The following is a 138159-nucleotide window of genomic DNA, read 5'->3' on the forward strand; positions in this document are numbered from 1 at the left end:
AACGCCTGCCTGTGGCTTCCAGCGGCATCTGGTTGGCGACTGTCTCTCCCTCATCTATCTTTACAAATGCAGAGAATTCCCAGGACAAGACCTGCTTCTTTGACACCACTGAGCCGCCTGGGGCGGGTGAGAGAGAGAGATCGAGAGAGAGATCAGCAGCAGCTTGGCCCTCTTGAGGCCCCCCTCCCTCCCCCCATTTCCTGCGGTCCCCGATGCCCCCTTTGGCTGAGCCCGCCTTTCCTCCCCCTCGCACTTGTTCCCTTCTATCTCCGCGGGCCAGCCCTCCCCGAGGAGCCCCCGCCCTGCCCCGCCCGCCCTGCCCCGGCCGTGACGAAGCAGAGGGACCGGCCCGCCGGCGGGCTGCGAGTTCCTTCGGCGGTCGGCTGCGCTGCCTTCACACTCCCCGTTCTGGCCCGGGACGCGCCGGCTGGATCCACGCGCGCTGCTGCGCTCCCACGGCGCGGCTCCCTCCCAGCCTGGCGGACTTCGGGCGCTGCCCTGGGCCGCCCTCGCTCGCTCCTCGCCCGCTCTCCGTCCTCCCTTCTGCCCTGCCATCTGCCTGAGTCTTCCTGGAGTTGACTTCTTCTTTTCGTTCGGTCTTTCTCGTCTGCCTCCCTCCGAGTCTTTTTCTTCTTTCTTTCGCCACTCTGCCCTTCTCTAACTAACTTTTTCTTTCTTTCTTTCTTTCTTCACTCTCCCCTTCTCTCTTTCTTGCTTTCCTATAACTTCTTCCTGCCTTCCTTTCCTTCCTTCCTTCTCTCTTTCTTGCTTTCCTGCAACTTCTTTCTTTCTTTCTTTCTTTCTTTCTTTCTTTCTTTCTTTCTTTCTTTCTTTCTTTCTTCACTCTCCCCTTCTCTCTCTCTTTCTTTCTTGCTTGCTTACTTTCTTGTTTTTCTGTAAGTTTTTTTTCTCTCTCTCTTTTCCTTTTTCTCCATTCTCCCCTTCTCTGACTTTCTCACTTTCCTGTAACGAACTTCCTTCCTTCTTCCTTCCTTCCCTCCGCGGGCCCAGGCGGCGCCCCCCGCCCCCCCCCCCCCCCGGGCTCGCCCTGGCGGCCTGCTGGCTGCTCAAGAGGCAGGGATGGGGGGCTGCCCAGGGGGTCTTCACTCCCTGCCTCCCAACCGCCGCGGGGGCCAAGCGCTCGCCTGCCGCCCCCAGCAGCGGCCAGGAGATGCAGAGCAAGGGGGACCCAGCTGAGACCATGGTGCTGCCCATCCCGGCGGAGCCCAGAGAGAACCTGCGACGCCTCCGGCAGCGGAAGGTCTTGCTGGGCGAAGAGAGGAAGCTGGCCGGGTGGGCGCTGGTCACGGCCCTGGCCGGCATCCTCCTGATGGTCTTGCACACCGAGCTGGCCTGGTTTGGACACTGCCAGGTAAGACGCCTGCAGCCTCCTGGCTCACGGCGCCGCCTCCTCCGTCATCATCCCTCTGCTCTTTCCTCTCTGCAGAATTTTGCTTACAGAACAGAGGAAGCTGCTGCCCGCTGAGTCAGATCACTGGTCCATCTAGCTCAGTATTGTCTGCTCTGGCCGGCAGCGGCTCTCCAGAGTTCCAGGCAGGTGTCTTTCCCAGCTCTGCTACCTGCAGGTGCCAGGATCGGACCTTCTGCACGCAAGGGAGATGCTCTGCCACTGAGCGACAGGGGGCACATCTGGACTGCCAGATGTGCCTTGTGTTAAGACAGGTGTTCACCCCGGTGGAGTTTCCACTTGGGGAGAAATGTTGCTTCAGGTGCAGCTTCTCCTCTGCCACGTGCAGGTGTGGGAGGAACGTTCCCTGAAACTGGACCAGCTAGGAATCCAGGACTGATAAGTGTGTGGGGGCCAACGGCATACTAATACTTCGGTTCCCAACCTTGGGTTCTGAGATGTGGTTGGACTACAAACCCCATCATCCACAGCCACAATGGCCTTTGGCAGATTGCATGCCTATAAAACAGGGGTTCTCAACCTTGGGTCCCCAGATGTTGTTGGACTACAAGTCTCATAAAGAGGCCATTGTGGCTGTGGATGATGGGTTTTGTAGTCCAGCATCCATGGACCCAAGGTTGAGAACCCAAGTAAAGAATACATGCTTCTTTGCATCGGTGAAATGTTGGAGGTTATGCTGTATTTATTTCTTTGCAACATGTCTATCCTTCCTAAGAGTGCAGGCTGGCAGAAGTGCTCTTCCTTCTCTTATTTCCACAACAACCCTGTGAGGTAGGTGCAATCCCTGGGATAAATGAGACCAATAGCCTAAGAGATGGGCCTTCTCCATTGCCCCCTGGGGACTTTGCCATGCGGCTGAAATAAGAGCCTCCTCATCTCTGAACGCTTCTAAGAAGTCTTTAAAGACGCATCTGTTCACTCACGTTTTAAAACTAGAATTGTGGGTTTGAATTGTTTGGAAGTTTTAATTTTTGGTTTAATTTGTTTTAGGTTGTTGGTAAACTCCTCCTGTGCAACCACCTTAAGTGGTGCAGCGGGGAAATGCTAACAAGCAGAAGGTTGTTGGTTCAAATCCCCACTGGTACTATACTGGGCAGCAGCGATATAGGCAGATGCTGAAAGGCATCATCTCATACTGTGCAGGAGGAGGCCATGGCAAACCCCTCCTGTATTTTACAAAGACAACCACAGGGCTCTGTGGGCGCCAGGAGTCGACACCGACTCGATGGCACACTTTACTTTACCTTTAAACCGCCCAGAGACGTACATTTGGGGCAGTGCGCAAATAATTAAAATAAAATAAAATAAAATAAAATAAAAGCTTTTAAAACATCCTTGCCAATTTGGCTACTGGAGGACAATAAAAGCATGAGAACACACTGAAAGCTGGAAATCTTCCAATGCTATCACCTCTTTTCCATCCCTAGGGGTGGAGACCGTTTCAAAAATCACCATGAGCATGCATCACCCCCAGAAGGTACTGACCACCCCAGCAGGTTCAAGTTCTATTATGATGAGGCTACCAGGAGGAGGAGGAGGAAAGATGAGATAGGTAAATTGCTTTCAGCGCCTTGCAACGTATTAAGTCCTCCTGTGCAGACCACTTTTGCACCACACCGATCTCAAAATAATGGTCTTGGCTGAGATGTGGAAGGAAGTGTGCGACAATTTGCCATTTCCTAAATCCAAGCTACCATGCATTGCTCAAAGGGCAGGCCATTTTTAATATTCTCTTTTCCGCTCCCCGGCAGACGCTTACGTTGCGACAAAACAATAGTCTTGAAAAAACAAAAACAAGCGTGCTTCTGAATCTCAGCCCTGTTTGTTGAAAATGTCTTCCCCGCCAGCCAAGGAATGTGCCAATATGTTAGCGGATAGATCTACCCACAAAAACCAACCCTAATCCCCAGTGGAACTCATTGCAACAGTATGTCATGGCAGCCACAGTTATGTGTGACTTTAAACATGGCTTTGAAATCTGATGCGAGCAATTATAGGTGGCTTTGATTTGAAAACCCCAAAGGATAAGCTAGTGCATGTATGGCTACTCATTGCCACTTTTGGAAAGAGTGGATTTGGGGCTACCGGATTTTGGGCTTGGGAATCACCATTGTATCATGTCTGTGAAGTGCTCTGCGGTTTTCCGATACTGACTGTCTAGTGTTGATAGAGATGAGGATGCTGATTTTGATGGCCACATGATCCCACCCCCGTAGCATTTCTTAAATTATTTTAAAGGAAGAGCCCTCTTCAGACATGATGTCCGTGCATGTTCCTGTTTTTGTACTGTATGAACGTACCTTTTTAAATTTTTTTTGTTTATTTTTATATCCTGCTCTTCCTCCTAGGAGCCAGAGCAGTGTGTCTGAATATTTATTATGATCAATATTTATATACCGCTTTGCAACCAAAGTTCCCAAAGCAGCTGACATAGAAATGAATGAATGAATAAAATGGCTCCCCGTCCCCAAAGGGCTCACAATTTTTAGAAAAGAAAAGAGAAAAGAACAGAAGGTAGACACCAGCAGCAACCACTGGAGGGATGTTGTCCTGGGGATGGATAGGGCCGGTTGCTCTCCCCCTACTAAAGAAAAAGAATCACTACTTTACAAAGGTGCCTCCTTGCTTATAAGGCAGGGGTTAGGGTTATGGCTGTTTCCCCTCACTACAAGCCTGTGAGGTGGGTTAGACTGAGAGAGATGTAACTGCCAGAGGCACACCGTGAGGGCACAAGCTCCCAGCACTCTCATACGAGCTGTTAGCCCGAGTTAAGGGTGCACTTAACACAGCTCCTGCCTGTGGCTTCCAGCGGCATCTGGTGGGCCACTGTGCGAAACAGGATGCTGGACTAGATGGGTCTTGGGCCTGATCCAGCAGGGCTGTTCTTATGTTCTTATGTTCTTGCTTAAGGGTCCCATTATCCCCAATCACTAGTAGTCAGGGATGATGGGTATTGTAGTCCCACATCTGCAGGAGGGCTGACATTGTGCCGCTCTGCTATATGCAGGTGTGTGTGTGTGTGTGTGTGTGAGAGAGAGAGAGAGAGAGAGAGAGACGGACGTAATGGAGCTATAGAGCTGGTCTATAGTGAAGAGAGCTGGTCTTGTGGTAGCAAGCATTATTTGTCCCTTTAGCTAAGCAGGGTCTGCCCTGGTTGCATCTGAATGGGAGACTAGAAGTGTGAGCACTGCAAGATCTTCCCCTCAGGGGATGGAGCCTCTCCGGGAAGAGCAGAATGTTTCAAGTTCCCTCCCTAGCTACTCCAAGATAGGGCTGAGAGAGATTCCTGCCTGCAACCTTGGAGAAGCCGCTGCCAGTCTGTGAAGACAGTACTGAGCTAGATAGACCAATGGTCTGACTCAGTATATGGCAGCTTCCTATGTCAAACCCCAGTGCATTGCTTTCTCTCCATCCCTGCCGCTCCGCCTCTATCCAGATGATAAAGGTTCCTGCACATGTGAGGTGCAGCGATTCCATGCTTGCTACCACCAGATCAGCTCCCCTCCCATAACATCCGCCTGCATAGACGTCCTTGCAGAGTTCTCTGCCCCTCCACATGCTTGCAAGGTCTGCATGAGAGCCTGCTAGCCAGATTCTAGAAACCCAACACACCATTCTAGAAACACAGGCCATGTTTTCCTGGAGACGAGTCGCAGAAGACTGGGGAGCAGAGCTGGTGTGGTGGTAGTGAGCATGGATTGTCCCCTTTGCTAAGCAGGGTCTGCCTCCCTTTGCATTTGGATGGGAGACTACATGTGAGCCCTGTAAGATGCCCTCCTCAGGGGATGGGGCTGCTCTGGGAAGTGCACCTGCATGCCTGCTTGCCTGCCGGAAGGTTCCAAGTTCCCTCCCTGGCATCTCCGGGTAGGGCCTGGCGCTCAGGAGATTCCTGCCTGAAACTTTGGAGAGTGGCTGCCACTCAGAGTCTTCTAAGCCAGATAGACAATGGTCTGACTCAGTATAAGGCAGCTTCCTGTGCTCCTATGCATCACAATAACTAAGAGGAGGTTTCCCCCTCAGGTCAAATGTTTTGGTGGATTTGGGCATGGCCGTTTGCATCTCTCTTCATCACTCACACTCCCATGTCTGAGTCACCCTGGATTTGATTTCACCAAACTATTCCTTGCCCTGCAAGCATTTATCACACTGCATTTAAAAAAAAAAAAAACAACCACACCAAACCCTGCATAACAAAGGGTTTCCAATGGTTTCTGCAAGTAATGATGACAACTGGTGTTTGCCTTACCTTGCATTTGTAATCTAAATACCCACCCCATTGTCTAGAACAGGCCCTCACGACTTGTGGTCCACCAAACCAAATGCAAACTGCCACAATCCTCCAGATGCTCAGAAGACTTATTTCATGTGAGGCAGCTGGCAGGCCAGAATAGGTGGCCGGGGTGGTAGTGGTGGGTGGGTCTGGCTTTGGATTGGGGGACTGGACCGACCTATCTTGAAGATGCCAGGGAGAGAACTTGAAACCTCCAGGTGCTCTTCCCAGAACAGCCCCATCCTCTAAGGCAGGCCTGCTCAATTTAGGCCCCCACAGCTGTTTTTGGACTACAACTCCCATCATCCCTAGCCACAATGGCCAATAGCCAGGGCAATACCTCCAGTGACTGTTGCTGGTGTCTGTCTGGTGTGAGCCCTTTGGGGACAGGGATCCATCTTATTTATGTATTATTTCTCTGTGTAAACCGCCCTGAGATATTTTTGGAAGGGTGGTATAGAAATCAAATTCCTGTGCTCCTATGCATCACAATGCTTAGCAAAGGGGACCACTCATGCTTGTTTCCACAAGACCAGCTCTCCTCCCTAAGCGATGACCTTCAGACAGGGCTTTCCAACGTTGCACACACACACACACACACACACACACACACACACACACACACACACGATGTTGCCAGACTACAACTCCCATCCCAAAGGCCATTATGGCTGGGAATGATGGGAGTTGTAGTCTAACATCTGGGGAATTGTTGGCCAACATCTGCAGGAGAACTGAAGCTGAGCAGCCCTGCTCTAAGGGGAATATATATGTATTTATTTATTGTTAAATTTATATACCGCCTTTCATTCAAACAATCCCAAGGCGGTTTACAGCAAAATTCAAAAACAAGATTGTAAAAAACACACCATTAAAATATTAAACTAAAAATACAAAACAAATCCGATTCAAAAAATTTAAAACACAAGCAAAAAAAGCCACACAAAGTACAAAAGGGCAGCAGCAGAGACAATCACATAAAAGCCCTGGTAAAAAGCCATGATTGAACACGCTTTCTAAAAGCTGGAATATCTAGAACATCTTACAGTGTTTACACATGTTGTCTCCCATTCAAATGCAAACCAGGAAGGACCTTGCTTAGCAAAGGGGACAATTCATGCTGGCTACCACAAGACCAGCTCCCCCTCAAGCTTTTATGCTTGGCCATTCATTTGGTAGGAGAGGGGATAAACTGGCAAACCCCAAATCTCCAGAATGTGCTTTCAAATTTCCCCTTCCCACTGTGTGTGTGTGTGTGTGTAAAACTCCGGTGTGTGGAACCTAACTCCCATCTTCTTCCCTTCTGGGTCTTCCCAGCATGTCCAGCCTTGTAGATCATTTCTTCTCCCAGGAGGCAGGTTCTTGTACCTTGTCCCGTAGAAGCTGCAAACAGAAAGTCCTTGCACTGACTTGCCTGCCTCATCCCCTCCCTTATCGCAATTTACAAGACTTGAAGGCTGAGGGACACTTGGGACATCAAGACCACAAGCAAGAAGAAAAAGAAGAAGGGAATGTGCTTAGTTAGGTGTGGGGTGCAGGGCTGAGAGGACAAGTCTCAGCATTGCCAAGCTATACCATGCGGAGGTCAAACACGTTTTCTGGAAATGGAAAGTTTTTATCGGTTAAGTAACACAAAAGAAGCCAGGGGTCTTGTAACTGAACCTTGACCCCTTTGTGTGTGTATATGTGGAGTCCCAACTCTGTCCGTCTGATGAGAAAGACGCAGTAGCCCGATTCAGACATTACGCTGTACAAGTGTACAGAAGTCTGTACACTTGTACATGTGCTTGTGTGAAAGACTGTCTTTGGTTTTCGTTTTTATCATTCTCAGTGTTTAGCTTTTCAGATTTTTAATTTGAAATTTAATACTCATTGTGGTTTTTAACCTGACTTTTAACTGGTTTACTAAATTTGGTTAAGTTTATTGCTTTTACTGTATATTGTGTCTATTTTATTGTCGTGCCGACCCGAACAGTAGTGTACTGGAGGGGCAGGGTATAAATATTCATTCTCAAAGTGGACCTGGACGCAGAACCTTCCAATGCATGGTACAGATAGGAAGTGTACTTCTGAACCTGTGTTCAACATAACATGTGAATGATTGTACCTGTGTACAGATCATATGCTCATATGCGTGTTGAACATAACTTGCAAATGGGCCCACAAACTGTACTGGTTGTCAACATTCTATAGCTGTCCCTTTCCTACTGACTCCGTATTTATTTAATTAACCATATTTATTTAATTAACCCATTAACCTATGTTTATACTGCCCAAAACCTACATCTCTGGGCGGTTTTCAACAAAACAAAAACAGAAAGTAAAACATTCGTTAAAACAAAAACAAAAAGTTTTAAAACATTGACAATTGAAAATTTGTAAAACAATCTTTTAAAACATCATTAAAACCGTCAACGCAATGTTAATTAAAAGCCTGGGTGAACAGATGCGTCTTTAAGGACTTTTTAAAAGCTGTCAGAGATGGGTGACAGCAACTTTCCCCTTTCTGGGTTATGGATATCCTCTTTTTTTACCATCTGGACTTGGCCACCCATCTCTAAGTCCAGATGGCAAAAAAAGAGGATATCCATAACCCAGAAAGTGGAAAGTTGCTTTTACGTACATATATGCAAAAATGAATGAATCAATCAATCAATCAATCAATCAATGTTCAAAAATGCTATTTGGCCCCCCCAAATAGTCTCAAAGCAAATGACAGCTTGGAGGGCAATTTTCACCAGGAGAATGATGCAAGGGAGAAAGTTGCCCTCTGATCTCCCACGCCACAGCTACTTTGTTCTAAAGGTATTGGGAAGTCCCAAATCATGAGATCCACCCATGCCTGTGAAGCAATGTTCCATTTGACCACTGTCATACCAAACAGGAATCCCCGAAAGCTGCTTGTGCAGGTTTTGTTTTGTTTTCTTTAAAAAGATGTGCTATGCATAAGACTAACCCATCCATGTGAAGTAATATTTGCTTTGGTCCTAAGAGCTGTGCAGAAGAGAGAATTTTGTCTGGGGCAGCTTCTCCTGTCACAGTGCTGCATGAGGAGGGAAAGTTTTGCTTACCTAAATTTGCTCTCCAGCCCAACTTTTAAAGAGAGAGGATAGTGGTCCCCAACCTGGTGGTCCTCCAGATGTTGCCGAAGTACAACTCCCAGCTACCATTGCTTGTGCCTGGGGATGCTGGGAGTTGTGGTTCAGCAACATCTGGAGGACTTCAGGTGGGGCGCCATTGGAAGAGGAATCCTGCCCTCTCACACATCTGGCCACCATAAATGGATTTCTATTGCTGCAGTTTTTGTGACCTGGCATTTTGAAGAGGGTCCAGCATGCCTCTCGTCACAAAAGAACCAGCCAGGTTCCCGTTTTGCTTTTGTGTGAATTCTCAGGATTCCCCATCTCATGAAACAGTTCTGTCTCATGATGCTGCTATATACGCGTGATAAGTTTTAAAAAAAAAAAAAATCCTCCTGCCCCACCAGACAGGAATGCTGACTAGGTTTGTGATAAGGCCAGGGGTCTAGGTTTCTCGGGTGGGGGGGAGTAAAGAACCCTGACTTGAGCCTGCAGGCTGCTAATTCACCAGGTCAAATGATCAGTCTGCGGGATGAGCCGCAAAGAACTAGCCCGTTCCGGTTTGAGTATACAGTGGCAGAGAATTCCCAATCTACCATGGGGGCTGGACTCTTAACACTTCAGAGATGAAAAGAGGCTGCTGTGGATTTGGAAAACTATTCCGTGACCCTTTCTTTTGGGAAATGAAAAGTTACCCCTGATTACTGGGCAAAGAGGCACCTTTTAACATGGCGATTCTCTTTTATTTAGCAGGGGGAGAGTAACTGGCCCTATCCACCCCCAGCACAGCATCCCTCCAGTGACTGTTGCTGGTGTCTTTCTTTCTTATATTTCTTTTTTAGACGGTGAGCCCTTTGGGGACAGGGAGCCATTTCATGTATTGATTTATTTATATCTATGTCAACCGCCTGGGGAGCTTTTTTTGTTGAAAAGCAGTATATAAATATTTGTCATATTCTCAAGGTTTAAGAGGATAATCCGCCTGCTTTTGCTTCCTGCCTGGCAGCGCCAAGTGCTGGCAGACCACAAATTTACATGACCAGGGCTCTGCGTTGGGGTCACAGGTTGGGAAGTGTGCATTTGCATGGTTTTTCTTTGTTATTTAGGCTCCGTTCTTCTCCCAAGTCCTGGTGTAGCAAGTGGGAACCCAAGATTCCCCATCAGGTCAAGGCTTACCTCGGGCCAAAAGCCCATGATGCTTGCCAAGTGTCTGTTCTCAAATCCTCTTCCCTCCCAGCTCTCCCGCTCTGCAATTCCAGTACAATAACCCTGACCTAAAGGATTGCCAAGTTTTGAATTCAAAAATCCTGGCACCTGGGCAAAGCTCGGTCACGATCAGGGCGTGGAGCCTGGCAGATACTAGCAGGAACAGATCAAACGGCAAAAGCTCTCTGTTTGCTCCTGTGACTGGCGCCGGTCAATATGGTGGGATGAACCAGTGTTTGCATAGCTGGGCTATGGGGTGGAATGGGTGTGGCAGTGATCCCCACAGCGACCCCCACAGATGTTGAAATGGCACAACCCAAACTTGAGTTCCTCTGCATTTACATAGGAACATAGGAAGCTGCCATATACTGAGTCAGACCATTGGTCTATCTAGCTTAGTATTGTCTTCACAAACTGGCAGCGGCTTCTCCAAGGTTGCAGGCAGAAGTCTCTCTTGGCCCTGTCTTGGAGATGCTGCCAGGGAGGGAATGTGGAACCTTCGGCTCTTCCCAGAGCGGCTCCATCCCTGAAGGGGAAGATCTTACAGTGCTCACACATGAAATCTCCCATTCATATGCAACCAGGGTAGACCCTGCTTAGCTAAGGAGACAAGTCATGCTTGCTACCACAAGACCAGCTCTCCTCCAAGGGGGAGGCTACAAAGGATCTGCATATGTGAGCCCCATAGCTTCCCATGCCACAATGTGGGGAAGAGTGCGCTGGGGTTGTGAAGAGCACCTGCGCATGTGAAGATGTCACACATGTGCAGTAAGGAACAAAGACACTGCTCATTTTCACTCTGAAAACCCCAGCTTTATGGGAGGGGGGAATCTGGCTTCTTGCCCCAGATTCTGGCTTTTGCTTAAAAAGGCATGACAAATGGCCTAGGGACCAAAAAATGGGTGGAGCTGTTGGTCAGCAGCTCTACAGACCTACTTCGCAGGGGTTTTGTATGGGATTACTGAGATCACCCTTGAAATGCCCTTTATCACAATTTTGGATCTCCAAATGCTGAGGACTACAACTCCCATCATCCCCAGCCATGATATCCACGATGGTGCTTGCAGTCCAACATCATCTGGGGACAGGGTCTGAGAATCCTTGATTGATTGATTGATTGATTGATTAAGTGCTGTCAAGTCGGTGTCGGTGTTGACCACATAGATAGATTCTCTCCAGGATGATCTGTCTTCAACTTGGCCTTTAAGGTCTCTCAGTGGTGCATTCATTGCTGTCGTCATTGAGTCCATCCACCTTGCTGCTGGTCGTCCTCTTCTCTTTCCTTCAACTTTTCCCGGCATTATGGACTTCTCAAGGGAGCTAGGCTTCACATAATGTGTCCAAAGTATGATAGTTTGAGCCTGGCCATTTGTGCCGTGAGTGCCTTGCCCTAAATAAATGTATAAATATATAATTGTGCCTTGCCCTATACAAATGATTCTTGATTCATGTTTATTTTCAGACTAGTGGTAAAACGTCACTACAAATGTGGTTTTTGGGGTGTTTTTTTGCTTCTTCTTCTTCTTCTTTCTTCTTCTTTTTTTTTTTGCGGTTTTTGGGGTTTTTTTGTTTTTTTGTTTGTTTTCTGCCTGTTTCTTTCGCCCCAGCTCTGTGCCAGCTGCTGTCCAAAACTCAAAAGTGACAGGATCTCTGCCCCAGAGGGCTTACAGTATATGTCAGGCAGATAATACAAGGATTATGGCGTAATTTGGATCAGGGTGCAGCTGCTCTCCCTCCTGCAAGGGCTTATGACTGTACAATAAATAAACTTCTCTTCCACTTGGGAGGCTAGATTCTTGCACAGTGCCTAAGAGGATTGAGGAAGCATCTTGCAGCAGAGACTTCCTTGTATTTTGGACGGCTGGGGCAGAAAGCTATCTTTTGTTTGGGAGTCAAGGGATTGCACAAGTTTCTGGCCCCGGGCATGGGATCCAGCCTTCCTGGAATGCAGCTCTCCCCAGCCCGCCCACCCCCTGCACACCCCAGCATGGTTTTATATTCTTCCATGTTGTTTTCTAGCTCCGGCTTGTGGTCACTTTGACCCCCACATGACTACAGACCCATCTCTGAAGGGCACGGAGCTCTGGAGCAAGCTTCCTCTGGGAGATGGAGAGCTCTTCCTGGACCTCCGTCTGCAGACAGACCTTGGATCCGTTCTGAGTCCCCTCTTGGGTTGGAGCCATGCTCAGGAGCACGTTTGAGCAGAAGGGGAGGGTGGGCGGCAATGAGGAAGGAGGCATCAGAGAGCTGGGCTGGTGGTGGCAAGCATGGCTTGTCCCCTTAGCTAAGCAGGGTCCACCCTGGTTATATATGAATGGGAGACTTCACGTGTGAGGACTGTAAGAGATTCCTTTCAGGGGATAGAGCCACTCTGGGAAGAGCAGAAGGTTCCAGGTTCCCTCCCTAGCATCTCCAAGATAGGGCTGAGAGAGGTTCCTGCCTGCAACCTTGGAGAAGCCACTGCCAGTCTGTGAAGACAACACTGAGCTAGATAGACCAATGGTCTGACTCAGTATATGGCAGCTTCCTATGATGAGTGTTCCTACGCAAATACAGAGGAACTCAAGTCTGGGAGTGCCATTTCAACATCCAAATGCTCTAGATTGATTAGCCGCTTACCCGGAGTCAGAAATGACCTCCAGGTTACGCCCGTCAGCCCCTGGCACGGACTGAAAGTAAATCCCATTCGAACTAGGTCAGGCATTTTAATATTTGTGTTCACTGAGATCCTGTTCTTAAATGCAGGCTAATAAAATAAAATAAAATACAGCCGCTTTCTTGGCATAATTTAGAGCAGGCCTATGTAACTGGTGACCTGCTATACTGAGTTCAGTATCTACCAGCCAACATGCATGGTGGCTTACCAGGCTCAGTTGGCAGTGTCTCCATTTTTGTAAGCCCAGGCAGGTAGCAAACAGCTGGTCATTCACTGAGATCCCGTATGTGGCTGGTTAGCTGTGTTCAGCTTGGTGGGTCCCAAAATTGCTGGAGTGATTTGATGATAATATTGCCACCAAATACCTCTTGTAACCTGATAATAGGAGTCCTTGCTCAGTCGGCACACACAGACTTACTAACGTTCTTTCTTTTGTCTTCTCTTATTCCTTTCATACATTATTTGGCTGAAAACAAGATATGTTCAATAATTCCACAGTGAGCCAAAATTATAACGGACACATGATTTAATCATTAGTCACCTCTTTTCGTACCGATAATTTTGTACCACCCAAGAAAAATGATATATATATTTTTTCAAGATGTTAGGTGTTTATTTTTACATGTTGTATGTATTTAATACATTTATACCTGGCTTTTCAAGTGTCATAAAAAGCCAACTAATGGCGCAGCGGGGAAATGACTTGACTAGAAGGCCAGAGGTCGAATCCCCACTGGTATGTTTCTCAGACTATGGGAAACAGCTTTATCGGGCAGCAGCGGTATAGGAAGATGCTGAAAGGCACCATCTCATACTGCGCGGGAGGAGGCAATGGTCAACCCCTCCTGTATTCTACCAAAGACAACCACAGGGCTCTGTGGGCACCAGGAGTCAACGTCCACTCGACAGCACACTTTTCAAGTGCCGTACGCCACAAAGCGTTTACAGAGAGTTTTTAAAACTCAGAAACATCCATCTAAAATATTAGAATAGTTCAGCAGCCACACTTTCTATGAACAAAAGTGGTTAAAACACTTGGTTCATAGGGAGTTATTTTTCTCCTTCATTTGTACTCTTGATGGTTATAGGTAAGGAGGATTTCCAAGAAATTACGGCTAGCTTTAGGAAAAGGAATACAAACTTCAGCTAGCCCTTGCAAAGTTGACTTTGCTTATCTCAGGCTTCAGGTAATGTTGGCTTAGCAGGTCTCAACAAAGCAACAACTACTTTGGTAGCTCTTAAATGGAAACTATTTGGAACAAAAGCAAAGTCGTAGGTGACAGATAACATCGGAAAAGGGACTGCAAAGAAAATTAGCCCTAATGCCCATAATTTGTCACTCAAGAGCTGTGCAGTTGACAGGTCTGAGATGTTTTTTCTCTGGTGGCCAGAGGAACATAGGAACATAGGAAGCTGCCATATACCGTGCCAGACCCTCGGTCCATCTAGCTCAGGATTGTCTACACAGACTTGCAGCAGCTTCTTCAAGGTTTCAGGCAGGAGTCTCTCTCAGCCCTACCTGGAGATGCTAGGGAGGGAACATGGAGTCCCCTGCATGCAAGCATGCAGATGCTCTTCCCAGAGTGGCCCCATCCCCTATTGGGAATATCTTACAAGGTTCACACGGAATCTCCCATTCAAATGTAAACCATGGCAGACCCTGCTTAGCAAAGGGGACCACTCATGCTTGTTTCCACAAGACCAGCTCTCCTCCCTAAGCGATGACCTTCAGACAGGGCTTTCCAACGTTGCACACACACACACACACACACACACACGATGTTGCCAGACTACAACTCCCATCCCAAAGGCTATTATGGCTGGGAATGATGGGAGTTGTAGTCTAACATCTGGGGACCCAAGGTTGGGAACCCGTGACCTGCTGGGTTTTTAAAAATTGCCTTTCTCACCTTTTCTGAGTCCCAGGATGTTGTCGGACTACAATTCCCATCATCCTTAGCTAAATGCCGTTGTGGCTATGAATGATGGGAGTTGTAGTCTAACATCTGGAGACCCAAAGTTGGGAATCCGTGTCTTAATGCATGATTTTAGGGCCTTCCTCTCTTTTGGGGAATCCCTACTCCCTAGATGTTCTCGGACTCCAGCTTCCTTGCAGTGGGCTGTGGCTGGGGAAATTGGGAACCTGTGCTCTACTGGGTGATTTTGCTGCCTTCTCTCCTTTTTGGAGTCTCCAGACGTTGGACTCCAACTCTCATCACCCCCAGCCCTTTGGAGCTGTAGCCCAACACAGACGATCTCAGCCCGAACCTTTTTGCATTGCTGAGCGTCTTTGTACTTTACATTCAAGGTATTGTTTGCTTGCCCTGTGCCGGCTTCTGAAGAAGGGAGGGGTGGCAAATGGCAGATAACCGTCTCCTCGGAAGGTTTGCTCTCACGACGCACCTGCTTATAATGACTATGTGGGAGCATTGTGGAAAACACACTTGGCAACATTGGCTTATCTGCAAAGACATCTGGGGAGCGGGAAATGTAAAGGAAGCCGTGGGCTGGCAGGTGGTGTGTCCCTGTGTGCCCGTTACATGCATGCATGCTAGCTCCAGATGAATCTCGTCCCCCATTCATATAGATTTACGTTTTGGAGACCAGGGGAAGAGGCAGATCATGAGGAAGTCTGCACTGTGCACGCACACATACCGACATTATTTTAAAATGTCACTATTCTTTTTCTTTTCTTTGCGGCTTTTAGTTAGATTATCTAAATGCTCACAGGAAGCTGCCAAATACTGAGTCAGACCATTGGTCCATCTAACTCAGTATTGTCCACACAGACTGGCAGCGGCTTCTCCAAGGGTGCAGGCAGGAATCTCTCTCAGCCCTGTCTTGGAGATGCTGCCAGGGAGGGAACTTGGAACCTTCTGCTCTTCCCAGAGCAGCTCCATCCCCTGAGGGGAATATCTCACAGTGCTCACACATCAAGTCTCCCATTCATATGCAACCAGGTTGGACCCTGCTTAGCTAAGGGGACAAGTCCTGCTTGCTACCACAAGACCAGCTCTCCTGTCCGGAGTTCTTTTATCACTTTTTTGTTTGTGGTCTTTTAATGTGTGTAAGCCAGTTGCAGGAGGAGAGCTGGTCCTGTTTGGTCCTCCATTGTTAGACTACAACTTCCATCATCCCCAGCCACACTGGCCAATAGTCAGGTGTGATGGGAGTTGTAGTCCAAGTTGTGCAGTCCTGGTCTACATTTAAGCCCTGTCTTCAATGAACACATATCAATAATGCGACTCTTTAGTCACCAGATCTAGGAACATTGGAAGCTGCCATATACTGAGTCAGACCACTGGTCTATCTAGCTCAGTATTGTCTTCACAGACTGGCAGCGGCTTCTCCAAGGGTGCAGGCAGGGATCTCTCTCAGCCCTGTCTTGGAGATGCTGCCAGGGAGGGAACTTGAAACCTTCCGCTTTTCCCAGAGCAGTTCCATCTCCTGAGGGGAATATCTTATCGTGCTCACACATCAAGTCTCCCCTTCATATGCAACCAGGACAGACCCCGCTTAGCTAAGGGGACAAGTCATGCTTGCTACCACAAGACCAGCTCTCCTCTAGACAACTGACATCTAGTGAGTTTAGCACAACTTTTGCTCATGGAGGTCAGACTCCATGTCTGAGGCTTAGTCTGGTTTGGAGTCTTCTGTGCTCACAACACCCAAATTCCTCATGTAGGTGTGCACATTCTCCACAACTTGCGACCCACCAAGTAGCCATGTGAGGTGGCTTTCTCAGCGTTTGAGAGGATATCCTCCCAGCTTTTGCTGCCGGCCTGGGATGGTCAAATACCTGACAGACCACAAATTTGCATCATCGGGGCAATTCAGATGGCAAGGGGGCTTCATGTTCTCTGTTTTTAAAAGAAAAATCTTGCATATAGAAAACTGGCCTGTCAAGAAAAAGACCAAGGTACAATGTTACTGTGTGGACGGTTGTTTTTTTAGATTTTTTTTAAAAGGAGGAACATTCAGTCATATGAGCCTCCCCCGTGCATTCCAGAATGGTACAACCCGGACACAGGTTTACCACCTTGATGAGAACGAGGCTTCTGTCTTTTGTCTTTTCCCTTATCCAACCACTTCTGGCACAAACAGGCCTCCTTCTTTCGACCCAAGCCAAAGTTTCTTCTGTGCGATTGTTCTGGACACAATTGCTCCCTTCACGGCTTGGCTTGGAGAACCCGGGGCGGGGAGGCAAGACTGGGACCGGTGACAGGATAAATATTAATCCGGATGGACCAGCCAACACGCTTTTGCAGAGCGAGAGCCATCGGCAGTGGGAACTGCCTGGGGCAAGCACTGAGAAGGGAGTGTGTCCTAGTGGCTAGGTACAGGGTGTGTGCAAGAGAGGTGAAAGTCATGCTGAACAAATCTTCCCAAAGTAATGGTTGGAATAATTACCCTTATAATTACCTCTGCTAACTGGGCAAAAGAGGCACCTTTTACCGTGGTGATTCTCTTTATTTAGCAGGGGGAGAGTAACTGGCCCTATCCACCCCCTGCACAGTACCTTCAGTGACTGTTGCTGGTGTCTCTCTTGTGTTTCTTTTAGATTGTGAGCCCTTTGGGGACAGGGACCCTTCTTATTTATTTATTATTTCTCTGTGTAAACCACCCTGAGCCATTTTTGGAAGGGCGGTATAGAAATCAAACAATATTATTATTATTATTATTATTATTATTATTATTATTATTATTATTATTAATGAGGGCCTCTGCTCCTCAAAAGATGCTGGGATGAAACTTTTGGTCTGCCTGCCTGCCCTTGTTAGGCATAATCTGGTCTGACTGCTGCTGCTGCAGCTTCTGCTGAGAAGGTGCACAAAACCGTTTCCCCCGGCTCGGTTCGAATCTGAACTGGCTCGGATCTGAACTGCTCCATACATCCCTAGCTTCTGCCCCTGAATTTGTAATAGCGTTATTTTTTGTTATTTTTTTATTGATTTAACATGTTTCTATACCGTGCAAAAAGCAAATCTTAGTACAGCAGCAGCAATATAAATTAATTGATTGATTGATTGATTGATTGATTGATTGATTAAAATGTTGTCAGCCTGAGCCACCCCATAACCAATTGTTCTCTGGGCGGCTCACAACACCTTGTAGTCCAAGTATCCCAAAAGTGGGTCTGATCTGTTCCTTTTTGCCACTCCCATTTTCCATTGGCCAGCTGGAGTTAAAAGTTAAATATTGATTAAATTCATTTTTAATTCATTTCTCTTTAATTGGGTTGATTGGTTGATTGATTGATATTAAGTGTTACTCTAATAATCAGCACCCTAGGAATTGACCTCGGCCCCCATGAACCAAGTCACGGTTGGTTTCGGCCCGCCAGTTCATTTGAGTTGTGCAGGCCTGGTGTAGACAATCCTGAGCTAGGGTCTGACTCGGTATAAGGCAGCTTCCAAAGGTTCTATGTTGTGATCTGTTTTGTAATGTTATGAGGCCAGTTAAGCTTAACATAGCGTGGGGTGTCAGCATGGCATAATCTGACCCTGGCTGCAGGTAGATTTTCAAAACCAAAGTGGAAAAATTAAAGTCAGGGCATCTTTGCTGAAAGAACTTTGCTGGGTTTGAGGATGAAGGAGGCTGTTCTTCAGCCCCCCGCTGAGTTCTCCAACCCCTCCTGGCCTGCATCTGTCTCTCTTGGATGCCTTTTGCGTCCTGTCCATCCGATTTATCTCGTGAGCGCGGTTCCATCACAGGCACCTTACCCATTGTCATAATATTTGCTCAGGGTGTCTCCCGTCCGGCCTTGGCTGGCTTTCGGAGGCCAACTCAAGGGTGCTTTTCAGAGTTGGGCTTTGGAAATGTCACCACTTAACAGGGAAGTGGAGATTTTCCCCCAGGGCGGTCCTGTTACCTTGCCAAAACGAGATCGCCCTTGAGGGTATGTCAGGTGGATTCCTAGAGTCAGGTGTGCAACATCAATTGTCCCTGGAAAGTAGACGTGGAGGGTAGGGCACCTGAAAGAAAGGAGGCTGTCAGGTGCTGCTCGACACTAGGGCTACACAACGCTGGCCCTCCAGTTGATGTTGGACTACAACTCCCATCATCCAGAGCCACAGTGGCCAAGCATCAAGGATGATGGGAGTTGTAATCCATCAATAGCTCTGGGGCCAGAGTTGAGCAGTCCTATACTCTGACAGACTGGTAGAGGTGTACAAAATTATGCAGGGTTTATTTATCTATTTATAATATTTCTATACTGCTTGATATATATGTCTCTGGGCAGTGTACAAAATTTAAAACAATATGAAAAAGTAAAAGCAGATTAAAAATGTGTTCTGCAGAATATTGTTGGAGGGGAGAGCTGGTCTTGTGGTAGCAAGCATGACTTGTCCCCTTAGCTAAGCAGGGTCTGCCCTGGTTGCAGATGAATGGGAGACTCGATGTGTGAGAACTGGAAGAGATTCCCCTCAGGGGATGGAGCCGCTCTGGGAAGAGCAGAAGGTCCCACGTTCCCTCCCTGGAAGCATCTCCAAGATAGGGTGGAGAGAGATTCCTGCCTGCAACCTTGGAGAAGCTGCTGCCAGTCTGTGTAGACAGTACTGAGCTAGATGGACCGATGGTCTGACTCAGTATATGGCAGCTTCCTATGTAATGCCATCCCAGCAGGCCCACACGCTTAGGATGGCAGCCTGTGTGTCTAGGGAGCAGTTCTGCCCTGAAGAAGTCATAGGGCTGTTCTGGATAACACCTGGTTCAGGTGGCAGCCTGTTGCCCAGGTGAATGCTGTTGCCTGCAACAAAACCACAATGATGTGATTGTTTTATTGGCACAGGAAGCCTCTGTCACACACCTCCACTGGCATGCTGGAGTTTAACTCCTTCTCTTCCGCAAGAAACCGGTGGAAACCTTCTCCGGCCAAAACAACACTCTGAAAAACAGTGTCCTCGCCTTCAGGGGATTAACCCTAACTAGCACGAATCATCCCTTTTGCTAAGCAGGGTTTCCCTTGGCTTGCATTTAGATGGGTGGCTACCTGTGAGTGCTGCAAGTTATTCCCCATAGGGCATGAGCTTAGTGAGAGAGCATCTGCTTGCATACAGAAGATCCCAGGTTCACTCCTTGACGGCATCTCCGGGTTGGGTTGGAACAGAATCCTGCTTGAAACCTTGGAGAGCTGCTGCCAGTCAGTGCAGACAATACTCAGCCAGACAGACCAAGGGCCTGACTCAGTAGAAGGCAGCTTCCTATGTTTGAAGTGTGAGGGTTTAGAACAAAGAATCGTCTGCAAATAGAACTTGTGCTGTACAGCCAGACTAGGGGATGTACAGGGATTTTAGCTACTTGATTATATATCTGAATGATTTTTTTAATCCCACCCGTCCAGCATGCTGCTGCTCAGGATGGATCACCACAAAACTCAATTAAAAAAAGCAATGCATTGTACTGTCATCCCTTGCCAACCGTGAGGGTTCCATTCCAGGAAAACCCTGTAGTTAGCAAATTCGTAGATGGTGAGGCATTAAAGTCTATGGGAACGAGGGGGTTAGGGGAACTGCGGCCACTAAAACACTGAAAAATACAGGGGGAAATGCTTTTAAAATAACACAAGAACACTGAAGTTTGAAAAACAAGTATTTTTCCTGCACAAATCAAACCATGTCGATGGACAACTGGTACAAGAACCTAAGGCATATCGTGAATCTCAGAAAAGCTAACCCATATTATTTCAAACCAGACTACAGATCATTCTTTTTATGTAATTTGGTCAGATTTATATGGGGAAATTATGGTTGTTTTCCTCGGGGTTTGTCATATTATGTTTTGCTGTTTGTGTTTGTAATTGTTTAGTGTTGTAAATTTGTTTTAATAAAGTTTAAATTAAAAAATCTTTAAAAAAACAACAACGTGCACCCCCCGCCATACTAAAAAACAACAACAACTCAAGGGTTTTTTTGCCCAGGGATGGAGGGATGCCACAATGTGGTTAATAAACAATTATTCAAATGTCATTTTCAACTGGGCTGATTAGCTTCACCGGATAAAACAAAACAAAACTACTGTCCCAAAACCAACTCAAACCTATGGTCTTTGCTTAGAAAGCCTGTAAAAGTGGAAGGACAATCTTATCACTTGAGAGTGGTATGTTCCAGACCAGAACACACTATGCTTGAGCACTAAAATGAAAGTGAAAGAAGTCTTCTGGTCAGTTTCACCATGGTGGCAAGCCTGTCAATATGACTTGACCTGGTCAATTTCATCTCAGCAACAAAGCCTCCGGGGCCAGTAAACAAAAACAACAAAATGTTTGCTGTTTTGAGTCTTATCAATTTCTCTGGAAGTTGTTATTTCTCAATCACTTCCTGAAATCATTTCCTCTTTCAGAACCTTTCCCTTTAATGACCTGACAGCAATTAATGCATACTTTGTTCAGAATCAGCTCCATTGAACTTAGGGATTTAAAGTAAAGTTGTGCCGTTGAGTCGGTGTCGACTCGTGGTGACCACAGAGCCCTGTGATTGTCTTTGGTGGAAAACAGGAGGGGTTTACCTTTGCCATCTCCTTTGCAGTATGAGATGATGCCTTTCAGCATCTTCCTATATCGCTGCTGCTCAATATAGGTGTTTCCCATAGTCTGGGAAACATACCAGTGGGGATTCGAACCAGCAACCTCTTGCTCCCTAGGCAAGTTCAGGACTGGAGCTTCACTCAGGTTCACTCTTTGGCATCTCCAGGTAGGGCTGGGAAAGACCCCTGCCTGCAACCTTGGAGAGCTGCTGCCAGTCAGTGTAGACAATACTGAGCTAGATGGAGCAAAGGTCTGACTCAGTTTCAGACAGCTTTCTGTGTTCCACACAGAAGACTTCCTGTCTAAAGGTGTAATCTTGGGTGTGATATGGGAAATGAGGAAAGTTTTAGCCCAAGGTTCTTCCTGGCTTCTTCTCCTAGCATAACATCTCTGAAGCAGATACTGAGTTCCGGTTAATAACCTTTTCTTAACGAGGTGTTGTGTGAATAATTGCTTCCTTTTGTTTGCCCTCAACCTTCTGCTTGTTAACCTCCTTGAGTGTTCTGCTTTGCTATCATGCCTGATAGGTTTACGGCATACTGTAATTTTTGCCTAAACCTTTACACAATGCATCTAAGATAATAATCAGAAGCAGCACCCTTTTAACATCTGCACTTGTGGCCCAGGGTGGCAAAAGAGTGAGAAAGGATGGTTTTCCTTTTCTTTTTTTAAAATTGCATTTCAGTGGCTTAAGTGCAGACTGCATTCCATCTGGGTGTTGGTTCAAATCAGATATGCACACAAGTGTTAAAGAATGCTTCCCACTGGAATTGTCTCTTCTGTCACCCAAAACAGCTGGGAGGGGAATCCTGATTGAGACCATGGTGTTAAAGGCTCCCCAAATGTGGGGATGTGGGTCCCCAAATATTGCTGAACTACAGCTGATGTTGCTGAACTCATATGGCTGAGGATGATGGGAGTTGTAGTCCAGCCACATCTGGGGACACATGTGTGAGAACCCTGGGATAACTGTTCCCTTTCTTGCAATTTTCCTGCCAAAAAAACTCCCTCCCTGCCCACCCAAGTGGCTGTTTTTCAGGAAGAGGCAAATAGTGTGCTCGAGAGGGAAGTGATCACGTGAAGTGATCATGTGATCATGAAGCCGATCTTGATCATGATCACGTGAAGTGATCAAGTGATCATGAAGCTGCCCTTAGACTGAGCCAGACCCTTGACTTATCTCTTGTTTACACTGGCAGTGAATCTTCAAGAACATAAGAACAGCCCTGCTGGATCAGGCCCAAGGCCCATCTAGTCCAGCATCCTGTTTCACACAGTGGCTCACCAGATGCCACCAACAGGGTTTCTTAACCTTGGGCCCCCAGATGTTGTTGGACTACAACTCCCATCATCCTTAGCCACAGAGGCCATGTCTGGGGGTGATGGGAGTTGTAGTCCATCAACATCTGGGGGCCCAAGGTTAAGAAACCCTGAGCTAGAATTCGCAAGACAAAGCCCGATTTGTGTGTGGAGTGCTTCCAAAGATCTCGAAGGGACTTCGGGGTAAGTTTGGCTGGTGTGTGAACACATACACTCTCTTCTGCAGGAGATTCGGAGTCTGTAAAGCCTCCTGGTGATTCCAGGGATTGAACCTGAGACCTTCTGCCTGTAAGACTGGTGCTCTACAACAAAGCTATGGCTTCATCCCCACTAACACTAGTACGCATGAAAACAGTGTGTAGTAGTTACCCCAGATCAATTCATCCAGAGTACAAGGTCGGAAACTTCTTCAAGTGGTCTTAAATTGCCAATCGCCTGCCATAACCTTTCCAGACTGAAACACCCACGCACACCCACACCCCGGGGACTATGGTTTCTTCTTCAAGACGTTTGTAGACCATCCAGCTTATGGAAATAAAGATGATTAAAATATGCATCCCAAAGGCAATTAAGCCTCCCTAGGTGATATCAATTTAGCTACAGAAAGTGTCGTGTTTAAGTCCCGGGGTGAACGTAGGCTGTGGTTGAACGAGAGCCCTGGTAGATGGCAAAAGTTGCAGTTCTTCTCTGGTCTAGCTTGTTGAGATGTCTTTTCAGGAGTTTAGATAAAGAAACCACCATCAAATTATGGCTTCGTCACATTTACACAGTTGTTTGTCCCTGGTGACCTCAACACTGGGAAGCAAATCTCCATCCAGGGTTTCTGAATTTAGGTCCCCAGACGTTTCCAGATCACAATTCCAATAATGTCCTTGGTGACTGTGGCTGGGGAATGCCAAGGGGCACATGTACTATATGTGGGGAAACTATGGCTGAAGGCACCAGTATCAAACCATGGGCTGAGACGATGGGCGGGCTGCTTCAAGAGGTTGATTGCAGCTCGTCATTTCTCATTTCTCTCTTCTTCTTTTCTCCCCTGCAGTGGTTTGCCTATTCCTTCATGGTGAAGTGCCTCATCACCCTCTCAACAACCGCACTGGTGATCCTGATCTTGGCCTTCCACATCAAAGAGACCCAGGTATCCTCCTTGCCAGTTCCCAAATGAGCACAACCCCATGAGATTGGCTGGGTTGGCAAAGGTCATGACTAGCCCAAAGTGGCGCATTGAGTTTCATGGGAGGATGGGGGTTCGAATCTGAGTCTTCCTGGTTCTAGTCCAACCCATGGCCATACAACTTTGCTCCTCCAGCTGTTGCTGGACTACAACTCCCATCATCCCTAATTATTGGCAGCTGCAGTTGGGGTGATGGGATTTGTAGTCCAACAACAGCTGGAGAGGCAAAATTAGGAACATAGGAAACTAGTCAGGCCCTTGGTCCATCTAGCTCAGGATTGTCTACACTGACTGGCAGCGGCTTCTCCAAGGTTGCAGGCAGGAGTCTCTCTCAGCCCTGTCTTGGAGATACTGCCAGGGAGAGAATCTGAGATCTTTTGCATACATGTAAGCAGGCAGCTGCTCTTCCCAGAGCGAGCCCATCCCCAAGGTAATTGTGTTATTATTCGTAATGTAATTCTCTTCACAAACATCCATATGTGATTATCTATCTATCTATCTATCTATCTATCTATCTATCTATCTATCTATCTATCAATCATATTTCTATACCTCCTGATATGTACATCTCTAGGCGGTGTACAAAATTTAAAATATTTTAAAATACATTAAAATACATACTAAAAAACAATAGAATGAAATAGATATTAAAACGGGTTTTAAAATTCTTAAAATTTAACCTAATAAATTGTTAATAGAACATCATAACTCTAGCTCAGATTTATTTATATTATATCAATTTATATTATGTTAATAATAGAACATAATAAATTATTAGAAACAGCCGTGCTTTTAATACCCCTTGATGCGAGTCCCATCAGCCATAGGCTAGGTTAAAATGTTTAAAGTGGCTTGCTTACGTGGTGGTCTGCAAAAGCTTTTGGTGATGATGTATCGCACGTACAACGCTCACACATGTGGTCTCCCATTCAAATGCAAACCACGGTGAACCCTGCTTAGCAAAGGGGACAATTCATCCTTGCTAGCCCAATGGCTCTCTCTTGAATTCTTTGTGCCACCACAAGACCAGCTCCTGCCACACATATGCCATGGCCTAATCCAAATCTCCTCACCTCTCTTCACAGCTGCTTTTGGGGGTGACAGTGGGGAGGAGACAATCTCATTTCAGTGGGTCGTGTGTGGTACTTTTCTGTCGGATTGTGTCCCAAGGTCAGCTCTGCATTCCTTCGCGACCCTCAGAATTTGCCTTCTGAAGTAAATACCTCACAGCAGGGCTGCCTCGGCAGTTTGTGGTGGACAGTGTTGTCTGAGCGTAGCTTTCGGGGGAAACAGCGTGCTGCCAGGTGCTTGCATATATTCTGCATATTTTTACACCTCCAAGACGACATGTTTGCCTGATTTTTGTGAGTGTGTCGTCATGGAAATGTAGTGGAGCCGCTTGATCTAGGTACCACCAGAGCAAGAGTGAGAACTGGTCTCCTAGCAACGGGATCGGTGCATCTGGGATGCTTTGCTCCGGTACACATTTGGTATGCACCAGCAACCGAGAGTGAGAAAAGAGAGGTACTGTGCTTGTTCAAAGAGAACAGTCTGAGGCTATTATGGGCTAATTGTGACCCAAACCTATGGTCCATGACTGAGGTCAGAAACAAATTCTTGCCTGTAGGGCAGTTCGCTCAGGCCAAGGTTATCCAGTGCTCAGCTCCTTATTTTGGGGAGCTCCATCCATAATAGCATAACACTTGTGGACTGGCTATAGCCTTATTTGCAGGGTTGCTAAGGAGGGTCTTCCCTGGTTTGCATTTGAATGGGAGACTACATGTGAGTACTGTAAGATATTCCCCTTATGAGATGGGGTTGTTCTGGGAAGAACATCTGTAAACTTGCATGCAGAAGGTTCCAAGTTCCCTCCCTGGAATCTCCAGATAGGACGGAGAGAGACTCCTGCCTCTAATACTACTACCACGACTACTAATACTAATAATATTTAGATACTGCTCTGGGCTGGGGATGATGGGATTTGTAGTCCAACAACAGCTGGAGGGGCAAAATTAGGAACATAGGAATTTGTCTTCTATCGAGTCAGACCATTGGCTCATCTAACTCCAGACTCTCGACACAGACGGGCAGCGGCTTCTCCAAGGTTGCAAGCAGGAGTCTCTTTCTCAGCCCTATCTTGGAGATGCTGCCAGGGAGGGAACCTGGAACCTTCTCCATGCAAGCAGGCAGGTGCTCTTTCCAGAGCGGCCCCATCCCTTCAGGGGAATATCTTCCAGTGCTCACAACCTATAGTTTCCCATTCAGATGCAAACCAGGGAAGACCCTGCTTAGCAAAGGGGGCGATTCATGCTCGCTCCCGCACGACCAGCTCCTCTCCCCTCCTGCCAGCCCCAGAGCAACGTCCCGAGACGCTGCTCCTGTTCCCCCACCCTCGCCACGGCCATGGGGAGACCCATCTAACCAGAGTTCACACATGATGCTCTTCCACTCTATGAATGAATACAAACAGCGGCCGGGCCCTTCAGTCAGTTCTCGCCGGGAAACAGCAGCTCATGGAAAGAGCAGGCTGGCAGCTGAGGCTTGTACATTCAAGGCCTGGGATGCGAGCCCAGAAGGCTCCCAGCCCCACAGGACCTAACCGCATTCTGCCTCCGTTCGAGGCACAAGGCCGTGACAGGTGGAAAATCCACCTCAGACGGGTTTTTCTTTCCTCTGGGCCGTTTGATCTGAGCTGCCGATCTGAGCATGCCGTTTCCTGACTGAGTCACGGCGTGTCTCATTCTGTTACATCCGAGCTGCAGTGGATACAGGCCACTATCCACTTCGTGCCTGGCTAAAGGATGTGATTTGTGGGCTCTCTTCTTCCTGTTTCAGTTTCCCAAGAACCTCCTTAACATCCACTTCAATTTGGTTATGTTCAGTGCAACAAAGCCAGATATATATAGCAAGCACCAGCATATGTATCTATCCACCTTATTTGCTGGCATGCTACTTTGTGAAAAATTTAATAGATGGTGTGTTTTTATTTCTTTATTTAAAATATTTCTATACTGCCCAAATGCGTCTCTGGGCAGTTTACAATTAAAATCAGTTAAAACATGAACTCAATTAAATCAAATCCCCCTGCTAACTTGGCAAAGAGGCACCTTTTTAATGTGGTGATTCTCTTTATTTAGCAGGGGGAGAGCAACTGGCCCTATCCACCCCCTGCACAGGACATCCGGTGACTGTTGCTGGTGTCTTTCTTGTGTTTCTTTTTAGACTGTGAGCCCTTTGGGGACAGGGATCCATCTTATTTATTTATTATTTCTCTGTGTAAACCGCCCTGAGTCATTTTTGGAAGGGTGGTATATGAATCAAATAAATAGATAGATAGATAATCAATTAAAATCATTTAAAACATTAAAAAAATATTTAAAACCCAGTATTAAAATTTTAAAACTATAAATCTAATTAAAAGCCTGCGTGAATAAATGTGTCTTCAGTGCCTTTTAAATAAATAAATAAATAAACAAATAAATAAATATCATATGTATAAACGTATTACAAAATGTTTAAACATATTACATGATCTGTCAGGGCCATCACCATCCGTTGTCAATTTTACCTGATTAATTGCATGAGTTGTAATTTATAATTAATTAATTGATTAAACTGCCCAGAGACGGAGGTTTGCAGTGGCAGACAAATATAATAAAATAAAATAAACAAACCTGCACAGACATTCATATGCTTAAACAATAGTTCCCAAGGATGGGGGGGGGAGGCAATATCTTTGTTTTTTGTGATGATGCTTGTGTGTGTCTCAGTGAGCATTTTTTTACACAGCTAGGAAGAGGTATTCTCACCTGTGTAAGAGAGAAGAAGGAATACCTCTTCTAAAATAGTGCTTGAAATCTCTGGTTTTTGTAAGCACTTGTATTAACCCTTTTATTATATTATTATTTGTATTAACCCTGGTCTGTTACCAGTCCAGAATATTTACTGTGCCTTTCCCACAAGACATGAAAAGAACAGCCTCTATAAACCCCAAAGCTGTTTACATTATTACAAAAGCATGGTTGGGGTCTCTTGGACCTCAAGCACCTTAAGTGGCTACTGTTATAGTCCCCCATGCAATAAGATGGAGTTATTCATACAGTTATTCTTTAGCATAAACTGCAATTTTAAACAATATTAGGATGATGGGTGAAATCCTACAGGGCACTTAACCTAATTAAAGTTGAGTCTGAACTGGAACCTAATATTGCAGAACACTGAACACAAAAATTTGAGACCTTTTCCTTTCTAAAACAGGGTGTGATCCACCCTAATTCTTTCTTAAAAACCTTAAAAATAAAAATAAAAATCCTCTGCTCAACTAATCAGAGGAATTTCTTTTACAGAAATCTAAATATTTGTAATCAGTTAATCTAGCTGGTGAATCAGCTAAACATTGCAGATCTAATATGTTTTTTAAAACATCAAATCATGAACATAAAAAACCCGAAATGCCTAACACAGGTAAGCCAAGGAAAGCGTTAACTAGGAGTCATCTATACAGTCAACAGCATTAGTAAGAGTGAATTTACGTCTAATGTTTTGGGTAGAGAAAGCTGATAAGCTACTTTATTGGTTACACATAAGCCTGGTGTTCTCTTTAACACTGTACATCGCAGAAATGCAACAATAGCTCTTAAGAGTGGCTGGGTTTGGGGCATTCCTCACATATTAATATCACAGCCCGCTGTGTACAGAAAGATGCTGTCTTCTTGAGTCACACAGGCACGCCCGTAGGTGCAGGCGGTTATCAAAGGGCACCTCCAGACGGGGTGTGTAGTCTGGGATTGTGAGGAGAGCTTGTCTTGTGATAGCAAGCACGAATTGTCCCCTTGGATAAGCAGGGTCCGCCCTGATTTTCATTAGAATGGGAGACTACATGTGTGAGCACTGTAAGATATTCCCCTTCAGGGATGGGGCCACTTTGAGAAGAACATCTGTATGCTTGCATGCAGAAGGCTCCAAGTTCCCTCCCTGGCAGCATCTCCAAGAGAGGGCTGCGAGAGATTCCTGCCTGCAACTTTGGAGAAGCTGCTGCCAGTCTGGGTAGACAATCCTGAGCTAGATGGACCAAGGGTCTGACTCAGTAGAAGGCAGCTTCCCATGTTCCTGTTTTGAGCTGTATGTGCTGCTGGCAGGCTGGATTCCTGGGTCCTATTCAGAGGTGACCCTGCCATGAGGCTGCAGAAATTCCATGGGGTGGATATCGGGTACCTCCACTGAGGCTGGCAGAATGCCAGGCAGGTGGATCTTACCCATAAGACACAACCTGCTGGGAAGTTCTGCTCTGCGAGCACCGTTGAAATGAACCGGAACGGAGAGCAAGGAATTTTGTTGGGCAAATGATATCCAATGCTTAATTAACCCCGTCCCCTTCAACTGATGAAAAGCAAGGACATTTTTACACACCTGTTCTTTCAGGAAACATCGGTGCCTGACCGTGTCCTCGCTAACAGGGATTCCCAGATATTGTTGACTACAACTCCCAGAATCCCCAACCAAAGGCCATTGCAGCTGGGGATGCTGGGAGTTGTAGTCAACAACATCTGGGAATCCCTGTTGGAGGGAATACTGGTGCCTAACCCTCGCCTCAGTGCATGCTACTGAAAGCTATTTCTACCGGCTGCCCGTTAGTTTACCCTAACTTTATACAGAGTATCTTACTTGACACAGTGTTTGCTGACTCTGCTTGAGCTGCACAAGTGATAATGGTGGACTCATTTAAAAATGTGACCTTGGATGTAATAGTAAAGCTCACAATGGATCCGGATGGAATTGTCAGAATAGCTCAGGCCTGTTCAGCTTAGGTCCCCCAGCTGTTTTTGGACTACAACTCCCATAATCCCCAGCCACAGTGGCCAATAGCCAGGGATTATGGGAGTTGTCGGCCAACATCTGCAGAAGGGCCAAAGTTGAGCAGGCCTGCAATAGTACTACTCAGGAAGTAGTCTAAAGGACTACTTACATAGGAACATAGGAAGCTGCCTTATACTGAGTCAGACCCTCCGTCTATCTAGCTCAGTATTGTCTGCACAGACTGGCAGCAGCTTCTCCAAGGTTGCAGGCAGGAGTCTTGCTCAGCCCTATCTCGGAGATGCCTTCTGCATGCAGGCATGAAGATGCTCTTCCACTGAGCTATGGACCCATCACCTAAGTGGGGGATGCAGTGCTTTTGCAATGCTCACACATGGAGTCTCCCATTCAACTGCAAACCAGCGCAGGCCCTGCTTAGCAAAGGGGACCCTCCATTCGTGCTACCTCAAGACCAGCTCTCCTCATAGGACTACTCAGGAGTAATTTAGTCCCAATGTCCGCCACTGGCCTCTCTTTTTTTGAGAGACGTATTTTTGAGAGCCCAGATTTAACAGTCTACAACAGTCTACAACAGAAACAGGAGGGATAAAAAAGTGGGGTGAGTCAATCTTTCGCGTCCCCCAAAACACACTGTATCTAAAGATGGGTGGAAGGAACATTGTGTATCCAAATGTGTCTGCCAATGGAAAAGCAACGACTGGCTGGCGCTACCAAGAATGTGTCTGGGATTGCCCAAAGACCCATGGTTGCCAAAACCGCACCCTACAGAGACTCAGACTGCTGTGCATTCACACACTGCGCACACACACACACACACACACACACACACACACACACACACACACACAGACACGACTTCAGCATCTGAAGAGCCATTTAGTCCATAAGCTGGGCTCACCAATCAGAGGTGTTCTTACCCCTGGACTTCGAAGCCAAAGTCCAGGGCCTCGACAGCCGCTGCCCCCCCCCAATCTTCTTTAGTCTGTCCCGGGTGGTGTGGTTGCCTGGCTGAGCATGATGATGCTTAATCTGCAGGGGAAGAGGGGGCCCTCCAAAGCCCTTGAAGGAACTCTTGAAGGAACACTACCAGTCAGCGCAGACCATCCTGAGCTCGATGGACCAACGTTCTGACTTGGTATAAGGCATCTATACCACCCATGGTCCTATGTTGAGATGAGATCATGGGTGGATGTTGAAGCCAGAAAATAGGAGTATGAGAAGCAGAAGGGGAATAGGAGGAAACTTGGAGTTCCACACACCCCCGCACCCCCGCCAACATGAAATCAGTTCTCGTATTCCCAGTTCTGGGAGGGAAGTGACTGGGTTATATATCGACAAAAATTGTTGCAAAATTTCCTTTCTCTGCAGTAAAGACTCACAAAAGAATCACATCAGGTTATGTGCAATTCTCTGGGCTTTTGTTTTCTTTCATTTTTTTTTAAAAAGTGTCGGATAACGGTGCTTTTTGTTTTATTTACGGATCGTTCTCTTCGATCGTTTTCTTTTCAACCTTGGGGTGTGCCTTTCCCACTGATTGGGGAAATGTTCCGTCAGCCTGGGACTTGACTGGGTGATGCCCAGATCGAGAACACTGTGCCTCTGACGCTCTGTTCTCCCGCCCCTCTCTAGCTCTTCATGCTGGATAACTCCCTGTCAGACTGGCGGATTGCTGTGAATGCTCCGAAGCTGGGTCTGATTGCACTGGAACTTCTGGTCTGCTCTCTGCACCCATTCCCCATCGGAGACTTCCCCTGCCTCGACCCGAAGCCCCCCCAGACATTCCTGTTCCTCTCGGATTCTGACATGGTGCTCTCACTACTCATGTTCCTCCGCCTGTACCTAGTTCCCCGGGCGATGCTGCTGAGGAGCAGCGTGCTGGGAGACGCCTCGTACCGTAGCATCGGCTCGCTCAACAAGATCCATTTCCAGTACCCCTTCGCGCTCCGAGTGATGGTGAACAGCCAGCCGGGCCGGGTCCTGCTCATCTTCACCATGGGTCTCTGGCTCATCGCCTTCTGGGTGCTGTCGGTCTGCGAAAGGTGAGCATCTGGCCAGGGGCATTGTGGGAAGGCCACCATTGTTGCTGTGGTCTTTGCCAAGTGGCCAGCTGGGAAGGCCATGGGGTCCTTTTTTCTCAAATGAAGGGTGGCTGTTTGTATCGGTTTGGAAACAGAACAGTGGCACCTTGAAATAAATAAATAAATTCTGCGTACTTGGAAATATGCAACCAGAGAACAATTTATGATGGGGTGGCTCTCCTCCTCCTCCTCCAGAACCGTGATAACCACCTCACGGTCTGGCGACTGTGAGAACCACCGGGCTCGCAGGTGAGCCCAGTTGCTCTCAAGCGGGTCACCCGCTTAAATAACCCTCCCCTTAAACGCTCCGCTTTACGATCTCAGACTGCACGGGAGGAGGCAATGGTCAACCCCTCCTGTATTCTACCCAAGAAAACCACAGGGATCTGTGGTCGCCAGGAGTCGGTACCGACTCGATGGCACACTTTTCTTACTTAGTAGTAGTAGTAGTAGCAGTAGTATGGAGTTGGAGGTGTGCCTTGGAGGTTATCTAGTCCAACCCCCTGCTTGATGCAGGGAATCCAGAGCCAAAGCATCCTCAATAGTCTGGCTTCTGCTTGAAGATCCCCAGCAAGGGAGAGCTGATGGCTCCTCAAAGTCATTAGTTCTATGACCACTGAGCTACAGACCCTTCCTAAAACCCAGCCGGCTCCCCTGCCGTCTAAAATCCTCCCGAGCTCGGTGCTTTTCTTTTCAGGCAAGCCTTGTTGTTTTTAAAAGATCATCCTTGATCCTGCCTGACACCCAGCCCAAATGCCATAAATCCACCTGAAGAGCCTGCGGCTAAGAACTGAGTCAGCTGCCGTGGAAAAACCAAATAGACATTTTCTCACTTCAGGTGACACTGATTTAAAAACAGGCAAAGTCTCTATATCAGATTACAAAGGGAGGCTGATCAGCCTTAAAGTCAACAACCCGCTGATCAAAGCTTTGCAGTTAGCATGCCTGTCCTAGTGCATGATGGGAAGGAATGCTTGTCCTAATGACCAGGGTTGTGTCTCCAGATGGGTTCCTGATGGGGGCATATTTCACGATGAACTTCTCTCGTTTCCGCCTGCCAGGCAGTATATGGAGGACGATTACTTGGGCGGAACCTTTTGGCTGATTCCCATCACTTTCCTAACCATCGGCTACGGGGACGTCGTGCCAGCAACAATGTGTGGCAAGATGGTGTGTCTGTTCACTGGTGTTATGGTAAGAGACATACTAGTCTAAAGTTAAAATGAACAATCACACAGATCTGAAATCGGCTGAAACATCATAAGGGCATAAGAAAATGACCCATACGGCATGATACGGCAAGATACGAAAATGACGGATACGACGGATACGGCATCCAGCCTCTGAGCTTGGACTGGAGGCAGCCTATAGCCATCAAGCCTAGTAGACAGTGTTAGACTTGTCCTCCGTGAATTTGTCTAAGCCCTTTCTAAAGCCATCAAGCTGGTGGTCATCACCATTATGGCAGGGAATTTCATAGCGTGATTATGCACTGTATGAAAAAGGACTCCCTTTTGTAAGTCCTAAATTTCCTGGCAGTCAGTTTCGTGGGATGAGCCCTCCTGGCCTGGTTCTAGTGTTGTGTGTAAGAGAGGAAACATGTCCACCTTCGTCACATCCTGGTGACATTTTGAATGAGAAAGTCCTTAACATTTGAATCTTAAATGTGACCTTGAAATTCTGAACTTTTCAAATTCTCAAAAATTGATTTCGAGTCTGGCACTTGGCATGTAAGAAATTCCATCCACTAAATATCACTGCATGCCATTAAAACACACACACACACACACACACACACACACACACACACACACACACACACAGAGAGAGAGAGTTCAATAATGTTGCATGTCAATGAAAGGACAATATGGAATTCTGTCAAAGAACCAATATGGAATTTAGTCACTGGAGTCCAACATCAAACAGCAAAATGAAATACCAACGGATGTCCTGCATTTATTTATTTCAAAACATTTATATCCCACCTTTCTTGTACAATTCAAGGTCCTAAGGAAAGTTTAAAATTACTAAAGACAAGTCGGTAATTGATTCCAGAGAAGGTTAAAATTACGGTAACAAATATCTGATGAAGAGATATGAAACCAAATCCAAAACAGATTAACAATAGTATAGCGCAGCGGGGAAGTAAATTGCCTAGCAAGCCAGAAGTTGCCAGTTCGAATCCCCACCTGTACTCTACCAAAGAAAACCACATGGCTCTGTGGTTGCCAGGAATCGACCCCGACTCGATGGCACAACTTGACTTGACTTTACCAAATAATAACTAATGGAAAAGGGAAAACGCCGGCCAAACAAAAAGGTTTTAACAAGCTGGCAAAATAGTTGCAACAATGGAGCAACCTAGATCTTCCAGTGGGAGGGAGTTCTGCCGGTCAGGAGAACTTTCTCCTGCCTGGTTTCCCTGTCAAAAATCCCCCAGTACCAAAGCTGCAATTTGTCCTATGGGGGGGGGGGGAAATCCAACTGCTCTTAACGGATCTAAAACATGTCTATCTTGATTTCACAGGGTGTGGGCTGCACAGCACTCCTGGTGGCGGTTGCTGCTGATAAACTGGAATTCAGCCGGGCCGAGAAGCACGTCCACAACTTCATGATGGACATTCAGTGTGCCAAAGAGGTAAGAGGGAACCCAGTGGAGGGCGCTTCCCTGTCATGTCAGGAGAACTCGTCGCTCGGGGGGCTGCAGACATGCTTTTGCCCCAAAATGGCCCCGGGTTCTGGGCATCTCCAGTTAAAATTTGCAGTCAGTGGCAGCTGTTGGCAGTCAGTGGGAGCCATTTCCTCCCCCATAATACCCTGGGACAAGGCTATGTTGAGGACGTTGTCGGAGTGGGGAGTGGCTACTAGGGATGTGCGCAGAACTGGCGGGGGCCGGTTGGAAGGTATGTGGGGGATAACTTTAAGGGTGGGGGGAGGTACACTTACCCCCCTCCCGGCCACCTGTCCGGCAGGGCAGCTGCGTAGCTCCCTGCCGCCCCATCCTCTCTTTGGACCGGAAGTGACCCGAGTGTGTACTGCCGCCCTGCCGTACCGGTTTTTACAGAGAGTGCCAGGAGGGGAAATGTGGTGGGAGGCGGGTGGGGGCAGGGGAGTGCATCTGCAAGATATTCCCCTCCAGGAATGGAGCCGCTCTGGGAAGAGCATCTAGGTTCCAAGTTCCCTCCCTGGCAGCATCTCCAAGATCGGGCTGAGAGAGATTCCTGCCTGCAGCCCTGGAGAAGCCGCTGCCAGTCTGGGTAGACAATACTGAGCGAGAGAGACCAAGGGTCTGACTCAGTATATGGCCGCTTCCTGTGTTTCTACGACGGTGGAACTTCTGCACCCGCCTTAGAGAAAGCGATGGGCATCGGCAGTTCGTGTGCCGCCCTTAACTGATCCTCGGTGCTTCCCGCAGTCGCCCCGTTTGAGACAGGCAAAGGAAATGAGCTTGCTGTTCTTCTTAACCGATCCTCGCGCGTCGCCCCCTCTCACCCCATTTCACACCCCGCACTTCTAGATGAAACGCTCGGCTGCGAACGTGCTCCAGGAGGCCTGGCTGCTCTACAAGCACACCAAGAGGAAGGACGGGCTGCGTGCACGCAAGCACCACCGGAGGCTGTTGGCAGCTATCCACATGTGAGTTCCGGCTGGGGGCGGGGGGATGGACCCAGGCTGCGTTCAGCTGCCATCTGGCCAGCTGGCTGTTCAGAAGAATTCCCCTGTTGTATATCAGTGAGCAGGCCAAGAGGGGATATCTACACCGTGAATCTCTACTGGTTTTAACCATGGTCCCCTCGCCCTGGAGGATCCTGGGAATGTCAAGGAATCCGGGCAATCTGTGTATAAGTGAGCTGCATAGTGTATAGGCTAAGAAGGGATAGCCACACTGCAGACATCTACTGGTTAAAGAATAAATCCCTTGCCCTGGGGGATCCTGGGAACTTCAGGGAATCCAGGCAACTTGGATAGTGAATGGGCCTCTATCTTCACTGAAAACCTATACTGGTTTAACAATCATTCCCTTGCCCCTGGGGAGCTTAGGAAAAGCTGGAAATCCCGGGAACTGTAAGGGTGCTAGGGATCTCCCAGCAAAGTTCTCAGCACCCATACCAAACAAACAGTTCTTGGGGTTCTCTCTGGGGGAAGACAGGACAATCCTACAAGTATCCAGTCAGCAGAGTGTGGTACTGAACATGGTCTCAAGGGGTGAGCAAGGAAGCTCGCAGTTCAAATCTTGCTTCAGGCACCACACGCTCACCAAGTGGTCTTAGGTAAGGCACCATTCTGTCTCAAGAGAGGATTCATAAGAAGCTGATGTCATTCACACAAGCGGAAACGGTGTTCTACCCGGGTTTGGGAGGTGTGTGTGCTCCCAATGTTTGATTGTGTGGAAGCAGGGTAGGAGGAAAAGCTACCCAGGTTTCCCCCCTACCTTGCTTCCACACAATCACTTCTACCCAGGTTTCCTCCCTACCTTGCTTCCAGACAATCACTTCTACCCAGGTTTCCTCCCTACCTTGCTTCCACACAACCGCTTCTACCCAGATTGTTCTCCTACTTTGCTTCCACACAACCGAAAATGGCGAGGACACACAGCTCCCAAACCTGGGTAGAACACAGTTTTCGCTTGTGTGGATGGCCTTGCTCTTTAGACACTTGGAAAGTGCTGATAGGAAACCTGAACATCACTTGGTAGGGATTAGTTCCCTTCTAGTGCATTTTGGAGCACCGCTCTCCTGCTTGCAGCCATGGTGGTTAAAGAGTGTGGATATTCATTGTGGGCATAAACTGGGGGTGGGTGGGTTCACCTCTATTTTAGCAGTTGTTGGAATGGTACCAGCAAGTGGGAAGCAATCCAGATTAATTTGCTGTGGAGTAAATGCATGTGAACTTGCAGATGATCTTTGAGGTATCTTTTGAGTGTTTCAAAAATAGTTGATTGTCTTTTAATATTGCCAAATGTTAAAATCTCATGGCCGCTCACAGAAAGTCACCAGAAGAAACATAGCACGGACTGTCTTTTGTGGCTGGGGGATGGTTGCCTTTGTCTTTGAGGGATGATGGGAGTTGTAGTCCAACACCATCTGGGAACCCAAGTTGGGGAACCTGTTCAATGATTATCCCTTATCCTTTTAATCACTGGGTAGATCATCAAGCCCCTCATCCACAGCTATAGTGGCCTTTGGGGCTGGCGATGATGGGAATTGTAGTACAGCACCATCTGGGGACCAAAGTTTGAGAGCCCTTAGCTTAATGGAAATCGAAATCGTAATCGCCCTTTGAATCGTAGGGTGATTAAAGAATGGTAAAAGGGTGGATTTCCCCCACCTTAATCTTTCTGAATAAGCTTAGGGATGGAGAGTTTAAGTCATGCCAGTAATTTAAGTCAGACATGGGAGAGAGATTAATGCTACGGAAAAGAGTACAATCTTGTATATACAGCCCAGGGAGATCTAAATTGAGATCTACACGAGATCTCAGTTTACGAGGGGGTTTTGTGAATTCTGCTTAGAGATAGGGAGGACGCTCATGAAACGACAGTGATCACGGTTTCCTGAGGAAGGTCCACATGGGGGCCAGAGAAGTTGTCTTTGGCTTAACGGTTGTTCCACACTTGCTTTCAAATCAGAAAGCAAGCCCAGATGTCACCCTCCCCTCTTTGCAGGTTCCGACACGTGAGAGTGAAGCACCGGAAGATCCGCGATCAGGTGAACGCCATGGTGGATGTTTCGAAGGTGAGCTGGGGGTGCCCGATTGCGGGTGGAGCGTTTGCACCGAATCGGAGAGATGCTGGACCTTTTGTGAGAAGTTCTCAGCACAGTCACTGCTACCTGTTTGTCCTCTGGAGGGGAAGCGAATGCAAACATGGAAGTGAATAGAGGTGACCGCTGAGGTGCACGGAGAATGATTTATTAGCACAACGCGTTTAAAGTCTTACGGGCCGTTGGGAGGAAGCCAGTTGATCTAGGGCCAAAATAGATGGGAAGGTGGTGTTGAGATAGGCTTCCAAACAGAAGTGGATGAAAACCAAAAAGCCAGCAGGTTGGATGTTCTTATATGGTTTTTGGACGACGATACCGCTGTCCTCTTTGGTCACTGCAGCGGGGGATGATGGGAGTCGTAGTCCAACACCTGGAAACCCAAGGTTGGGCTTACTCTTGAACGGTGACCGCCATGTTCGTCCTCTCTTTCCTTGCCCACCGGATCTTAACCACAGGGGGGAGGAAGTTAAAACCTCCCCTGAACTGATTCTTTTAGATGTGGTTTGCGTAATGTGTTGCTTCACCCAAAGTCCATCGTGTCACCTACATTCTTTCGAGAACATTCTTCCTGCTCTTATGATAAGTAATGCAGACACCAAGCCTCGGCTGTAGACTTTGCTCATTCCCAAGGGCAGAGCACCACCTATAGGTCATGCCCAAGCAAAGGGGAAACTGCAGATTAGGGTTCTCAAACTCAGGAACATAGGCAGTTGCCTTATACGGAGTCAGACCTTTGCTCCATCTAACTCAGTATTGCCGACACGGATTGGCAGCAGCTCTCTAGAATTTCAGACAAGGCCTACCTGGAGATGGACCTGGGAACCATCTGCATGGTAGTGGTTAGAGTGCTGGACTAGGAGTGGGGAGACCCGAGTTCAAATCCCCATTCAGCCGTGAGACTTGCTGGGTGGCTCTGGGCCAGTCACTTCTCTCTCAGCCTAACCTACTTCACAGGGTTGTTGTGAAAGAGAAACTTAACTATGTACAGCTAACTCTGGGCTCCTTGGAGGAAGAGCGGGATATAAATGAATAAATAAAATAAAATAATAAAATAAAAGATGCTCCCCGGCTGAACTACAGCACCCGGGTTGGGTGTCCTTACAGTATATGTTGCTGGACTACAACTCCCACTGTCCCCTTTGGCCACTGCAGCCGGGGGATGATGGGAGTTGTAGTCCAAGATCTGATCAGGTTGGGAACCCCTGCTCTGGAGCGAGGCTGGACGGTGACGGCCATCTCCTCCTACTCTCTCCCCGGCCCTCCGCCCCAGATGCAGGTGATCATCTGCGATTTGAGCGCCAGCCTCAGCAGCAACCACAAGGAGCTGGAGAAGCGCATCGAGTCCTTGGACAGGAAGCTGGACGAGCTGATGAAGCTGCTCACAACCCTCGTGGCGTCCAAGCAGCAGCAGGAACAGCAGGTGCTCTGACCCCGACTGCAGCCAGCTAGGTATGGGCAACCGGAGAAGGGTGCGCCAGCCGCCTCTCACCACCCCACCCCCCGCTAACTGAACAAAGGAGGCCCCTTTTAAAAGTGGCGGTTCTTATGGAGCAGGGGGAGAGCACCTGGCCATATCCGTCCCCAGCACAGCATCCCTCCAGTGGCTGCTGCTGGTGTTTACCTTATCTCTTTTTAAGGTCGGGAGCCCTTTGGGGACAGGGAGCCATCTTTTCTTTCTTTCTTTTGTAAATGTATTACGGTCTTTAGACCAGTTCTTCCTTCCTTCCTTTCTGTAAACTGCTTTGGATACCTTTATTGAAAAGCAGTATGTACATATCTCTTGTATTCATAAAAACTCTGAAACACCCCCTGCCAAGGAATAGATAGGAACACAGGAAGCCACCATATACTGAGTCAGACCATTGGTCTAGCTAGCTCAGTATTGTCTTCACAAACTGGCAGCGGCTTCTCCAAGGTTGCAGGCAGGAATCTCTCTCAGCCCTATCTTGGACAACCGGGGGGGGGGGGGGACCAAAGCAGTTTTTCTGTCCCCTACCCCGAAATTTCTTCACAAGTGAAAACGTCGTGTAAACTTTTACTGACTTCGTTGTTAGAAGGTATCCAGCCCAGCTGGAACAGCTTCAGAGGCCAGAGTGCCCAGTTCAGGGCCAGCCTACTAGCTAGCCCGTGTCTAAGCAAAGAGAGTCCACTATCACCAGGGCCTACGTGACTTTGATCTCTGATTTCCTTTCCCTTCCAGGTGGCCAAAGAGATAAGGTCCATCTCATCCACCCCATGAAGCCTTGGGACAGAGGATCTTCAAAACCCAGCGGTCTGTAGGGAATAAAATGGGACTACAACCCCACCTTGTGGCCGAGGACAGGCGTTACAAGCCATTTGAAAAGCTCGCTGTAAACTAGCCCTTTAGTTTACTAAACTAGCCCTCTACACCCGCTAGTAAAGGGCGCAGGACAGGGCAAGGAATTTTACTCTCTGCGGAACGTTTTGCGCCTCTGCCGAAAGATACGCACCCCTTGGCAGAGGAATCCTGGACACAAATCAAAGACAAAACTTTTGCTCGCCTAACAGGATCTGAGCCATGAAAATGTGACAGGAAAGGAAATCGCAAGAAACGAACTCACAACTGCAGAATGCACAGGTCTTGCCCCACTTTTCCTGGTGGGAGGCAAGTCTTCCGTTCTGGACAGAGTATCAAAACTCAAGGCTGCAGGAAGCAATTAACACTCGTGCGAGGCACAGGATCTCCATGATAGTGAGAGTAGGATGCTGCACTCTTGCAAATAGGCTTGTGCCCATTCAGCTGTGGCGAGGATCCATGCCCTCCAAGCAACTAGGCGAGGAAGCTGGCGTATAACTGGCTATGATTTGGGGGGTGGGTTTTCTTTTCTGTGTTTAAACTGTCAAGGCAACTGATGCCAGACACAGACACCTGCTGACACAGGTGTGCCAGGGTGCGCTACTGAACAAATGTGGACGAGTGGATATTCCTACACCCAATCTCACGATGTAGTTCGGGACCATTTGCCTTCAGTGGCACTGTAGGTACACAGCCATGAGATAGTGATAGGGCATCTAAGCCACTGAATAGTAGGGATTGTAGAACTGGTGTTCTGCATACAAAAGACTCGGAGTTCAGTCCCTGGAAACTCCAGTTAAGAAAACTGAAGTTAGCATGCTTGGGAATAAGGAGAATTGGGCTATGGAGTTCAGTGGCCGGACACAGCTCCATATGAAGTTCATATGCTCCATATGAACAGACACGAAGTTCTTGAATAAGTACATAAGCCTGCAGAATGGGTTGGTATCATCAGGGAGGAGAGCTGGTCTGGTGGGAGCAAGCATGACTTTTCCCCTTAGCTAAGCAGGGTCTGCCCTGGTTGCATATGAATGGGAGACTTGATGTGTGAGCACTGGAAGATCTTCCCCTCAGGGGATGAAGCCACTCTTGGAAGAGCATCTAGGTTCCAAGTTCCCTCCCTGGCAGCATCTCCAAGACAGGGCTGAGAGAGACTCCTGCCTGCAACCTTGGAGAAGCCGCTGCCAGTCTGGGTAGACAATACTGAGCTAGATGGACCAAGGGTCTGACTCGGTATATGGCAGCTTCACATGTTCCTGTGGGGGTGGGGGACGGTGGATGAATGCTCAGGATGATTTTTGACAAAGTTTACACCCCTAGAGATGGAAAACAGGGGATAACATTGCAAGACACAGGACCATAGGAAGCCGCCACATACTGAGTCAGGCCATTGGCCCATCTATCTCAGTATTGTCTGCACAGACTGACAGCGGCTTCTCTGAGATTGCAAGCAGGGGTCTTAAAACACTGGGGTCTTAACAGCTTCACCACCACACACACAAACTACAAAACCTTACTGACATAGTCAGAAGAACGGAAATGAAAATGGGCAGGCATGGCCGCCAAGGATTTCCCCGTGGGGAAGAGTCCAATTTGTTTGTTGTTCTAACCCTGACCAGTGTTCCCTCGAACAGGGATTCCCAGATGTAACTGGCTACAACTCCCATAAGCCTCAGCCAAAGGCCATTGCAGCTGGGGATGCTGGGAGTTGTAGTCAACAATAGCTGGGAATCCCTGTCCGAGGGAACACTGACCTTGACTCCTAACTCTTTCCTCTGTGCAAAAATGTCGGCAAATTTGGGTTGGGATGAAGGAGGAAAGATAACACAGAGAACGCTGTAGGTGCAAGGATGCAACCACCTATTTTCCATCGCTGCAGGGGGAAGAAGTTGCCAGAAATCACTATGGGTGTTCATACCCCAAGATGGTACTGATGGGAGTGGGAGATCTGGAACATCTGCAGGGCTCTCCTAACTGCTGGAGATCTTGAGAAATGTCCCACTCCTCATCTTCTCCAATCCCCAGTGCCTTAATCACCCATGTGATGCCTTCGCAATAGCCAATGAGAAGCCATTTCATAGAGATGTCTACTGATGACCAGCCATTTGTCACAAGGATAACCCCACCCCCACCCCAGGTAATATAATGTGATTTTGCTGATTCTGAATAACTGGCTCCATGTACCGCACCTACCTCACAGGGTTGTTGTGAGGATGAAGAACATGTAGCCAGCCACGAGCCCTTGGGCAAATGAAATTCCAAATGAATAAATAAATTTCGCTGTAGCTTTTGCATTCTTGTAGATCAGGGTGGAAGGCAAAGCCGGGGACCCAGGAGTCCTGATGGGCAGGAAGCGCCTGTCCCTCCCCAGGGAGGAATCGGTAAATGTTCTAGAAGCGTCACCTGTGAGCAAAGTTCTATGGGTTGGGAGTGGTGGTGGTTTTCAACAGAAAGGGAACGCCCTGTAAGTTGGATCAGAGCGTGGAGGCAAGAGAGGAGGGGATGGATCAAGCTTCCATGTACAGAGGCAGTATACCTTTCAATTTAAGAAGTAGGCATTATGTTCGTATCCAACTTGCAAGCAGTCGGAGGCCGCTGCCACTGGAAAACAGAAAGCTATCTGTTCCAGAAAGGTAGCTTCTTTATATTCTTACAAGGAAGTGGTAGTTTATATCCTGATTTCAGAACTGTCAATGTCAGGCCTGCTGGGCCTCTTCTCAAAGTACTTCTACCCAGAATGAAAGCATTTGCCCTTCAGAGAACACGGCGGGAAATGAGCTCTGATCACTTTCATATGATCTGACTGAATATGATCCACCAGAGGACAAGAGAGCAGAGAGAGAGGCAATATATCCCAATAATGGCCATCTTCTTTTAAGGACAGGGCTCCTTTGCCTTTAAAAGCTGCATTACGGGCAGAAATTCAACAAATTCAAGAAATACTTTTTCCCTTTTTTCTTCAAGACAAAGTAATAGTGATGAGAAAAACTTCATCGGCTGAAATTAGCTGCTCACACAGATTTTAGTGGTCAAAGCAGCCCTGCTAGGGAAAGGAAGTTGGCAACCAAAACTTTTCCTTCACCGAAAACACGAAGGAAGGAACCGTGTTGAAGTCACACACACCTTTCGGAAGAATCCCTACTAAAGCACCTTGCATGTTTTGGCTGTGCGGACGCAGCCCACAGAACCAACTTCTGTGGACGCCTCCAGAGAACTCAAGTTTTCTGTCTCAGGCACGCAAGGAGTTGAGGTTTCAGCATCTCTGCTTTTTAATTACCACTGTCATAATTACACTGGCAAAAAAACCAAAACATACATCCCAACAGAAATCAGTTAAGCCAGGGATTCTCAGACTTGGGTCCCCAGATGATGTTGGAATACAAACCCCATCACCCCCTTGCCGAGAGATGCTGGGAGTTGTATTCCACCATCATCATGAAGATCTGGAGACCCAAGCGCGAGGACCCTTGAGTTAGGCTTCACAACCAGTAAACCATTCCGGGCTAATACTCTCTAGAAGGAAAAGGCCTTGCAGCAAAGCTGCTCAACTGTGGCCCTCCTGCAGATGTTGGCCTACAACTCCCATCATCCCTGGCTATTGACCACTGTGGTTGGGGATTATGGGAGTTGTAGTCCAGAAACAGCTGGGGGGGCCCTAAGTTGAGTAGACCTGCCTTGCAGCCTCGAGTCCCATCCACTCTGAACCAGGGTTCCCTCTAACAGGAATTCCCAGTTGTTGTGGACTACGACTCCCAGAATCCCCAGCTGCCACGGGCTTTTGCTGGGGGATTCTGGGAGTTGTAGTCCAACAACATCGGGGAATTTCGAGGGAACAACACTGCTCGGAACCAGGGGCGCTGTGCATTTTGCCACCTCAGTCACCTCAGCAGGCCTGTCAGCGCGCGGGGAGGAAGCCCGAGAGTGTGTACACCCGGAGGCCGGGCCGCTGGCTCCTCACGTGGTGCCAGAGGTAACGGGACAAGCGCTGGAAGCTGACCCCGCAGGGGCAGCCGAAATGGGCCGGCCCCGGGTGGCAGGAACCGTGCCGGGCCAGGCCCCGGTGCCCCTTGAGGGACTTCCCACAGGTGGCGCAGATAAAGAGCGCTTCCTCCAGGTGCTGGAGCTGGTGCCGCAGGAGGTGGAGCAGGCCCCGGAACGACGCCCCGCACTCGCACAGGCAGCTCCGCCCGCGGCGCTTCGGGCCCTTCTGGTGCGAGCGCAGCTGCGACAGGCGGCTGTAGCGCACGCCGCAGTCCGGGCACTTGAAGCGCCGGACCCTGTTCCTCCGGGGGGCACGCCTGAGAGTCCGTCGGGGGCAGGCCTGTTCTCTCGAGCCGGCCTGGGTGTGGTCCGCCACCAGCCGCGAGCCGCCGGCATCCGGGTCCACCTCCACCACAAAGAAGTTGTCCTCCGTGGCCTCCTCGGTGCTGAAGGCCTCCTGGCCTGTCCCCACGCTAGCCTCCCATGGCTCGGAGGCCACTGGAATGCCGCCCCCCATGTCGTACTCCAGGTCTAGGACCTCCGGGTGGTCCCCAGAGGCACAGGGGACCAGGCGGACAACCATGGGGCCTTTGGGCGAAGGGCTGGTGGACGCCGTGGGAGACGGCTGCTTGCCCAGTTGGTAAACGTTAGGCAGATAACCCGGAACTTGGAAGGCTGTGGCCGGAGACTCCCAAGTTTTGTCTCCTTCCTCCGGCGACTCTGTGTGGTCCAAGGTCAACGAGTTCCCATACGGGAGTGTTACAAACTGCGGTTCCTGGAGCAATGGGACAAAATGGGTCGCCGAGTCCAGAGGAGAGAGATGAGGTTCTGGATCCAAGAACAGGGTGGGGGAGGCCTCCGAAGTCTTGATGAAGACTTGCTGGAGGGAACCGGGCTCTAGCTGGCCGTCCAAGATGGCCGCTTGCTCCTCCGTCTGCAGGAGCATGGTCCTGAAGAGGGTGCAAGGGCTCTGGCCGACCCACCCAGAGGCGACGGCAGCCTGTTCCTTGACGCCACCAAACTGCACAGGACCCATGCTAACCTGAGTGTCCAATATGGCTGCCTGCTCCTCCGCTCTGAAGAAGAGAGGCCTCGCGGCATTCATGTTCACCTGGCCATCCAAGATGGCGGCTTGGACCTCCGCGTAGTGGTGTTCCGGCACAACAGGCCAGGCCTCTGCCTCCGTGTCGTCCAGGATGATGATCTGGTTTTCGGCACCAATGACGGCTGGCTGGAAGAGGCCCCCCGCCATCTGCGCTTCCAAGATGGCCTCCTGTTTCTTCTGCCACGGCTGCAGGAGACTCACGCCAACCTCACCGTCCAGGAGGGCCAAGGAGTTTCCCGGATAAGCGGGGCTGAGCAGGCCGGCGTCCTGTGAGATCCCAGCGGGCGGCTTTTTGGGGTGTCGGGCAGCCTTCCGCTTGCCCGCCTTCTGGAGCCTGGGCGGCTGGAGACTCTTTGGCTGCTTCAGACTCTCCTGGGCCGCCAGCAGGCCCACGGGGTCTCTGGCGGCGAGCTGGTTTTCGGCGGCCCCGAGGGGCCTGTAAACGTAGGAGACCTGGGAGGAGTGCCGGCTTCCCTTCTTGCGGCAGACTTTGATGCCTTTCCGGACCAGCTTCAGGTGCCACTTGGTGTGCCGGGCAAAGTGCTCCGGGCGGAGGAACCGCTTGCCGCACTCCAGGCAGCGCAGCCGGCGGGGCCGGGCAGGGGGCCGGGCTGGCGGCTGCGCCGCCCGCTGCTGCGCCTCCTCTTGGGTGTGATCCTGGAGGTGCTGGCTGTAGTGCCACTCCTCCATAAACACCTGCAGGCACTTCTGGCACTGGTACGCTTCAAAGGTTGGGATCCCAGGCCCTGCGGGGACACCAGGGCGCAAAGGACAGGGGAACAAGGGAGGGAGCCGCTTCTCGCCCGCGGGCGGCTTCACGGCGGAGGGAGAGGCTTGTGGCCGTGCCGCCGGGAGGCGCTGTGCGGGCCGGGGCGGGCGTCTCACGGGCAAGCAGAAGGTGAAGTAGGCTTCTCCATCGTCGTCGCTGCTGGAGATGTCCAGAGATTCCCAGGAGAGACAGTTCTTGGCGTTTTCCTGGTAGTGGAGAAAGAGAAGAGCTATTGACTGAAGCAGTGATCTTCACTCCACTTCAAGAAAGCCTTTGGCCAATATGAGAGCCATGCCTCATTGTGCTGACCTCAGTACACTACTGTACTTTGATGGGGCCCTCTCAAGAGTTCTAGGAGGAAACACTACACTTCCCAGCATTCTGTGCACACCTTCCAAGACAGTGCAGGGGCTCAAGAGGGCTCAGTTGCCCTGTAAGGAGCCCCCGGGGCTGGGCAAAGTTTAGCACTGTATGATCTAGACAAACCGCCTTGGGACGGTTTTAATGAAAGGCGGTATACAAATTTAACAATAAATAAAATGAGAATAGTTCTCTCCACATGGCGCCAGGGGGACTGGGAAGAATATTCCGCTTGGGCCAAAAGCGTCACACAGGCCCAATAAACAATTTGTTAGGAGCTGCATTTAGGGTTGATGGGGGGTGGGCACCATTGTACCCCCCGCCCCCGGGTCTTACAATAAAGAACACTGAACTAAAGGAAGGAGAAACTGTACTAGATGGGCCTTAGGCCTGACCCAGCAGGGCTATTCATACGTTCTAAAGACTGCTACTATTAAACATCACACACTACAGACAAGATTGCAATTTCGTAAATGGAACACCCCCCCTCCCAAAAAAGCAATTTTAGGTGCCACATTAATCTTTCAAGACATTTTCCCAGAATTCAGTTAAAAACAAAAACAAAAAAACCATTTGATTGGAGAGGAATCCAATGAGGTTCACTTATTTACTTATTTATTTTTATTTTTTATTTTTATATCCCGCTCTTCCTCCAAGGAGCCCAGAGTGGTGCACTACTTACTTAGGTTTCTCCTCACAACAACCCTGTGAAGTAGTTCTGGTGGGCCTTGGATGCTGGACTAGATGGGCCTTGGGCCTGATCCAGCAGGGCTGTTCTTATGTTCTTATGTAGGTTAGGCTGAGAGAGAAGTGACTGGCCCAGAGTCGCCCAGCAAGTCTCATGGCTAAATGGGGATTTGAACTTGGGTCTCCCCGGTCCTAGTCCAGCACTCTAACCACTACACCACGCTGGCTTACACTTAATCTATGATGGTCTAAATAAAATTCAGAGGTATATTGGAAAATCATTTTGAATACTTGCCAGTTATACCACATGAGCTCTCAGCAGCATAAATATCTATTACATTGAATTCAAATAAGTAAGATTAAAGGTAATCAACACATCAGCTAATTTTAGGATGCCCAAAGAGCGATACGTGATTGTTTGGGAATGTGTGGGAGCACACTTGCCTGCTTGCTAGGGATAACCACCTGAAAAAACTTTAATTACAGTACAACTATGAAATAGCCCTGTGTGCTAAGATAAAGGAAAGACAGGAAAAACAAATTTTTTTAAAGGCAAACTTGTATCCATTACTGGAGAATGGGAATTTACTTCTCTGTAAACAATGATCATGTGCTTGATTTGCGATCTTCTGTTTGCCTACTTTAACATTAAAAAGAAAGAGCCAACAGCCCAATTTACCTGGCATCATATCCCTTCATTAAGTAACTAATCAACATTATGAGACAATGCATTTTTAGAAGCGGAACGTTTTCTGCTCCACACCACCGAGCCTGACCTACAGAGCCATAGAAGGGGGCCTTCTAATCCAATATCTTAAGATAACATCGCCTGCTCTAAAACTCGCCAAGCATGCTTCATTCCGGTACTTTCTGCTACTATGAGGACCTTCAGGACCGCCTCTCGCGTCCAACGTCAACCCGCCCTGTGAGGTCGTCTCAGGTGGGCCTTCTCAGAGTTCGGGGCCCACGTACCTCCCCTGGGCCCGGAACTCTGAGAAGGCCCACCTGAGACGACCTCACAGGGCGGGTTGACGTTGGACGCGAGAGGCGGTCCTGAAGGTCCACAGGCGCCAAATCCTGAAGGGTTTTCTAGGTGATAACCAGCACGTTGGAGTGGACCCGGAAGCGAGCTGGCAGCCAATGCAGTGACCTCAGCAAAGGTGAAATATGACCATATTTTCTGCTGCCCGTAAGCATTTTGGGCCAGCTGAAACTTCTGAGTAGTCTTCAAAGGCAACCCCAGGTAGAGTTTATTATTAGTGCATATTATCAAAATATTTGCTAATTGTTGCTTTGTACGGTTTATTTTCCCAAAGGCAGGTGAGCGACATTTTCAGTGACAAATAAAGTGAAACCAACATACCAAGTGCAGAGGCAATTCCTCCAGAGCTCCGTCTTCGGTTACTTCTATTTCTGCCCCCACTTCCATGCCTGCCACCAAATCCATGAAGCCCTGAAACAAGGAGAAACGGCTTGAGTCCTCTTTGCCTACTCTTGGGGTACCTAGAACTCGGAGCCATCATTCACTCAAGCCCCGGAACTCGGAGCCATCATTCGGCTCAAGCCCCGGAAGAGGCAACGGGACAAACAGCGATACTCAAAAGGCAAACAGAAGGCAGCCACCCCGGCTGACAAATGGCCATTTTAAGCCATTAAGTAAAATGGGAAGAGGAGCAGGAGCAGGATTCCCTTTAACAGAGATTTCCAGATGTTGACTACAACTCCCAGAATCCTCAAGCAAATGCCACTGCAGCTGGGGATGCTGGGAGTTGTAGTCAACAACATCTGGGAATCCCTGTTAGAGGGAACATTGCCCAGGAGTTCCAGGCCAGCTGTTGCAACACCAAAGTACTGTGTTTTCTACATAGCTTTTGCTTTGGAGTAGACATGCTTAGGATGTTAATGATGAGATGAGAAAGCTGGACTTCAAAGAAGCAAGACAGGGAAAGTTTTTTGAACTTTGGTGCTGGAGAAGACTTTTGAGGGTACCATGGACAGCTAGGAAAACAAATATATGGATCACAGAACAAATCAATCCAGAATTTTCACTCGAGGCACAAATGACCAGGCTCAAACCATCATACTTTGGACACATGATGCCAAGACCCAGCTCCCTTGAGAAGTCTGTCATGATGGGGAAAGTTGAAGGAAAGAGAAGAAGAGGACGACCAGCAGCAAGGTGGAAGGATTTGAAATCTATCTATGTGGCCACTAAGGAGTTGTAGAGTCACCTAATGGCGCAGCGGGGAAGTAACTTGCCTAGGGAGCAAGATGTTGCTGGTTCAAATCCCTGCTGGTACATTCCCCAGACTATGGGAAACACCTATATCGGGCAGCACCTATATCAGGCAGCAGCAATATAGGAAGATGCTAAAAGGCATCATCTCATACTGCGCGGGAGATGGCAATGGTAAACCCCTCCTGTATTCCACCAAAGACAACCACAGGGCCCTGTGGGCGCCAGGAGTCGACACCGACTCAACTGCACACTTTACCTTGACGGCACTTAATCAAAAGACTGAGCTGGGCAGATAGCGGTTCACTTGGTGAGCCACCAGCCAGTTTCTCGAGCAGCACTTTGTGCCTGTTGGTTCTTGGGATTCTGGCAAAAGACCGACTAAGGTGTGACGTGTGAGAACAAGTCATATCCTCTGTTGCGTTGCTGAAGAAGAGGGTACAACACAGATCAAATGTATCTCTTAAACATCAATATGCACGCTTGGTTGATGGATTTAGACACCCAGTGGTGGACACAGAGGAGTCTGCTGATAAGCAAAAAGTAGCAACAAGCCTGAACAGCAGTGACCAACTATTTATAGACGGCTTTCCCACCAAAGTTCTCCAAGTGGTTTCCACCGTGACATCAATAGTAAATAAAGAGGGTCCCCTGTCCCAAAAGGGCTCACAGTCTAAAAAGAACCAACACAAGGCAGACAGCAGCAGCAACAGCCACCGGAGGGGTGCTGTGCTGGGGCTGGACATGGACGATTGCTCCCCCACCGTTTAAAGGCAAGAGAAGCACTACTTTGAAAGGTGTCTCTGCGCTCAGTGGGCAGGGGAGCCCTCCTGCTCTTCCTACAGACCCCCCCGAGACGGAGCACAAGCAGGCAGCCCCCTGCTAGGTCCCAGGCGTCCGATCCCAAGAAGCCCTCCTCTCCCCTTCCAGGAGACGGGCCGGGCAGAGATCCCAGCGAGCCCACCCGGGGGCTGCAGCAAGTTTGCCTCCGATTCCTCTCCAGGGCGACCTACCAAGGCGTGTCCGGCGGTGGTGGGCCTTGCGGCAGCTGCTGCACCTCCGGGCCAGCCCAACAAGCCCTCCCGCATGATGCTGCTCGGGCGGCCGGAAGCAGCCGCCCAGCTCGCGCTCCGAGCAGCGGGTCCCTTCGGCCGCCACCACCACGCGACCTGCTCGGCGCAGCCACCTCCCCTTCGCGAAGCAGGAGCACGGCGTTTGCAGCACGGCCGCAAAGCGCCCCCGGGAGTCGCAGGGACTGCTGGGAAGTGTAGTTCTCTCTTGCCTGCACCCGCCAAGAAACCTCTCCCTCCAGGGCTTCTCAACTTCGGCCCTCCTGCAGCTGTTGGCCTACAACTCCCATCATCCCTGGCTATTGGCCACTGTGTCTGGGGATTATGGGAGTTGTAGTTCATAAAACAGCTGGAAGGGGCCTAAATTGAGCAGGCCTGTACCTAATCCCAGTGTAGGGATCTGTTTTGCTGCTGCTGCTACTACTGCTGCTGCTGCAAATGTTATATTTCTATAAAAGATTTTATTTTATTTTATTTTAATACTATTTGTATTATATCATTTATGAGATTTTTAAAATATTACTATTTCTGTTACTACTACTACAACAAATATTGGATTCTTAAATTTATATAAAAGATGTTATTTTATTTATTATCAGATTTTATTTTATTTTATTTCTGCTGCTACTACTACAACTCTTATATTCTTATATTTAAGAAATTTTATTTTATGTTTATACAATATTATTTCAATTTTAAAATCAATTTACATTTTAAATTAAAATTAAATTTGAAATTAGATTTTTTTCTTAACTGCTTGGTTTGGTTTGAGTTGTAAACTGCCTAGAGACTTCGGTAGTGGACGGTATACAAATTTATTAAATAAATAAATAAATAAGATTGTATTTTATTACTTTTCTGCTACCACTTCTGCAAGTATGATATTCTTTTATTTGAGATATTTTATTTTAATATTGTTAATATTGAGATATTTTATTTCAATATTATTCTAATAATATTTTAATATTATCTCTTATATTGAGTAGGGGGAGAGCAACTGACCGTATCCAGCCCCAGCTCAGCACCCCTCCAGTGGTGATTGCTTGTGCCTACTTTATGTTTTGTTTTTTAGATTGTGACCCCTATGGGGACAGAGAACCAGTCATTTATCTATTTATTATTTTCTGTGTAAGCCGCTTTGAGCACTTTGTTGAAAAGGAGCATATACAATATTTGTAGATGTAGTTGTAGCAGAAACAGTATCCCCCCCCCCCCCTTTGCCCATTCTTTGTTTAGCAGATGCTGGAGCTCATGTGGTCTGTGGCCACCAAGTCCCTGTTTTTCTTCATTCCAGAAGGGCGAAGGGGTGTGTGTGTGTGGGGGGGAGCACTCTGCACATGTTCTATAGAAATGTTACTCTAGGACTTTGCATCTTCCTTTCTGTGCCCAAGCAAGGCTCTGGCACTGAGTGGAGGGCACCCTGCAGGTCCAGTTTAATGCAGGCGTCCGTGGGCGCTAGTCCAGGAGAACTGATAACCCCTATAATCCAGGGGTTATGAGATTCCCAGCTGTTGTTGGATCCCCTCATCCAGCCTCAGGGGGATGATGGGAGTTGTAGTTCAACAGCTGACAACTCAAGATTCAGAACTGGCTAATGACTACTGGTCTGGTGGCCACCTCCAGCCTCAGAGGCAAGATGCCTCTGAATACTAGTTGCAGGGGAGCAACAGCAGGAGAGAGAGGGCATGCCTTCCTCTCTGGCCTGTGGGCTTCTGTCATTCCCCGTCAATATTGGGGTCCCCCCCAACCATTAGGAGCAACTGTCAGTCCTAGATGGAGATTGGCTGACCCCAGCATCCGGGTTCTGCCCTTTTGACAACCTGGCCTGCGCCACGCCTCCATACAGAGGTCTCTCTAGAGTTCGCTTTGTCGGCTTCTTACGCATGCGCATAAGTGAAAATGGAGCCCGCAATATCCGCTGAAAGCCCTGCAATGCCCAGGGAATTGCCTCAAACTGAGCATGCGCCGAATGTGGGCTACCGGCGTTTACTCCCGTGTCGAGCAAGACTTCGACACCTTGCGCATGCGCACTAGCTAAAACAACGGTGGCCGACGAGGCTCTTTCTCGTGCTGGCTCCTAGGTCTGCTGAATCACACTAACAGTATCCCGACCCCCCATGCAACAAGGTACCCTGGACGTCTAACGCTACCTTCTGGCTCAAGTGAGGCTCTTACGGTGAATCCCCACCGTAAGTGGGGTTAACGGATTTCTCCACCCCACCGCTCAGGTATTTTCCCGATAATTTCTGAATTCACGTGTGTATTCTTCCGCGGCGCTTTAAGGAGCGGGTAGCAGTTTACTCAGAATTATCCATCCGCCGGCTATGTAGTTCCGGCTACTATGTCTTTTTGCTTACCTACCCCATATCCTTCCGCAGGTCAGAATTATACGTAACGACGTAACTGTAGCAGGCATATCAGAATCTCTTCTCATCTTAATATAGTTCCCCTCCCCTACACCACCACCATGGGTCAATGTTATGTAGTGTTAGTTTTTTTCAGTTTAGTGCAGGGTTTCTTAATCTCGGGCCTGCAGATTATGTTGTACTACAACTCCCATCATCCACAGCCATGACTGGGGATGATGGGAGTTGTAGTCCAAAATCATTTGCAGACCCAAGGTTAAGAAACCCTGGTTTAGTGCCAATTACCTATCAATACACCTGTTGTATAATACAAATTGGTTATCCTTCCCCCCCCCATCAAAGCTTTCGTGCCTTTAAGAATTGCATGACAGTCAGAAATTCAAAGAACAGAGGCTTTGCAAGGGAAGAGAAGGAGAATTCCTGCCTGAGGGACATGAGAGGATAACCCCTGCCTAGAAGCCACGGCCTCTGGCTTGGAAGTCCTCCTTTTGGATCCCAGATGCATAGATGCCAGTTGTGATGGCTCGGTTGAGAGCAACACTCTGCACCTGGTCAGATGCACTCCTCCCAGGGTTGAGTTCTGCCTTCTTCCAAGTTGGATTTTTGGCCCATTCAGCCCTGTAGTCTTCAAGTTGATACCAAACTACAACATGGGACCCACTTCTCTTGTTTGATTGCAGCTTCACCCCTGATCATGTTCTTGCAGCTTCTGGCTCCATCTAGATCAGGGATTCTCAACCTTGGGTCACCAGATGCTATAGGACATCAACTCCCATAATACCCAGTCAAAGGCCCCTGGGGCTGGGTATTATGGGAGTTGAAGTCCAATAACATCTGGGGACCCAACGCTGAGAATCTCTGCAATCCCTGCTGACTCTGCTTCCCTCTGAAGTTTCTCTAAGCAGCCTTCTCCCGTGTTGTCACCGAGGAACATGATGGGATTCTCTCTCTCCCCCCCAGGTCCCGTTTCTACATGTCAGAATCGGGGCACAGCCAGCCCGGGCTGTACGAGCGTCGACGCCGCTGGAACCGTGACAAGGAGCTGGGTCACCAGAGCCTGTCTGGGCCGGGTCGGGATCGTGACTATGTCCCCTGGGATCGGGACCGGGACCGGAGGGTAAACTCCATGCCTTGGCTGCGATGGGAATAAGGTGAGGGAGCAACCCTGAGTCCCAGCCTGATTCTGCTCTCCTTTGTAGGATCCTGTGGAAGAACCGGTTGGATCCATGATGCAAAAGACACCCATCATCCTGGCCAAACCGCCTGCAGAGAGGGTAGGTGGGTCTGGGGGACCTGCAAAACAGACAACTCTTATACCTTAGCAATCTGAGCATTGAATGAATGAATGAATGTACTGTACTGGTCAGTGTCTAAAGTTGCTTGGTTGATAGAGTCATTCACTCATACCTGAGCAACAAGGATAGTTCACACGATTGGTACTTGGATAGGAGAGGCATCCTGCTCAAGGTTCTGGGTGCTGTGCGTGCTCCTGAGTTTTGATTCGGTGTAAAACAGGCCTGCTCAATCCCGCTTTGTTGCCAAAACCGAAGGGGTATACTTGTGGGTCAAATGGGCCGTAACCCAGAACTTGGCTTTAAAAAAGCCAAATCTGGCAACAAAGCGGGACCCCACACACACAGCTTTTTTTGGACTACAACTCCCATAATCCCCAGCCACAATGGCCAGTAGCCAGGGATGATGGGAGTTGTAGGCCAACATCTGCAGGAGGGCTGAAGTTGAGCAGCCCTGGTGGAAAACAAGGTCAGAGGCGGGAGCTCGATCATGAGCTTAGCCCCAGCAGGGTCAGAGGGCTTTCCCCTCTGATCAACGCTCAAGCTCCCTGCCTCCTACCTTGCTTTGCACTCACCCACACAGTCACAAAACAGTGGTGCGAGGATGCGTCCCCTACTGAAGTACCGATCGTATAAACTGCCCAGCTGTATTGCCACTCTGGTCTTGTGTTGATGCTTCGCATAAGGATAATTGATTAATCCGTAGCCTAGAGAGCAGCCACTGATGGTCCCCGAGAGGAATCCTCAAGAAAGATGGCTGCCAAATCTCTCTCTCTCTCTCTGCTTCCCTCTGTCTCTGTATTTCCTGAGAGAGGCAGTGAATGAATGACCAATAGACAGCAGCGCAGAAGCAGGAGGAAATACCTTCTTGGTCTTGCATGAACTCACCTTCCTTCACGCCTTGTTATCTCCTACTGAATTGCTTTTTGGAAGATGGACAGAGAAGGGTGGGGGACATGTAGGCAGTGTTCCCTCTTTCAGGGATTCCCGGATGTTGTGGACTACAACTCCCAGAATCCCCAGCTGCAGTGGCTTTGTATTCAACATTTTTATTACAATTTTAACTTTTTCTGTCTTCTAATTTGGTCATGGACCGTAAATAAACTTACTGCTACTACTGCCATAACCCCCAAGCAAATTGCAGCTGGGGATGCTGTGAGTTGTAGTCCAGGGTTTCTTAACTTTGCCCCCGCACCCCCCCTCCCGCGATGTTGTTGGACTACAACTCCCATCATCCCCAGACATGGCCTTTGTGGCTGAGGATGATGGGAGTTGTAGTCCAAAAACATCTGGGGGCTTAAGGTTGAGAAACTCTGTTGTAGTCCACAACATGTGGGAATCCCTGTTAGAGGGGACACTGGTCCCAGCGGTTTTAGAGAGCATGAAGGGAAACGGAGGAGAGGGCTCTTGGGATTCAGTGGGGTAGAATAGTTTGAGCAGGTGCGAGTGCCTGCCTGTTCCTGGCCTAGGGGGCATCTGCGTCTCAGCCTCTGTGTCCTCACAGTCGAAAGGGGCTCCAGCCCCCACTCCTGCCCCGGCCCCCACGGCCGCACCTGCCATAGAGAAACCCATCGTGCTGATGAAGTCTCGGGAGGAAGGCAAAGGCCCTGCGGGGACACCCGAGGCATCGAGCCAGCCTCCTGCAGCTGTTGCCAAGGCGGAGAAGGAGGGCCAGCGGCCCACACAGCCGGTCTATCAGATCCAGAACAGGGGCATGGGCTCCACCGCCCCCAGCAGCGTCATGGACCGTGAGTATCAAGATGGGGGGCAAGTCCTGTGATTTAGAAGGGCTTCTGGCACAGAGGAGGCAATGATGGAAGCATCAGCTCCAGGGTTCCCTCTAACGGGGGATTCCCAGATGTTGTTGACTCCCAGAATCCCCAGCTGCAATGGCTTTTGTTTGGGGATTCTGGGAGTTGGAGTCCCAGATCATCTGGAGCCTCCCGGTAAAGTGCACAGAAAAAGAGCTGTGCCTCGGGGTGTGAAAAGATTGGGCAATGCCATGCTCCTCATTATGACTCCGCAGATCGGCCTGAAGCTCCATCAGTGATATTTTAAAGCAAAGACACTGGGCTGCCAGACATTGAATGATCAGGCTAGCATGAGATTTCTTTGTGTTTAGCTTAGGATGGCGGGGGCGGTGGTGGTGGGGACGTATAGTCACAACGCATAATCAGCTTGTGCAATTCTCTGCCACAAGATGTGGTGACAGCCAACAACCTGGCTGGCTTTGAGAGGGATTTGGATAGTTTCATGGAGGAGAGGTCTATCAACAGCTACTAGCCAGAGGGCTATAGGCCACCTCCAGCCTCAAAGGCAGGAGTACCAGTTGTGGGGGAGTAACAGCAGGAGAGAGGGCATGCCCCTGTGGCTTCCAGCGGCATCTTGTGGGCCTCTGTGTGAAACAGGATGCTGGACTAGATAGGCCTTGGGCCTGATCCAGCAGGGATCAGGTTCTTACGTTCTTATAGTGGGAAAAGACATAGAGTGGAAGCAATTGCAGATTTGTCTGTGGGGCTGTCATTTTGCCGCTACTGATTTCAGTCCCTTTTAACTTTTCTAGCTGTGGTTGGACAGGCCAAGCTGCTAGCCCCGGAGAAGATGAAGCACAGCATCAAGCTGGTGGACGATCAAATGAACTGGTGTGACAGCGCCATCGAGGTACGGTTGAAGGTCCAAAGACGTCCTGGGCCTTCTATCTATGTCCCCTTCCTGAAGTTCTTCCTCTTCCCCTGCTCCACCCATAGCTTGGGGCAAACGTCTTACAGTGTGGGGTCTGGGTGGAGCTGTATTTCGGAAAACTCCAAGCCTTCCTTCCAAAAGCTTATCTCAGGGTAGCAGACAGAAATATGAAATTATGCAATGAAACGATAAAAACGCAGCAGAGACCATATTAAGCGGTACTCTCTGTATGGGAAGAGACCTTGTGTCTCCATTACTTCTCATCAGTGCTGTGATCCATCAGTGTTGGGAGGGCCCTTCCCAAAGTCCTTATTTTCTGTGGGCTTCTCGGGGGCATCTGGTGGGCCACTGTGTGAAACCGGATGCTGGATTGGATGGACCTTGGGCCTGATCCAGCAGGGCTGTCCTTATGTTTGTCTGCGCCTCCAAGTACAGAGACCACTGATCCAAAACTGCTGATATTTCTGTTCTAACGGGTATGTTTAAATTTTCTGTCGCTTGTTGACTTTCCGATTTAGTATCTCCTGGACCAAACGGATGTGTTGGTGGTCGGTGTGTTGGGACTGCAGGGCACTGGCAAATCCATGGTGATGTCCCTGCTGTCGGCCAATCAGCCTGAAGAGGATCAGAGGTACCATGCATAGTTGCACATGGGTGGTTGGGTTGTGATGGATAGTGAAGTTGGTAGAATGAAGACAGTGGGGGGGGAAGATTGGTGGCGTATAGGGTGAGATATCTTGGGTGAGATATCTGGCTTTGGGTATTTGCCCACGTTGATGGGCTACAGGAAATGAAGCTTGGAAGTGGAGGGAATGGAAAAGGTGTCGGTCTTGAAATGATTTTGGTTGTTCTAATCCATAAATTGTGCATTATAAGGCTGGTGTGGTAAAGAAATGCCTGAGGCCAAAGAACGGACTAGTTCAAATCAGCATTTTAAGTTCAGCCCATCACTTCCCCTTCCTTATTAACCCCTACCTATTTGTTCACCTTCAAACCTGTTGCTGCCTCCGTTTCCTTCAATCATCCTGCCTCTAGGATTCCCACTCCTTGGCTTCTCTTCCTCCTGAGATCTCTTTCGCCTTCAGCCCAGCCCACAAAGTTATTCCTGTCCCTAATACCGAAATAAGAATTATATCCCAGCTAAAGTGATAACTTCCCTTCTCTCACAGCATTTGGATTGCAGACATTCCATCGGCTTTCTTTCTTGAACAGTTGGAATGCTCATGAACATTCCGTGTCACCATGCCAACTCGGGCAGTTGGTGTCCGGCTAGATTGCCTGTAACATGCGGCACATGTGCCGATGAACTCTGCTTCCCCCTTGCCAATCCCATCTCCTCTCTTTCAGGGCTTATGTGTTCCGTACCCAGAGCCAGGAGATCAAAGAGCGTGGGGGCAACCAGACGAGTGGCATCGATTTCTTCATCACTCAGGAGCGGATCATCTTCCTCGACACTCAGGTCAGTGATCTGGTGGTCTTTCTGGAATGTTTTTCCCCTAGCCGCCCTCTGGAGGAACTCCCAATGCAAGTTCCTTCTGTTGTTCTCCGACAAGTTCAAAGTCAGTTGCTTTGTCCAGTCACCTTTGATGAAAAAGTGACTCATCCTGATTTGAGATGATGAGGCATCTCACCTTGGCTTGAAGACTTGGAGGCAGCTGGCAATGCCTTCGTTCCACTCAGCATGACTGGTCCCCTTGGCTAAGCAGGGTCAGCCCTGATTTGCATTTGAATGGGAGACAATATGTGTGCTCTGTAAGACAGGGTTTCTTAACCTTGGGACCCCAGATGTTGATGTGCTACAACTCCCATCATCCCTAGCCGCAGTGGACATGTTGTAGTCTATCAACATCTGAGTGCCCAAGGTTAATAAACCCTGCTGTAAGATATTCCCCTTGGGGGACGGGGCTGCTTTGGGGAGCGCATTCTGCAGAAGGTTCTAGGTTCCCTCCCTGGCATCTCCAAGATAGGGCTGACTCCTGCCTGTGAGCTTGGAGAAGCTGCTGCCAGTCTCTGTAGACAGTCCTGAGCTAGATGGACCAAGGGTCTGACTCGGTATAAAGCAGCTTTCTGTGTTCCTGGAGTATCGCAGGTTGGGAACCCTTGGATTAGACAATCAGCTGGTTCACATCATCTTTAATAGGGTAGAACAAGTGTCCTATCCAAGTTAGGGAGCTGAGCACACTCCTATTTTGTGATCGTGTACTTGTTAGTTAATTAACGAATTAATAACTGGCCCAGAGTCACCCAGTGAGTTTAATGGTTGAATGGGGATTTGAACTCAGGTCTTCCCGTTCCTAGTCCACCCACTACACTCTGGTGAGCCTTGGACTCCCACCTGCTTCCTGCACACAAGGAGAGGAGACTTTCAGGGTCCATGTATAGGTTTTTTGGTGTTGTTTTGAAAAAGTGGGAGCTGAAGGCCCTAGGTTCCATCCCTGGCATCATTTTGTGGGACCAGCCAACTCTTCCTTTCCGTTTTCCTCTGAAGATTAGTCTCTTTGGCTGGGAAATGAAAACCGATTCCAGTGCAGCCTGAGGCAAGACAGGAGGACCGGTGGGACCTCCCAAAGACTTTCCTTCCTCTCTCCACAGCCCATCCTCAGCCCCTCCATCCTAGATCATCTCATCAACAATGACCGCAAACTGCCTCCAGAGTATAATCTACCCCATACCTATGTTGAGATGCAGGTAGGAACTGGCCTCAATCTGCCTGTGCGATCGGGGTGGTTGGAGTGCATCTCTGTAGCCAAAGCATAATAGCAAATGTACATGGATAAAAGGGGTGGGGTTCTCTCCCTGGCGCCCTCGCTGTCTAAATCCAGCTTCCTGTTTGATACAGTGGCCCACCAGATGCCTCTGAGAAGCCCACTGGCCATAGATGAAAGCAGGCCCTCTCTCTGAGGCTGGAGGTGGCCCACAGCCAACAGAACAGACTAGTAGCCATTGATAGACCTGTCCTCCATGACTGTGTCTAAGCCCCTTTTAAAGCCATCCAAGCTAGTGGCCATCCCCACATCCAGTGGCAGAGCATTCCATAGATGAATTATGTGCTGTGTGAAAAAAGTACTTCCTCTTGTTGGTCCTACATTTCCTGACCTTCGGTTTCATGTGGTGGCCCCGGGTTCTAGTGTTGTGAGAGAGGGAGAAAAATTTATCTCCGTCCACCATTTATCTCTGTCCACCATAATTTTATGCACCTCCATCTTGTCTCCCCTTAGTCGCCTCTTTTCCAAAGTAAAAAGCCCCAGATGCTGTAGCCTGGCCTCATAAGGCAGGTGCTTCACCCACAAATCGGTCAACTCATTCTGAATTAATTAGGATAACTAATTAGGACAACTAATCACCCTCAAATAGGATAACTCATTTTGAAGCCCGGCGTACTCGGCAGAGCAGCAAAGGTGTCTTGTTCTTGTGAACATTGCTCCATTGGGTTTTCCAGAGCCCTGGGTACAAGCAAAAAACCCCAGCCCTCGTGTCCCGGGGTCCCAAGCAAACCTGCCCCGATCCTCCTGCTCACTGCCGCTTTCCTTCCAGTCCCTCCAGATCGCTGCCTTCCTCTTCACCGTCTGCCACGTGGTGATTGTGGTGCAGGACTGGTTCACGGACTTGAGCTTGTACAGGTGAGCGAGGTGGGGGGGGGGGGCTACATCCAAGCATTAAAGCGTCGGGAGCCGGCTGCGGTTCGGATAAGAAAATGGAGTACGAAGACGGCGATGGATCTCTACGGCGGATATTTATATACCGCTTTTCAGCCCAAAGTTCCCAAAGCGGTTTACATAGCTATAAAAAGATAAATAAAATTGCCTGTCCCCAAAGGGCTGACTCTCTAAAAAAAAAGAAAAATAAAGAGAGCGGCGACAGCCACTGAAGGAGTACCGTGTTGGGGATGGGTAGGGCCAGTTGCTCTCCCCCTGCTAAATTAAGAGAGTCACCACATTTCAAAAGGTGCCTCTTTGACATGCGCACAGCATCGCCAACTTATCACCTTGCCCAGGAGTAGACAGGGCTGAGCTTGTGAGCCATGTAGCTGCTGTTGTCCAACCCCTTCCTGTTCTCTAAGCTAGCCAGCCTTGTACAGGAAGAGGGGCTGATTTCTGCAGCTAGGCTGTTTTCTGGGGCCAGATTACCGAAAAGACCACTGGCTCCTGTGCGAATCTGCCTAGCCCTTGAGACTGGTGCTGGAGGCCCTGCTCTCTGGTCTGCTGCTAAGGGAAACTCGGTTGGTGGCCAGAAGGGAAAGGGGTACTTCAGGGGCAGTGCCACACCTGTGGAACTCCCTGCCAGAGGACATAATGCTGGCTTTTACTTTCACCAGCTTTGAGCAGAGATTAAAGACATCTTTATTTTAGGAAGCCTTTAGCCCTGTGAAAAACTAGCATTAATAATGGCCCTGTCCACTCTTCTACTGCTGGTTGTGCTTTGTTTTTCAGTTATAATTATGTTTTCTGTAATAAGGCTGCCTGCATGGCTGTCAATGGGTGTGTGTGAGCTGCTTTCCCTCTGACCCCGTTAAAGTGCTGGGTAGGACACGGCTGTCCTACCCAATTCCTGTCTCACTCCCCGCTCCTGCTACCTAGGTTTTCACTTGCACAGAACCAGTGTTCCCTCTAACAGGGATCCCCAGATGTTGTTGACTACAACTCCCAGCATCCCCAGTCGCAGTGGCCTCTTGACTGGGGATTATGGGAGTTGTAGTCGACAACATCTGGGAATCCCTGTTAGGGGGAACACTGCACAGCTCCCAAAGCTGGGTAGCATATTATTTCCAACCATTAACAGCCATGTGAACAGCCTCATTATTATCTTGCTTTGTAAACCACTGAGATTTTTAAGTGGAAAGTGGAATATAATTTGGATGTACATAAATGCATTTCTTTACTCCTCTTCCTCTCCCTCTCCCTCCCCCCCCCATCCTGTCCCCCGCCTTTAAAGCTGCCTCCTTTCTTTCACCCCATCTCATTTCTGGCACGATTCTGTTATACCACTGGCTTAATTTCCTTTCCTCGCATCAATAAAATATCAGAAACTGGAAACAGAGCTGCATATCAGAAAGACCTTGCAGTCCCTCTTGCTCCCACTAGAGGGGGCTGACACCCTGACCCTTTTCATCATCGGTGGCTAAGGTTTTCCTCTGTTCCTGGCAGGTTCCTGCAGACAGCAGAGATGGTGAAACCCTCCACCCCCTCGCCCAGCCATGAATCCAGCGGCTCCTCCGGCTCCGACGAGGGCACAGAGTACTACCCCCACATCGGTACGGAAGATCCGAAGCGTGGCTTTGTGGGGCTGGATCGAGGATGTGTCTCTCCCCTCCACCCACCACCCCAGTATCCTGTCTCTGAGAGTGGACACACCTAGAGTCGTCAGTGGGGTGGCAGGAATGGTGGCGGATAGAGGCAAAGGTTTGAGGGAAAGAGGGGCAGAGGAGGCACGGTTTTGAGCAAACCAGGGTCCAACCCGCAATTGGGTCCTGGACAGTCTACAACCCTCACCAGGCTGCAACACTGTCCTCTGAGTTAATGAGGTGCTTTCCATGCGTTTCCCCACCTCTTTAGCCCAGTTCAGACAGTATGCTGCACGAGTGTACAGATGCCTGTATACTTGCACACATGTTTGTGTGAATGACTGTACCTGGGTTCATTTTAATAGTGAACCTGGATACAGGCCCTTCAGATGCCTGGTGCAGATAAGGAGCATACGCCTGCGTTCAACATAACCAATGAATGATTGTACCTGTGTACACTGTACACTCATTGAACATGTGAATGGACCTATCCTCGCTGACGAGACTGGATTCCCAGGGTGTGGAATGCTAGGTTGGATAGGAAATTCTTTGTGTTTGCAGTGCTCCTTGATTCTGAAGGCTGAGAAGGCAGAGATAGGAACACCGGAAGCTGCCATATTCTGAGTCAGACCATTGGTCTACCTAGTTCAGTATTGTCTTCGCAGACTGGCAGCAACTTCTCCAAGGTTGCAGGCAGGAATCTCTCTCAGCCCTATCTTGGAGATGCTGCCAGGGAGGGAACTCGGAACCTTCTGATGCTCTTCTGAGAGCAGCTCCATCCCCTGAGGGGAATATCTTACAGTGATCACACTTCTAGTCTCCCTTTCACATGCAACCTCGGCGGACCCTGCACAAGACCAGCTCTCCACCATTTTACGTGTGTGTGTGTGCCTGTCTGTCTTCCCTTGCTGACTGGGCAAAGAGGCACCTTTAAACGTGGTGATTCTCTTTATTTTGCAGGGGGAGAGCAACTGGCCCTCTCCATCCCCAGCACAGCATCCCTCCAGTGGCTGCTGCTGGTATCTATCTTATGTTCCTTTTTTCGGTTGTGAGCCCTTTGGGGACAGGGAGCCATTTTATTTATTTATTTATCTCTGCGTAAACGGCTTTGGAAACTCTTGTTGAAAAGCGAGATATAAATATTTGTCTGTCCATCCGTGTGTCCATATCTTTCATGTACCTTTTGATCAGTGGGGATTGGGTGCATTTGATTCATGATGGCTTCAAAAACCTCACCTTTCCTCTGTCTCCTCCTCTCCAGTTTTTCTGCAGAACAAAGCCAAGCGGGAGAATTTCTGCCCCCGGAACCTGAAGCAGATGCACCTGGTTGTTGACAAAATCATGATGCACTCACACCTGAAATATAAGGGTAGCGTCCCTTTCGGAATCCCTTGACTTGTAGCAGCACTTGTTTACCGGAAGCAGCCTTGAAACCCAGTCTAGACAGACCCAGTGGCTTCAGGATTAAACACCTGCTTTCTCCTGGCCTGAAGCCGGCTGCAGGTTATCTCCGACTTTGCCTCCACCCCCCAGCTGTTTTTGGACTACAACTCCCATAATCCCCGGCTACAGTGGCCATCCGCTAGGGATTATGGGAGTTGTAGGCCAACATCTGCAGGAGGGCCGAAGTTGAACAGCTCTGGACGAAGGCCATGTTAGCAAGATATCAGCTTCCGATGGCAATATGAGAGGATGAACACAGATCCACGTATGACAGGGCTGAACTGAAGCTTTTGCCGGTCGGCGCTGTATTAACCGATGTGCTTGATCTCTGAAAAATGCCCCAAGCTCCCTTTCTGTAGCAGCCAGTCTCCTTGAAACCCTGATGTGTCAAGCCATTTTGGGTTACGTCACCTTCGTATTGAATAAAGCAGCATTATATTATTCCTGGTCTACATTTTGCAGCCTGGTCAGCTGTGGAGACCAACTGTGGTGTAGTGACGTAGGCCAGAAATGGTGAAATCCAAATTGTCGCTCAACTATTAAATTAATTCATTATATTTGTGCACTGCCCCAAACTTCCATCTCTGGGCAGTTCTGTGATACCTGCTTGGTGACATTGGGTAGGCACATATTCTCTCTTGGCCTGTCCTACCTCGCAGGGTGGTTGTGAGGATAACATTATGAGGAAAGTAATGGGGATGGGGCCAAAGCTTAGTGGCAGAGCATCTGCTTTGCATGTGGAAGGTCCCAGGTTCAGACACCTGGCAGCATCTCCAGGTAGGGCTGGGAGAGACTCTTGCCCGAAACCTTGGAGAGCTGCTGCTGGTCAGTGCAGACAATACTGAGCTAGATGGACCAATGGTCTGACTCCGTATACAGCAGCTGCCTAGGTTCCTAAGTAGACAGGGCAAGGACGTTCTCATCCCAAGCGTGGGCACACATCTACTCTCCAGCGGATTAGTGTTTAGTGCTGACTTTCTGAACACCTCCTGAGCTCCAGACCTGGAAAACAATATTTGTGGATGCCTGGATCATCGTGTTTTCTGTCTTCTCTCTCTCTCTCTCTCTCTTTCTCCCTAACCAGGTACCCTCTCCATGCTGGAATGCAACATATTTCCCGGCCTGCCCCAGAGTTACCTGGACTCGGAGGTCAACCTGTTCTTACTGCCCTTCATGGATAGTGATGCAGACGATGCTCTGCCTAGAGCAGGTAAGGAGCCAGCCATCCAGTTCATATGGCTGGAAGGGACCAGGAGGTTAAGTCAGACCCTGGTCTTGTGGTCGCAAGCATGACTTGTCCCCTTAGCTAAGCAGGGTCCACCCTGGTTGCATATGAAAGGGAGACTAGAAGTGTGAACACTGTAAGATATTCCTGTTAGGGGATGGAGCTGCACTGGGAAGAGCATCTAGGTTCCAAGTTCCTTCTCTGGAAACTCCAAGATATAGCTGAGAGAAGTTCCTGTCTGCAGCCTTGGAGAAGCCGCTGCCAGTCTGTGTAGACAGTACTGAGCTAGATGGACCTATGGTCTGACTCAGTATAGGGCAGCGTCTTGGGTTCCTGTGTTCCATTCTTGCTCCCTGGGCAGGCTCCTCTTCAGATTGGTCCCCAACCTATTAGCTCAGATAATCCACATCGTAATATTCGTAGTAGTCATCATCGTCCCATAATCCAAACCACTGCGTGTGAGCAGGCAAGATAAATCACCCCATGATCCTTGTAGAACAGCTGGGCTGGCTCCAGCACTGTCAGGGACCACGTTAGAGGGAACATTGATCAGTGCCCACTCAGACAGGAGTTCCCAGATGTTGTTGACTACAATTCCCAGAATCCCCAGCTGCGATGGTTTAGCTTGGGGATTCTGGGAGTTTTACTCAACAACATCTGGAAATCCCCATTAGAGGGATCACTGATGCTGATGCCCCCGAGGAACGGGGAGTGAAACCCAAGATCTGTGCATAGCTGCTTCCTGTTTTTCCTCTGGGGTTCGCTGCAACCCTGTGAAGGACTGTTTGCATTCGGGCAAAGGCTTCCAGCATCTCAAAGATGGAGCAATCGGTCCATCTCACCCCTGCTAATTGGACAAAGAGGAACCTTAAAGGGACGGTGCTCTCATTCTTCACAACTGTCTATCCGACCCCAATGCACCCACTCTCTAGTGCAGGGTGGCTTAATTTCAGCCCTCAGGCAAATGTTGGCTTACAGTTCCCATAACCCCTGGCTATTGGCCACTGTGTCTGGGGATTATGGGAGTTGTAGTCCAAAAACAGCTGGAGGTCCGAGCTGAGCTTGCTGACTCTAGTCTAGTGGTTGCTGCTGGTGTCTTTGTGTGTGTGTGTGATCGGGAATATCTTGTTTCTTTTTCTATATCAACCACTTGGAGACCTTTGGGTGGGCGGGGGTTTGCTGAAAAGCACATATGTTCTTAATTATTATTCTTGGGTTTCTGAAGAGGTCTTCTTTGCTATGAACCACACCGCCCCATTGAGATCATCAGGAGAAGTTCGTCTACAGTTGCCACTGGCTCGTGTGGTGGCTACTCGGGGACGGGCCTTCTCCATTGCTGCCCTGAGGCTTTGGGACACACTTCCTGCTGAAATAAGAGCCTCCCCATCTCTTACAACTTTTAAAAAGGCAGCCAAGACCCATTTGTTCACCCAGGCTTTTAATGAGATACCGTTTTAATTGTTTGATGATTTTTAATCGTTTTAACCTTTTAAATTTTAAATTGTACTGTTGCAGCCTTTTTATTTGTTGTTTTTATTGTTTTGTTGTAAACCACCCAGAGATTTGAGTTTGGGGCAGTGGACAAATATGTTGCATTAATTAAGAATTCTTCCCCCTTTGCAGCCCCCGGGAGTGGCCCCCTCTTCTCCCTCCTGCCAGGGTACAAGGGGCACCCCAGCTTCCAGTCCCTGATTGCCAAGCTCCGGAGCCAGATCATGTCCATGTCCCGGCCTCAGCTCTCCCACACCATCCTGACAGAAAAGAACTGGTAAGCCTGTGTGGGTAATTCTGTGGGGCAAAGTCGTATGGGAGGACACGGTGGTGGGGACCGGGGCTGTGAGGGTATTGTACATAGAGAAGAGAACTGGCCTTGGGGTAGTGAGCATGACTTGCCCCCTTAGCTAAGCAGGGTCCATCCTGGTTTGCATATGGATGGGAGACTTGATGTGTGAGCACTGTAAGATTGTCCCCTCGGTATGGAGCCGCTCTGGGAAGAGCATCTGAGGTTCCAAGTTCCCTCCTTGGCTTCTCCAAGAGAGGGCTGAGAGAGATTCCTGCCTGCAACCTTGGAGAAGCTGCTGCCAGTCTGTGTAGACAATACTGAGCTAGATAGACCATGGGGGCATGCAGAGCTCCCGGATTAGGGTAGGAGGCGTCTCCTACCCTCATGTTGATCGTGTGCATTGTGCCTTCTGTGCTGTGCATGCAAACTCAATTAAACAGATTTGCACACTGAACCTGGAGTACATCTATCTTATGAATCTGCTATGCATCTTATTATTTATTATTTCTCTGTGCAAACCGCCCTGAGCCATTTTTGGAAGGGCGGTATAAAAATCGAATCAATAATAATAATAATATAATATGAAACCAAGCAGCATCTTCGGCCCTCCTGCAGATGTTGACCTACAACTCCCACAATCCCTGGCTATTGGTCACTGTGGCTGGGGATGATGGGAGTTGTAGTCCAAAAGCGTTTGGGGGTCCCTGTTAGAGGGAACACTGCTGGGGATGATGGGAGTTGTAGTTCATCAACATCTTCAGCTTGGGAACTCTTAAGCCAGGGCTGCTCAGCTTTGGCCCTCTTGCAGACGTTGGCCTACAACTCCCACAATCCCTGGCTATTGGCCACTGTAGCTGGGGATTATGGGAGTTGTAGTCCTGAAACAGCTGGAGGTGGGGGGGGGGCAAAGTTGAACAGGCTTGTTGTAGAGTTGTTTGACTTTGGACTGAAGCTGACCACACCGCAATGCTTCTCTCTTGGACAGGTTTCACTACGCGGCCCGCATCTGGGACGGCGTGAAGAAGTCCTCTGCTCTCGCCGAGTACAGCCGCCTGCTGGCATGAGCGCAGCATCTCCTCGCTGGGGCCGCCAAGTGGTAGCCGGGCTCCCCCATTCCCCCGAACTGGGTGAGCCAGAGTATCTGTGCCCGCGTCCAGAGGCACAAAGTGATGTATGGATCCCGGAGGGGAGCTCTGGTGGGGGGGGACACCCATCTCTTGGTGGTGTCACACAGGATTCAGGAGCAAAAAAATGCCCAATTGGTGGCAGATCTCTACTGGGCCACCGCCCAGCCTGGATCTTGCCCCCCGTGTCTCCCTAGGGCTCCGGCTTCCACACCCAGAGGGGAGCGCAGTTCTCCATGTCTTCCCCCGAGCTGTAGCTCCTTCCAGGACAACCGAAGTCCTACAGCCAGGGGTGGGAGCTGTGACGGGACCAACGACAACCTCCTGCCATTCCTTGCAGGGCTAGAGATCCTTGGCCTGGTTGCAGCGGTCGGCCAGGGCATAGGTCATTGGGGCGTTACTTTCGTGGCTTCGAACTTGCTGTTCTTGGATCCTTCTTGTTTGTTTGTTACGCTTCTTCTATTTTTCACCCCGAGGGAGGCATACTCGGCGTACCTCTCCCTATTTCCAGCCTGTGTCCCTTTCCTTGATCCATGTCCAGCTTTCTCGTTCTGCTGCTGTAAAGTGGATGAATTGCTCCGCCTTTTGCACAAGTATTCCATTCTTGTTTAATAAACTGTTCAAGCCGTTTTGTGTCCCAATAGATTTTTTTTCCCCCTTTAAACATTTGCCTCCAGCCTGGATCCTATCAAATTTCGTGGGCCCACCTGAGGGCAATTCCCACTCATGTGCCCAAGGCACCTTCCGGCCTCAGAGAAAGATGGGACATAGACTAGATAAATATTTCGTGCAGATCCCTGGGGGGGAAGGGGGAGGTGGCTTTAAAAGGAGGCAGGTCCCACCTGTCACGCCTGCAAGCTGTTCTTTGGGAAGCTCCCAGCAGCCCTCGCTCGGCATTGGCATGCAAATGGCGTTGGGACATGCATCAATGTGATTTGCATGCCAATGCCGAGCGAGGGCTGCTGGGAGCAGTATGCTGTCGTCATGGTAAAGGTAAAGTGTACCGTCGAGTTGGTGTCGACTCCTGGCTGCCCTGTGGTTGTCTTTGGTAGAATACAGGAGGGGTTGACCATTGCCTCCTCCCTCGCAGTATGAGATGATGCCTTTTAGCATCTTCCTATACTGCTGTTGCCCAATATAGGTGTGGGCTTTGAACCGGCATCCTCTAGCTTGCTAGTCAAGTCATTTCCCCACTGCGCCATTAGGTGGCTGCCTCCTTTTAAAGGCCCTCTCAAATGTTTTGGCTTCAGGGAGCCAAATTGTTTTGGCACCTCTTCAGAGAAGCACCAAAACGATTCGGGCACATCCCTAATATAGACCGGCTTCACATGGTCGCTAGCAAAGCTGTAGTAAGTATGGAAGAGGGAATACTTGGGTTTCCCAATCAATGTTCCCTCTAACGGGGATTCCCAGATGTTGTTGACTACAACTCCCAGAATCTCCAGCTGCAGTGGTTTTGCTTGGGGATTCTGGGAGTTGTAGTCAATATCTGGGAACCCCTGTTAGAGGGAACGCTGTTTCCAATACCTTGGTTTCTCCATACCCTGCGAAGCCGACAATGTCTGGAGAAGAACATTGGTTTCCCTCTGTCCAACATGCTCCACCCAGCTTCAATTCATGGTTACAGACATCAGGAGAATATGAAGCCGAGGAGGGAACCTTGACATTCTTTACCAGACACAGGTGACTTTGCGCTTCTCAGGTTCAATCCCTGGCATCTCCAGATAGGATTGGGACCAGGCCTGCTCAACTTTGGCCCTCCTGCAGGTTGGCCTGCAACCCCCATAATTCCTGGCTATTGGCCACTGTGGCTGGGGATTATGGGAGTTGTAGTCCAGAAGCAGCTGGGGGGCCAAGTTGAGCAGGCCTGCGAAAGACCCTTGTCTGAAACTCTACATTGCAAGGTCATTCACACAATCAAGAACTACCCAGGTGTCGGAGTTGTGTGTGCTCCCAATTTCCCATTGTGTAGACACAAGGTGGGAGGGAAACCTGGGTAGCTTTCCCCTCCTACCTTGCTTCCACACAATCACTTCTGCCCAGGTTTTCCTCCTACCTTGCTTCCACACAACCGAATATTGGGAGTGCACACAGCTCCCAAAGCCGGGTAGAACATGGTTTTTGATTGTGTGAGTTTAGACAATACTGGATGAATGCCCTGACTCATGATAAGGCCATTTCATACATGTTTCTGTGCAACTTCCCGTAGTCTTTTTTGTTTCTTAGTAGAACAAGTTCTTTAAATGTCATAAGAAATTTTCACAGTGAACCCGTGATACACTCCAGCATGTCTTGTATGATTTCATTTTATAAAACAGAAACTTTAATATAACAGTCATTCTTATAAAGCCACACAAATCCAGAGTTTAGGGGCAGTCTCAAACCAAATACAGCATCAGTCTGTGGACTAATGTTTGTATTGCTAAGGCACTTCTGTTTCTTGGGTGAACATCCAAATGTGATCTTAACTGCCAAGCAGTGTGCATTTTGGATCTGTGAACGATTCCTGGATGCCACTTACTGCTGGAAAAAGGGAAAATATTGTGGAAATATCATGGAAATATCTCCTGTTAAGAAGCATTTTTCTACCCTATTGAAAAACAAGATTTGCTGGCATTTAAAACTTACTCTAGTAATCGTACCAAAGAACTGAAAAGCTAGTAGGATTACAGCAGGGACATGTGGACATTTTAAAATGGGAGGCCCGGGTCATGGTTTCAACCAAATGGATAGATGCCACTCCCTTTCTCCTGCTTCCGTAAAAGCTAGAAACCAGTATGTTCAAGATGGTTCAGGAGCAAAAGGCACATCTAACTAGTCACAAAGTGGATAACAAAAGAAGACTTAAGGTTCAAGGTGATCAAAACTATGAAGTCATTCACACAACCCAAAACTGCGTTCTATCCAGGTTTGGGAGCTGTGTGTGCTCCCGATGTTTGGGGGGAAACATTTGTGTGAAAACTTACTTTGTGTGAAAACAAAGTAAGAAGAAAACCTGGGTAGAAGTGATTGTGTGAAAGCAAGGTAGGAGGAAAAGCTACCCAGGTTTTCCTCCGACCGTGCTTCCACACAACCAAAAAATTGAAAGCACACACAGCTCCCAAACCTGGGTAGAACATGATTTTTAGTTGTGTGAATGACCTCTGGCTCAAAGCAGTCACAAAGAAACTGGTTTTTCTCCCACTACTCATAAGCAGCCTTTCCTATACTACATGTGACTTACCCAGTGAAATCAAATGAGCCAGATCATGAGTCTTAGAAGAGAACAATCCAATCTTCTGTCTAAAGCAGGGCTGCACAACTTCAGCTGTTTTTGTATTACAACTCCCATCATCCACACTGGCCAATAGGCATGATGGGAGTTCCAGTCAAACCGCTGCAGGGGAGCCAAAGCTGTGCAGGCCTGTTTTAAAGTGTTCTCTCAGATTATGATCTCATGAGGAGTCACACTAGGAAAAACAGATTCTCTAGCTCTTCAATAAAAGGAACAGGCCTTTTTAAGAAGGCCTCCAGTCCAAACCAGTAAGAGGAACACACACCATACCCAGGAAATCAGCTCAGGGCATCCCAGCACTGCAAATTTAAACCAGCAGGTTTAATTGTCATTGCTATCCCCCAAGGAACCCTGGTTTTATGAAGGCGGTGAAAATTCTTTATAGAGATTCCTAGACACTTCACAGATTGACAATTCCTATGCTGGAATTTGCTAGAATTAAACTAAATTTAAATTTGGCAATATAAATTGAGGAGCATGTTCTATTCCCTCCTCCCCCAGTTACTGTGATGGTCCAACATTTGTGGTCTCGAACCTCTTTCTGTTTGTTCCCGTTGATAAGCTTGGTTCTCAGCGGGCAAGAACACAACAGAGCTCTCTTAGCTTCAGTGGAGTTACATGATGTTAGAAGAACTGAGCATCTGCTGTTGATCTGCCACCCAAGAACCCTTTCAAATATCGGACTCAAAGGCCCTAATGAGAACATTATGAGCATCTGCAGCCACCTCATTAAGGAAACTCCAGAGCATGTAGTAGGTGGTTCCATAGGAGATCCCTCCAGCTGCCAAGGAGCCAAATATGGGTATGTTGCTAGCTAAATACTCCATGAACATCAATGCCCCACCACCAGCCTTGGTCAACATCTTCACCACTAAGTCCCTGGAGATCTCTTTGGCCAACGGTGACTTGATCGCCTCTTTGATCTCCTCCACAGGCTTGGCCACCTTCTCAGCCAACTTGTTGAGGGACTCCTCATCCAGGCCAAAGTTTTGGCGATACTCCGAGAGAGACTTAACCAGGATAGCCACATCACAGGCTACTGAAAGACCAGGAATGGGCACAGCAGCCACCCCGCATGAGATAGTCGCCAGCTTCCAGATCTGTTTCTGCAAGGCCTCCTTCTTCTTCTGCAAGATAACTAGTGAGATGTTGGGCAGGGCCAAGAGGAAGGCATGCCTCTTGTGCTTTGGCAGCTCCTTCTCCAAGGTCTCTTCCAGCAACATGAAGTCATACTTGTTCAGCTCCCAGCTGGACAGGAGGAAGACCTGGGGAGAAATGATTCCTTCGTCCAGGAGGCACTTTTTGCTATTTTCTCGAATCTGATTCAGTAGCAGCTCCTCATCGTAAGCTCGTGGCCGACGCTTTTTAGTCGCGTGCACGTCTGCATCCACCTTGGAGCGCACAAAGTAGAAGCGTTTGCCCAGCTGCTGAATCTCACGTGCCAACTGGGCATGGTTGGATTTGAAGCGCTCCGAAGCAATCAGAATAAAGAAGTCATAGCGAGAGAAGCCCACTTTTTCTAGGTAAGTGCTGGACTGGAACTCTGGGGTGCCTATTCCAGGCAGGTCCCACACGGTCACGTTGGGATGTTTGGGGTGTGGGTAAGGAGTGGGCACCATTGTGGTCTCCACCACCCCAGTGGCAGCAGCACCATCATCTTCATCCCCTAAGCCCCGAATGGCATTGACGAAGGAGGACTTGCCAGAACCCGACTCTCCCGTCACCGCAATGTCCAAGCGGGAGTTTTCCAAGGCCTGCAAGTTTTCCATAATCTTGGATGCCGCTTCCACCATTTTCCCCTCTTTGAGAGCATCCTTGATCTCTTCAATGTCTTCTTCAGTGATGATGTCATATTCCTCGATGAGGTCAGTTGCGTGAGGATGTGAAGCCGGTGCTGGCTGAAGTGCCATAGGATCGAGTCGAGGCCTGGGAGGAAAAAGAGAAAGACCCAAACATATTAGAAGACATTTAGTAGTCACGTTAGGCTTGATCAACAGCTGGGATATTTCCCTGCTGTGCCACTTAAGGTGTACGGTTGCCATATTCTGGCTTTCCAAATCCGGGTGCCTAATTGGCATTTTATGTAAATGGGCGTGAACATTTTTGAGCAAAAGAGTGACTGCACGTTTTGCTCCATTACTTCGCTTCTACAAGGGCTAGAACTTAGCTTTTGGAAGGAAGGAAGGATGTGGATATTTCCACATCAGCAGATGGTTTCCAGTTCGAATCCCTGCTGGTACTGTATCAGGCAGCAGCGATACAGGAAGATGCTGAAAGGCGTAATCTCATACTGTGCAGGAGGAGGCAATGGTCAACCCCTCCTGTATTCTACCAAAAGAAAACCACAGGGCTCTGTGGGCGTCAGGAGTCGACACCGACTCGAAGGCACACTTTACACTTTACGCTGTGAGTAGTCACCAAAGGCTTTGCCCAAACCACTTGGTTACTCCTCAACACTGTAGCCATAGCTAAGTGATCACAGCCTCCCAACCTGGTTTAAATATATCCACATCAGTCACCTTTTCGGGCAGTTCTCGCCAAGTTCTGTTGTGCCAGGTTGCTTGGCAGCCATCTTCTGCCGCTAGGCCTCAGACCAGACCAGTTGGGTCAGAAGAGAGTTAGTGGCTTTTTTCCCCTTGGCGAGGCCTTTATCTTCTTAGGGGAAGAGGCCTCTTTCCTTGCCTTTGCCCAGTGGGAGAGGCCGGGGTTTCTCCAGCTGAAGGCTTCACAGGATACTACTAGTGGTGGGTCAAAAGCAAGGCTCTTCTTATAGATTTCCAGCACCCTCGCAGAACTACATTTCCCAAGATCCCCTGCGGGAAAGCCATGGGGCTTGATACAACTCTGGCATCTTCGAGCAACTGCAGAGAAGCCTCTTTGCCTGCCATCAAAAGACACATATCCCACCCACCCCCACCTGCTCCAGGCTTTTCGTAACATTCGAATGCTCAAAATTTTTTAAATTGTTGTTTTTAACCGTTTGTTTTATTTTGTTGTGTTTATTTTTGTGAGCAGCCTAGAGAAGGGTTTCTTAACCTTGGGCCCCCAGATGATGTTGTTGGGACTACAACTCCCATCATCCTCAGCCACAAGGGCCATGTCTGGGGATGATGGGAGTTGTAGTCCAACATCATCATCTGGGGGCCCAAGGTTAAGACACCCTGGCCTAGAGCCTTTGGAGTCAGATGGTATATACACTGAAGGAATGGATGAAAATAATGAATAATAAACAAATAAAGATATCAGCAGAGAGTTGCAGGAAACGTGGCCAAGTGTTGCAGAAAAACTTCCCGCTGAATAACCCCCCTGCAAGAGGTTTTCAGAGGCTGTCAGGGATGCTATCTCAGTTTCCCTGAGATAGGGGGCAGGATTCCCAAGATCCCTTCCAACTTTAAATCCTATGATTCTATGGATCAGACCAAAGCTCTCATCCAACAACCTGCCTCCCATAGAGGTCAACACGTCCTCTTCCGCCTCCCTAGCAGATGGAATTCAGCGGCAGGCTGCCCCTGAACATGGAAGCTCTACCGAATCATCCCAACTAACAGCAGCCTGTTATTCTGGGATCAGAACCCCTGAGTGCCCAGGTGTGATCTCGCGCGAGGGGCCTTTTCTTGCGTCCTCTGGCAATTTAGACTGCTTTAGAAATCTACTGTGGCAATAATCAAACGTCTTTCCCATTCAGGGGGGCCGCGTACTGCAAAAGCGTTTGCCCGCCCGGGGAGTTTAAGGAGCCTACGAAACTGAGGCCATAAGAACATATTCTATGCATGGATGTGGGCTTGGAAGTCAAAGAGTAGACCCATTGCATTCCATGGGATTTACTCCCAAATGCAACAGCCTTCCCCTACAATCCATGCTTTCTTCCCAACCCCTGAATAAAAAAAACAAAACGGGACGCTGCAATTGCATCATCCCGACCTCCCACCTGCTGATCCGCCCACTAACCATCCGCCCATATCCCGAGCCATTCAAAAGCAAGCCTTTGGGGGGCTTGTGTTTGTAGGATTTATTTATTTTTTATTAAAGCACAGTGAGGTGCTCTTGTCTGCTTGCAAATAAATACCTCCACACACCTGGCCTGGCCTTACTGCTAGCTAGAGATACCCCCTACCCCTCCGAATTGCCTTGCTTTACCTTTTAGCAACTTTGTTGCAATTCCGGCCTGAAGCTCCACTTTCCCAGCTCCGGAATCTCGGCGAGGGGGCGGAGTTTCTGAGGGGTGAAGGACTTTTATTTTTTTATCTTTTGCATACCCAGCACTTCCTGATTACGTACGACAAAATGTAGAATCTGGTTTCGTTTCTTCTGTGAGTCACGCTAAAGTGCCCTTGCTGCCCCCTAGTGGAAGGAGTGAGTTCTAAGCAAAGCACAGAGCAGCACAGGCGTTTTTCTCTGTTTTTAAAAGGGGACTCTGACTTAACTGTAAATTGCTTTGGGATTTCCGTGGAGGAAAGCGGTGCAAATCTTCCTTCTAGCTCCGGTTTAAGCAACGTTCTGAAAGACCCACACTGAGCAAGAAAGGGTGTTTGGGAAGGAGAGAAAAGACCCGATTGCAGAAGTTTGGAGAGGAAAAAACAGTTTAGTATGAGCTTAGGTTAAGAAAAAAAAGTCTCTCTTTGCGGCTTACTTGGAGGAGGTGTGCTAGAAAACCAGAGAGCGGCGCAAAGCCAGTTTTCAGCCGAGTCACGTGGACGAAAGAAAAGTGAAACATAAGATGCTAGAAGCTCGAATTGAGTCTTCGATTCTTCCTGAATGAGAAGAGGATGGCAGAAAGGGCTCTACTCAATCTGTAAGTTCGGGGGTGTGTGTGTGTGTAAAGCAAAACTTGTTTCTCATAGAGAGAGAGAGATTTTTGATTTGATGTCTTACTGGGGTTCCAACATCCAAGAATTATAACTTTGATGATCATCAACCTCTAGGATTATCTGCTGATGGGTTAGAATCTAACCAGTTAGATGGATTGCCTGCTTAACCCAACAAGACCAGGGAGGAGAGCTGGTCTGGGTAAAGTAAGTAAAAAAATGTGCCATCGAGTCGGTGTCAACTCCTGGTGACCACAGAGCCCTGTGGTTTTGCTTTGGCAGAATACAGGAGGGGTTGACCATTGCCGCCTCCCGCACAGTATGAGATGGTGCCTTTCAGCGTCTTCCTATATCGCTGCTGCCCAATATAGGTCTGGGAAACATACCAGCAGGGATTTGAACCAGCAACTTCTGGCTTGCTAATCAAGTCATTTCCCTGCTGCACCATTAGGTGGCTTATGCACATTGGAATGCTGTGCTGGGATGCACATTGGAATGGTGCCTCTTTGCTCAGTTAGCAGGGGACAGGAACAAGTGGGAGGAGAGCTTGATCCCTGGGTTTTGCCGGCTTACTCCCCGTCCCGTCCCTCCCTCTCGCGGGCTTATACGCCGCCCGTCTTTTGCACCCCGTCCCCGATGCTGCCTCGCAATGCAAGATATTGTCTCAGAGTAGGGCTGATTTGCCGCCCCTCAAAATTTGCCGCCGTAGGCAAGTGCCTGCTTTGCCTGTCCGTTGAATCTGTTAATTTGGGAACCCGTAGAATAAAGACTCTGCCTTTTGAGCCACTAAGCAATTGGTGATAGGAGCCAGGGAATTAAATGGAATTTTTTTAAAAAAAAATCACTTGAGAGGTTTTGCCAGTGAAAAAGCTAGGATGTCTGGCTTGCTTTGTAGCTAAATTGGAATCCACTAATATAAAGAGTGGAAACTGATCCAGTTCTCAGGCATTCTGGAGATTATTAATTTTTTAGGCCTGAGGAGGGTTCCTCCATCTTTGGAGAAACTATATTTTCCAGTGAGACTTCTAGGGAGGGGGTGGGAGAGGAAGAACAAGAGAATTGAGGAATGGGGCAGGAGTGCTGGTCTTGTGGTAGGAAGCATGACTTGTCCCCATTGCTAAGCAGAGTCTGCCTTCGTTTGCCTTTGGATGGGTGACTACATGCGAGTGCTTTAGGATCCACATCCCTTAAGGGATATAGCCATAGCACAGTGGAAAAGCACTGATTATTTCTATATATCTAGGTTGTTCAACTTTGGCCCTCCTGCAGATGTTGCTCTACAACTCCCATAACCCCTGGCTATTGGCCACTGTGGCTGGGGATTATGGGAGCTGTGGTCCAAAAACAGCTGGGAGGCCAAAGTTGAGGAGACCTGATTTATGTCTATGTCAACCGCTTTGGGAACTTTGGTTGAGAAGCGGAATATAAAGATTTGTTGTGTTCATTGTGTGGGATACTATCCCAAGATGTGGCGAATCCCACCAGTTTACAGTTTACAAGCAGATGTGTGGCTTCGGAATTTAAGTTCCATGTTTAGAATAACATCCTTGGAATATCCACCTCCCCAAGCTGATGGTGTCTCATGCCTTTTAGGAATCCAGCCGGTCTTCTAAGAGGAGGCGCTCAGTGGGTCCTTGAAGCTCTTCTCTCGTGCATTATTCCGAAGGTCAAGAGATTCTTGATCTTCTTGCTGGTTACCGTCGTGATTGCAGTGGTGGTCTCTGTTGTCCTCTCCACTGCTGTGTGGCTAACCATGGACAAAGTGGAGGATCTTTCCATGAACTCAGAGTCTGGGATCATTCTGCCAAGCAAGCAGTGGTGGAAACCTCACAATGCCATGAAAATCCTGAAAGATGTCCTGTTGTATATAGCTATGATTCTGCCCTCTGATGAACCACTGACCGTCAGGAATCTCCTGCGGCATCGCGATCGGTTGGGTGGCATGAACTACATGCTGCGAGCCTGTTTTGACAAGGCCATTGACGTGTTCAACCAGGAGCCCACCGTGGTGCAGCAAAACGCCAAGATGATTATCCAGTGCGAAGGACAAGCCGTTGAGTTCCTCTCTGGCAACGGGGACTGTGAGATTTCGGTGTATCTCTTAAATGAGAAGATCCAGTACACCATCCAGGAGCTGACGGCGGAAATGTACCTCGCGAGGCTGTCGGTTCGTCAGGAGCCACTCAGTGTTGGGGATCTGCTGAGAGTGAGATGGGAATTACAGTCCTTGAAGGTGCTTTCGGAGGAACTGGGGGGTTGCCTGGAGTTGGCGGTGGAGAATTTTGCCGAGGAACCGTCCTGCGTCCAAAGCAGTGCCTATATGGTTGTGGACTGCGGTGGGCTGGTGCTGAAGTTTGCTTCTGGGCGGGGGGAGAACCACATCAATGTCTACGATGTACAGGACGGCCGCATGCACTACCGGATCAAGGCCGCAGGTCTGTGGGCCAGCACCGTCCGGTTCTTCCGTGGGAACAAAGAGCATATGGAGTCACGGCCAAGGAAAGTCCTGCAGCTGGAGTGAGATTGGCGCAAACCCACACCTTGTCTCTAAGGGGCCAGTTCTACCTTCCTAGATACAGGAAGCTGTCTCGTACAGAGTCAGCTCAGTGGTGTCCACACTGACTGGGAGCGGATTTCCCAAGGTTTCAGGCAGGAGTCTTTCCCAGCCCTAATAAGTGATGCCAGGGATTGAACTGGGGACATTCTGCATGCCAAGCAGATGCTCTACTGCTGAGCGGTGGCCCCATCCCCCCCAAGGTGGCATCCATGGGTCTCCCATCCAGGTACTGACCATCCCAAGACCTGCTTAACTTCAGCCAAGTAGTTGTATTGTATGCTCGTAGGCCATGGCTTGATCTCCCTTTCATAGCACACCATACTATGTGGGAGGAGAGCTGGTCTTGTGGTGGCAAGATGAATTGTCCCCCTTGCTAGGCAGGGTCTACCCTGGCTTGCAGTTGAATGGGAGACGGCATGTGTGAGCACTGTAAGATGATGGGGCCGCTCTGGGAAGAACATCGGCTTTGCACAGGAAGGTCCCAGGTTCAATCCTTGGCAGCATCTCCAAGAAAGGACCGAGAGAGTCCTTTCTGCCTGCTACCTTGGAGAAGCTGCTACCCTAGGAACATAGGAAGCTGCCATATACTGAGTCAGACCCTTGGTCCATCTAGCCCAGTGTTGTCTTCACAGACTGGCAGTGGCTTCTCCAAGGTTACAGGCAGGAATCTTTCTCAGCCTTATCTTGGATAAGCCAGGGAGGGAACTTGAAACCTTCTGCTCTTCCCAGAGTAGCTCCATCCCCTAAGGGGAATATCTTGCAGTGCTCACACTTCTAGTCTCCCATTCATAGGTAAACAGGGCAGATCCTGCTTAGCAAAAGAGACAAGTCATGCTTGCTACCACAAGACCAGCTCTCTTTCCAGTCTGGGTAGGCATTACTAAGCTAGATGGACCAATGCTTTGACGCAGTAGAAGGCAGCTTCCAATGTTCCTAAGATACAGGGGTGGGTTTTTTTAGTGGGACCATTTCAAGCACAACATGAAGGTGTGTGGATAGGAGAACGTTCTTCTGTGCTTGTTTTTAACTTGCTCATGGAGAAACTAACCCATGAAAGAGAAGGCTAAGCATCAGTTAGCATAGACAACATTATGCTAGCTGGAGGAATGGTCTCTGACTCAACAAGGTAGCTCCATGCATTCACAAATAAGACCTTTTTCTCCTTCGGTGCTTACTTTCCATGGGCAGGGAGGCTTTGCCCCCCAACACACACACACAACCCCAGGTGTTCCCAACCTTTTTAAAAAAAACAACGTGTACCCTTTCGATTGCAAACTTTCAGTTCAGGTACCTTTGATGTTTTGGTAACTGAAATTTGAAAAGTTTATGTGTGTTTTTATTCACTGAGATTGTTTTTAAATGTTTTATGAACTTTAACTTCTTATATTTTTACATCTTACTTTACTTTAACTTTTTAATTTTACAATTGTGCTGTAAAATCTTGCACACCACTTAGAGATGTCTATCATGGGCAGTATAAAAATAGGACAAATAAATAAATAAAATAATCAGGTTAACATTTTGGTTTTGCTGCATTGGAGGGTTTGGAATCTAGAGAGCTGTCAATCAAAATGTCCCGTAAGAGGGAATAAGAGGACATTTGGAACAACTGCTCAACAGTTAGATGGGGTTCGGGGTCAGGGCAGAGAGAGACTTGCAGGGCCAGGACTCAATGAAAAGACAGCGTTCTGAATAAGCCGGTTAATAAGAAAGGGCCTGAAATGGACTTTCCTGGTACACATAGTGAATGACCTATGAATCAGCATCGCTAAATGGAAATCTAAGTATCAGGATAAAGAAGTTGTGAAGCAAGCCAAATAAACTTGGTAAGTGGGGTGCTGTCCTTGTGCTTTGACAAACAAACCTCAGTGGAAACCATCTGTTGAATAAACTTTATTCTATTTCCTTGAATAGAGTTTGAGACCTCCTGTGTTTGAACGGACATATTCCGTTCACACAGATCAAAAAAGAATGATGGGACAGAAACTGGAGATGTTTAATATGTCTTCTCTTTTTGGAATAACAGGAGAATAGATGAGTAGGTGGGAAAAGAAAGCACATAAGCTGACTAAATGTGATTGCAGAATCCAGAGAGACTGTGGAATTGCAGAATTGCAAATGCAAAAATCTGATTGCAGAATCCACAGAGTCACGTATATCGCTTCTGGCTGGCTGCTAAATTGACTTCTTCTCTTCAGCCTCCAGAGCTTTGGTCAGAACCCTTTGGGTATCTTTGGCTACATCTGAGATGCATTTCCTCAGCATGAAGTAGGTGGTGAGGAGTGAAATTCCTCCCGACAGCACACAGCCAAAGATGGGGAAACCCCGCCAGTAGTAATATTCTTGTATCATTACCGCGGCTCCGACAACATCGGGCAGCCTCCACCAAACCGCTGGTTTTATCCCCAGAGACTTCATCACCGCTTTAAAGGCTGCTGTTGGCTTCCCAACCAGCTGAGCAAGAGCCGAGAGGGATGGATCATCCAGGCCAAAGTCTAGGTGGCACTGAGAGCGGAACCTTGTGAACAGAAACATGGCGGCCAAGAACGAGAGACCAGGGACAGGGATGGCAGCCATGACCCCAGAGCACATGGCTGTGAGCCAGATCTTTTTGGCGGCTTGCATTTTCTCTAAGGTGGGTAAACAGGCAGTTGGGAGCTTGTGTAGAAAAGCTTGTCGCTTCAGCCCGGAGAGATCCTTCTCCAACTTGTCCCGGAGGAGGGGGAAATCAAAGTGGCGGGTTTCCCAGTTGGAGACGAGGAAGACTTGTGGGTCCCTCATCCCTTCGCGTATCAAGCACTCTCTGCAGTCTTCCTTGATGCGTTGCAGGACCTTCTCCTCGCTGTAGCCAGAGGGCCGTTGCCTCCGGGACGCCTCCAGGTCCAGGTCTGCTTTGGTACGCACAAAGTAGAACCTCTTGCCCATTCCCTGGATCTCGTGGGCCAGATCAGAGTGTGTCGTCCGGAAACGCTGGGTGCCGACGATGATGAAGAAATCAAAGCGGCTTAAATCTACCTGCTTGGCACGGATGCCTTCGCCGAAAGGTGATGCTCCTTTCCCCGGGAGGTCCCAAAGGATGACCTGCGGAAGCAGCGGATAGGGGTAATCCTTGGCCTCTACTGTTGTCATCTGTATGCCAGTCTGAGCGGCACCCGGGTCACCTTCAGAGAGGCCAAGCATGGCGTTGATGAAGGAGGATTTCCCAGAGCCCGGCTCTCCCACAACGCCGACGTGGAGTGGAATGTCGCTAAAAGATTGCAGGGGCTTTGCAAGCACGCTGAACACAGCACCCGTCAGGTTTCCCTGATAAACAGCAGCTTTGAATTCATCCATAGTTACGGCTCTTGGTGCACTGCAGAGTTAGGGAGCAGGAAAGTGTTGATAACTTCAGCCTAAATACAAATTTCATTTTTAAAAAAAGGATTCCTGCAACTAATTTAATGCACCTGAGCATCCGCCACTAGATGGCAGCAGCATCACCTAGATCTCTCTCTCTCTCTCTCTCTCTCTCTCTCTCTCTCTCTCTCTCTCTCTCTATCTATCTATCTATTTAAAATATTTATACCAACCCCTCCAGTGCACTACTGCTTGGAGCAGCTCACAACAATAAGACTGACACAAGATGCAATAAAAGGAATAAAATTAACTAAATTAAACCCAAAAAAGTGTCAGATTAAAAACCACAGTCATTATTAGGTTCAAATTAAAACTGACAATTATAAAAAGCAAAAGAAGCTAAAAAAAATCCCTACCAGATATAATAAAATAAAATAATAATAATAATAAAATAATTAATAGAGCATTAGAAAGCCTCCTGGAAGAGGTGCGTTTTAAGATGTTTTTTAAAAACACTGAGGGAGGGAGCATGGCGAAGCTCCTCAGGGAGGGCGTTCCAAAGCCGAGGGGCCACAACTGAAAAGGCCCTGTCTCTAGTCCACGTCAACCAGATGTCTCTAGTCCTGTCTCTAGTCCACGTCAACCAGAACCAGGGCCTGAGATGATGATTGGAGGGCCCTGGCAGATTCATATGGGCGAATGCAGTCCAATAGGTACCCCGGCCCCAAGCCGTGTAGGGCTTTAAAGGTCAATAGAACTAGTAGAACTGTCCTGCAGGATGAGCAACCCCTGTGAGGCGTGCGCATGTGCTCGTGGTCACACGTTTTCTGATGTCCACTCAGTTAATTTTAGATCCCGCACAGGTTGAATCAGGTCCCACTCTGAATGCAGGTGCGCACACGCTGCCTTGATACTGCCGCCCAGAACAAAACTCATTCCTCACTCAGATGGGGAAAAAAATTAGGGAGAACCCTGGAGCCACCCCTCCCCACATTTCAAGGAAGCTGGGTAGAGGTGGGCAAGTTCTCTTTCAGGCTACCTTTAGAAGCTTTGGGGGAAATCAAAGCACTGCAATCCAAGCCTTGGTTGTGAAAACACTCCAGGGCATGGATGGATGGATTTGATTTGATTTCTATCCCGCCCGTCCAAAAAATTGCTCAGGGCAGTTTACACAGAGAAATAACAAATAAATAAGATGGATCCCTGTCCCCAAAGGGCTCACAATCTAAAAAGAAGTATAAGATAGACACCAGCAACAGTCAATGGAGGTACTGTGCTGGGGGTGGATCGGGCCAGTTACTTCCCCCCTGCTAAATAAAGAGAATCGCCACGGTAAAGGGTGCCTCTTTGCCCAGTTGTTCCTCCCAGAGGGAAGCGGCTCTCTAAACATGACAAGATGATTGACCTTCGGTGGTCAAGGCTGAATCAGGGAGCATGCTGCTTGTCTGCATCTGAAACCGGGGATAAAATAATTTCTTCCTGGTGTGTGTGTAGGTGGGGGGCAAAAGGAATCTTTATGATTTGTTGTCAGCTAATGTGGACTATAACAATATTTTGGGGGAATCAAGGAGGGTGGAGAAGGAACAGGAGTAGGAGGAGGGCAGCGTAGCACCCGTGCCAGTGTGTGTGTAAGGGAGAAGAAGTTGGCACAGAATGGCCAAAGTGCATGGGGGGGGGGTGGCAAACTGCATCTACAATTAGATTTCTGAAAGATAAATATGTATCTTCCATTAACAGTCCCATCCAGTGTTCTCTCTGACAGCAATTTCCAGATGTTGACTACAGCTCCCATGACTCCCAAGCAAAAGCCACTGCAGCTGGGGATCCTGGGATTTGTAGTCAACAATATCTGGGAATCCCCATTAGGGGGAACACTGCTCCCACCCGGAACATATTTTCTGTAAAGTCAATCCCATTGGTTTTGATGGCGTTAACTTCCAAGTAAGCATGCTTAGGACTGCCGACTTTGCTTCATTTCCCATTGATGATTCAGGATCGGGGCCAGAAGTGGGGAGCAGGTGGTGGGGGGTGAGCTCTGCACCAGGCTTGCCCTCCTCCCACCATCATTCTGTTCCTCAAAGTTTTCAATTTCAAGATCCCTGCTTTGAAGTCGCTCTGCTTTCTACACACACAAACACACACGGAAGGCACCTTGATCTCTCATAGGGACTTCACGTAAACCTAGGAAGCTGCCATATACTGAGTCAGACCATTGGGCTATCTAGCTCAGTATTGTCTTTACAGACTGGCAGCGGCTTCTCCAAGGTTGCAGGCAGGAGTCTCTCTCAGCCCTATCTTGGAGATGCTGCCAGGGAGGGAACTTGGAACCTTCTGCTCTTCCCAGAGCAGCTCCATCCCCTGAGGGGAAGATCTTCCAGTGCTCACACTTCGAGTCTCCCTTTCATATGCAACCAGGGCAGACCCTGCTTAGCTAAGGGGACAGGTCATGCTTGCTACCACAAGACCAGCTCTCCACCCCCCTCGCTACATGTATGCAGAGGTGCACCTAGATAATTTTGGAGCCTGGACCTAGTGGCCTTTGGAGGGCCTCCCCCCACAAATTAAGGATAATTATGCTCCACTGGGTGACCACACCACCTGGGACAGACTAAAGAGGATTTGGGGGCCCCAAACCTTCATCCAACCTTCCTGTGGTGAAGCAAAGTAAAATTGCCATCTGGCTGAGAAGCCCTGTGCAGTCTGCTTCCAAATGCAGGCAGATCCGTTACCCAGTTAAGCTCCGTAAGAAACAGAGAGAGTCCCAAGAGAAGAGCAAAGTCCCTTTACCTTCTGCCCGATCAAATGTGTGCAGTGCAGTGCAGATCTCCCCTCCTTTCCCCTGGCGCTTCCTTTCCGGCCTCTTTCCCTTCTCCTTCCTTGGATCCTCTTCTCCCAAACCCTTCCCGGGGCTGCTGCTTTTCTCACCCCTCTTTCTGTCCTGGTGGAGAAAGTTTCCCCGAAAGTGAAAGTACAGACAAGGCTCTTTGAGAGATGGTGAGGAGCAAAAACTCACCACTAGGGGGAGCTACCAGTAGTATGTTTCCCTGAGGAAAGGAGAGAGGCTGGAATTATGCTCTCACTGGGATTGAGTTACCTACCTACTTGTCTAAGACAGAAACAAGGGGAAAGAATACATTCCCCCCACTCTAGTACGACCTGTGGATAAGCACTATGAATTGGGACTTCCCTGGCTGCTTTGAATCTCTTCTACCATAAACTTGCCAGGGGTTTGCATGGTAGAAGAGGAGACAGGGAGGAGACCTGATTTTGTTGCAGTCAGCATGAATTGTCCTCTAGGACAAGGTTTCTTCACCTTGGGCCCCCAGATGTTGTTGGACTACAACTCCCAGAATCCCCAGCCACAAAGGCCATCTGGGGATTCTGGGAGTTGTAGTCCAACATCTGGGGGGCCAAGGTTAAGAAACCCTGCCTTAGGGAACCCATGACTGACCCAGATAGAGTTCTTGGGGTCGTGGTGGACAGCTCATTGAAAGTGTTGACTCAATGTGTGGTGGCTGTGAAAAAGGCCAATTCCAGGCTCGGGATCATTAGGAAGGGGATTGAAAATAAAAACGTTCACTTTATAATGCCCTTATACAAATCTGTGGTGCAGCCACATCTGGAGTGCTGTGTTTCAATGTCAGCACAGATTCTTCTTCCAGGGAGGAGCCACAAAATCTGCAAAGGATGTCTCCAGTCGCTGACTATCGTGTGCCTTGTGGGCCTACATTATGGGTCTGCCTGTATTGTTTCACAGTGGAAGAAGGTTTTTAGTGTTGCAGAGTGTGTTCTGTCCATGTGGAGTAAGAGAAAACACCAACAGAAAGGTGGGTTAGTTGGTTGGTTGGTTGAGAACTTTCTTTCTTGGGAAGCAAAGGCACTAAGAGGTCAGTCAGAATGTGCCGACTTGTAAACAAAGAACAGGAACAAAACAGGAAGGCATTTTTACGCACAGCAGGCTTTACTGAGAGTTTACAGGGAGGCTTGACTGTGAACTCGAAGTTGTCCCCCAAAACACGATACAAATAGTGGAAATTTTTTTTTTACCCTGGATATAAAAGGAAGGGAATCTGACTCTCACAGGAAATGCCTTAGGAGTCCAATGAGGGCTCATAGAATAGTCAGGCAGAACAGTTAGGGAGACCCTTACTCACTATCTCTACTCCCAAGGCCCCTAGTGGTCAATAGGATAGTTGGTGCAAAAGGTCAATGCACTGGAAGTCCATCTCTTAACAGCGAAGACACATTCCTGGAGGTGAGAGAGCTAAACGGAAAATGCCAGACCCTGTGGACCTCTGGGCTGATCTAGTTCTTAGGTTCTTCTCTGCTTTTGGCCTAGTAAAGTTGTGCTTCCTGTTTCCTTCCCCATCTGTTGGATCCTGAGGCTGCAAGCATCCCATCTCCTTTCCCTTTCTAAAACAATCACATAAGCACCGACAGAGGACTACAGTTGAATGGGCCAAAGTTCTGCGAGCATCATGTGTGAATGGGGGGAACGGAGCCGGCGGGGGCTCGGGGCCCCCCGGAAGCTCCAGTGTGTCCTGCGTAAGCACGCAGCGCATACTGGGGAGACCCCCGGAGATGGGAGGCGGCTTTTTGCCTCCCCTCCGGGGGTCTACTCATGAGTAGCCATGCTGCGGAGCCACGCCACGGCTACTCACGATCGGGAAGCTCACTCCGCAAACCCAGGCTTAGGGGAGGGCTACAAAAGTGGGCTAGCTGCTTGTAAGCCACCAGGCTCGCCTGCGAGGCCGATGGTTCACACGAGCAGCAAAAATCGGGCTAGGCTCTCCTAGCCCGATTTTTGCTGCTCGTGAGAATAGCCCCAGTGCCTCCTATCCCCAAATCTCTCAGGCCAGAGAAAAGGATATCTGGAGATATCCTCCAGGAGGTTACCATGATTAGTCAATGCCCTGGTGAAGGTCATCTATCTTTCAGGCTGGGGGTGGGGGCATAGGGACATTTCAAAGGACGAGAAACAAGCTGCTTTACCAAAAAGAGAGAGAAACATTTAGCTTCAGTCCCTCTTTCTCATAAACTGGCCGTTGGATCACCAGTGCTAGTAGGACAAACTGTTGTGGGAAGTAGAAGTGCTTCCCTGCCAGACCAATTCCTATGACTTAGTCTTACAAGCATTTTTTTCTTACTCAGCATTTCTCTTTCCATATAACATGCTCTTCTTTATACCCCATTTTGATGGATAATATATTTTTCTTGCTTCTGTCTCCATTTTTGCTCTGGTTATTGCCCCTCCCTACTATCCCTTTCTAGCCACCTAATGGTGCAACGGGGAGGAAACTTGCCGAGGGAGCAAGAGGTTGCTGGTTCGAATCCCCACTGGTATGTTTCCCAGACTAGGGGAAACACTTATATTGGGCAGCAGCGATATAGGATGCTGCTGAAAGGCATCATCTCAGACTGCGCGGGAGATGGCAACAGTAAACCCCTCCTGTGGTGTTGTGGTTAGAGTGCTGGACTAGGACCGGGGAGACCCGAGTTCAAATCCCCATTCAACCATGATACTAGCTGGGTGACTCTGGGCCAGTCACTTCTCTCTCTCAGTCGAACCGACTTCACAGGGTTGTTGTGAGGAGAAACTTCAGTATGTAGTACACTGCTCTGGGCTCCTTGGAGGGAGAGCGGGATATCAAAGGTATATTAAAACAAATAAATACCTGCTCGCCTTCACCATTTTCCAGAATCTACAGAGAGACAAAGTGAGCTTCCTAAATCAATCCTTTATTTAGGACACAGAGAACCAGTACAACTCTTTGACATGAGGAAAGGTTATTGGTGAAGACTTGTGAGATGGGTGATATCTTTCGGGCCCATTGGTGTACTTAACTTCGATGTCGAGATGATGGGGCCCGTTGGCTGGAGGGCAGAAACGGGAGAGAGCCATCTTTCGAAAGATGGCGAGTGGCTTCAAAGATGACCAACCCCGTCCATGCGCTCCCCATCCCATCTCTTTGCCTTTCCTCCAGTCCCAAGCCAAGGAGAAGACTTAGTTGTTTCCTCTACACAGAAGAATATTGACAGAGGGACAAAAAGAACTGAAGTCAGTGAGGATTTTTTTGGTATGCCAACATCTACAGTGTGGGCATTTCCTCTATGAAAGAAACCACTTACGTTAGGATGCTAAGAAGTATGTGTGCTACAACAATGTCGGCCGCGTCCGCTATAGGTCTGCAAGGGAGCCACTATCTCTTACTGCCTGGGCAAACGCTTTGGGGTTGTGTTTCATGGCGATCTTTTGGATTTCTATCAAACAGTACATGATCGCTGTGCAGGAAGAAGGAGAACCCATGCTGTTATATGTGGGCAAGAACCCCGTGACAGCCTCCTAATGGAGGAGTTTCCTCTAGGAGAGTGGGTCTGGTGGTAGCAAGCATGCATTGTCCCCTCTGCTAAGCAGGGGCCACTCTGGTTTGCATTTGAATGGGAGACTACATGTGAGCACTGTCAGATATTCCCCTTAGGGGGTGGGGCTGCTCTGGGAAGAGCACCTGAAGGGTCTTAAGTTCCCTCCCTGGCAGCATCTCCAAGATAGGGCTGAGAGGCACTCCTGCCTGCAGCCTTGGAGAAGCTGCTGCCAGTCTGGGTAGACAATACTGAGCTAGATGGACCAATGCTCTGACTCAGTATAAGGCAGCTTCCTATGTTCCAATGTACATGCTTTCCACAAGAGGCCTTATTACTCTACTCTCATCTGAGCTACAGGATGAATGGGTGTCATGGCTCATTGGCAACAATGTCCTTTGCAATCACATCCCATCATAAGAAAGACTGGCACTCCATCCCTTCCATCCATGGGCATTCGGGGTGGTGGGCAGTCCCCCCCACCCCCCACCGATCAAGTCATAGAAACATAGGAAGCTGCCATATGCTGAGTCAGACCATTGGTCTATCTAGCTCAGTATTTTCTACACAGACTGGCAGCGGCTTCTCCAAGGTTGCAGGCAGGAGTCTCTCTCAGCCCTATCTTGGAAATGCCACCGGGGCTGGGGCGGTGGGGACTTGGAACCTTCTACATGCAAGCATTGAGTCATTCCCATTGAATTCAATGGGACTTACTCCCAGGTCAGTGGGTATAGGATTTTGGCTTTGGTCCCTACCCCCTGGCCAAAGGCCTATGGACTCAACAGGTTCCCATCACTATTCACTATTCACAGAAGAGGAGGACATGTCCATCATGATGGCTGTCCTCATGATTGGAACTCGAGTAGAGGCCTCCCTCCCTAGTTTGGGAGCTGCGCATACTCTCAATCATTGACCATGTGTTAGATAAAAGCAAGGGCTGAAGGTGGGGCATTTGCCAAGCTCCAGCTGCAAAGGACGAGCACACCCTACCCCGATTCCAACCCCAGCTTTGGAAAGAGTTAGGTGGGAAAATCCTCCTACCCAGCTTGGCCTGGACAAATGAGCAAGTTCCCCACCTCCAGCTTTGCTTTTTTTCTAATGCATGATCCAATATCAGGAGTATGTACAGCTCCCAAAACTAGAGTAGTGGGGGGTCTTCTCCTACCCTAGTTGCGACTAAGAGGAGTGCGCTGTTAACTAGGCTTGTGAAGTTGGTGGGTATTGGATGCTCAGATACATGTCCACACACACACACACACACACACACACACACACACACACACACAGAGTAGGGGTGTGCACAAAACTGGACTCGAACCAGACTGGGCATGTTTGGTTTTGTGTACCCCGAAACACACCCCCCCGCTTCGATCTGGGTTCACGATTTTAAAAATCCAGCCATGCAGAGGCCAATTGGGCATGTGTGGTGGCCTCCAAAATGGCCACTGCAATGGGAGGCAGGCCCGGAATGGGCCGAAGACTGCCTGAACATTTAGACATTAACAGCGGCTGGAGTGTGCAGGGGTTCCGGAAGGTCGCTTGTGGATGCCTGGGGACTGTAGTTCCTCCCAGAGCTGTCTCCATGAGCCTACTCAACTCTCACCAGGGGATCACCAGTCCCTTCATTTCTTTGTCTCCCCATTCTTCTGCCCCCACCCACCCTCCTCTACTGTGGTCCCTCTTTCTTCCACCATCTCTCTTCTCCCACCATATACAGGGAGCACCAGGTACACTCACCGCTCATTGAGAACAGAAGGCAGGCAAGGTAGCCTGTGTAGATGCCCCAGGCGGATGTAATTGGAAGGCGAGGGTCGGGCGCGGGTTGTCCATACAGGTATTGGGGCGAGAACGATGAGCCAAAAAACATCATGGTTCCCATTAAAGTTAATGCTGTGGATGGAGGGGGAGAGAAAATCAGCAGTGGGACCTGAGGAAATACTTTCCCTGCCTTTGCACGAGGGATATGCAGAAGCTTCTTCAGAAGCTATGTGGACAAGTACAGTTATTCTGATAGTGAGGTCATTCATACAGTCAAAAACTGTGTTCTACCTGGGTTTAGGAGCTGTGTGTGCTCCCAGTTTTGGGTTGTGTGGAAGCAAGGAAGGAGGAAAAGCTGCCCGGGTTCTCCTCCTACCTTGCGTCCACACAACCAAAAATTTGGAGCACACACAGTTCCCAAACCGGGGTAGAACACAGTTTCCGACTGTATGAATGACCTCATTGAGGCTCTGCTCACAATCTGTGAGCAGAGCTTCTGTCAGGTCTGCGGGGAGAGCAGATTTAGTCTGCTCTCCCCGCAGACAAGCAGCCGCTTGTAGCTGGGCGGCCGGATCGGCCTCCTATACAGCTGCCGGCTCCATCACAGAGCCGTTGGGGGCTGCATCAAAAACTGTGTTCTGTCCGGGTTTGGGAGCTGTGTGTGCTCCCAGTTTTCAGTTGTGTGGAAGCAAAGTAAGAGGAGAACCTGGGTAGCTTTTCCTCCTACCTTGCTTCTACATAATCACTTCTACCCAGGTTTTCCTCCTACCTTGCTTCCACACAACCGAAAAAAAGCACACACAGCTCCCAAACCCGGGTAGAACATGGCTTTTGTTTGTGTGAATGATCTCATAATCTCCAACCTTTAGGGCTGGCACTGCAAAGTGAAACAGGTGGATTTCAGGGTTCTTATCCAGGAGAAATAAGTTCCTATATAAGTTCCTACGCTATGCTGGCTCCGTTACTGATCAGTTTGTCAATTTAAGCCAGGGTTGCCCAACTTTGGCCCTCCTGATGATGTTGGCCTACAACCCCCATGATCCCTGACTTTTGTCCATCGTGGCTGGGGATTGTGGGAGTCGTAGTCCAAAAAGAGCTGGAGGGGGGCCTAAACTGAGCGGCCCTGATCTAAGCACACAGGCAGCGACAGTGGCAAACACTAATGCAAAGTATTATGAAGTTTGACGTAATCCCGGACGGCCCTACCTGTGCAACCATTGGCAATGAAAGGCCACCGGCTGGTTCTCATTAAGGAGTTGGTTAGGAGAGAAAAGGTCGCTGCAATCAGTCCAAAGATCGTGCTGAATGTCATTAAGAACCTGGTTACCAGCATAACGGCTGGGGGTGGAAACAAAGACCAGTGATTCCGAGAGAAGGCTTTGTACAAGAACACACATTCTAAGCATGACGCAAGAGGGTGCCTGCCAGTTTTCTGAAAACCAGAAAAACAAACTCCACCCCTACACATCCCTACATGCCCCACCACCCACCCACCCAAGTAAAAGCCGCTCTACTCTCCACACACTTTGTCAGCCCCTCCTGATCTGCTCCTATCTTCATCAGTGCAGACCAGGGGTACCCAACCTGGGGGGGGGGTGTCTCCAGATGTTGCTGAACTACAACTCCCATCATCCCCTGCTACAATTCATCATGGCTGGGGATGATGGCAGCCATAGTTCCCCAACACTTGGAGGCCCCCATTTTGGGAACTGCTGGTGTAGACACTATTGATCTCCACGAGTGTTTCCCAACCTGCGGTACTCCAGACGTTGCTGAGCTCTCCCGCCGTCCCCAGCTACAATTTATTGTGGCTGGGGATGGTGGGAGTTGTTGTTCAGCAACATCTGGACGGCCACCGCTTGGGAACCCCTCATCGAGATGGGCCAGTGGTATAAGGCAACTTCCTAGGTTTCTAGGCCTTGACTCTGAAGGAAACATGGCTGCCCATCAGGAAAGGGTCTATGACAACTTGCCACTGGCTACGGCGAGTTGTCCCATTCCCTCTGGAAAGAGGTGCATGGATATGTGCAGTGGTGACTCGAAACTTCTGTCAGCCTATGGCGGGCCTTCTCAATTTAGGCTCCCCATCTGTTTTTGGACTACAGCTCCCATAATCCCCAGCCACAGCGGCCAATACCAGGGATTATGGGAGGTGTAGGCCCACATCTGCAGGAGAGCGGAAGCCGAACAGCCCTGCCCTACACCATGTTGGTGCTTAGGAGAGGAGAGCTGGTCTTGTGGTAGCAAGCATGACTTGTCCCCATAGCTAAGCAGGGTCTGCCCTGGTTGCATATGAATGGGAGACTTGATGTGTGAGCATATGAAAGGGAGACTTGATGTGTGAGCACTGCAAGATATTCCCCTCAGGGGAGGAAGTCGCTCTGGGAAGAGCATCTAGGTTCCAAGTTCCCTCTCTGGCTTCTTCAAGATAAGGCTGAGAGAGACTCCGGCCTGCAACCTTGGAGAAGCCGCTGCCAGTCTGTGAAGACAATACTGAGCTAGATAGACCAATGGTCTGACTCAGTATATGGCAGTTTCCTATGTTCCTATGTTAGCCCCACCCCTACTCCTTCCACCCCATTTTTGCCCATTCATTCCCTCCCCACCCCATAGTCTTCTAAAGAGAAGAGCCTGAGAGATATGGGGCTGGGTCCTTTCTCCTCTAATTCCTCCTCTAATTCACTGGTATTTCATTCCTCTACACCAGGCCTGCTCAGCTTAGCCCCCACCCCACCCAGCTGTTTTTTGGGCTTCAACTCCCATAATCTCCAGCCATAGTGGCCAAAAGCCAGGGATTATGGGAGATGTAGGCCAAGATCTGCAAGAAGGTCGAAGCTGAGCAGCCCTGGCCTATGGGGAGGTGCCAAATGTTGCCCACACTCCCCCCCTTTTTTTTAAAAAAAGGGGGGACAGGAGGACATCTTGCCGTCTTGCTGGGACAAGCTTAATCGGCTGCCTCAGGTAACCACCTGAACTGGCCTCATGAAAGGGCCGCCCTTGGGTGTGTAAAACAGTGCATCACATGGACGTTCTCATGGGTTCCAAGGCAAGAAGAGCAGCCTGATTGGAGGGAAGGAAGTGGGGGAACACATCTTACTTGAGAGAACCTCATGCGGCTGGCAGGTCAGAACCACCCGTTTTTGGCAAATGCTCCAGAGACCTATGTTGATCCTGAAATCTGGGCCGTGGACCAAAATCCAGAATGCAGAGATGTAAGAGGAAAACAGGATGATGATGCCAGCGCAGCTGAAGTTTGTGGCGTAGAATTTGTACCGAATTCCATGATGGGTGGCCGAGGCACCAGAGATTCCTGCGGGGGCATTTATGAATGTAGGTAGGTAATAGTAAGTCTATTGCAGTCACAGACCAGATTAACAACTAATAACAATTATGTATGTAGGTAAGTATTTCAGACTTTGATTTTTAAACCCTGACTTCTTGCCCAATTTGGAGGCAGCTCAAAACAGCTATGAAATACGCAACATGTAGAAATATCATTAAGAGAATAAAATGCCCCACTAAAATGACACACACACACACACACACACACACACACACACACACACACTGAACAGAAGCTTCATCATGAAATCGGCAACACCCTGACCTTCTATTCTCTCCTACCTCAGCTACAATATGCTGTCTGGAAAAAGAGGAGTATTATCAGCCCTCTTGAGGGCTACAAGTGAAGTGCTGCTTTCGTGAACCTCCTGTGCTCGGTACCTGGAGCCACTCTGGGAAAGGCCCCGCGGGTCTGTTTGTTGGTTTACCCCAAGGCCATCACAACATCACACAATAATGGTATGGTGTGTGGGGAGCCCAATTAGGGATGGGTGAAATACCGCCAAGAAATGCCTCTAGCTTCCCTTGGAACATAGGAAGCTGCCATATACTGAGCAGACTATCGGTCCATCTAGCTCAGGATTGTCTTCACAGACTGGCAGTGGCTTCTCCAAGGCTGCAGGCAGGAATCTCTCTCCGCCCTATCTTGGAGATGCTGCCAGGGAGGGAACTTGGAACCTTCTGCTCTTCCCAGAGCGGCTCCATCCCCAAGGGGAATATCTTACATTGCTCACACATCAAGTCTCCCACTCATATGCAACCAGGGCAGACCCTGCTTAGCTAAAGGGACAAGTCGTGCTTGCTTCCACAAGATCAGCTCTCCTTGAAATCCCTCTTTTGTTTTGCCTGAAGATCCACTTCTGCCCTTGCTTGGCGTCACCTGTACACTCATACAACATAAGAGATTTATTCACAGGGTCCTCCCCTGAGTAGGAGGTAGCTCAGCCAGGGTAGTGGGGCTGGGTTTGATCCTGATCAGCAGCCGTGTGAACTCCAGATGCAAGGTAGGAGGCGGGGAGTGGGATTGTGTGGGAGACGGGCAATGGCTCAGACAGCATTTTGTCCACCCTCGCTAAAATGCTGGGGGATCATCTGGGGAGGGCATAGCTATCCATCCAACCTGGCTCCCATCTCCCCCATGATCATCCCCCTCTTCTCCTAGCTTGCATTTTGGAATTCACTTGACTGCTGGTCGGGGGCACACCTGGCTCCCCTACCTGGGCTGGACATGCCTCCTACCCCGGTGAGGATACAGTGAACTCTAGTGTTTGGGGTTAACCCATTCCTGGATCCAGGCCAGCTTTTGAATGGGGCTTCGGCTACTTGAATCCCAGTCCTGGAGTAGAGGCGGGGCCAACAAACAGCCAGCCAGGAGTGGCTGGTGAGGGCAGCCCCGAGTGGGGTTGGGGTGGCTAGAAGCACCTTCAAGGAGGTAATCAGCGGGTGCTTACCATAGTGTAAGCAGCACCTGCAAGCTGTGGTGCTCCGCCAACAATCCCTTGCGACGCAGCATCGCTCCGCACGGCATCCAGTGGAGCCACAGTGTGACCTTAGCCTGTGCACGTGTGTGGAGCCTCTGCACATGCAAAGAGACCAGAACCACGCTGCAGCTACGCTGGATGCCAAGTGGAGCACCACTGGCCTGAGCCTCAAACAAGGTGAGTCAATGGAAACCTGGGCTCAGATTTCCTCTCTCTGTAAAAGGTTGGAAGAAACCACATTGGGACGACAGTGCTAGGGGAGGGTCCTTAAGACCTTCTCCCAATGTAATGATTTCTTTAAAAAAAAACCCAAAGCTCTTACTTGCCCCATTTAAAAAAAAAACAACAACACCCTACAGGTATCCATTGAGCAAAGAGCAATTTCAAAAGTTGGAATTTGCACTGGAGAAATGATGTGAGGGGTTGGCCAAGGGTTAATCTGCCTCTCCCAGCATTATGGCATCAGTCTGAACCCGTCCCATCACAGCTTTGTGCAACAAAATCTTATAGAATGGACCTTTCCCATAGACTGCAAGGAAATCCAGTCAGGGATCGCCATTGTGTTATCTGCTCTGCCCCTGAGTTTTGTCTCTCCCCCAAGGTGAGAAATTGCTGTTAAAGCTTCCCGTACGTACCTTTCGTGTCTACTTGACCACCACCTGTGTTAAGAAGCTGCATCCTTGCACAGTGAAAAAGAGATAACGACCACCTAAACCTACTGTCAAGAGATACAAACGCAGAAAAAACATGGTCCACAGTTCACATGGGGATTTTGCATTGTATCAAGATGGAGCCCCCTCAAATGTTCTTAAAAGTCCCTTAGGGACTTCAAGTGAAGGGATCTGAGTGTGTGTATGGAAGGTTTCCTGAAGCCTGTTCTCACCTGATTGACTGTTGCTCTTTATCTGCGTGGTCCTGATGGGAGTGAATGCACTTGCCTGCTACTGATGACCGTCACTTTTCTTCACAGTCCTGTCTTCTGATTAATTGATTGATTGATTCTAGTTATATATCACCTTTAGTACTGGGACCTCGGGGGACTGAACAAAAAACTTAGCAAATTAATCAAAACTAGCTGGGCCAGGGGCAGAGCATCTGTGCCTCTAGTTCTCCCCCTGCCACCACCACCACTTTCTCCTGCCTGACCGCCACCTCCGCCATTTTCTCCCCCCTGCCTGCCGCCGTCATTTTCGCCCACCTGCCTGCTGCCTGCCCACTGTTGTTTTCTCCACCTGCAGCCTGCTGCTGCCTTTCCCCCCACCCACCCAACTGCCCAACACCGCGGTCTTCTTCTCCCGCCCACCAACAAGCTTGTCTGGTGCTGCCACTTTCCTCTTCCCCTGCTGGCAGCTCGCAAACTCTCGTGAGAGCTGCCACGCATGGGATTAGCGACGGGTACACCTAAGAGAAATATATAGAGAGATGATCCTGAAAATGTCACGAAAAAATACAATTTAAGGAACCCAACAGATAGATATCAAAACCAACTAAAACAAAATCAGAGGACCAAAGGCCTGAATGAAAAGTTTGCCTGTCTTCTCGGACATGTCTGACCCCCAGCGGGTCCAATCCGAGGACCATCCAATCGGTAGTAGCGACAGGCGTTGTGCAGAAAGATCTTAAAAGGGAGTGGTGATTGGGACCCAGCTTGCCAATGCCCCCCCCCGAAAGCCTCCCTCCAGCTGGAGTTGCTACATTTTCCCCATTTTGTACCGTTAACAAGGCTGTATATGCTGCAGAATTCCACTGAAACCAGCAGCATGGAGGATATTTTATACATCTTGAAGTGTGGAAAGGGATGCTTTGCTCAGGGGACGTTGCACGACTTGCCCCCTGAGTCTCTGCTCCTGTGGGCAGGGAAAGTTTCCATGGCAGATGGAACCCAAGAGGCTTGGAAGCCAAGCTGCCTTTATGATGCTGCTCAGAACAGAGAGAGATGGGCAGGGCGAGGGGAGAACCAGGAGGTGGATTTTCTGCATGAATGGAGCTGGAGATGTCTGAAGTTTCAACTCTAAGACAGAATTACACAGAACCCTAGAGCAGTGATTCTCAAACTTGGGTCCTCAGGTGTTATTGGACTTCAACTCCCATAATCCTCAAGCAAAGGCCACTGAGGCTGGGGATTATGGGAGTTGAAGTCCAATAACACCTGAGGACCCAAGTTTGAGAATCAGTGCCCTAGAGCAAGCAGGGTGTCCTTAAGCTTCCCAGAGGAGTCTGTGACTCTGAGTAGAACCATCGTTTCCCCTTTCTTCCCTGCAGTGGACAACAGGGGCAGCCTGGCCAGAACCTGAGGGGTATACTCGTGGGTCAAATGGGCCATAACCCAGAATTTGGGATTTAAAAAAGAGAGGCAGCTTTGCAGATTTCTCCCCCCACTTTCCCCTTTTCTCCCCACTTTTGCAAGTGGATTTCTGGCGAGCAGGAGGAGCTTGTCAGCTGGCTGTTTTGCGTGGCAGCAGTGGAGGAGAGAAGTCATCGCCACCGCTGAGAGCTGGGCTACACCACTCAGGTATCCCTGTATGTCACTCACTGCAACTGTACCAAATTTGGTTCAGATTGGTTAGACAGTCCACAAATTAGCCCACGTGCATCCTGTATCACTGGCTCTGCAACCTGCCACTCAAGTAGAACCTCTCTTCCACTCTGGCTTCCCCTTTGGATGGATGCTCAGTAGGATGTGGGCTGGGGAAGAGAAGCTGCTCATGAAGACCAAAGTGTTCTGAGCAATCAAAACATTCCAGCTGCTCCCCAGAACTTCAGACATCACAACATATGCAAAAAAATTTGTTTGGTCACCAAAATAGTCTCTCTTATTTCCTCCTAATGCAAAAAAAGGTCATTTGGTGCCCCAAATAGTCGCATGCACTCTCTAAAAGTCCCTAGTTGGCAACCCTAACCTTGGGTTGCCATCTGGAAAAGAGGACAAGGCTCCTGTACCTTTAAGAGATGCACAGAAGGGGAAATTCCAGCAGGTGCAGCTTGGTATGCAGGGGCAAGAAAAGCTGCGCCAGAAATGCCCTCTTCTGAGCATCTCTTCAAGGTATAGGAGCCTTTGAGAGATGGAAGAGATTTCCAGACGGCCGCCCTACCCTAACCGCTGAGGCCTCATGAACTGGGGTCCCTCATGAACTGGATGCACGGATAGATCATCGGCTTCCATAGGAAAGGAGAACGCAAGCCAGGGCAATTCCATTCGTCTGGCTCCCTCCATGTCCTTTCTAAACTCAGTTTGCACATTCCTGTCCCCATCTGGTGGCATTGGAGAAGGAACTGCAGGGCGTTTCCCTTAAAAGGACAAGACCTTTTTTTTTTTTTAATGCTGGTGGGGTGCTTTCCTATTGAGCTCGACACAGCAATCTGAGCCTCAGACTCTGTAACACACGTCTTTGGGAGTCCGCTTTCGCTTTCGCTTTCTCTTTTTAAATATAACACGCAGGCGCAGTTTATAAGCGTTTGTTGGGAGTCTTCTTGGTTCCTTTGTGGGCGCTTCTTGCCAGATCAGCAAGAACGTTATATTCCGGTTGGTGTTCCTGGGAGGAGGTCAGATTCTGACATGCAATGTTACTACGGTGGCCGTTGCCTTTGAATTCTTCTGTCACTCCTTTATTTTGTGGGGAAGGGGATACGGAATCCGCAGGGGTAACAACCAGCTTGGGGGTCTGTTCTGTTTGGGGGGTGGGGGGTTGTTTTGAGGGGAAATTAAGCTCTTCCCTTCCGTGCTGCAGTTCATCCTTTAGCTCTGCCTTATTGTCTCACTTTTGTAACCTTTGCGATGGAGAAGGGGCTTCTTTACACCTGGCTGCAATGTAACGGGTCGCTTGTCTCCAGTATTTCGAATTTGCAATATGATTTTTATTACCATTCCTGGAACTGTATGAAGAAGAAGAAACTTATTAGATTCTCTTTTTGGAATGCTTTGGGTAAGAAATGGTGCTCCTCAGATTTTAGATTTCTGAATAATTACATGATATAGGAAAATATATTTATTTAACAACGAATTAATTAGTGGAATTGCATAAGTTAATGCAAATTCCTTGGAAACCTGGCCTCCTGCCTTCCTGCTGGTTGCACTTACGGTTTTCAGAGCTGGTGCCAGAGACCCCATCTGGATAACTAGCCTAGGATGGTAAAGGTAGAGTTGTGTCCTCGAGTCGGTTTCGACTCCTGTCGACCACAGAGCCCTGTGGTTGTCTTTGGTAGAATACAGGAGGGGTTTCCCATTGCCGCCTCCCGTGCAGTTTGAGATGATGCCTTTCAGCATCTTCCTATATCGCTGCTGCCCGATATAAGTGTTTCCCATGGTCTGGGAAACATACCAGTGGGGATTCGAACTGGCAACTTTCTGCTTGTTAGTCAAGCATTTCCCCGCTGTGCCACTAGGAAGAGAGTTAAGTAAAACTCCTACAGACCCAGCCTGGCTCAGTGATGCCATCCATTCTGGCAATTTTCTGACTATAGTAACACCTATATCGGGCAGCAGCGATCTAGGAAGATGCTGAAAGGCATCATCTCATACTGCGCGGGAGGAGGCAAAGGTAAACTTTAGCAAGTATGACTTCTTCATCATCATTGCTTCAGATCGATACACTGACAATGAGACCAAGCTGGCCTGTGAGATTCAGAAAATGCATAGGAAGTTTTACTATGTGCATTCCAAAATGGATCTCAGAATGAAATCTGCAAGAATGAACCCAGAACTGCAGTTCTAGCTCTTTAGGAAGCTTTCGCTCTCTCTCTCTCTCTGCCCCCACCCCCACTCCGCATTGGCTAGAAGGATAACACAGACACATGCCATGTGAACTTGTTTCAAAACAAAACCTGAGTGTGGAGGAGAGGGGGTGCTTCCCTCAGTGCCATGAGTGTAGTTTGAAGTGGCTTCGCTCAACATTTACCCTGAAGCCATGTGCGAATATCTCCCTGGTTCTAGGGCTGGGAGAGAGGGAGCAAAATCTCTCTCTGCCCGCTCCCTCTGCTCCATGAATAATGTTACACACCACTCCCAAGAGAGTCACACACAGGAGCCTTGCTGGATCAGGCCAGGCCTTTGTGGGTGGCCGCAGCAGGCACAGCCTGGAGTTGCTTGTTGCGTGGATGTGTTTGCCTGGGGAGGGAGGAGCAGTTCCTTGTCGGAGGAGGCTTGGTGTCCCAGACGCAGCAGCAGGGCACTCCAGATAGGCTCGGGTGCGGTCCCTCTGGGTTTGCAAAATGAAACGGAGGACTTATCTGAGCAGAAGCACCTGGCCCTGGGCCTCCGGCTGCTGCTTCTGAAGGGCAAGGCAAGCAAGTCAGCTCATGATACAAGGGAAGAGGCTTGCAGGCCCAAGGGGGCAGAGGCGTAACAATAGGGGGGGCAGGGGGGGCATGTGCCCCCGGCTCCATCTTTGCACGTCATGTGGGGGGCGCCGCCATGACTGCCGCCGATCCCAATTTTTTAATTTAAATTTATTATTATATTTTATTTGAATTCCCCCGAAAAATTCTGGGCGGGTGGCAGCGTCTCTCTGGCTCCAGGGTGCCCGGGTGGTGGTGGACCTGGCTGGCATGCACCCGCAACCCCGCACCGCAGCAGCAGCGCACTCAAGAGATCTCTAGGTGGTGGGCGGTGGATAGGCGCTCCCATTGGCTGGCGGTGAGCATGCTCCTGCCAGTTCACTCGAAGCTGGCGAGAGAGCGTTGTCTGCTCTACTGTGCTGCTCCTTCTCCTGTGCTGTGCTTCGAGCTGCTGTGCCTGCCTGCATGCCGTGATCCTCATCAGCGTGTTACTAGCTGCCTGCTGCTGCTATAATCTTGAATTTATCTCTCTCAAGTGTGTGCAGAAAAAGGTAACAAGCCAGTTGCTTCACTTGGTTCCCCTTGTTTTATCATCACCACGTGTGCTGAGTCCAAGTTGCAGGCGGGCGCAGTGCAGCGGGCAGGCACAAACCCAACCCACTTTGTTTCCCCCAATGGGAGTGTTGAAAAGACTCTTGTTTTGGATTGCATTTGTGTATGTCTGTTGTTTTTCTTTTTAAAGAAAAGTTTTTATACCCCATGGGGGGGGGGCCGCGTTGAGGAAACAGTTGGGTGAGCTGGCTTCTGGGTGTGTGTGTGTGTATCTTGGGGGCGGCGGGGGTGACCTGAACCCTCTCCCCTCCCTTTGCTAATGAAATTGCCGTCCAGTTCCGCCCCTAGCCCCTCTCTGCCTTGTAATGCGCTTGGAGGGGTAAAGGAGGAAGTTTCAATTATATCATTTAGGGACAAGTCTGAACGGAGAATCGGGCAGTGGAGGGGCGGTGGGTGCACTGAACAATTCAAGGGAGCCCACTCAGCCCCGGCGCGGCAGCCTTCCCTTAGCTGACGAACAGAGCAACCAGGCACACGCGCTGAGTTGGAGAGTTGGTTAAACTAACTCTCCCCATGCGGTTTCCTGGTCATGTGTCTTCTCTCCTCCTCCTCCTCCCACCACCCGCCCCCGTGTGTGTGTGTTGAGCTGCTGCCTGATTTTTCACTTTGGTATCTATTCTCTGGATGGAAATAAGAAAGGAGAAGGAGTCCTGGCCTCGCCAGAGTGGTGGGGGTGGGGGCTGGAACAGAGAGTGGGGTGGAGGGTGAGCTCAACAATTCAAGGGAGCCCAGCCCACTCAACCCCAGCGCGGCAGCCTTCCCTTAACTGAGGAGAGGAGCAGCCGGGCACACGCACTGAGTTGGGGAGTTGCTTAAACTAACTCTCCCCATGCAGTTTCCCAGTAATGTGCCATCTCTCCTCCTCCTCCCTCCACCCCCGTGTATGTGTGTTGAGCTACTGCCTGATTTTTCACTTTGGTATCTCTGGATCCGGACCTGAAGGAATAAGAAAGGAGAACGAGCCCTGGCTTCACAAGAGGGGTGGGGTGAAGAGGGAGAGATTTTTTTCTTCTCCAAGAAGATGACGCTGCTGCTGCAGTTTCCTCGGGAAAGGGAGTCAAGTTTCTTATTTTGAAAATGTTTTGAGAAACTTCCTCATATCATTCTGTGACAATAGCTGATGGCATTTAGATAATGGGGTGTATAGAGAGAAGCTGTCTCCCCACCATTGTCCAACAAGAGGAGCGTGAAGCAGAGGCGTAACTAGGGAAAATGGCGCCCGGGGCAAGCACTGAAATGGCGCCCCCCGTGCCCCCCCGCGCCACAACATACTACATTATACTTAGGTTTTTCCTCACAAGCGCCCGCCGCCGCCGCCAAGCCAGGCCACTGACTGGCCGCCAGGCGCCAGCAAAGCAATGGGGGGGGGCACGGGCGGCGCAGAAGAGACCGCTCATGGGGGATGGGCTGCCGACGCGCTCCCTTGATTGCTGCAGCGCTGCTGCACTGAGCAGGAAACATTTGTATTAACAAAAAATTAAAAGAAAAATTAAAAAAAAATTTTTGTCATGTCGGCGCCCCCCATGTGACCAGAAAAGATGGCGCCCGGGGCACGTGCCCCCCCTGCCCTCCCTATAGTTACGCCTCTGTTTCCCTTAAAAGGACAAGACCTTCTTTTTTAATGCGGGGGGGGGGTGCTTTCCTATTGAGCTCGACACAGCAATCTGAGCCTCAGACTCTGTAACACACGTCTTTGGGAGTCCGCTTTCGCTTTCGCTTTCTCTTTTTAAATATAACGCGCAGGCGCAGTTTATAAGCGTTTGTTGGGAGTCTTCTTGGTTCCTTTGTGGGCGCTTCTTGCCAGATCAGCAAGAACGTTATATTCCGGTTGGTGTTCCTGGGAGGAGGTCAGATTCTGACATGCAATGTTACTACGGTGGCCGTTGCCTTTGAATTCTTCTGTCACTCCTTTATTTTGTGGGGAAGGGGATACGGAATCCGCAGGGGTAACAACCAGCTTGGGGGTCTGTTCTGTTTGGGGGAGGGGGGGTTGTTTTGAGGGGAAATTAAGCTCTTCCCTTCCGTGCTGCAGTTCATCCTTTAGCTCTGCCTTATTGTCTCACTTTTGTAACCTTTGCGATGGAGAAGGGGCTTCTTTACACCTGGCTGCAATGTAACGGGTCGCTTGTCTCCAGTATTTCGAATTTGCAATATGATTTTTATTACCATTCCTGGAACTGTATGAAGAAGAAGAAACTTATTAGATTCTCTTTTTGGAATGCTTTGGGTAAGAAATGGTGCTCCTCAGATTTTAGATTTCTGAATAATTACATGATATAGGAAAATATATTTATTTAACAACTAATTAATTAGTGGAATTGCATAAGTTAATGCAAATTCCCTGGAAACCTGGCCTCCTGCCTTCCTGCTGGTTGCACTTACGGTTTTCAGAGCTGATGCCAGAGACCCCATCTGGATAACTAGCCTAGGATGGTAAAGGTAGAGTTGTGCCCTCGAGTCGGTGTCGACTCCTGGCAACCACAGAGCCCTGTGGTTGTCTTTGGTAGAATACAGGAGGGGCTGACCATTGTCTCCTCCTTTGCAGTGTGAGAGGATGCCTTTCAGCATATTCTGATGTTGCTGCTGCCCGATATAGGTGCTTCCCATAGTCTGGGAAACATACCAGCGGGGATTCGGACCGGCAACTTTCTGCTTGTTAGTCAAGCATTTCCCCGCTGTGCCACTAGGAAGAGAGTTAAGTAAAACTCCTACAGACCCAGCCTGGCTCAGTGATGCCATCCATTCTGGCAATTTTCTGACTATAGTAACACCTATATCGGGCAGCAGCGATCTAGGTAGATGCTGAAAGGCATCATCTCATACTGCGCGGGAGGAGGCAAAGGTAAACTTTAGCAAGTATGACTTCTTCATCATCATTGCTTCAGATCGATACACTGACAATGAGACCAAGCTGGCCTGTGAGATTCAGAAAATGCATAGGAAGTTTTACTATGTGCATTCCAAAATGGATCTCAGAATGAAATCTGCAAGAATGAACCCAGAACTGCAGTTCTAGCTCTTTAGGAAGCTTTCGCTCTCTCTCTCTCTCTGCCCCCACCCCCACCCCGCATTGGCTAGAAGGATAACACAGACACATGCCATGTGAACTTGTTTCAAAACAAAACCTGAGTGTGGAGGAGAGGGGGTGCTTCCCTCAATGCCATGAGTGTAGTTTGAAGTGGCTTCGCTCAACATTTACCCTGAAGCCATGTGCGAATATCTCCCTGGTTCTAGGGCTGGGAGAGAGGGAGCAAAATCTCTCTCTGCCCGCTCCCTCTACTCCATGAATAATGTTACACACCACTCCCAAGAGAGTCACACACAGGAGCCTTGCTGGATCAGGCCAGGCCTTTGTGGGTGGCCGCAGCAGGCACAGCCTGGAGTTGCTTGTTGCGTGGATGTGTTTGCCTGGGGTGGGAGGAGCAGTTCCTTGTCGGAGGAGGCTTGGTGTCCCAGACGCAGCAGCAGGGCGCTCCAGATAGGCTAAGGTGCGGTCCCTCTGGGTTTTTCAAAATGAAACGGGGGACTTATCTGAGCAGAAGCACCTGGCCCTGGGCCTCCGGCTGCTGCTTCTGAAGGGCAAGGCAAGCAAGTCAGCTCATGATACAAGGGAAGAGGCTTGCAGGCCCAAGGGGGCCCTGTCTGCTTGGCATGGGTCTGAGGCAAGAGGCTCTCGCTCTCTCTGTGCACCCCATGGAAGCTGGTGGTAGAAAGGTGCCACACAGGCAAGCTTTCTCCCTGGCTCAGTTGCCAAAGCACTCGGCTCTCTAGTGAGAATTCTCCCTGGTCTTGTACTGCCCAGGCAATGCACCTTACATTTTCCCTTTCAGGGTCAGAACACCAGAGCCTCCATCTTCTGTTTGTTGGCAATATCTCCGAACTGGAGCAGGGTATATGAGGAGCAGCAGTGGTTTCAAGTGTGGAACATAGGAAGCTGCCATATACTGAGTCAGACCATTGGTCTATCTAACTCAGTATTGTCTACACAGACTGGCCGCGGCTTCTCCAAGGTTGCTGGCAGGAGTCTCTCTCAGCCCTATCTTGGAGATGCTGCCAGGGAGGGAACTTGGAGCCTAGATGCTCTTCCCAGAGCAGTTCCATCCCCTAAGGGGAATATCTTACAGTGCTCACACTTCTAGTCTCCCTTTCGTATGCAACCAGGGTGGATCCTGCTTAGCTTAAGGGGACAAGTTGATAATGAAATGTTTAATCCAGGCCTACAAATAAGTATATGTTAAAGTGTAACTCAAAAGTTTGGTTCACATCCCTAATGAAATATGAAACTAACAGGAGGCCAGAGTTAAGAGCAATAAGCCCCCCTCCCAAGAATGTGGGTTGAGGGGCCCACCGAGGCAACAGGTACCAGGAGTGGTCAAGCACAGGCCATTAGTTGAATTCCTTCACCAGCTGAAAGAGGGTCTGACTGGTATGAAAAGATACCATAGGGATTAAAGTTGTCAGAAGCCAGGTAGTTAATCATCTTCTCAGGCTCTAGATGACACCTCTGGAATATGTAAGTTTGATAACTAATGACGTGTATTAATTGCTTTATTGATATGCATGTATGTTTGAAACCTATAAAAATTTACCTGCTGTATAACTCGGCGCGCAGTATCATCCAGATGCACTCTGATGATACTCGTGCCTTTCATGACATGAAATAAAGCGCTTTCTTTGAGCACGTACCCTTGTTGTTTGACTTCATTCAGTTAAGACAACAAGTATATTGGCGAGAATTGAGTCTAATCCTCTTTGGTTCTGGCAAGACGCCCCATTCTCTATCCAAGTGATAGACGGATGAAAGCAAAGTGGCTGAATCAAACAGGAAGGCTGGATTCTAGAGGGATCTTTTCCCCGCAACAAAGTCATGCTTGCTACCACAAGACCAGCTCTCTTCCAATTCAAACCAGTATGCAATTCAAACCAGCTCATAGGAAGCTGCTATCTGAGTCAAACTCTTGGTGCATCTCGCTCATTATCATCTACTCTGGCTGGCAGTGGGGCGTGTATGCAGGACTAGGGCCAGGGGTGGGTGACTCGGCAATTCCTGGAGTCAGCTGCCTAGCTCTGGGCTTTATAGGAACGCTTCCTGTCTCTCAGTCCCCTAGAAGCCTAGCAGAGGAGTGTGAAGATCATCATCTGTTTCCCCTTCACTGCCGCTTGAGGTGAGACCGAGTGTGCACTGTTGGCTCCTTCTGCTACCGCCGGCCTGCTTCTGCTTCCCCCTGTGAGACTGCAGCCTACTGCCTCTGGGTAATGTCTGGGGTGTGTGTGCAGGACTAGGGTCAGGGGTGGGTGAAAAGGGCCCCTTAGTATACAGAACAACTACAGGGGCTGAAGCGGTGAGGTAGACGACTAGAGCGCAAGTGGAGGAAGACTCGACTCAAATCCGACAGATTATGACATAGAGAGCATTTGAAGATCTATGCTCAGGTGATACGTGCAGCAAAGAATCATTTCTTTCCCCCCGCCCCATACCATGTCAGCAAGTTCACGTGTGGCGGAGTTGTTCAGGGTTGTGAAGGGGCTAATGTGCGCCCCTTCCCCCTCGAATCAGTGCTTGGAACCAACAATTACTCGCTGTGACTTTTAAAGGAGTTTTTTGTGGGCAAAACTGCTCGTATTTGGGCCGACTTAGATTCAAACTCCACAATTGTTACAGAGTCTGATGCCGAGGTGTCCAGCACTGCAGCTCCCCTTATGTGATGATCCTGGATCAGTTTCAGTTTGTGACCCCTGAGGATGTGGACAAGTTGCTTGGAATTGTGCAGCCTGCCACCTGCCCTCTTGATCCTTGCCCGACATGGCTTATAAAAGCTGGCAAGGAAGCTGTGGTAGAAGGCCTGGTAGAGATCATAAATGCTTCTCTGAGGGAGGGCAGGATGCCTCCTTGTCTTAAAGAGGCAATCATTAGACCACTTCTGAAGAAGCCTGCCTTGGATCCCTCAGAGTTAAGCAATTACAGGCCTGTCTCCAATTTTCCATGGCTGGGCAAGGTGATTGAGAAGGTGGTGGCCTCCCAGCTCCAGGCGGTCTTGGAGGAGGCCTCTAGCAGAAGCTAGGCATGTGGGCTTCCTAACTATCAGATGCATTCCCGAAATACTTGATTTTACTCCAAGTACTTGACTTGGAAATTGAACTCCAATATTAATTAGCGGTACTCTTCTCAGCAGTGCTGCTTCTACTGCAGTTGGGGTAGATAAGGCATCTGGCGCATCTAAACTCAGACAGGTCCAGGGTCTTCCTCTGACCTTCATTCACTCCCTGGAATTCCAGAGAAGTGGGGCAGCAACCAAGAAAGCCCTTTCACGGGTTCTAGCTCCCCGAACCTCTCGGAAATCGGGGACTGACAAAAGGGCAATCTGACCAGATCTGACTGGACGGGATGTAACTGCATGGAAGAGGCGGGTCTGTAGGTAAACAGGTGCCAAACCCCGCAAGGCTTTGAAGTACTTGACTTGGAAATTGAACTCCAATCTTAATTAGCAGTACTTCTGCTTCGGCTGCAGTTAGGGTAGATAAGGCATCTAGCCCATCCATGCTCCAGCAGGTCCAGGGTCTTCCTCTTACCTTCATTCCCTCTCCTAGTCCAGACACATGGTGTGGACTATGGATGAGAGGAAGCAGCTGGCTGACCCAGCAGAATTCACCCTAAACAAGATGCAGGATAAAGGGAGCAGCAGCCAAGAACCCCTGGCCAAATGAGGGGTGGGAGACACCACACAGCTGTAAGGAGGGGGGGAGCCCGCAGAAGACTGAAACGACACCCTACAATCACTGAATTCTTGTACACGGAGGTTGCCCATGAAAAGGTGAAACTACCGAAGAAGAAGAAGAAGAAGAAAAATGCGAGGGTCACCTGTACTTTTCCAAGCATGCTCATGAGCATGGAAAGGATCAATTCTAAGAGTAGTTAAATTGATATTGACAAACTGAGATGGCATTGCAACAGTATCAAATACCATTCACAGTCACAATATTTATTTTCTTTTTCAGATTAAGAACTGCCATGGGGATTACTATCACAAAATCTTTAATAAGAAATGAACTTGGTAAACTGAAGGATCTTTTAAAAGAGAGAGATATCTCATCTGCAGCATCTGAAACTCAAAAGCAGATGGATTTATTAGAAAATGCCACACTTAACATTGCCATCACAGGGATGACAGGTGCTGGTAAATCGTCCTTTGTCAATGCTCTGCGGGAGATGGAAGATGACGATGAAGATGCAGCTGAAACTGGGGTGACACAAACAACAATGGAACGAAAGGCATATCAGCACCCCACGTCCCCCAAAGTAACCTTCTGGGATCTGCCAGGAATCGGGACAGCTGAGTTTCCAGTAAAGAAGTACCTAGAGATGGTAAAGTTTAGTGAGTATGATTTATTCATCATCGTTGCTGGAGAACACTTCACAGAGCATGAAATCAACCTGGCCCGTGAAATTCAGAAACTAAAGAAGAATTTTTACTATGTGCGCACTAAGGTGGATGTCAGTATGGACAGTGAAAAGAGAAAAAGAAATTTCTGTGAAGAAAAAACCCTTGAAAAGATAAGGAATGATTGCTGTAAAAACCTGATCAAGGCAGGAGAGTCTTCTCCAAGGGTTTTTCTAATCTCCAGATGGGATTTGAGTTTATATGATTTTCCTCTCTTGCAAAAGGCCTTAGAAGGGGGTCTGGATGACATGAAAAGACATGTCTTAATTATGAGCATGCCAACTTTCTCAAGGGACATGCTGGAAAAGAAAAAAGCTGCGATGAAGGAACTGATATGGTCGGTATCCTTTCTCTCCTGTGCTTTTGGAACAGTTCCTGTCCCAGGACTCTCTCTCGCTTGCGATCTCACCATCTTGGCATGCATAATGAACCGATTCTACAAGATGTTTGGCTTGGATGAAGGTTCCCTCCAGAGACTGGCCAAGCGAGTGGGCAAACCCGTGGAGGTGTTGAAGTCCGCTATCACCAGGACCTTGCATGCTGGCGAGATCAAAAGAGACTTTGTAATCGATTGCTTGACCAGATCAGCGCTTTGTGTCACATTGACAGGGGCAGAACTGGTTTTGGATTTCATACCCATGCTGGGCTCTGTAGCCGGTGGAGTGCTGTCTTTTGTAACTACATTCTACTTGCTGAGCAGTTTTCTGGATGATGTTGTGGAAGATGCTGAGAAGGTTGGTGCGAAAGCTGCTGAGCGTTAAAGGCCCAGTAGGAAGATGGATCTGGGAAGAGAATCTCAAGCAGAAAACATAGGAAGACATGAAACCATAATTCAAACATAAAGAAGTCAGATTTGAATGTCTGATTGGTAGCATCCCTTCCCTTCAAACCTTGCCAGATATTTAAATTTGATCCCAGTATCAAAATATCATAGAGCCTTACTTTAGCTTGTTGCAATGCCCTACAAACAGCAGTTTTGCAAGGGAGGAACCCAAAAATTCATTATAAAGAACTTCTCTGTTATTGTAGGTCGGGATCCATTGAAACTACGACCCATGTGCTTCCCCACTGTCAATTTTATGGAGATCGGCGGCATAAATATATAACATCTTTTATAAGTCGCCATCCAGGGAGTTTCCATTCTTTTAATTTTATTTACCTTTTAGCTGATCAGAACAATATAATATCTTATAAGGTGGTTATGTTTTGTTTCATATCCACTGGAATTCACGAGGAGCTTATTATGAAATGTTTAGTCTGATTTAAAAAAAATTTCTATGGTTACTATATACCTTAATGATTGATCAATCAATCAACCTTTATTATGGTCAAAGAGCAGCATAAAATTACAAGTTAATTTATAAGTTACATGTTAAAAATTAAAGGTGATTGCAAGTATAATGCAAAATATCATGAATAGGCTGAAATTAAAAATAACTGCAATTTAAAAAGAGACAAGCTAAAATAGATAAAAATTACATATATGATTTATCTTACTGGGCTTCTGTGTGTATTTCTTTTTGTGTACTGCTCAATGACAGCAAAAACTGTAATTAATATACATCATATACATATACACATACACACATCAAGGTTTGCTACAGTGTGTTTGGCAAAGAAGGCGAACACCTTGAGTGGACACTAAAGCAGGCTTGAAGACATCTGGAAGTCAACTGTGACAGCTTTTTCTTGCAAGCCGAGAGAGGAGGGGTAGGGAGGGAGATTTATCCTGCGGCGTGCTTTTTAGCATCTTTTTTGATTTCTGCTATTGCTATTATCTTTTTGAAACTGAAACCCTCTTCTTTAAGTTTTGTACCTTGACATCATGTCAATGCTTGACATTTCTATTTTGTATGCAACTATTCCTTAAGGTAATGTGCCTTGGCCCAATGCCGACATTTATTTTGTTTGTTAACTGAGAAATAAAGAGACATCAGAGGAGAAACGAATCCTATCTTTATTTTTATTTGTCTGAACAATGCTTGGATTAGCCAGGCCTAATACTACTTGTAAGTCAAGGAGCACAGTGAAAAAATGGGTCTACGACTGCCCCCATCAGCCCTAAGCGTGCACCTCCTGATGAATTGCTTATCTGGCCTGTGTGAACCTTTGGCGAAAGCTGGATCCAACTGGCACCATGCGGAGATGGCCATTTCTACCATCCAGTGTTATGCTTTGCCCGGCGCGGGTGTGTGTGTGCTCCTTTAAGGGAAATGGCGCCCTCTTAAGCCCCTGCACCATCTTGGGGTGCATGGGGTGGTGGGAAGGCCCCTGCTAACTGAGCCAAGAGGCACCTTTTCAAAGTTGTGATTCTCTTTAGTGAGCAGGGGGAGAGCAACTGGCCCTATCCGTCCCCAGCACAGCATCCTTCCAGTGGCTGTTGCTGGAGTCTGTCTTATATTTCCTTTTTAGATTGTTAGCCCTCTGGGGACAGGGGCGAAATTTTATTTATTTCTATGTAAACTGCTTTGAGAACTTTGGTTGAATTCCATAGATAAATTATGCACCATGTGAAAAGGGATTCCCTTTTGTTAGTCCTAAATTTCCTGGCATTGAGTTTCATGGGATGACCCCGGGTTCTAGTGTTGTGTGAGAGGGAGAAAACCTCTTTACCCACTCTCTTTACTCTCTGCATAATTTTATATACCTTGATCATGTTGCCCTGCAGTCGTCTTTTTTTCTAAACTAAAAAGCCCCAGCCGTTGTAGCCTTGCCTCATAAGGAAGGTCTCTGATCATCTTGGTTGCCCTCTTCTGCACCTTCACCAGTTCTACGATGTCCAGATGTAGAACCCTAAGAGGGACCCATTCTGATGGCTAACTTGGCCATTTGGCTTGACCAGGGTTTCAGGACAGCTCAGTCTTGAAGCCTATGCTATAGAGCAGGGATTCTCAGTGTTGGGTCCCCAGATGTTATTGGACTTCAACTCCCATAATCCCCAGGCTCAGTGGACTTTGGCTGGGGATTATGGGAGTTGAAGTCTAATAACATCTGGGGACCCAACATTGAGAATCCCTGCTATAGAGCATGGTAAAAGCACTGCCGGAAAGTAACTGTATTTTTCCATTGTAGGGAGCCTTGCCCCTCATTTTACGCATTATAGCGTGTGGAGCTGTGGATAGTTTTTTTCAGGCATGAAATAATGCTTCTTTGACTGCTTCTACCCGTGCATGGCAGGGTAGGAAGGCAAGGGTGCACTTCTGCAAACAAAACAAAGTGTTTTTGTTTTGGAGCGGTGCTTCCCCCTGCTGGCAGATTTGCACAAGGCAGCCGAGAAATCTTTTTTTAAAAAATCATCACATCACCCCCCCACCCCCAACTCAATTGGCCCAAATACAGCAGGGAGGAGGGGCAGGTAAATGTCTTTCAAGGAGAATATGGACAAGTCCTGCCTTGAAAACACGTTGCCGTGGATGGAAAATATGAATGGCCAGTAGCCTAAAACAAAGCATTGAACAACCCTTTACTCCCAGTATGAAAACGTTGCACTATTCCGACAGACTTTGCAATGCTTTAACCATTGCAAATCTTGTAGTCCGGAAAATGCCCTTGGGATTGCAAAATTCACTGAAGAAGGGCCACATATTCTGGAGCTACGTATCGGACCAAGGACTAAAGATTGCTGGTACTGCGTGTCTCACAATCTCAGAAAAAACAATTAAGAAAAATAATAAAATTGGAGATAAAACTGCAGGTGTGTCTCTCTTTGTGTGTAATCTGTTCAAGCAACCGCAGATTAAAAATCTCAGGCTGAAATCATGAGACACTTGTCTTGCAGGAAATGTCACACAGCCAGGTGGTGAGGGAGGGCCAATCCCGATGGTTCTCAAGAGCAGTTCTACCTGGGTAGGGCTGTGCTAGCCCAGGTAGAGGTGGTCGTGAGAATGGCCTTGATGTCATTTGTCATGAAGAAGAGGGAATTCCTGCAGGTGTGGTTTGTGATTCAGGATGGAGAAAGCCCAAAGCTGAACTGTTTAAGAATGCTGGTGATCTAGGAGCACCATTTTCATTTGTATCGTACAGTTGCACATTTTGAACAGACACTGTGATGCCCAGCAACAACACCCTCCCCTCCCTTGTCTAGCAAAGCTCAAGGTTGGGTTTTTCTTACAGATGGAGCAGGTTTTCCAATACTCTTTCATTTGAGAATGTTTCTATGTGTATGTAAACCATCTTGCCTACGAAAAACACAGCTAATAAATTATAGTTATATAATTTAGATAATTATAGGAGGCTGCCTGATACCGAATCAGACCCTTGGTCCGTATTGTCTGCACTGTACAGAGATTCTCAACGTTGGGCCCCCAGATGTTCTTGTACTTCAACTCCCATAAACCCCAACAAAGGCCACTGGGGCTGGGGATTATGGGAGTTGAAGTCCAACAACATCTGGGGACCCAACATTGAGAATCCCTGGTCTACACTGACTGGCAGCAGCTCTCCAAGGTTTCGGGCAGGCATTTCTCTCAGTCTTATCTGGAGATGCTGCTAGGGACTGAACTTGGGACCTCCCGCATGCATGTGTAGATGCTCTTCCACTGAGCTATGGCTCATCCCCTAAACGGAATATTTTACAGTGCTCCCATGTAGTCTTTCATTCAAATGTAAATTAGGGCAGACCTGCTTAGCAGGGACAATAATGTGTGCTACCACAAGACCTGCTCTCCTCCTCTCCAATAACAATGGCTGCCATCTCCATGATGGTTCGCCCCAGGGCTTCTGCATGTTCAAAGGCAGCCCTGTTGTCATGAATAGGGAAACTCAACGTCCACCATCACCATCCAGATATGTTTTAGTAGCAGTAGTAGTATTGGCTGACATGATACACAGCCTAAGGTCTCTGTAATGGTCTGATCTTCAGGCGAGATCTGACTCGTGCAAGTTTTGCAAAGAGCACCTCTCATCACACTCCTTGAAGAACTCGCAGGAACCATCAGGAGAGGAGAGGAGAGGAGGCTGCTGGCAACCTTCTCCCATGACTGCACCACTTCCGAAGTTTGCAAAGGACAGTTTTGAAAGGGGGCTTGTCCCCACCAGGTTTCTCGGGTAAAGCTGCATCTGGTCACTTTGTTCTCATTGCACATTTTGAACAGGCATCATGATGCCCAGCAACAGTACCCACCCCTCCCTTGTCTAGCAAATCAAACTCAAGGTTGGGTTTTTTTGGTGACAAATAAATTATTCACTGCCAGGAAAGGCCCAGGCTGCTCAGGAACATTCTGGGACTAGGCATGTGCAAAATGGTTCACGGTCAGAATGGTCTCAGAGTGGAATGGGGTTTTCTTTTAACGAAAGGCGGTATAAAAATGTAAAATAAAATAAAATAAAATAAATGGGTGGTTCTGGGTTTCCAAGCTCAGAATGAAATGACTGCATACTAAGTCAGAACACCCAAACGTTCTGAGTGCCATTTTGGACTCCAAAACAATGCTCTTCAGGCCTCTGCGCACACGTGGCAGCTATTTGTGTGGTCAGCACTACCATTTAAATGGCTGTCGTGTGTGCGCAGATGTTAGAGGAATACCATGTTGGAGTCCAAAATGGCGTTCAGAACGTTTGGGGTGTTCTTAGTTTGTTCTGTCAGAACAATTGGCTCAGTGAAATGCAAATGCTGTACTGTGCACATCTCTATCAGGGACATTCCTGGCCATGAAGAGGTTAATAAAATTATCATAATTGAAAGATTTCAATTCTAAAATGTTGTCCTCAAGTGCCACCTCCAACACATCCTGCTCTTTGGGGGATCCAGTTTGATTTTTAAAAGGGTCGTTCCAGCCCATTCAATTCTGTTCCAGCTTTCCCAGGTTCCCCATTAGTCAATGAAAGTGATGCTTCCTGTCATTTCTGAGAAAAAGAAACTTAAACATACCCTTAAGTTTCTCTTTTGACATCACAGGCCTGCCCAACTTCATAAATATTTGTGTGAGAGTGAGTGGAACAGTTCTGGAAGAACATCTCATCTGTCTCACTGTGGAGCACCTAGCGAAAGTCTTTAGGCATCTGTGGTAAGTTACAACTTGGTCATCCATTTTGCTAAACACATGGATTTCAGGTCATAGTGTGGCTCAGGGGTGGAACCACCATTGGGCAAATGGGTTCAAAGAACCCGGGCTGCCACCAATCAGGATGTCAGATGCGTGGGTGCTGGTTTAGCTCCTGAGTGGGGGCCATGTGGCCCCCATTTGGGAGTTAAATGGCCGCTGCAGTTGCAACACGGCCAGGAGTGGCTCTTCCCTGCCAGCCGCCTCCATTCACTGCCATTTTCTTTGCCCGCCAGCTGGCCAGTTGCCACCACCATTTTCTCCCCCATCCCCATCACTATCCGGCAGCTGCTTGTGAACTCTCGCAAGAGCTGCCACGCATGGGATTCGCGACGGGTATGCCTTAGAGAAATATATAGATAGATACTGTATTGTATTCATATTTAAATTGGTGTTTTATTATTCATATTATTTTAAGATTTGTAAAATTGTGATAATATACCAAACACATTTTGACAAATGATCTTGGGTGGCTTAAGTATCACAGATGATTAAGCTACTTCTTCTGGGTAAATGAGAATCAAACGTAAATTCTTGTTGGGTAAATGAGAATCAAACTTGTTTTGATGAATCCTTCATCCCAGTGGATTTTTTAAAAGGAAACAAACAAACAAATATGAAGTCAAATGATTTCCCTGTCTGTTAGCCTGGCTATATACAGCTATATGCTAGCACTCAAGCTGGTCTTGTGGTAGCAAGCATGAATGGCCCCCTTTGCTAAGCAGGATCTGCCCTGGTTGCATTTGGAGGGGAGACAATGTGTGCGAGCACTGTAAGAGATTCCCCTTAGGGGGTGGGGCCGCTCTGGGAAGAGCATCTGCATGCCTGCATTTAGAAGATTACAAGTTCCCTCCCTGGCAGCATCTCCAAGACAGGGCTGAGAGAGATTCCTGCCTGCAACCTTGGAGAAGCCGCTGCCAGTCTGGGTAGACAATACTGAGCTAGATGGACCTATGGTCTGACTCGGTATATGGCAGCTGCCTATGTTCCTATGTATCAGTTAGTCTTTAACTTTTCTCACACTCTTCCACAGGAACACTGAAGGAGCTTGACTAGCAGGCTGACCTATACATATTCTCTCCCTCACCCCCTCTGGTTGTTCCAAATAATTTTTGTATATGTTTGACAGATTTTGATTTGTTCTAATATTTTATTTATTTTTATCTTTTAAATTGACTTATTTGGCACATTTCTGTACTCCCGTATATGCAAATCTCTGGGCAGTTCACAATCTAAAACACAATGAAAACATTAACATAATTAAAACAATTTAAAAAATAGATTTTAAAAAATCTAAAACTCAAAACTTTAAGTTATAAATTGAAAACCTGATTAAACAGGCATGTTTTCAGATTTTTCTTTAAAACATCCATGTAAGAGGAGGCTCTAATTTTGTTATGAATTGAATTCCAAAGCCTTGGGGCCACCCTAGAAAAGACCTGAATTTGAGTTGCCACCACCAACTCATTGGCTTTGTTCATGCTGGTTAATAAACATAATATTCCCACTCCTCACTCAGGTCAACTGAACCACCAAGAAGAACTATCATGGGTGGAATCATTTCAAGAGCAGTCGTAGGCAACCAACTTGAAGAGCTACAGGCTGATTTGGAACAGCGAAGTCTCCAAGATGTGATAACCCAAGTTCAACAAGAGTTGGATCTATTGGACAATACCACACTTGACATTGCCATCACAGGAGAATCAGGTGCTGGTAAATCATCCCTGGTTAATGCCATAAGGGATATGTCAGATGATGAAGAGGGTGCAGCTAAAACTGGAGTGACACAAACAACCATGGATCCACACAGATATCTCCATCCCAAATTTCCCAGAATAAGAATATGGGACCTACCAGGAATTGGGACAAATGAATTTGAACCAGAAGACTATCTAGAGAAAGTAAACTTCAACCAGTTTGATTTCTTCATCATTGTTGCAGAACGCTTCACTGTCAATCACACCAAGCTCTCGGTTGAAATTCAGAAAATAAATAAGAAGTTTTACTATGTGCATACCAAGGTGGATCTCAGTATGGATGCTGAAAGAAGGAAGTTAAATTTCAGTGAGAACAAAACACTTGAGCAGATAAGGAATTATTGCTGTGAGAATTTGAAAGTGATAGGACAGTCTTCTCCAAGGGTTTTTCTGATATCTAGATGGGAGTTGGACAAATATGATTTCCCTCTCCTTCAAGACTCCTTGGAGAAGGAACTGGATGATCTCAAGAGACATGCATTAGTTTTGGCTGTGCCAACTTTCTCAAGAGAAATATTGAAAAAGAAAAAGGCTGTTCTGGATAGTCTTATATGGAAACTGTCCCTTACATCAGGTGGTGTTGGGGCTACACCTATCCCAGGGGCATCTCTGGTTTGTAATGCTGCCATGTTGGTAGTGTACATGAAACAATTCTGCATGGCTTTTGGATTAGATGAAGACTCCCTTTCTAGACTTGCGAGGCGGGTTGAGAAACCCGTTGAGGTACTGAAGTCTGCAGTCAAAAAGTCACCAATGGCCAATGAGATCACCTCAAAATATGTAATCAAGCGCTTGTCTGGATCGCCGGTGTGTGCAACACTGACAGTGCTAGAACTAGCTCTGGATGTCATACCTGTGGTGAGTTCTCTAGCTGGAGGAGGACTTTCCTTCACAGCCACATTCTTACTCCTGAAGAACTTTCTGAATGACATTGAAGAAGATGCTGAGAATATTTTGGCAAAAGCTGCTGAACATTAAGATCTGGAAGGAAAGTGAGCCCAATCATGCAGTGAATGATCCATGCACATGATAAAAACCAAAACTCAAACATGGGAAAGAAAAGGAACCAAAGTTTATCGAGGGATCTTTAGTCAAAGGATCCATAATCACAGGCAAGCTTCTCTGGACAATCTCTCTCTCTCTCTCTCTCTCTGGTTATCTGGTAGGTTATTTAGGTTTTTATAAGTTTCCGTTTTAATATGAACCGAATAATGATTGTGTTTTTTAATCTGACACCTTTTTTTGGTTTCTTTGTTTAATTTAGTTAATTTTATTACTTTTATTGTATCTTGTGTCTATCTTATTGTTGTGAGCTGCCTCGAGCAGTAGTGCACTGGAGGGGCGGGGTATAAATATTGTAAATAAATAGCTAATAAATACAATATGCATCCATAGGAATGTTTTGTGAGTCATAGTGGCAAAGGCCCAGCAGGCCTGGCCAGCACTTGATGTGAAACACGTTCGTGTCCTAGAACACTACTCCCCGTTCCCATAATCCTTTGCAAAGCTTGGGGGTTATATGGAAGATGTGCAGAGGTTCCTTGGCAATCTGCCAAGGACTCCTTCACAATAAAATGTGGAATAAAATGTTGATTTCCCTGTGCATCTGAAACCAGTCCTTCTGTTATGAGCTCTTCAATCCATGTTGGTGCTGGTGGCAGGGCATGTAGTGTGTAGACAAGGGTTACTATTATTTTGCCATATTAATTATAAACCAAGGATCTAACTAACTAAAGTTCAAACAAACAGGGTCCCAGAGAATGTTCAGTTATTGTTGGAGTCCTGAGATGAAAATTTTCAGTAAATGCATGTCATGATCAGAGGTGCACCTAGGTAATTTTGGAGCCTGGACCTTTGGAGGCCCCCGTTCACCTGCAAATTAAACATCGTCGTGCCCACCCGGGCAACCACACCACCAGTAGTGGTTAGACTGTTGGACTAGGACCAGGGAGACCAGAGGTAGGTTAGGCTGAGAGAGAAGTGACTGACCCAGAGTCACCCAGTGAGTTTTCTTTTGTGGCAGAATGGGGATTTGAACTCCTTGGTCCTGGTCCAATACTCTAACCACTACACCACACTTGCTCTTTTTGTTGTTGTTGTATTTAACTTTTTCTCTTTTACTGATGGTTTATATTTTTTATGTTTCTATTCTGATTATTTGTTGTATCTATGCTCTGCTATGGAAAAGTCTAAATAAACCATTTTTTTTTCATAGCACCACCGACTCAGAGGGTCTTGATTCATTTTTGTAAATCCATTCATTATCGGGATTTCCCCCTCAGAGAACTGATCCTATTAGGGATCCATGAACCTAGAACCGGAGACTTGTAGTATGGTCCTCATGTGTGTGCAGGGTGGTGAGTTTTACGTGTGGGGAACACATTTAATTAGTGCTGTCTGTTGCTTCCCCTGAGCTGTAAACAGGAAGAGGAGACGGGGCGGTCCTTTCATGAGGCATGGTGAGGTGGTCACCTTAGGAGGCGCCAACGGAGCAGGAAGATACCCCACCACCACCACCCAGCCACTGGAGCAGCTCTTCAGGAGAGATCTGCCTCGTGCAGGTTTTGAAAAGAGCAAAACTTCTCTCACACTCCTTCTCACACTCCTTGAAGAACTCTCAGGAACCATGAGGAGAGGAGAGAAGAAGAGAGGAGGCTGCTGGAAACCTTCTCCCCCTCCCTGCACCACTTTCAAAGTTTGCAAGGGACAGTTCTGAAAGGGGCCTGGCCCCCACCAGGGTTCTGGGCAAGGCTGCATTTTGTGACAAAGAAATTATTCACTGCCAGGAATGGCCCACACTGCTCTGGAAAATTCTGGGACTAGGGATGTGCAGAACGATTCATGGTTGGATGGTCTCACCACGAAATGGGCTATTCCAAGTGTTCCAAGCTTAGAATAGAATGCCCTTCAAACGAAGGGCCTGTTTCGAGAACAGAAGGAAATGACCCCATACTGAGGCAGCATGATTGAAATGTTCTGGGTGCCATTTTGGACTCCAAAAGAGTGCTCTTCTGGCCTCTGCGCACACGTGGCAGCCATTTGTGTGGTCAGCACCACTATGCAGATGGTGGTCATGCATGCGCAGAGGCCAGCGGAGTGCCATTTTGGAGTCCAAAATGACACTTGGAACATTTTAGGTGTTCTGAGTTTGTTCTGTTGGAACAACTGACTCGATGGAACGCGAATGCCATTCAGTGCACATCCCTATCTGGGATATTCCTGGCCACGAAAAGGTTAATAAAATGTACATATTGGGAAGATTTCAGTTCTAAAACATTGTTCTCAAGTGCCTCCTCCTCAAGTGCTCTTTGGGGGATCCAGTTTCATTCTTAAAGGGGTCATTCCAGCCCACTCGATTCTGTTCCAGCTTTTACGCCTCTCCTATTGTTCAATGTTAAGTGAAACCTAGTGATATTTCTGAGAAACAGAAACTTAAAAATACCCTTAATTCCAGCTTTTACACCTTCCGCATTGTTTGATGCAAGTGAAATCTGGTGCCATTTCTGAGAAATAGAAACTTTAAAATAGAGTTAAGTTTCTGATTTGACATCAGAGGCGTGCCCAACTTCATAAAGATTGTTATGAGAGTGAGTTCAACAGTTCTGGAAGAACATCTTATCTGACACACTGCGGAGCACCAAGCTTAAATCTTCAGGCATCTGTGGTAAGCTACAACTTTGTCATCCATTTTGCTGCACGGATGGGTTTCAGGTCATATTGTGGTTGAAATCCTAGTGCATGGAGGCTGCAGGCAGATATCAGGGTGGCTTTTCTTAAGGGCTGGAAGCAGAGGCATAGCAAGGTTGGAGTGGAACATAGGAACATAGAAAGCTGCCATATACTGAGTCAGACCATTGATCTATCTAGCTCCAGGGGCGTAACTATAATAGGGCAAGGGGAGACAGTTGTCTGGGAGCCCACTGCCTTGGGGGCCCCCCAGAGGCAAGTCACATGACTGACTCCCCCAGCCCCACACCCACCCGGGCTTCATTCAGTTGTATTCATCCTCCAAAATTGATGTGAATGTTAAGACCTGGAGCTAGCAGAACAGCATGTCTTTCTCTAGGACCATTTAAATGACTTGCATCGTCCACAATTTACAAAGCCCTTTAAAAATAGGATGTGTGTGTGTGTGTGTGTAGACTTTTACTATGCTTTTTGTTACCACTATTCAGCCTCATTTAAGATTTCTTTACTTCATGAGCTGAGCTTGGGGGGGGGGCATTTTAAAATCTTGTCTCTGGGCCCACTCCAACCTTGCTACGCCCGTGTCTAGCTCAGTATTGTTTTCACAGACTGACAGCGGCTTCTCCAAGGTTGCAGGCAGGAATCTCTCTCAGCTCTGTCTTGGAGATGCTGCCAGGGAGCGAGCTTGGAATCTTCTGCACTTCCCAGAGCGGCTCCATCCCCTGAGGGGAATATCTTGCAGTGCTCACACTTCTAGTCTCCCATTCATCTGCAACCAGGGTGGACCCTGCTTAGCTACGGGGACAAGTCATGCTTGCTACCCCAAGACCAGCTCTCCTCAGAGAGGACCCTGGGACAAGAAGTGAAGATGGGCCCTCCAGGGTCTCCCCCTCCCCTATTTTCACTGCAGAAGAAGTATAAGGACATGACAAAAAAACCCCTTTCTCCTGTGGAGTTGCTAACATTCTTATGGTTATACTGGAAGGACAGATGGACTTCTGAACTTCAGTTCTGGATAACTGATACTTGTTCCCTGTTCACATTTTAATTTGTTTTTATGGAAGTGGCAAAGAAGGGGGATTTTTGGTGATCTGGTCTAATTTTAATGAACTGCTTGTGATTTAAAGAGAAATATCATTGGAAGCCACACACACCCAGTATTAAAATTCACATTACTTAAATCAGAAACACTACAGTGTGTGTGTATGTGCGCGTGTGCACGTGTGCATGTCCGTGGGGGTGGGGGTGGGGTTTCTTTCTCTTTTCCCCAGTTAAAACTGAGAACATAAAATAATAACTATCGTAAGAATAGTAACATCATTGAATGAAAAAGGAAAAAAAGAAAACAAACATTAAATATTTAATTGTTTGTTGTTGTTTTTTAAAATTATTATTTATTTGATATATCCTCTGACCCAAAGGCTCTAGTTACTTCTAGAGCCTTACAGTGCTCCCTGTGAGAGAGATTCCCTGATGTTGTTGACTACAACTCCATGATTCCCAGCCAAAGACCATTGCAGTTGGGGATGATGGGAGTTGTAGTCAACAACATCTGGGAAACCCTTTTACAGGGAATATACTTAGAAGTAACGAGAGCCTTTGGGTCAGAAGATATATCAAATAAATAGGTTCCCCCCCAAACACAAATAAATAAATAAATAAAGGGACCCCCCTCAATTTTCTATTTCTGTTCTTGGACCATTCCTCCACAGCTGAAGACAGCGCCATTAACAAGAGAGAAAACCTATCTTCATGCTATTGGAAGTATTGCCTGCTCTTTTCTGGAGATCTGCTAAAGCACACAAACAGGTCCAGCGTGTGTGTGTGTGTGTGCCCGTAGTCTTACTCATAGTTTGCTAGATAGACTCATCCTCCTTCTCGTAAAGTGATTCCCCTCTACTGTTTCCAAATCCCATTTGGCACCCAGGGGCGAGAGTACGTTAAAGACTGCTCACTAGTTTGTTTTACGTTGTTTTAACTGGGGGCTAGGATGCTGAAAGTCAGGCTAGAATCATCACATTTCAGAGTGGGAAGGGTACCTCAGAGGTCATCTATTCCAAACCCCTGATCAGTGCAGAAAGCTGCTACAGCATCTCTGAAAGATTGCTGTCCAGCCTCTTTTTGAAATCTCCAGCGAAGGAGAGCCCACCACTGCAGGGGGCAAACTGTCCCACTGCCGAACAGCTCTTAAAGTGGTAAAGTGTGCCGTTGATTTGGTGTCGACTCCTGGTGACCACAGAGCCCTGTGGTTGTGTTTGGTCAAATACAGGAGGGATTTACCATTGCCTCCTCCCGCACAGTATGAGATGATGCCTTTCCGCACCTTCCTCGCTGCTGTCTGATACAGGAGTTTCCCATATTCTGGGACGCACACCAGCGGGGGTTTGAACCATCAACCTCTTGCTCGCTAGGCAAGTCATTTCCCCACTGCACCATTAGGTGGCTTAGACTTAAGTAAGGTAAAGGTAAAGTGTGCCATCAAGTCGGTGTCAACTCCTGGCGCCCACAGAGCCCTGGGGTTTTTCTTTGGTAGAATACAGGAGGGGTTTACCATTGCCTTCTCCCACGCATTATGAGATGATGCCTTTCAGCATCTTCCTAGATCGCTGTTGCCCGATGTAGCACCAGTGGGGATTCGAACCGGCAACCTTCTGCTTGTCAGTCAAGCATTTCCCCGCTGCGCTACTTATGGTGACTAGATTTAAGTACTTCCTCCTAACTCCTAGAGCCTGAAATCTGCTTCCTTGTAACGGCAAGCCATTGCTTCAAGCCCTGCCCTCAGGAGCAAGACAGAACAAGCCCAGTCATTATGAGCCCCTGGTGGCGCAGTGGTAAAACTGCCGCCCTGTAACCAGAAGGTTACAAGTTCAATCCTGACCAGGGGCTCAAGGTTGACTCAGCCTTCCATCCTTCCGAGGTCGGTAAAATGAGTACCCAGAATGTTGGGGGCAATATGCTAAATCATTGTAAACCGCTTAGAGAGCTCTGGCTATAGAGCGGTATATAAATGTAAGTGCTATTGCTATTGCTATTTGTAACTCAAAAACCTAGGATAAAAATCAGGAGCGGAGAATTATCGAGGCATCTTGACTCTGAATGTTTTTGCAGCTCATTCAGACCCCAGGATCTGCTTCATTGGAGACCGTTTCTACTGGATCTTTCACTGCTGACTTCCCAACACCATGCAGGCTCTTCTGGGACTCCTCTTCTTTTCTGGGCTCCTTGCCACAGGTATGGAGGGGCTGCTAACCCCACCCCACCCCCACATTGGGGGGGAGGAGAAACTGTTCCATCGGGGTTCACGAGGCTGAATCAGAACCAAGTGGCCGGAATTTGATGTCATGTAACTGGTGGGGGAAATAAGCAGTCTTTGCAGTGCTCAAGAAATGTCATTTCTAAAACAACGCGAGAGTTGGCTTGCCTAAAACTGTATGGAGTTCCAGTCTCAGAGTATGGGTGGGTTCACACATAGTGCCGGACATGAGGTTTGGTGGTGCTACCAGAGCCCTGAAGGTGAGCGCAACGCTACTTCCTGTGTTGGAAAGGGTATGCTGGCATTGGGCGTGTCATGAAAACCCACCAACATCGGCATGTTTGGGCTTGCTTGTGCTATCAGATCCCGCCATCTGTAACTAAGATTTGAAGTGAGGGACAGAAGCCAGGTCCCATACCACAAGTAGGAGAAAATTGGCCAAGATTGGTGGGTTTGCACGACACATATCCTGCCTGAGGCTGGATGTAGGGGCTCGTGGGCATTCCCAGGGCTCTGGCATGGGGCTCAGCTCTACATGTCAACCTGCCGCACACTTCAGCACCAGGTATGTTCCCAGCCAACTCACCCCAGGATGCATTGCCGATGGGCGAACCTGATCTCACTCACTTCCTGGCCAACAGAACTACAAAATCCACCCATGCACCTGGATGGTACCTGTCTCAACAACCCTATGAGGCAAGAGAGGCCTTCTTGCTCCACTCACGTTTTCCTGGAAGATCATTGAAAACCATTTCCAGGAATGGGCCCTCCTGAGTTGCAACTCCAATGAATTTTAGAGGGTGCCAGGTTACCCACTCATGTGGGGTTCAGCCTCCTTTCCCTGGCAGACAGCCTAGTAATTTCCCCATCCCATCTCCTTTGTGATCCTTCCTCCTCCAGGTGCCTCTTTGGAGTGTGAAACGTGCATAGGCGTTGGAGAGCGGCCCTGTACTGGAAGCAAGCTAACTTGTCGCCAAGGTCTAGATATCTGTGCCACCATTTGGACTGAAACCACAGCATGTGAGTGAAATAGATTCTAAGTAGGGTGGGCACTGAGATAGCAAAAAAGTGAGATTTCAAGTGACTTTCTGGTGTCCCTCCCAGGTGAAACACCCAAGACTTTTAGGGGAAGGGAAAAGAGTTACTAGAGCTATCATACAGGCAGGTGGGAGGGGAGCAGGTCGGTGGGGGGAAGGCTTCGCGAAGCTTGCCTCCCCCCTAGATGATCCATCTACCATTTCCAGGAGCAAGAACCATGCTCCCAGATGATCCTCTGCTGTGTTAGGCAACACAGAGCTCCAGAGTCCAGGACAATACATCCCGGCCTCCGGGTACCTCAAAATGCACCACATACCAAGTATGGTGCACTGGGGGTTTCCCCCGGAAGACAGCTGCTCCAGGCGCCCGTCTCTGTTTCTTCATGGGTTAAACGAAGCCTGAGGAGGCACACAATCCCACAGCGCTGGCACCGTTAACCCAGGCAAAAAGCTGGGCTTGTAGCCGGGCTAGGCGGCACTGCTCCGCCAAAGATCCGGCCCAGTCGTGGCGGTTCTCAACCAGGGTTAGGCTGCAGTTCTTACCCAGGCCAGGGTTAGGCCTGAGAACAGCCTTACTGTATGCCAAGTTGCATTACTTCATGGGTTGTGCACATACCTAAAACGTCCGGCCATTCAATAGGCTTAAGGTTTGCATAAGGACTATGAAGCTGCCGTATACTGAGTCAAACTGTTCATCCATCAGTCTAGTGATAGAACCATCGAATTGAGGATATTTAACATATAAATGTAAGTTCTAAAAAAATCAGCATAGGATAGAAACCAACCCATTAGTTTGTGGGCTCCCGTGAGTACCAAGCTTGCTTGAGCTGTGCTGAAGCAGGAGCATGATATATGGCTGAGACTCTGCTTCTAAGTTGGGGGTCAGAGCCAGTTCTCAGAGAGTGGCTTCCTCCCTCCGTTTTGTTTCAGAAATCTAATATGCAGGAAGTAGCTCGCACACCCATAAATGCACTTTGCCCCTCCTCAATTTTTTTTTCTGATGCTGCCAGTGTAGATGAAAGACCTGAACCAAGCATATTTGCAGGAATGAGATTTTTCTGCAGAATATTATTCCTGGAATTCAAGACAGGACTGGAATTCCTTACAGTCTGTTGGATAGAGTTCTGACAACCCACATTTCCCAGGGGTCCCACCATCCTGAAACACTGCTGCACCTTCTGCCAGGATCTATGGGATGTTTAGTTCCTTTGGAACCCAGTGTCTCGACTACAGTCCCTGCTGACTTTGGATGCCAGTTGTCCCTAACAAGGGTCTTGAGCAAGCCCACCATTGGCCCGTTAGTGCCAATGGGAGCTTTTCTGCCTGATCAAATAGCAGCTGGGGAACCTTGATCTAGTTAGGACTGCAGCGAAGGCGAATGGTTAAAGCCCCCTCGTCTTGTCATGGTCCTGATGTGGATTCTACCATGTTTCCAGTTAGCAATGAAAAATACAGTGCACAGCCTCACAGTGTTTAATGATGCAACATGATATTTGGCCCCTAGAGCAATATTTGGGTGTAAGCATTCCTTCTGAGTCCAGCTGTAGAACTACGGTATGGGCTATAAAGGGGGGAACCTATCTGGGTAGTATGGAATGGTGATTTGGCTGACCCCAAACCTTTGCTTTTCATCTCCAGTTGGGCAAACTGTCGTATCCACTGCAAAGAGTTGCTCTTCAAAGCATATCTGTAGTGGTAAAGGCCAAAATGAAGTTCAAGGGCCCACTCAAATTACCAAGGTAGAATGTAGCAAGGCCTCTGCTTCACCTGCCTCCCTTCTTCTTGCCCTTGTGGGGGTCCTGCTGATGAAAGGCTTCCTGTAGTGCTCCTCTCCCACTGACTCAGCATGGAAGAAGGTCTCATCCTCCATCCCTCACACCATTCACTGGAGTCCACGACGTGACAGAGGGACCTGCCTCCTCCTTTGTTTTATGGAGTGACCTTGAATAAAGCTGTCCTGGAAATGAGTTGCTCTGCCTGGATCCTTTTGCTTTCTCGGGGGTGGTGGGAGTGGTAGGCAGGCAGGTACTTGTTTTTTTCCACCAGTTGAATGTAGAGGTGCACCTAGGTAATTTTGGAGCGGGGACCTAAAAGCCTTTGGAGGCCCCCCTCCCCTGCAAATTCAGCATCACCGTGCTCCGTCAAGTGACCACACCACCTGGGACAGACTAAAGAGGATTTGGGGGCCCCCCCGGGGCTGTGGAGGCCCTGGACTTTGGCCCTGAAGTCCAGGGGTAAGAGCGCCTCCGGTTGAACGGGCTAGATTTCTAGAAGTGAAATAGAAGTTTGCAAATTGGCATCAACTCAGCATTTTAAAACATTGCGAGGATGCTGTAAGCCTTCTGGGAGGAAACGGGGATGAAAATAATGATCCCATACGAACACAGGAAGCTACCTTATTCCAAGTCTGACCATTAGTCCATTAGGCACAGTATTCTCAACACTGATGGCAGCAGCTCTCCACGGTTTCAGGCAGGAGACTTTCCCGGCCCTACCTGGTAGAGACAGGGTGTCAGCCCATCTCCACCATGGTTTGGCATCAGCTGAATGTAGCCTGAAACTACAGTTGGATGAACTGCATCCTCCTCTTCCCTTACTCAATCTTCTGATGCTACAGAAAGGAGCAGAGTTGACCGATCTAGAGCCCAGGTACTTTCCAAGCAAAATTAAAGTTTATGACATGGGTCCTGGAAACTGCTGTCCCCCCAGAACTGGAGGAAACTTCCTCCTCCATGACTAAGATAAAATAACAGAAATATTTTCAAAACATTCTGAAATATTTATAGAATATTTTATAAAACATGCCCAATCGTGCACATGCCTAGCATGTTTTTGTTTGAACTAATGTTTTAATGCTGTTTTTATCTGTTGTGAACCGCCCAGAGACGTGAGTTTTGGGCGGTATAGAAATATGTAAAAATAAAATAATTTTTTAAAAAAATACATTTGCACAAGACATAGGCTATACCATGCCTGAAAAATCTCCCTTGGAATAAGTTGTGTAATACCGTAGGCACCACTGAAAACATTCAGTTTATAGCTGAGAAAAACTTTGTTTCAAAAGCAGAGGCATGTAGAAGAAAATTCTTTCTTCAATAATGACCAGAGGCAAGGATGGCTTCATATGGGACAAGAAGTTCGCCAAAAGAATCCCAGACCCAGAATATGAAAGGCAAGGTGGTGCAGTGGTTAGAGTAGGATCCTGAGACCAAGGCTCAAATTGGCTATGATTCTTGCTGGGTCAGCTAGAGCCAGTCAGTGTTTTTTAGCCTAGCCTACCTCACAGGGAGGGTTTTTTATTGGGGGCAAGAGATCCATGTGCACTGCCCAGAGATCCTTGGAGGAAGTGCAGGATAAAAATGCAATACAAAAATAAATACATCAAATCATATGTAAATATGTATGTAGCACATTCGTGCATAAATAATATTACAGGTTACAAGAACTAACATTTTGAACTTTGCTTGGAAACAAACCATTAACCAGTGTGTAGAAACACAGGAATCCGGGACCAAGTCAGACCATTGGTTCATCTATCTCAGTACTGTCTACACTGCCTGGCAGCTGCTCTCCAAGGTTATCAGCAGGAATCTTTCCAGCCCCACCTGGAAATGCCAGAAAGTGGACCAGAAACTCCATGTCATGCCCCTAGCCCTGGATCCTGTCCCCCACCCCACAAAGAATAGGGTGGAGAGCATGAGATAGGAGCCAGGCTGGGAGGCACACCACTGGTGACCCCTGCCACTAGGAATCCCCACACTGCTGGAGCAACTTCCCCTTTCCCCTGGTTGTGATGCCAGATCAGCTCTGGCCATGGTCCTGACCAGTTCGCTGGAGGAGCTCTGACCGTGGTCCTGACCAGTTGCCCTGGAAACTGTCCACAGCCTGGGACAACTCCAGCCCTGGTTATAAGACAGTGGCAGGTGCTGCCACTCTAAAACAGTGGATGCTGTCTAAAGGTAATAATGAACAGGCAGGCACTAATGTTGACCTCTGTGCTGTGAAATGCTTCTTCACCTACTGTTCCCTACATACCAGGCAAGCTGTTCTTGAAGGAACAAGTGCAGACTAGGTGGGTTCTTTTCTGGAAAGTGGGAAATTCTGCTCACAGTGTCTGGTCTTATCCCCTTTCCACCTTCACCTCTTTGATCAAAGGTGAGAGTAGGGCAAGTCGTGTATCTAGGGGGAAGTGGGCTGGTGTTCACCGCTCTCCCCAGAGAACCCTCACATGTGCCAGCCACGCCCCCTGCATATGACATCACCTGTGTGGGGTGTGGCCAGTAGAATACAGGAGGGGTTTCCCATTGCTGCCTCCCGCGCAGTATGAGATGATGCCTTTCAGCATCTTCCTATATCGCTGCTGCCCGATATAGTACCAGCGGGGATTTGAACTGGCAACCTTCTGCTTGTTAGTCAAGCATTTCCCTGCTGTCTGTGCCAAAAGTGGACTACTCACATTTTAATGCTTGTGTGGACTCATAACAATCCCTCTAGCCTAGGTTCCTCAAGTTGGGGTAACCCAGTTTGTCTACTGTGTGCTTAACCAAGCCCTCTTCCCTTGCTCTTCTGGTTGGGTAAATCAATTTAACCTTTCTACCCCAGCTATCAGGGTATAGCAGCTATGGAAACAATAGAGAGGTGGGGATCTAGGGACTTCAGTCATGGAGGTGCCACTTTGCCAAGCATACTCTGTGATCCAGCTTATGCAGGAACTTCAACAGGGCTGAGCCCGCCTCCAGCTCTTTCATGGACACTCAGAGGACAACTGCTGATGTAATGGGGCCTTTCCTTTCTGCTGGCAGCACAAAGCATGCTGGGAAAGCAGAAAGACCATCAGAGTAAATGTAAAGTGCCCCGAGCCATTTTTGGAAGCGTGGTATATAAATCAAATAAATAAGTAAAATAAAATAAAATAAATCAGAGGACTTTTGATGGTGGGTAGGGGTTTAAAGCTTCTGATTTGAGCCATGAATGCTGTGGCTGCATTGATAATGTGTTCTGCGAATTTGCAAAACGGCCTTCTTTGGACTCCACACTTGTGTACAAGAAAGAACAAGATGCCAGTGCTTCCAATGTTCCTCTGGAGTTGCAGAGCAAAAAACCAAAACAACACACACACACACACACACACACACACACACACACACACACACACACACAATACTTCCATTAATCTGAACTGAGTTGTGGTTCTGGGTCAGCTTGATGGCTATTGGCCACTCTCTGCCTTCTTGAGTGGGGCTGGAGAGAAAAAGGAACCGGCATAGATTTTTGCATGAGGTCTGTGAAAGGGAAAGACAATTTGCAAAGAAATTTTGCATTTGGCTGGCCCTGGTTAGCTCCAAAAATATGCTGATTGCCAAATGACTACCATTCTTCAGCTGGGTGCTTCCCACATTCTGCTATATTTCAAATAGATGGAACACTTATATCAGTGAAGGGGGGGGGCCTTTAAGAGAGATGGAGCCCCCTCTTTAGAGCTCTAGAAGGAAAGCACTAGGAAAGATTCCACTTCCCAGCACTCTGTGCTTGCCTTCCAAGATGGTGCAGGGACTCAAGAAGCCTCCATTTCTTTTGAAGGAGCTGCCCCCAGCAGAGCACTGCGTAATGGGTATGATCTTCTCCACATGGCACCGTTCAGACTGTGCAGGGCATTCAGCTTTGGCTGAAGCTTCATACTGGACCAATAAACAATCAGGGGTCCTTACTTAGGGTTGATGGCAGTTGCCCAACGTCTGGGCCTCTAAATGCCTATGCATGGCTCAGAGTATTGGATCCCAGCAAGGCACAACAATGTCACTCTCGGGAGGAGCTACGTTGCCCCCTCCCAAATCCCCATTCAGCCATGAGACTTGCTGGGTGGCTCTGGGCCAGCACTTCTCTCTCAGCCTAACCTACTTCACAGGGTTGTTGTGAGGAGAAACCTAAGTATGAAGTACACTGCTTGGGGCTCCTTGGAGGAAGAGCGGGATATAAAATGTAAAAATAAATAAAATATCATGTTGGGTCAAAGATCCAACATTTATTTATTTATTTTATTTATTTACCAATTTATCAGATCTGCTCACCGCCCCAGACTGGCATCTCTGGGTGGTTTACAACAATATACAACAAGTTAAAAGACAGAAAATAAACACCTTAAAACAATTCAAAATGACAGTCAAATTAAAAAGCTTGAGTGAAGAGAGAAGTCTTTAAGTACTTTTTAAAAGTTGGCAGACATGGGCAGGCTCTTCTTTCAGGAGGGAGGACATTCCAGAGTCTCGGGGCAGCAACAGCGAAGGCCTGTCCCCGTGTGGCCACCAGACGAGCCGGTGGCAACTGCAGACGCGCCTCTCCAGATGATCTCAATGGGTGGTGGGGGGCTCATGGTGAGGAAGTTCTCTCAGATACCCTGGGCATTTCTGTCAGGCCTCCCTCTTCCCTTCTCCCTCCCCCTCCTTTTCTATCACCAACAGGGTGGAGCAGGAGACAGGCTTCAGTAGGTCGCCTTCACTCTTGAAGGAGCAACACAGTGGCTGTCTGGCCTTTCACCAGCTGCACTGCATTTGGGAAGACCCTCCTTTCTGTGCAAACAAGTTTGATGTTGAATGTGTTCAACATCGAATCGGTTCAGTTCGACAGTTTGGGGTCAAACTGAACTACCCCCTGTTCGGTCCGGCACCGGACTGAACCTCCCCCAGCCCGTTCGGGGGATTCACAAGCATCTCTGGGAGGTTCTCTGAGGCAGCGGGGGTGGTGGTCCACAGAGGTTTCCCCTCTCTGCGCTGGCCTCCCTTCTTTCCAAAACTGGCCCATTTTGCCATTCTTCGGCCCGTTCTGGCTTTTCTCCCCAGTGCGGCAGCCATTTTGGAGGCCGCCGCACCTGCGCAATGGGCCTCTGCATGTCCCGGGAAAGCAGAGAATAGCTAATAGAGCCTATTTAGAAACAAGGTATAGGAAATCATTTCGTCAGATCTGTCTGAGTTTGAGAGTCAATGAAAATGCTGGGACCTCCTTTGCCTTTATATTAGGGCTGTGCATGAATTGAATTTTTGATTCTGTTCAAATCGAATTTGAATCAAATTTCAAAAATTCATTTAGAATTTGAATCGAATTCAAAATCCGTTTCAACTGCAAATTGAATTTGAATCAAGTTGAGTCTGTTTTGGCACCTTTCAGAACCAATCGAGGGGACTGAATAGTTTTTTAAAGGTGCCAAATGGCCCTTTGCAACATCTGGAGTATCACCAGTTGGGAACCCCTGATCTAACACAGGATCAAAAATTGAGAGTGTGCTCAGCTCCCAAATTGGGGTAGGGGGCTTCTCCAACCCTAAGAACAATTGCATGAACAGCCCTATTATGTAGTGAAACCTGGCGGCATTCGTGGGGAATAAAAAAAACCACAGTCAAAGTCTTCGTACGTTTCTGTGTTGTCATCGGAGCCCAGCTGCTTTTCAAAAACATCTGTGTGAAAGCTCAGCAGTTAGAGAAGATCTCATCTGCTTCACCAAGGAGCACGTACCTGAAGACCTCAGGCATTTGTGGTAAGTCACAACTTTCTCATCTGTTTTGCTGCACACACAGGTTTCAGATTGCACTGTGGCCGAAACCCTTGTGAACTGTGACTGCAGACAGATATCAGGGTGGGTTTTCTTAAGGGCTGGAAGCAGGAGTGTAGCAAGGTTGGAGTAGACCTTGGGAAAAGAATTGAAGATGGGTCCTGGGGCACTCCACCCTCTTTGCCTCCCCCCCTTAATATCTTTGCTGAGAAGAACTGAGAATGTGGTGAAAAATAAAATATTGTTGCACACCCTTTCTCTTGCTCCTTTGTAAGTAATATCACACACTCCCCATGCACAGACTCTCTCTCTCTCTCTCTCTCACACACACACACACACACACACACACTTTGAGCATGGGGAGTTGCTAAAAGGATTATTAAACAACACTGAAAGGACAGATTCATGTCTGCTCTCCAATGTTCCTGCTGGGCCTCTGAATTGCTTTTCTTTCAATGGGAGTGGCAAAGAAGATGCATTTCTAGCGATCTGGTCTAATTTTGATGGATTGGTTGTGGCTTAAAGAGAAATATCCTTGGAAGGGCTTCCCACACAGTATTAAAATAAGCATTACTCATAGACGTTGTAAATGATCAAGGTCTTTTTTCTTTTTAGTCCCCCCCCCACTTTTCTGTTCAGTTATGAAATTATTCAGATGGATTATTATTTTTTGTAGTTGTTGCCTGTGATCGTTGAAATAAAGAGGAAGAAAAGAACACACACACACACTTGTGTGCACACATTCCCTTGCCTCAGAAACATTTTAACATATATCCCTACTACAATCACCTCATATATTTATACATCAACAGTGAAAAGCAAAGAGTGAGCTGTTACCAAGCTGATGGATGCCCCCTCCCCTCTTCCTACCACCGGGTCCCAGGGAAATCCCCCTTCCCATTCAATTATCACTTCAGCCAGAGGTGCACCTAGGTAATTTTAGAGCCTGGACCTACAGGTCTTTGGAAGCCCCCTGCTGCAAATTAAGCATCATTTTTTAATATGTAGGTTCTTGAGGGCACAAACCACACCACCCAGGACTGACTAAAGAGGATTTGGGGGGGGCCCTCAGGGGGTGTGGAGGCCCTGGACTTTGGTCCCAAAGTCCAGGGGTAAGAGTGCCTCTGACTACAGCCCTGGTTGGAACTAAAGGGTTTCCAAAGTGACATTTAAAAGAGATTTCCGGATGTTCCTCCCACGGAGGAACATCAGAGAATGTTCTCGGACCATTTCTCCATAGCTGAAGAGAGCTTGTAAGGGTGATCATTGCCTATGGACAGGTCTCTCTCCGTCTCCCTCCCTCCCTCTCCCTCTGAAATTTAAACCAACAAAATGAAGTATGTTTTCAAAAAAGTGCACCATTAATCTATGGAATTCACTCCCACAAGATGTGGTGATGGCCATTAGCTTGGATGGCTTTAAAAGGGGCTTAGAAAAATTTATGGAAGACAGGACAGGTCCATCAATGGCTACTAGTCTGGTGGCTGTGGGCCACCTCCAGCCTCAGAGGCAAGATGCCTCTGAATACCAGTTGCAAGGGAGTAACAGCAGGAGAGAGGGCATGCCCTCACCTCCTGCCTGTGGGCTTCTCAGAGGCATCTGGTGGGCCACTATGGGAAACTGGATGCTAGACTAGATGGGCTTGATCCAGCAGGACTGTTCTTATGTGTGTGTCTCTGTGTGTTTTTAAAAAAATGCAGCTCCTGTCTTGTAAATTGAACAGAACCTGCGCTGTGGCCATTAGCAAGGTTAGAAAACTTATCTTTATGCTATTGAAACCATTACCTGCTCCTTTCTGGAAACCTGTTAACGCTCAGGAGCAGGCCTGGCAATTTTGTTTTTGGTGACAACAGTTGCCACTGTTACTCATGGTTTGCTCGATATACTGCTCCTGCTTCCCGCAGAGAGATGTTGCTATTTTCTGTACTGGCTCCAAAACCATTTGGCAACTAGAGACGACAGGACTGTGTGTTTGTTTCGCGTTGTTTTCACTCGGTAACTTGCTCTGGGGGCTATTTTGCTGGTCAGGGGAGAATCATCACATTTCGGACCGGGAAGCAGACCTCAGCGGTAGGGATGTGCACAGAATCACGGCGCGGAGGCTCAAAGGTTGCAGGGGTGCTGCTTTAAGAGTGGAGGAAGGTGCACTTACCCCTCCTGTCGAAAGTGGCAGGAGGGGTAAGTGCATCCTCTCCCGCTCTTAAGGATGGACCCCCGCTGCTGTCGAACTGGCAGAACCGCCGATTCTTCGAACCGGTTCAGAGGCCCATAAAGGGCCACCGAGCCGGTTCCGTGCACATCCCTTACTCAGCGGTATTCTAATCCAACCCCCTGCTCAGTGCAGAACGCTGCTACAGCATCTTTGAGAGATGGCTGTCTATCCTCTGAAAATCTCCAGCAATGGAGAGCCCACCACTGCAGGACAGCTGTTCTGCAGGTGTCCCACTGTTGAACAGCTCTTGGACTTAGGAAGAACTTCCTCCTAATTCCTAACCTGAATCTGCAGAATCTTAGCCCATTGGTTATAGCCCTGCTCTCAGGAGCAAGTCAGAACCAATCAGGTCCTTCTTCTCTGTGCTAGCCCTTCAGACTCTTGAAGTCAGTTGATGTATCTCCCCCAACTTCTTCAACAGGTCATTTGCAATTCAAAAATCTGGGGTGAAATGCAGAAGTGACACTTTGCAGAAGCATCTTTACTTTGAATGTTTTTGCAGCTCATTCAGGCCCCAGGATCTGCTTCACTGGAGACCTTCACTGGTTTGTACCGTATCTTGCACGGATCACTTCCCACTACTATGCAGGCTCTCCTGGGACTCGTCTTCTTCTCTGGGATTCTCTCCATAGGTATGATGGGGCTGCTAGCCCCCCACCTTGGGGGAGGAGGAACTGTTCCATCAGGGTTCATGGGGCCAACTCAGATCCAAGCTGACATAATTTGATGTCATTTAATTGGTGGGAAAGAGAAGTAGCTTCTGCACCGCTCAAGAAGGTTGCTTTGCCTAAAACAAAGGATCCCACCACTCCTCGCAGATCCCACCACTCCCCACCGCCTAACCCCCTTAACGAACCCAGCTTTTAGCTGAGCTTAGGGGGTACTCTTGCACCCATACCCTGGCTACCGGGGATGGTGCGATTCCTTGGGCTGCAGTCAGGCATGGAGGGAGTGCTGGCTGAATTGTAGCGTTGGCCGATTCCACTTGTAAATGGAGCCGCACAGCCCCATTTGGGAGCAAAATCATGCCCCAGCATCTGACGTCAGACACGGGGTGTGTGTCTGGGACGGCGAGGCATGGCTCCTGATTGGTGGTGGCCCAAGTTCTTTGAACCTGTTCGTCCAATGGTGGCTCTGCCCCTAGCTGCAGCCCAGGGAGTCACAGAGATGGGTGCATCGAGTGCCCGTCTGATGGGGAATCCACGAGGCAACACGCATGAGGCGTGTTGCATTGAGGGATATCTGCAGGCCAGAACAACAGGTTCTGGCCCTGGATCCCTCCGCCCTGCTCCGTGCTGCACAGAGTTGCACGGAGCAGGGCTGCCTGTGTGGGCGCGTGGTAGGAATACTGAGGATAGACAGTTTGTTCATCTGGGGGGGAACGCAGATTAAGTGCAGCCTCCCACCCCCCGACCTCCCAGCCTAACAGTGGCTGGGAGAATGTGTGAATCACCCCAAAGATTATCTCATCAACCATCTGAGGCAAAAGAGGTCTTCCTGCTCCATTCATGTTTTCATGGCAGATCACTGAAGACAATTTCCAGGCCTGGGCCCTGCTGTGTCCCTACATCTAAATGTCTTGGGGGGAACCGTGTTACACCCACCCACTTGGGTTTCACCCTCCTTTCCCTGGCAGACAGCTTTGACATTTACTCACCCAATCTCCTTTCTCCTTCCAGGTGCCTCTTTGGAGTGTGAAACGTGTAAATCTGGCCAGAGCTGTACTGGAGAAGTGGTGATTTGTGATGATGATCAAGATACCTGTGCCACCATTTGGAGGGAAATCACGATAGGTGGGTGAAAGTGACCTTAAGAAGGGTTGGCACTGAAATCGCAAAGAAGTGAAATTTGAAATGACTTTCTGGGTTCCTCCCAAGGGTAAAACACTTGAAAAGTTTCAGGGAAAGGAAAATGAGCTTCTGTATGACGAATGACATTTCTCAGGGGGGTTCAGCACATTCCTGATAGGTCTGTCTGTCAATAGGCTTAAGATTTCACATAAAGACATAAGAACAGCCCTGCTGGATCAGGCCCAAGGCCTATCCAGTCCAGCATCCTGTTTCACACAATGGTCCACCAGATGCCCCTGAGAAGCCCACAGGCAAGAGGTGAGGACATGCCCTCTCTCCTGCTGTTGCTCCCCTGCAGCTTCTTTTAGCCTCCCGGCGGGGGTCTCCTCGTGTGTTGCCATGCTGTGGAGCCGCGCTGTGGCAGCATATGATCAACTGAACGAGGTTAGTGGAGCACTCACTTTGCGAACCTTGTTTAAGAGGAGGGGTACTTTTTGGCATCCCGTGGCAGCAAACGATGAGGAGAAACTGGGCTAGGCTCCCTTAGCCCGATTTCTCCTGGTCATGAGAACAACTTCGATGTGATATTTGGCCCCTGCTACAGCAATGTCTGGGTGTGAGCATTCCTTCTGAGCTCGGCTGTAGAACTAGCGGCGATATAAACGGGCAAACTGGTCTGGGCAGGAGCTACTGGGAATGGCAATTTCCTGACCCCAAACGTTTGTTTTTTCCCTCCCAGGGGGGCAAACTAACAACTTCACAGAAAAGGGCTGCAATGTGAAAGCGATTTGTGACAGCAGAGGGCATTATGAAGGCAAAGGGGTGACTAAAATCATCAAGATTGAATGCAGCCAGTCTGCTGCTTCATCGGCGTCCCTCCCTCTTGCTCTGCGACTGCTTGTGGGGCTCCTGCTAATGACAGCCTTCCCATAAGGCACCGCTCACATCTACTCAGCACTGAAGGAGGCCTTCTCCGCCTTTCCTCACCCCGTTCTCTGGAGCCAATGTCACCGTTCAGAGGGATCCGTCTTCTCCTTGCTTTTCCTGAGTGACCGTGAATAAAAAGGAAAAGGAAATGAGATGAGTCAGCCTTTTGTTCATTGGATTTATTTAGAAGTTGCAGATGCTGTGGTTCTTCGTGAATACATGGTGGCTTACGGCAATATTCATTTAAAAAGTCATTAAATACAGTCTCTAGGAAGAGGGGAAGTTGCCTTCTCCCGAGTCAGACCATTGAGCCTTCTAGCGCAGTACTGTCTACACAGACTGGCAGCGGCATTCCAAGGTTCCAGGCAGGGATCTCTCCTAGGCTTACCTGGAGATGCCGCCAAGGAATGAACCTGTGGCCTTCTGCATACAAAGTAGATGCTCTACCACTGATCTATGGCCCCATCCCCAATGGATCCCCAGATCTGCCCCCGGCCATGAAGCCCCCCTTGGGCCAGTCGTGCTTTCTCTTTCTCTCCACTTATTCTACATGACAGGGCTGGAGTTAAAATAGCAGACAGATGTGGAGAAGAGAGCTCTGCATGCTTCCTTGAGCTCTTTGGAGGAAGGACAGGATGGAAACTATCAATCAAAATGCTTCCCTGACTTTGAAAAATGACCACAACCCATCCATGTACCAATCTAGCAGACCAGAGAGGGCAGTGTTAGCTCTGTTGGAGATGTGACTCCTACAGGCATCGACTCTCAACGCCAATAACTCCTATTGACCACTAGGGGCATGAGGAGTAGAGGCAGAGAGTATAGGACTGACCACTTTCCCCTCTGATTTCAGAATCTCTGCTCTAAGTCTGTTGTGACTGATAATCTCTTAGGACATCCCCTTCTTCTTAGTTCTCTCTGTTCTTTCTTCTTCCTTCCACCATCAGGCAGCTAGTACAGGGTGCAGGCTTTCCATCTAAGTTTGTAGCTTTTTAAAATAAACCTTTACGTGTTTTAGACCATAAGCAATTGTCTCCAGATCTCCTCTGTGAGCTCTGTTCTCATCATCCTGGGTGTCTCTGCTAAATAAGGGGTGGACTCAAATTCTCCCCTACAGGCATAGCCTCCTCCCTGGAAGAATGTGGCCATTTTCAAATTAAGAAGTAAATATTCTCCTCTAGATGTGGGAGAGGGACAACAGGGAGACCAGAGGTGGGTTACAGCCAGTGTAGAATCCTGAGATCCAAGGACAGAGCAAGACAGATCTTTGCAGGTTATGCTTATAACCTGGAACTACCTGGCAGTATGCTTACTATTATAATTTATATACTGATTTTCATCATCATCAACAACAACAACAACAAATGCCCTCAAAGCAGTTTACGCAGAAAAATGATAATAATTAAGGTGGTTCCGTTTGCCTAGATCAGGGATTCTCAACGTGTGGGTCCCCAGATGTAATTGGACTTCAACTCCCATAATTCCCAACCAAAGGCCACTGGGGCTGGGGATTAAGGGAGTTGAAGTCCAATAACATCTGGGGACCCACAGGTTGAGAATCCCTGGCCTAGATGATGAATGAAGTTTCAAGGCTAAGCAAAACCTCTCACCACATTTCCTCCCCACTGTTATCAGAGTGTGCCAATTTGATCCAAATTTTCAGATTCAATTTGAATTCGAATCGGCCAGTTTCGAATCAAATTCAAATCAAATCTGAAAATTCGATTTGTGCACATCCCTATTCAGAATCAACCACTCTTTCACTTTCCATACCCCTAATAAATACCCTTCAATAAACCAGCTCTTTGTTTTCAAGGTGCTTGTCTCCTCTTTTTTGTCCTTTCTAACTCATCCATGCGGTGGCGCTCCATTAACCTCGTTTAAGGGCAGGGGTTCCTAGGTAGGCTAGCCACCACGGTGGTCGTAACAATCACTAGAAACCAGGCTGGGCTCCCTTAGCCTGGTTTCTAGCGATCATCAGCATAGCCTCACTGATGATCGGCATAACATTCTTGAAACCTCTTAAATTGCTGCAAAACACTCCCTTTCTCCACCTGCTTGCATAACTGTGCTCTGGACCACAGCCAAGGAACTGGTTGACATCCAGAAAGTTGCTCAGTCATGCAAGTCAGGAGGAGTTGCTTCACTTCCTTACCACTTCCCAAAGATGTTGCATTGGGCAAGGGGAGGGTAAGCTGAAGAGCACGCCCCAGTGGGATGAGGAAGGGCAGTGGTACTAGAAGGAAGTCAGTGGGGTCCTTGCACCCCTTTTTGAGCCTGTAGAATCCAAGGGAAAGAGTTGGGGAATGCAAGGACGAGGCAGTGAAGTGGAATCAGGAATATTCAGAGTTTAATGAAGTAAATATTGAGATCATTCAAACAATGAAGAGGCTATTCCCATGATTGCCCAAAAGCAGGCTAAGGGAGCCCAGCCCACTTTGGGGCGATCGTGTGCTGCAATGGGAGCTATGTGGATCCCAGAAGCTAACCTCCATAACCACCCCTCCCATTAAATGAGGTTCGCGGAGCACGCACTCCACTAACCCCATCTACCCGATTGCGAGACGCCATGGTGTGGCTTCATGCCACAGTGCCTCGCGAGGAGACCCCCGCCAGGAGGCTGCAACAAATCTCCCG

The 138159-nt window shown here is 48.4% G+C and overlaps 9 protein-coding genes and 1 long non-coding RNA gene across 25 annotated transcripts; 6 read left to right on the forward strand and 4 right to left on the reverse strand.

Annotated features, from left to right (window-relative positions):
• The first annotated feature begins 362 nt into the window (after positions 1-362).
• KCNN4 (potassium calcium-activated channel subfamily N member 4) lies at positions 363-41769 on the forward strand. 3 transcript variants are annotated; one of them, XM_053267429.1, is made up of 9 exons: positions 363-1372; positions 23531-23626; positions 31106-31515; positions 32616-32748; positions 34082-34192; positions 35072-35190; positions 37220-37289; positions 38587-38765; positions 39517-41769. In XM_053267429.1, the coding sequence occupies exons 1-8, from the start codon at positions 1172-1174 to the stop codon at positions 38743-38745; spliced, it is 1299 nt and encodes a 432-aa protein (XP_053123404.1). In that variant the 5' UTR covers positions 363-1171; the 3' UTR covers positions 38746-38765; positions 39517-41769. The 3 variants fall into 3 exon arrangements, with proteins under 3 accessions (XP_053123404.1, XP_053123402.1, XP_053123403.1); XM_053267427.1 differs by having other exon boundaries at positions 38587-38736; XM_053267428.1 differs by having other exon boundaries at positions 38593-38736.
• A 1109-nt stretch (positions 41770-42878) lies between these two features.
• Positions 42879-52125, reverse strand: LOC128332742 (uncharacterized). Of its 2 annotated transcripts, none has more exons than XM_053267398.1 (3): positions 51992-52125; positions 47899-47988; positions 42879-45694 (listed from the first exon to the last, which is right to left on the reverse strand). In XM_053267398.1, exons 2-3 carry the CDS (start codon positions 47980-47982, stop codon positions 43529-43531), a joined length of 2250 nt encoding a protein of 749 aa, XP_053123373.1. In that variant the 5' UTR covers positions 47983-47988; positions 51992-52125; the 3' UTR covers positions 42879-43528. The 2 variants fall into 2 exon arrangements, with proteins under 2 accessions (XP_053123373.1, XP_053123372.1); XM_053267397.1 differs by lacking the exon at positions 51992-52125 and adding an exon at positions 49785-50132.
• SMG9 (SMG9 nonsense mediated mRNA decay factor) lies at positions 51873-67666 on the forward strand. 3 transcript variants are annotated; one of them, XR_008310750.1, is made up of 15 exons: positions 51873-52069; positions 53168-53324; positions 53407-53481; positions 55004-55247; positions 56063-56160; positions 56700-56812; positions 57529-57640; positions 58774-58869; positions 59716-59801; positions 61326-61432; positions 62724-62831; positions 63990-64115; positions 65754-65898; positions 66899-67040; positions 67378-67666. XR_008310750.1 is itself a non-coding variant. In XM_053267418.1 (14 exons), exons 2-14 carry the CDS (start codon positions 53181-53183, stop codon positions 66975-66977), a joined length of 1533 nt encoding a protein of 510 aa, XP_053123393.1. In that variant the 5' UTR covers positions 51873-52069; positions 53168-53180; the 3' UTR covers positions 66978-67666. The 3 variants fall into 3 exon arrangements, 2 of the variants coding, with proteins under 2 accessions (XP_053123393.1, XP_053123394.1); XM_053267418.1 differs by having other exon boundaries at positions 66899-67666; XM_053267419.1 differs by lacking the exon at positions 62724-62831 and having other exon boundaries at positions 66899-67666.
• A 1661-nt stretch (positions 67667-69327) lies between these two features.
• LOC128332751 (interferon-inducible GTPase 5-like) lies at positions 69328-74591 on the reverse strand. Of its 2 annotated transcripts, none has more exons than XM_053267431.1 (2): positions 74449-74591; positions 69328-72237 (listed from the first exon to the last, which is right to left on the reverse strand). In XM_053267431.1, exon 2 carries the CDS (start codon positions 72219-72221, stop codon positions 70983-70985), a length of 1239 nt encoding a protein of 412 aa, XP_053123406.1. In that variant the 5' UTR covers positions 72222-72237; positions 74449-74591; the 3' UTR covers positions 69328-70982. The 2 variants fall into 2 exon arrangements, with proteins under 2 accessions (XP_053123406.1, XP_053123405.1); XM_053267430.1 differs by lacking the exon at positions 74449-74591 and adding an exon at positions 72831-73192.
• A 119-nt stretch (positions 74592-74710) lies between these two features.
• Positions 74711-79190, forward strand: LOC128332759 (uncharacterized). Its single transcript, XM_053267445.1, has 2 exons — positions 74711-75103; positions 76710-79190. Exons 1-2 carry the CDS (start codon positions 75078-75080, stop codon positions 77635-77637), a joined length of 954 nt encoding a protein of 317 aa, XP_053123420.1. The 5' UTR covers positions 74711-75077; the 3' UTR covers positions 77638-79190.
• A 361-nt stretch (positions 79191-79551) lies between these two features.
• LOC128332754 (interferon-inducible GTPase 5-like) lies at positions 79552-83959 on the reverse strand. Of its 2 annotated transcripts, none has more exons than XM_053267433.1 (2): positions 83797-83959; positions 79552-81025 (listed from the first exon to the last, which is right to left on the reverse strand). In XM_053267433.1, exon 2 carries the CDS (start codon positions 81004-81006, stop codon positions 79849-79851), a length of 1158 nt encoding a protein of 385 aa, XP_053123408.1. In that variant the 5' UTR covers positions 81007-81025; positions 83797-83959; the 3' UTR covers positions 79552-79848. The 2 variants fall into 2 exon arrangements, with proteins under 2 accessions (XP_053123408.1, XP_053123409.1); XM_053267434.1 differs by having other exon boundaries at positions 79552-81065.
• Positions 83960-86731: 2772 nt separating this feature from the next.
• LOC128333096 (uncharacterized) lies at positions 86732-95808 on the reverse strand. 5 transcript variants are annotated; one of them, XM_053268171.1, is made up of 8 exons: positions 95664-95808; positions 94834-94929; positions 94586-94668; positions 92225-92437; positions 90334-90465; positions 89107-89259; positions 87139-87291; positions 86732-87026 (listed from the first exon to the last, which is right to left on the reverse strand). In XM_053268171.1, the coding sequence occupies exons 3-7, from the start codon at positions 94626-94628 to the stop codon at positions 87188-87190; spliced, it is 645 nt and encodes a 214-aa protein (XP_053124146.1). In that variant the 5' UTR covers positions 94629-94668; positions 94834-94929; positions 95664-95808; the 3' UTR covers positions 86732-87026; positions 87139-87187. The 5 variants fall into 5 exon arrangements, 4 of the variants coding, with proteins under 4 accessions (XP_053124146.1, XP_053124145.1, XP_053124144.1 ...); XM_053268170.1 differs by having other exon boundaries at positions 94586-94665; positions 94834-94990; XM_053268169.1 differs by having other exon boundaries at positions 94834-94990.
• A 5760-nt stretch (positions 95809-101568) lies between these two features.
• On the forward strand, positions 101569-109220 carry LOC128332434 (interferon-inducible GTPase 5-like). Of its 5 annotated transcripts, none has more exons than XM_053266709.1 (3): positions 101569-101663; positions 104937-105001; positions 106833-109220. In XM_053266709.1, exon 3 carries the CDS (start codon positions 106846-106848, stop codon positions 108034-108036), a length of 1191 nt encoding a protein of 396 aa, XP_053122684.1. In that variant the 5' UTR covers positions 101569-101663; positions 104937-105001; positions 106833-106845; the 3' UTR covers positions 108037-109220. The 5 variants fall into 5 exon arrangements, with proteins under 5 accessions (XP_053122684.1, XP_053122683.1, XP_053122682.1 ...); XM_053266705.1 differs by lacking the exon at positions 101569-101663 and adding an exon at positions 102040-102063; XM_053266708.1 differs by lacking the exon at positions 104937-105001 and having other exon boundaries at positions 101617-101663.
• A 9321-nt stretch (positions 109221-118541) lies between these two features.
• Positions 118542-125017, forward strand: LOC128333132 (uncharacterized). The gene is made up of 5 exons (XR_008310857.1): positions 118542-118737; positions 120473-120569; positions 121869-121991; positions 122914-123033; positions 124689-125017. It is a non-coding gene; the product is annotated as an uncharacterized LOC128333132 (long non-coding RNA).
• Positions 125018-130552: 5535 nt separating this feature from the next.
• On the forward strand, positions 130553-135628 carry LOC128332459 (phospholipase A2 inhibitor gamma subunit B-like). Its single transcript, XM_053266748.1, has 5 exons — positions 130553-130578; positions 132294-132341; positions 133308-133437; positions 134485-134598; positions 135335-135628. Exons 3-5 carry the CDS (start codon positions 133389-133391, stop codon positions 135526-135528), a joined length of 357 nt encoding a protein of 118 aa, XP_053122723.1. The 5' UTR covers positions 130553-130578; positions 132294-132341; positions 133308-133388; the 3' UTR covers positions 135529-135628.
• The last annotated feature ends 2531 nt before the right edge of the window (positions 135629-138159 follow it).

Source organism: Hemicordylus capensis, chromosome 7 (assembly GCF_027244095.1).
Source record: "Hemicordylus capensis ecotype Gifberg chromosome 7, rHemCap1.1.pri, whole genome shotgun sequence".
Taxonomy (NCBI): domain Eukaryota; kingdom Metazoa; phylum Chordata; class Lepidosauria; order Squamata; family Cordylidae; genus Hemicordylus; species Hemicordylus capensis.

Coding starts and splice junctions, on each gene's coding strand:
- KCNN4 (XM_053267427.1), top strand. CDS start 1,172: ATGCAGAGCAAGGGGGACCCAGCTGAGACCATGGTGCTGCCCATCCCG. Junction 1,373..23,530: donor CCTGGTTTGGACACTGCCAG/GTAAGACGCCTG, acceptor TCTCCCCTGCAG/TGGTTTGCCTATTCCTTCAT. Junction 31,516..32,615: donor GTGCTGTCGGTCTGCGAAAG/GTGAGCATCTGG, acceptor TCCGCCTGCCAG/GCAGTATATGGAGGACGATT.
- LOC128332742 (XM_053267397.1), bottom strand. CDS start 49,859: ATGCGGGAGGGCTTGTTGGGCTGGCCCGGAGGTGCAGCAGCTGCCGCA. Junction 47,989..49,784: donor CCACCGCCGGACACGCCTTG/GTAGGTCGCCCT, acceptor TCCTTGTTTCAG/GGCTTCATGGATTTGGTGGC. Junction 45,695..47,898: donor AGGAATTGCCTCTGCACTTG/GTATGTTGGTTT, acceptor CTCCACTACCAG/GAAAACGCCAAGAACTGTCT.
- SMG9 (XM_053267418.1), top strand. CDS start 53,181: ATGTCAGAATCGGGGCACAGCCAGCCCGGGCTGTACGAGCGTCGACGC. Junction 53,482..55,003: donor CCAAACCGCCTGCAGAGAGG/GTAGGTGGGTCT, acceptor GTGTCCTCACAG/TCGAAAGGGGCTCCAGCCCC. Junction 56,161..56,699: donor GGTGTGACAGCGCCATCGAG/GTACGGTTGAAG, acceptor TTTCCGATTTAG/TATCTCCTGGACCAAACGGA.
- LOC128332751 (XM_053267430.1), bottom strand. CDS start 72,883: ATGGCTGCCAAGCAACCTGGCACAACAGAACTTGGCGAGAACTGCCCG. Junction 72,238..72,830: donor GGCGAGAACTGCCCGAAAAG/GTGACTGATGTG, acceptor TTTTCCTCCCAG/GCCTCGACTCGATCCTATGG.
- LOC128332759 (XM_053267445.1), top strand. CDS start 75,078: ATGGCAGAAAGGGCTCTACTCAATCT. Junction 75,104..76,709: donor GAAAGGGCTCTACTCAATCT/GTAAGTTCGGGG, acceptor CATGCCTTTTAG/GAATCCAGCCGGTCTTCTAA.
- LOC128332754 (XM_053267433.1), bottom strand. CDS start 81,006: ATGGATGAATTCAAAGCTGCTGTTTATCAGGGAAACCTGACGGGTGCT.
- LOC128333096 (XM_053268171.1), bottom strand. CDS start 94,628: ATGCAGCTTCTTAACACAGGTGGTGGTCAAGTAGACACGAAAG. Junction 92,438..94,585: donor TGGTCAAGTAGACACGAAAG/GTACGTACGGGA, acceptor ATGCCCCCGCAG/GAATCTCTGGTGCCTCGGCC. Junction 90,466..92,224: donor GCCGCATGAGGTTCTCTCAA/GTAAGATGTGTT, acceptor TTCCACCCCCAG/CCGTTATGCTGGTAACCAGG.
- LOC128332434 (XM_053266705.1), top strand. Junction 105,002..106,832: donor CCCCTTCACTGCCGCTTGAG/GTGAGACCGAGT, acceptor TTTCTTTTTCAG/ATTAAGAACTGCCATGGGGA.
- LOC128332459 (XM_053266748.1), top strand. CDS start 133,389: ATGCAGGCTCTCCTGGGACTCGTCTTCTTCTCTGGGATTCTCTCCATA. Junction 133,438..134,484: donor CTCTGGGATTCTCTCCATAG/GTATGATGGGGC, acceptor TTCTCCTTCCAG/GTGCCTCTTTGGAGTGTGAA. Junction 134,599..135,334: donor TTGGAGGGAAATCACGATAG/GTGGGTGAAAGT, acceptor TTTCCCTCCCAG/GGGGGCAAACTAACAACTTC.